At 46.9% G+C, this 111,245-nt stretch overlaps 2 protein-coding genes and 1 long non-coding RNA gene across 3 annotated transcripts; 1 reads left to right on the top strand and 2 right to left on the bottom strand.

Annotated features, from left to right (window-relative positions):
- Positions 1 to 5,911: 5,911 nt before the first annotated feature.
- On the bottom strand, positions 5,912 to 7,995 carry LOC125945778 (uncharacterized). The gene is made up of 3 exons (XM_049668068.1): positions 7,879 to 7,995; positions 7,179 to 7,695; positions 5,912 to 6,069 (listed from the first exon to the last, which is right to left on the bottom strand). The coding sequence occupies exons 1-3, from the start codon at positions 7,993 to 7,995 to the stop codon at positions 5,912 to 5,914; spliced, it is 792 nt and encodes a 263-aa protein (XP_049524025.1).
- A 9,608-nt stretch (positions 7,996 to 17,603) lies between these two features.
- Positions 17,604 to 79,032, bottom strand: LOC125946030 (uncharacterized). The gene is made up of 2 exons (XR_007467331.1): positions 78,926 to 79,032; positions 17,604 to 18,185 (listed from the first exon to the last, which is right to left on the bottom strand). It is a non-coding gene; the product is annotated as an uncharacterized LOC125946030 (long non-coding RNA).
- A 4,084-nt stretch (positions 79,033 to 83,116) lies between these two features.
- Positions 83,117 to 96,229, top strand: LOC125945777 (uncharacterized protein DDB_G0271670-like; the record flags this gene model as incomplete). The annotated part of the gene is made up of 3 exons (XM_049668067.1): positions 83,117 to 83,170; positions 83,426 to 85,033; positions 96,074 to 96,229. Coding segments are annotated over 3 exons (1,818 nt in total), but the record flags the coding sequence as incomplete, so codon positions are not given.
- Positions 96,230 to 111,245: the final 15,016 nt, after the last annotated feature.

Here is a 111,245-nt window from a genome sequence, read left to right as displayed (position 1 = left end):
GGAGCCTATGGTGCGATATAGGCTGTGCGAGTTTTTGTAAAACCAAAACGTATTCGCAGACACCATGTTTGGGTTCTGCCCGCACCGGTCCGTGCAGGATGTCCTACTTCAACTAAACCGCGAAATTCTAAATCCTGTCAAATATACCCTCGATATAGTAGTTGCCCTTGATTTGAAGGGCGCTTTCGACAATGTCACACATGACATAATTCTGACGCAACTCTCCCAAACGAACTGTGTACACAACACGTTTCAGTACGTTAGGTAATTTCTCTCCAACCGGCAATCGTATATCCGGATACAAAATGAAGAACACGGCCCCTATACCAATTAGGCACGAGAGGTACCCCGCAGGGCACGGTCCTCTCACCTCTACTATTCTATTTGGCAATGATGAAACTCCCGCCTCAAGTGGAGAATGTAGAAGGCATACAGCACGCGCTGTATACCCACGACGTTACCATCTATAGGCTAAACACGGATTGGTAGCAGACATTGGAGCCAACGTGCAGGAAGCGGCGGAGATCGTTGACGCCTACGCCTGCAGCTGTGGCCTTCAATGCTCCCCTGCCAAATCGGAATTAGTTCACATTCGCCCCTCGGCAAAGTGCACTACCAAAATTGGAACTGTCCCTAGCAAGCGGGCCCATCCCAGAACACGATGAGATCAGAGTACTGGGTCTTTTCAGCGAATCTTCATAAGCTCACAAGTGTCGGTGGCGGTGGTGGTGGTGGCGGAGGTGTCACGCTGAAAAGTGGGCCGATCCTGGCGATGGTGCAGAAATAGTCCAAGCTGAATGGCACACACCAGGGACAAATAAGAAATAGAGAATCATAGAAACTAGTAGAGAAAGAGAGAGAGAGCAAGGAAGAAATAGAGAGAGAAAGAGGTAGAGTAAGAAAGAGAGAGATTAAGAGATAGAGTGAGAAAGAAATAATGGAAATCGAAAAAAATAGAACGCAGTATGTGGAAATCAACAGCGCGACATCCGGCATTCTGAGTGTTTCATCAGGTGTTCCCCATGGCTCCGTGCTCGGTCCCGTCTTATTTCTGTGTTATATCAACGATATTGCAGAGACAGTTTCCTCAGGTGTTAAGGTTCGATTATTCGCCGGCGATTGCCTGCTTTACTCACGTATAACATCCAAAGAAGATCAAATTACGTTAATCAGGGCATTAAGTAGTGTCCATGACTGTTGCACAAAACGTAAAATGAAAATAAATCTTAGTAAAACGTCATGTATAAAAATACCAAACAAAATTATCAATATTCTTCCATTTGAATACGAAATTGAAAGACATAAATTTAAGAAACTAAGCCGCTTCAAGTATCTAGGCATAACAATAAGTGAAAATTTAAATTGGGATATGAACATTGATAGCTGATGTAGTGCAGCCGAGAGAAAAATGTGGACTTTGCGCCAGAAACTAGGGCAGGCAACCACGACAGCGAAACTAACCGCCTATTTGACACTTGCAAGACCCACTTTGGAATATGGCTGTATCGTGTGAGACCCCGATACAAAAAAACAGATCGCAAGGATTATGAAAGTACAAACAAGGGCGGCTAGATTTATTCTGTCTGGATATAAGTCCGGGGATTCAGTCTCCGGGATGTTGACAGAATTTAAATTACCTCAACTACCACAGTGGAGAAAAGTTGCTAGACTTAAGTTCACCTATCTTTTGCGGGGTAACTTCTTTAACATGAACACCTGACTATACATAACGCAACGCTAGGCCCGAACATTGAGGAACAATCACAACCATCAACTTACACCCTTCCAAGTTCGGATCAACAAATTCAAATACTCATTTTTACCAGCAACAATTGAAGAATGGAACTCGCTGCCACAGCACATATCGCAAACAGACTCTGTCAGTTCGTTTGAAAAATCCATGCACCTTTACCTTGACTTTTACCACGACAGTTCGTTTGTAGCGAATTTCAACTACTCGGAAATATTGATGTTGTGGTGTGTGCTTCTAGTGCTGCATTTGTATTTTATTGTGAACCGTTGGTAGTGTACATTATTTTGTATATACATGTCTACAAGGCTATGATTGCCAATACATTTTCTGCATTGCAAGAAATATTTTCCACCCTGTAACGGCCCAAAATTGGGCTTACAGTAATAATAAATGAATGAAATGAAAGAGAGAGAGAAAAAGGTAGAAAAAAAGAAAGGAGAGAGAAGAGAGAAAGAAGAGGAAGAGAAATAAAGAGGGAGGGAAATAAAGAAAATCACCACGAAGGTCACATACACACACGACAATCTTCGCTTACCCCAATTTTCTCGACAGGGGAAGGACTGGTGATTTTTTTATTCGTAAACACCGCCGAGTCAACACAACACTGGCCAAACTGCGCAAGGTGGGGGACCAGGATTGCTGTTTGATCCGATGGGTTTCCAATAAACGCGGGGGGTTTACGGCGCAAAGACGCCTTGTAGCTGCCGCACGCTTTCGTAGCCAGTCGAGTCTTGTATACTCAACTCCTTGCCTCCTCCTTCGCAGGTTTGACGTGAACGCCATCGAGGTGGTTAATAAAATTCACAAGCGTGTTTTGAACCTCCCGGTCAACACATCCAACCAGCGCCTCCTGTCCCTCGGGATGGTTAACACCTTCGCGGAGCTCCGAGAAGCACACTTGATGAAACACTTCACAAGACTCTCAAAGACGCCGTCGGGTCGCCGCCATCTTGACCGACTACACATCCACCATCGAACACTGATGGAAGAACGCGTGCGCCTCCCCGAAATCTGGAAATACGCCCTGCACGTGCGCCCTTTCCGGCCAACATGACACGAGACGACCATAGTGGCCGGCGCTTCGCGCGGTCGGAAGCCTCGGCACGCTACTATGGGAACAAACACGGAGTATTCTACGCGGACGCCTCCGCCCCACACCATGGGGGCTGGTACACGGCCGCAGTCGTCCACCAAAACACGGCGGTGAACGGCCTTACGTATAAAGTACAAGACATAACACATGGGGAAGAGGTGGCCATCGCGCTCGCCGTACTGACTCGCGAGCGGCCTGCAGGAACATAGAAAAGGGCTTTATTCCCTATTTAGCGTACCGCATACTAAAACAGGACTGAAATGTTTTAAGCTAAGCCTCTCCCGTTGAGACATGATCACTGCTGCGCATAGCTCTTCGTAGTTACAAATATTCCGAGGGCCACCAGGCGTTCAGCGGAAGTTCCCTGTGGTAGGCAGAGAGCGGCTTTGTACGACGTTCTGATCAACGCATCTAGGACACTTAGTTGAGTTTTCATGGGATATTGGAAAGGAAGGCTATATGGGAGACGACTTGGCACAAAAGCCTGAACGAGCCGGATTCTCTCAGTTTTCTTGAAACGTCTTCGGTGATAGGTTACTCTACGAACCATGCGGGAGATCTGTTTCACCGTAGTTCTAGGAGTTCCAATCGTTTGGTCCACTCGTTTGTTGCTTTGCAGCCACAGTCCGAGGACTCGCACTTTCTGTACCTCTCTTACCTGGCTGTCTCCTATAAAGAGGTTGAGCGGCTCGCGAGTTTGACGGCCTCGAACTCGGATCCTGATATATTCTGATTTATCGGGAGCGCAGCTCATTCCGCTCCTGCGAGCGAAGCTTTCAACAGCGGTCGCTGCTTCTTGCAGGATTTGTTCTTTTTGTCCTAAAGAGCCGCTGGTGGCCCGTAGTGTAATATCGTCCGCATATAACGCGTACTAGAGCCCAGGAATGACGTAGAGTTTTTTGCTAAGCATCTCATAAGGATGTTTAAAAGAAGGGCCGAGAGTATCACTCCTTGTGGTGTACCTCTAGTGCGCATGGGAAAAGAGTCTGAGCGCGTAGTTCCGATAGCTATTGTCGCGATGCGAAAGGTCAGGAAAGAGCGGATGTAGTCATGGATTCTTTCTCCACAACCGATGTAATTCAGCTCAGATGAGATCATGTGACAGAGTGTCGAACGTACTTTTCAAATCTAGAGTGAGGCCGAGATGTTCTGCACCAACTGTGGTGTTGCGAAGGAATTGTTCCCGAAGTAGCAGGAAAACATCCTGAATTGACAAATGTTGGCGAAAGCCGAATATATTTGTGGGAAAGAGGCCGCGGTCTTCAATGTAAAGGCCGTTTCACATGGCACGATTGGGGCGAAAAAAATCGTTCTGTCGCGCACGTCGCAGCGCGATTTTCGCTGGCAGCTTTCACATGCGTCTTTGACCGCGCGATTTCTGTCGCAGCGACGCCCAAGGTTGCTCCCTGCTCACAAAGTATCCATGCCTGCATCTTTAAATAAAAACAACATGGAAACTAGTCAAATTTTACAATTTCATATTATTTTTGTTGAAAATAGAATAGTACACAATTTTTCAGCCTTTAAACGCGTTGAGACTTTGCGATCGCTTAGTCCGCAGCTGCGGCGAGTGAAAATGCTGCACAAACCGCATAAGCGTGTGGCGTGGTGGGGTGGTTTTGTTTTGTACACTCTAGTTGTGTTGTTGCAGTACGATGGAAGCCACAACTCTTCTGGAGGAGTATTTGCCTCTCCAAAAGAAGAAGATATTAAGTGTGCAATTGCCTGGCACAGTTTTGAGGCAACAACAACAACATTTGTAGCAATGAAAACGTTGACGACGGCGACGATCATAAGGGTACGTGCCGTATGTTGAAGGCGGCGTCAGCTCCCGACCTGGATAGCATGCAGCTTATCCTTTTAAATGAATTGTGCGAGCTGGAGAAAGCAAAATTGTTGATGAAGCTCCTGAGCCACAGGCGCTGGTAGGTACGCTCCGTTGAAACTGGTGCGCGACATTGCTCCGCTGAGCTTCCAACATGCGGTAAAACAGGAAATTGCCTATTTCGACGGCGCTTGCTGTTACGTCACGTTGCTCCGCCCACATCCCGCCAATCGCTGCGACTCAGCGACGGAAATTCCAACATGTTGGAATCCCGTCGCCGAGAGCCCGCGACGTCGCGGCGGTCGCTCAGCGACGGAATTTGCTGTGTATTGATGAAACATTTTTACACCGAAGACGACGGCTTAACCCTCTATGCCAATTTGGGCGCCGTTGCGCTCACTTGCGCAAAGAGTTCGTGAAACGTAAGCTATGGGTTGCTCCCTCCCGTCAGCTGTCCTATGGGTCAGCACCGCGGCCACCCCTACAGGGGACACGTCACAGCACAACATCAAGGGACGCTTGGGGTCAAAGGGAGCAAGTACGGCATGGGAGTTAAGTACCTCCTTCAGCCTCTCGAACGCCTGTTGGTGCTCACCAGTCCACTCCGATTTGTCGTCGTGGTCCAGGAGCCGATAGAGGGGTTCCCCCGCTTCAGTCCTGCCCTTGAGGAAACTGCTGTAGAAGTTCAGTAGCCCCAAAAAGCTTTGTAGCTTCTTCTTGCTAGTGGGCGCTGGCGCTTGCTGGATTACATCAGTCTTGCTTCGGCTCGGGTCCATTCCATGCTCCCCTGGTTCCCCTTGTTCGCGCCCTTGTTCTTGTTAACTCTTTGTGCGCTTTGCAGACGCGACAACACAGTCTCCAGTCTTTCTGCATGCTCTTCCGCGTTACGTCCAGAAATTAGGATATCATCAAGATAAGCCTTAACGCCGGGAATGCCTGCCAACATGTCAGTGACTCGTTGAAACAACCATGGCGCGACAGAAATTCCAAACGATAGCCGCCTGACCTTGTGCAGCCCCTTTATCGTGTTAACTGCGAGTACCTCGGCCGACACATCATCCAGATTATAGCTGTTGATAAGCTTGAGCTAGGTTGAGCTTGGAAAATATCTTCCTTGACCCAAGGGTCGAGAGTATTGCCGTGGTAGTGGGCAAAGGATGCTCGCTGGTTTTAAGTGCCTTGTCTACCGTGCTATGGTAGTCACCGCAAAGACGTAAGGTTCCGTCTTTTTTACTTACCACTACCAGCGGCGTTGCCCAGTTGGAGTTCTCGACTGTTTCCCAGACTTCTTGCTGCACCAAGCGGTCCCCTCTTTGCCCACGTTGTCTTTCAGTGCTAGTGGAACTGGAAGACTCTTGAGGAACGCCGGTTTGGCGTCGTCTTTCAGTTCGATGTGAACTGGAGGTCCATTGAAGCCATGAAGGTCACTGCGAAACACCTCGGAAAATCGTGAGGTCACGTCGTCCACCTTCATTTGCTGAATTCCACGCAACCCAAAGCCCAACGGCCTAAACCAGTAGAGCCAAATTAAACTGTTACCTGGCCTCTTTACTACCAACAAAGGCAGCTTTATCTTCCGGCCCTTGAATTCCATCACAACGCTTGCGCAACCCACCACCGGCAATGCTTCCTTTAGCCAGGTTACGAGTGTTGTGCTTGATTCTTGAAGGGGTATGTTATTTTGATTTCCCTCGATTAATCGAAACGTCTCTGCACTCACAATTGAGGACGATGCTCCAGAATCGATCTCCATCGGGACATTTTGCCCTTGAATCTGTACTTCTACCATGAACTTTTGTTCTTGCTCATTCACTTCGCAGAGAGAAAATAATTAGCTCATTTCGTAGGCGCCCTTGCCTTCCCTATTCTGTTCATGTAGCGTCTTCTGTTTAGAATTTCTACGCTCGTTTTTTGAACGACAGGATCTTGGTATGTGTTCAACTTTTAAAAGCGAAGTATTTCTTGCGGGCGGCTCCACGCAGCGCATGCGCGTCCCCTGCCCCTCTCTCTCCTCTCCTACGCTCCCCCTTTCTCTCCCCTAGGAATGCTGTACGGAGCTGCGACCACGTCCCACACCCCCACAGCGCATGCGCGTCCCCTTCCCTTCTCTCTCCTCTCCTTGCTCTCCCTTTCTTTCCTCTAGGAATACTCTACGGGGCGGCGCCTGCGTGCCACACCGCCACAGCGCATGCGCGTCTCCTCTCCCCCTCTCCTCTCCTACGCCCCCCCCTCCCTTTCTCTCCTCTAGGAATCCGGAGCGGCGCGCTCGACAGGTGGTGCGACAGCTGAATACTCCTCTGGGGCCGCCACGGTAGTTCCGCGATATGAAAATAACGGAGCGCGCGCGCATCATTCTCTCTCCTGTGCAGCGCCGCGATGAGCGCTAGGGCTGCTGCCGCGAAACCATCACCCGTTCAAGCTAACCATCTCCCCGCTGCTTCGGATCCACACATGGTTCCCTTTAGCGGGAGATTGAGTAATTTTTTGCACTTGCGGAGCGTGCTTACCGTTGCACCGGTGGCATCTGGAATCTTCCGCCGCGTTGCCTTGTTTCGTGCGAGTTGCTTGTATTAGCCCCTGGCTGTCTTTTGTCTCGTCTCGTCCCTGGTTGCGTATGGCTCGCTGCTGTTTTGCCGTAGCTTCTGCTGTCAGGGCCATGTCGTACGCCACCTGGAACGTAAGGTTGTGCTCTGCGAGAAGCCGCTGCTGGACTGCTTCGTTCTTGATGCCGCATGAAAAACGATCCCGCATCATGGCTTCCAGCGGTAACTGCTTGTCACCAAAACCGCAGTCTTCGGCCAGCTTTTGTAGAACAGTAACGTAGTCTGCCACCGATTTTTCAGCCGCCTGGTTTCTTCTGCAGAACAAAAACCTTGCGTACAGCTCCGAAGGCCTCGGATGCCAGTGCTTGCGAAGCACCGTCGTGATTTCGACGTAGCTTGCTGTGGTCGGTCTTACTGGCTTCACCTGGGTTACGATGAGCCTGTACGTTGCTTCGCCCCAACAGCTCAGCAGAACCGCACGGCAGCGATTTTGTAGCGATGCCTTATGACTTATTCTATATTAGTGTTATCATCCACTGCTCACGGCCGGCTGATACCGTTGATAACGCCGGCGGACCGTCGCTCTGACCACTGACAAAGCGTGATAAGCGCGAAAAGGCATTACTACCGGAAAGGCATCGCTACAAAATACCGGCCCTGTTCTCTTCTGCTCGTGCATTGTTATCTTGTTAGCGACGCAGAACATTTCCAACCGCTCGACGTACTTATCCCAGGACGCGTTCATGTCGAGATGATACTCGCCGCTCTTGGCGACAGCCATCCCGCCTTGTTCGACGGCGGCCTTGCCGGGCCGGTCCGCCTCGTCGTCAATGTAGTAAATCAGCTGGACGCCCAGGTGCGAATGAACAGTCTGTTTGACACTTGGAGGAAATCTCGGAGCGCATTGCATCGCGGTGCGGCGAGCGCTGGAGTCGGGTACCGGAAGCAGCTCGCGCATGGGCAGACGGTCGAGGCGCGTTATCTTGAATCGCGTCTACTGCTACGGCGGCGCGCGCTGGCCGCATCGTCGGGAAGCGTGCTACCATAGAGAAAGATATTCAACAAGAGGGGACACTCGGCAAAAACTGGCAAGAGGAAACACGTCACCATACGTCACGCTATGCTTTTGACACCGAACGTTAGCTGCCGCGAGCATCGAAAAAAAAAGAAAGTGAAGTTAAGTTAACAGGCATTGATTTATTGTTCTAATTCTTTGCCGCGAAAACTAAAATGTTTTGCGTACAAATGAACTTAAGCTTTGCGACTTATTTTCCTTGCCTTGCCTAGCCACAGGTCAATGACGCGCCAGATACATGCGTCATCCGCCAGACACTCCCCCGAAGCCAGCGAGGATGGCTGCTCGCGGCGACCGGTCTGTCTCCTTTTTTTTATGTAACCTAGTTGATTGGGCTCTCGGCGTATTCTTGCGTTCCTTCTGCAATGGGACAAGACACCACTGCACTATTGGACTACGGCAAGGTGAGAAATCTTGTTTCACAGTCTACGACGCAATTAGGCTTACGGCACGGGACCGAGACTTAAGACGCAGTTAGCGAAAAACAGCTCGGCTACCCTGGCGCAGTTAATTTGAGTCAATGAATCGTGCTGAGACATGTTTCCGACGCTTCCTATGGGACTATTGCAACTTATTTCGGTTTTTGAGCCACACTGGCCGCACAGGGCGCCGTGTCGCAGTTAGCGAGAACTCAGCCGTGGTGTGTAGTCTAGTGCATCTTACTACGAGAAGTTTGTGCCGCTTTCTCTGACGCCAGACATTACTGAAAAGTAATTTCGTTACTTTCTGGGGTACTTTTGAGGCACGCTGGCGGCACAGCGCGCTGTGACGCAGTTAGTCATAAGCAGCTCGGCCGAGGTGATAGTTAGTTTGGCGTGTAATGAATCTTAGAGGGACAAGTCTGTGACGTTTTTTTTTTTGTGGCTCCGCAACAACATATACCTTCTTTCGGTACTCACGCCTGTTGAAAACGCGATGGGCGATTGCCAAGAGTGATAACATGGGGTGTGCTGCTGGCGCCGGCAGAACGCGCGAACGACGAAAATATCAGAAACTTGTAAGTCGAAAATTACATCTTCTAAAGGACTGAAAAAAGGCATTGCACCCACGCATTTGTCTTGAGTGCCTGTTGCGTCCGTCTCTATGTATGTAGGGGAACGTCGCGTCGCCCGAGGCCAAGTTTTGGAAACGCGAAGTCGCTCGTGTATTTGTGCTGCCAAAGTGCGGGACATAATGACCGGAAATGGGGGAATGCTTGGAAATCAGATGTTTTTTTTTTTATTTGATAATACCTCACAGGCCCCGTAAGAGGCATAGGGTGAGGGGGGGCATACAGTGCAATTCAATACATTTTATATGAAGATTTTCAGAGTACAAATTTCATATATGTTTGGGATGAGTCGGGTATTTTCTACGCCATGTATGTAAAAGCGAATTGCTTTTCTTTGTAATGCCGCCCATTCACCGCTTTCGCACATTTCGCCTCTACACGCAGTATTCCTATATCTAAATACCAAAATGACTCGTGCTTGTAACATGCATGTTACGTGCTTGCAAATGTAACATGCTTGTAATTTACTTTTTTTATTGCGATAGCAATTATATGGACACTTGCACCGGATTTCTGCCGTCGGCGTCGCCGTCGTCGTCGCCGTGGTCGTCGCCGTCGTCGTCGTCGTCGCCGTCGCCGTGAGGTGCCCTATAGATAAAATCTTCGCCACGCGCCGTATGCCCGACAGGAAGCGTGCGGGGACGCGCGCTATCACGGAGAGCGAACGCACTCAATCTCCCACGCGCAAGCAAGGAAGCGGAAAGCCAGCGCCGGAGGGAGCAGGGGGGGGGGGGGGGGGGGGCACTTCTCTGCCAACAACCGCGCTCGTCGCTCGTCCGCAGTCTCTTATCTCTCCCACGCGCAAGCAAGGAAGCGGGAAGCCAGCGCCGGAGGAAGCGGGGGGGGGGGGGGGGGGGGGGGGGGGGCGGGCGCACTTCTCTGCCAACAACCGCGCTCGTCGCTCGCTCGCACCGTCTCTTATCTCCACACGGCTCTGACCTTTAAGCGCCGTGCATTCGCAGTTCAGTTTCCGTTGAAGCGATAGACCGCACGTACCTTCGCCCGCTGCGGCGTATGCTTGCTGCCAGCGTTTTGACAGTCGTTGTCTGCTGTCATTCAGTGTGATCTCTTCGTGTTTGTGCGCGCTCACACCACGCTTGTTCATTCAGTTCGTAATAGTCGGGCCACATTTTCCAACGCACGCTACACACGCAATGCTGCCCGGATCGGCAGTGCAGCGCTACAGGTGTGTCCCTTCGCACGCGCTGCCCACGGGAAGCGCTTCTCATCAACACCACCCTTTCACACGCGCCTTCTCGTGGTCATCGAGTCTCTCTTCATGTCGGTCTACTTACGCCGCAGCACACCTGCTTACTTAATAAGCTCATGTTTACTACAATTCATATTGCTACCAAAGCCGCTCACCTTACTTCGTATGACATTGCTGTGTTGCTATCGCATTCATTGCTTCGCCCTTAGGGCGAAACTGTGACATTTTTCAGCTGGTGCCGTCCGGTGGAGGTTCGTACAGGAACTACTGCCTTACCTGCTGGTGTCACAACGTTGGATGAACGCACAAAAAGCGCGGAACGAGCTTTTATATAGAGCAAAATAAATATTTCCTCATTGCACAAAAGGTCTTGCGTGTACTTTGTGAAATTGCACGTGGCACAGATTCGATGGGACTTTACGAGATCGTTCGCAATCATTTTTACTAAATAATAAACCGATTCTGCACGGAGAGCAAAAAAAAAAAAGGAAGGGGGGGGGGGGGGGTCGCAGCCGGCGTGTTAGCTTGCGTTCAAAATACGCGCGCCCAAAACCGCAACCGGAAGTGATGAAAGTGATCGACACCGACCGCTTGGCACGCTGCAGTCAATTCGGCCGCTGGGCCCTATGGGAGTGTCCCCTCTTGTTGAATTCCTTTCTCTATGGTGCTACTGTCAAGGGCAGTTCATCGTTACTGCGGGCACTGAGCCGATAATGTTAACTAAACGTTGTGCGATGCCAACCTCTGAGCGTTCATTGGCAAAAATCGGATTCTACACACTTCTTTTAACAGCACGCTTCGTTTGTTCTTTCGAAAGGCCGAGGTACTGAGTGTGTGTGCTACCGTAATACGCAGCGACAAGAAGGAGACAAAATTTGCGCACAACGTTTAGTTAACAATATCGGCTGAGAGCCCGCAGTAACGATGAACTGCCCTTGAAAGTAGCACGCTTCCCGACGATGCTAAAGCCCCTATATATAAAAAGTAGCGCCATCCACTTCCCTCCTCCTCCATTCCACTATCGCGCTCGGCGCGACCAGCGCGATCGAGGCGCGATATCGACAGTGGCGCCGCGTGTGTCGGGCCTGCCGTGGCAGACGACAGCTAACGCGCTACCAGAGGAAATCCGAGGAAAACTTCGATCGCGCCCTGCGGAGAAGTTTTTGAGGCGCGATTTTGCTTCGTCAGAAAGTAACTGGTCTTAATAATGCCGTTTTGCCGCAATAATGCCGCAACGCGACGATGCGAGATGGCGCAAATATCATAGTGCGCAGCAAGCGGTTGGGCACGCCGGATGAAAAAAAAAAAAAAGCCTTTTGCCACTGCCTTGTCGGTTGCGGCAACTTAAGGTGCAGCAGCATGCCATCACAACGAAGTTCTTGTCCCTGACACGTTTGATCCGTTTGTGCGTACAGCACTTTCGTAGCACAGGCCCGAGAATGGCAGTCCGAGCGTGCTGGAAAGAAAAAAATATGCAAAAGCGCAACGCGTGCTTCCACGTGACACGGATTGGCCAATGAGGGAGCGGAGAAGGCTGGGGCGACAGGAGGCGGCCAGGAGGCGCGGTGGCGGCAAGATCTAAGAATGGCGCTACTTTTTATATATAGGGGCTTTAGACGATGCGGCCAGCGCGCGCCGCCGTAGCAGTCGACGCGGTTCAAGATAACGCGCCTCGACCGTCTGCGCCTGCGCGAGCTGCTCCGTCACCCGACTCCAGCGCTCACCGCATCGCGATGCAACGCGCTCCGAGATTTCCCCTAAGTGTGAAACAGACTTGACATATTGTTTATTGACGCACAGTCGTTTAATAGGATGAAAAACCCGTGATACGACCCCTGCTACTTGCGTGGGTGAATGGACATGCAACGTCACTATATAACACGTTGGAACGCGCTTCGCCGTTTTCGTCGCTTCGAAGCTCTGAGGTTCACAGCCATTGGCTTCTTTTATTGCGATCCCAGTTATATGGACACTGCAAGCGTCTTGTTGACGTCAGCGTCACCGTGAGGCTCCGTAAATATTCACGTACACGTATGCTATGTGCCGGAGTCATGAGGGAGTCATGAGGATCGCCGATATTCTAGTTGACATTAAGCGAAAGAAATGAAGCTGGGCAGGCCATGTAATGCGTAGGATGGATAACCGGTGGACCATTAGGGTTACAGAATGGATACCAAGAGAAGGGAAGCGCAGTCGAGGTCGGCAGAAAACCAGATGGGATGATGAAGTTAGGAAATTTGCAGGCGCAAGTTGGAATACACTAGCGCACGACAGAGGTTATTGGAGAGCGCAGGGAGAGGCCTTCGTCCTGCAGTGGACATATATATATATATATATATATATATATATATATAGCCTGATGATGATGATAATGATGCCATATGCCACGCCATGCTATCTGACTTGCAGTGCATGTGGGTCCTATTTCCACTCCATTCTATCACCAAAGTTGATCACACCAGGGTAGGCACCTATACCTGGCGACAACTGTCTGTGGCAGCACGGCCAAGGCTACGGAGCCGAAGCCCGTAGCCTTGGCCGCGCTGCCACAGAAAGTTGTCGCCAGATATTGTGAACTGTCAACTTCGGCTGTCGTCCATTGGCTCCAGCGGCACGCGGGAGAAGGAGCCAGCCAGTCTCTTTCTCGCGCATGCCGCTGGAGCCAATGGACGACAGCCGAAGTGGACAATCCACTAGGTAGACTGTTACATATGACGCCCCCCCCCCGCCCCCCAGGTCATACATTATGGAACATATTTTCGCTCAGAGTGTTGAGAATCGCAACTTAATGAAACTTCGACAATCGCAATATTAATGAAACAAAACACTGATAGCGCATGCCTTTTCTCTTAAATGTTTTCAGACCTAACTCAAACCTAAATGTGGTGTAATTTATTGGCGCGGATGTGTACTACCTGCGAAATCGTGCCAGGAAAGAGGCTTTAAACATATCCAATACTGCAAAAGTTGTCGCAGTTTCACCTGAAAGGCGAGAGAGAGAGAGAGACAAAACTTTATTTTGATGAGGCACGGAGAACCGTCGATCTCTGATATAAATAGGCACTTGGTGCCGCAGCTCAACGTCGCCTCCCTTCCCTCCCCCTCCCCCCACGACCTTTCGTGCGTCAGAAGTAGGCGCGTTTGCTCTACATATATGGTGATTGTAAAGGAGGAAAGAGACGCCTACTTCTGCACCCCTTAAGTGAGCACGGCGCAGAACGCGCGTTTGTTCTCCGCCGTTCGTTCACTCCCCGTGAAAGCGCGCGTCCCTCGTGCCCTTTCACTAGCACATACAGCGTTCGGCGGCGCGCGGCGTTGGCGCTGAGCCGTGCTCCCTCAAGGGCTGCAGAAGATAGCGCCAACCTTTCCCTTTCCCTCAAGAACCACTTATCATCATCATCATATCATCGCGCGGCGACGATTTCATCTCCAGTGACGTCATACGGAACCTCACGGCGACGGCGACGCCGACGGCAGAAATCTGCTTTTGAGTGTCCATATAATTGCTATCGCAATAAAATACCAGGCCTACGCGGCACACATAGCACAGTCACAGCGTATGCTAGACGAGCGTTTCGACAGTACTACCTAGTAATTTTAGTGAATCCGCCAGGAACGCGCTTGGGATGCCGTCGCGTGTGCAAGCCGACGCGTTCCATCGACGATAGCGCTCCCATTACAACGCGCCCGACGCAACCTGCTTGGGACGCCGTCGCGCGTGCAAGCCAACGCGTTCCATCGCCGCTGGCTAATGCCGTTCGGTCCAGCCAAACAGCCGACAATGCAACTACGGCTGTCACATTCGCTCCCAGTGAAACGCGCCCAATCTAGCGCAATCAACGTGATCGCGAGCGTCCGTCGGTATGTTAGCGCCACCTAGTTAAGGCGGCAGCAAAATTTAGAATGTCTGAAAGGCTGCGTTTGCCGGCGCCCTAACTAGATGGAGCCACCATACCGGCGGAGGCTTGGGGCCGCGTTGTTTGCGTTCCGCGTTTGAATCGCATCTTGTCGTCTGCGCCTGCGCGCCTGCATAGGGCGCCTTTATAGTACATTTTCCCGCTCTCGGATAGCAAGCGCTTGCGTACCTAAGTTATGTTGATTGCACTCCACTGTTTATGGCGGGCTCGTATGGCGGGGTACCACTGTGATCCTGACGGGAGGCCCGCGAGGATTTATTTCAAAGAATGTATTTATCGGTTTATTCAAGAACAGAAAATGCAATTGTCTGTACCGGATTGGCTGTCAAGGCTAGAGCCTCTGAGAGTCATCAGGAATTTTAGCGTGACAACGTTGGTCCTATACGACGGACGACTTGTGTTATTTTTTTCTAATTTCTTTTCTGTCCAACAGCGTGCATTTGTGTTATTTGAGTGTGTGGTAATTTGTATGTACTGTGTTATGTCGAAGACCGGCAATAAATAAAACAAGAAGCGCTTGCGTAGCTCAGCGGTAGAGTATCCGCCTCCCACGCCGCGGGCCTGGGTTCGATCCCGGCGGAGAGCAGGTACTTTTTTCGCATGCGATAGCGGCTACAGGACGGCGGCGGCATCATCGCGACCCGGAACAGCTATTGGAATGAGCACACAACAGCTTACGCTGTCAAATGGTGGGGACGTCGCAATGAAAGATGTTGGCTTGTACTAATAAACATAAGTGTACTTGTACGATGGCAAGATCCAAACAGAGGATTCCTAGCACAACAGCTCGTTTTTGCTTAGTCAGCTTACGTTTGCGTCAATTAATACTGCCCACTAGAGCTACTACACTTCGTGTATCATTCTAACATGTTGCTGTCGGATTCCTTCTTCGCCCTTATGGCCAAACTGTGATATGTTTTCGTTCTTCCAGCCTGTGCTAGGTCAACTGTTTCCGTATTCTCACCAAACACCCAATCGCGCACTCTGGGTCCTGAGCTTCTTATTCCTCTTTTCACCGAAACGGCACTCGCGTTCTCGAACTTCACTCATCACCTGCTTCTGGCTTTACCACTGGTCATCTTATAATTTTGAACACGCTTGAAATTATATAGCACGTATAAATAAATTTAAGTTATGCAAAGCTGGCACTCTACTTCTTGCCATATTAATTTGTTTTAGTTTATTTGTATTTTATCGCAGCTGATGGCACAATACACGTTGCCTCATCTTGTCTTCGCGGTCTTCCAACCTTTTTTCGGTCATAACCAGCATCATCGAACACCTTGGAATGATCCGCATAAAGGTATCGCATTGCGCTATACTATGTGCTAGGTTGAGCATTGCCACGCTCTGAGCATATTTCATTGGATTGGTGGTGGCTCAAATAAATTGCGTACTTATGAAACTTATGAATATAAAAGAGGAACACATAACCACTTTGTACTGTTAAACTATTCTTTTGAAACTCTCTTTGATAACTGCTGAGTAATACAATTAAATGCCTCTACAACAATCACCACTACAATGAATTTGCCTGTAAAACAAATTTAGGCATCCGTGACGTTTGTATGTATGTTCATTTGCATTCTAAACATACTTGGACGTTGAGAAACTTGCATCTATACACCACTTCACAGAAAAAGTCAATGAATGATAAAATTAGCATCTAAATATTGGTCTAGAAAGCATCAGTGAAAAAAGTTGCAGTGGCTTAGCTCGGCTATGCCAGGATATACGTAGCGTTAGCAAAGGTTCAGCTGATTATTCTTAGCTTATTCTTAAGATTATTCTTAAGATAAGACTATTCTTATGAGTCAAGCTTCTCCGTTCTTCTGCGCTGTTGAGCAGCATTTGCGCTCTCCTTCTCCATGGCTATACCACACTGGCAAACGTCAGTCAGAAGGGCAGCGGCTCCAGCGCAGTGTCAGACGGCGACTGCACAGCGAGCGCGCGCCGGCGCCAGCGCGTCTACCACGGCTACGACGTCACTCCTCTGGAATGCGCAGACCGGCGGCGGTGAGTCGCGCGAGGCGGCGGCGGAGTGCGCGAGAGGTGCCGGCTCCGGTGGCTCCGGTGCGCAAGCCGTGTGATATCACTGATCCTTGCGCATGCGCAGCACGGCTCTTGATGTGCCGCGCGAAACGGGCTTGGCTAGGCCAGTGTAGCTAACGCTACAATATCGTTTTTTTTAAGGGAATATGATTTTAATGGATACGTTGAGTCCGATGTCTAATGATTCACCATTGCATCTACGTGTTTCTGAAGGAAAGTATTATACATTTGTGAGCCTTTTTGAATAATAACTCAGTTGTAGGCGAGCCCTCGTGCTGTCGCTTTCCTTTTCCCCCTAATTTGCTTGCGCTTGCTTTTTTTTCTCCTGGGCGAGGTCACCTTTTGAAGACAACGTAAAGTCAAGTAGAACACAAAAAAAAAGAATGATGATATCGGATAGAGCCTTTCAAGACGGCGTCACGTTGATATGTAACGCCGAGAACTACGGACGTAATAGTTCCAGCCTATCCTCTTGTGAAGGAGCCCGTCCGTATAAGCCTTGAAAATTGTTTTCACCTGTCTTCCGTAATACACTTTTCACAGAAGAACAGGAAACACTCGGTGCAATATTTTTTCCAGCCCACGGGACGAAAATAAAGAACAGACCGACACGAATCATCTCACGAAGAAGGCCGATGGTAATGCGATTAGCACTGAAGCAATACAGCGACGTACCGCTTTGCCAAATTCCTTAGTTGTGTGCAGCCGTATTCTTCTGTTTTCTGTTAGCGACATCTTCTTCATTGTAGCTTAACCCTCGTCGCTGAACGCACTGGTCCCAATCTCTTCACCTTACTTATCTACGCATGCTCACCTGCTTGTGATGCCAAAAGAAGGACAACATTTTCAATTCGCTGCAGATGACTTCTTGAACTTTTGTTGTCGACTTCTTTAGCTCTTGCCTCTTTGTTTCAAGGATGGGGTGACATCGGGTGCATATAAACAGACGAGAGGCGTACCACAGGCATCAGTTCTTTCACCACTTTTGTTTAGTATTTTGTTTTGTGCCAGTACATCAGGATGTGCAACTCTATCTCTATGCTGATGATATTGCATTTTTCTCATAATCACGGGATATCAATCATCATCATCATCATCATCATCAGCCTATATTTATGTCCACTGCAGGACGAAGGCCTCTCCCTGCGATCTCCAATTACCCCTGTCTTGCGCTAGCGTATTCCAACTTGCGCCTGCGAATTTCCTAACCTCATCATCCCACCTGACTTTCTGCCGTCCTCGACTGCGCTTCCCTTCTCTTGGTATCCATTCTGTAACCCTAATGGTCCACCGGTTATCCATCCTACGTATTACATGGCCTGCCCAGCTCCATTTCTTCCGCTTAATGTCAACTAGAATATCGTCTACCCCCGTTTGTTCTCTGATCCACACCGCTCTCTTCCTGTCTCTTAACGTTACCCCTAAGATTTTTCGTTCCATTGCTCTTTGTGCGGTCCTTAACTTGTTCTCGAGCTTCTTTGTTAACCTCCAAGTTTCTGCCCCGTATGTTAGCACCGGTAGAATGCAATGATTGTACACTTTCCTTTCAACGACAGTGGTAAGCTCCCAGTCAGGATTTGGCAATGCCTACCGTATGCACTCCAACCCAATTTTATTCTTCTGTAAATTTCTTTCTCATGATCAGGGTCCCCTGTGAGTAATTGACCTAGATAAACATATTCCTTTACAGATTCTAGAGGCTGACGGGCGATCCTGAATTCTTGTTCCCTTGCCAGGCTATTGAACATTATCTTTGTCTTCTGCATATTCATCTTCAACCCAATTCTTGCACTTTCTCGATGAAGGTCCTCAATCATTTGTTGTAATTCCTCTCCATTGTTGCTCAATAGGACAATGTCATCTGCAAACCGAAGGTTGCTGAGATATTCGCCATCGATCCTCACTCCTAATCCTTCCCAGTCTAAGAGCTTGAATACTTCTTCTAAGCATGCAGTGAATAGCATTGGAGAGATTGTGTCTCCTTGCCTGACCCCTTTCTTGATAGGTATCTTTCTACTTTTCTTGTGGAGAACCAAGGTAGCTGTGGAATCCTTGTAGATATTTGCCAAGATATTCACGTATGCCTCCTCCACTCCTTGATTACGCAATGCCTCTATGACTGCTGATATCTCTACTGAATCGAATGCCTTTTCATAATCTATGAAAGCCATATAGAGAGGTTGATTGTACTCCGCAGATTTCTCGATTACCTGATTGATGGCATGGATATGGTCCATCGTAGAATACCCCTTCCTGAAGCCAGCCTGTTCTCTTGGTTGACTGAAGTCAAGTGTTGTCCTGATTCTATTGGAAATTATCTTGGTGAATATTTTATACAATACTGAAAGCAAGCTAATGGGTCTGTAATTCTTCAATTCTTCATTATCAATACGTTATATATCATATCAATATCATATCAACTTCATATCAATACGTTATACCAAACCATGCAATCTTATTTGCCTGAACTCGAGTCCTGGCTCGACGGACGGACTGTCTTTTTCGCTTAACGTAAAGAAATGCGCACTACTGGTGTTTCCATTGTGAAATCCTGTTTTTATTTCTCTTCATTATCGAAATGAGCCGATACCGCAAGTTCCAACATTGAAGTACTTAGGTATAACTTGTGATCGTAAGCGAAACTGGCAGCGGCAAATAGAAGCAGGTGCTAATAAAGGTGAACGTGCAATGGCATTGTTACGCCGGTTCAGTAATAAAAAAAACAGGGATGCGTAGAACTACGTTGCTGATGATTTATAAGCTTTACGTCCGCCGCATTCTAGAATTTGGCTGTGTTATTTTTTCAGGATGTGCAGCATGACCTTTAATACCACCGGCAAGGCAAGCGCTGCGTCTCTGCCTCGGGCTGCCAAGTTTTGTGGCTAACAATGTGCTTTATATGGAGTCTGGAATTAATCCGCTTGAATCCAGATTTAAGCAACTTACTGTCCTGACTTTCCTGAAGTTTTACGATTCATCCTTCTCCCATTTGCAACCCGCTTTCATCAATTCTCCCGAATCATTTTTCAGAATAGGTTGGCGGCGTTACCGACAGGCACAAGTTATTTTTGTTCAGTCTCTTTCATCAAAACTTCAAGTTCGTCTACCGAGCCTGGTTTCTCCAATACGTGATTCGTTCAAGGTAAAACTGACTTTTGATGACATTTTTCAAAAACACGCAAAACTTCTTCCTGCGCGCGTACTTGAAGGTCTCTTTCAAGATCATCTGAGTCAATTTCCGTCTCACTTCGTTATTTCTACGGACGCATCCCAAAATTTAAAGAAGGCCGGTGTTGGCATGTTTTCGAATCAGCTCAACTGGTCTTTTGCTCTACGTCTCGCTGATTATACTCCAATATTTCTTGCAGAATTTCTGGCAATTATTCTGGCCATTCAAAATCTGGGTCCACAGAATTTTAAAGTAATAGTGGTTACAGATGCGCTTTCGGTCTGTACACATTTAACTTCTATTAATCAGTCACACCTGCTGAGTATATTTTCGACTCTTGCCCGGAAATCTTATCTGAAGTCCACTTTGTCTGGGTCCCCGGATATATTGGAATCTTTTTAAATGTATCAGTTGACTCCCTCGCATCGTCATCACTAAATGGTCCGGTCATAAATGTTATTCCTGATTTCTCTTTTATTACAGGAGCTAGATTTAAACGCCTTTTACTGCTGAATTGCAATTAATCAATAATGATTTCCTCAGACGATTTTCAGAATTTAAAATTTCGGTGGAACACAAGCAAATGCCATTCACGCCAGTGTGAGGTGCCACTGTCGAACTTCCGCTGCAGAGTTCCCCGCCTAAATTTTTATCTTCATAGATCTGTTTTATCAATCACTGACCTCTGCTCGTTTTGTAATCAACCGGAGACTACTGACCATTTCTTTCTTTCTTGCCACCGCTTCTCCTCCCTCCGTAGAACGTTTATCATCTTTCAAAGTACTATTCGGGGTTTTGCACTTACAACACCAAACATTTTCTCTTTTGGGGCCTGTCAATTAGGCACAAGCCAAGCTTTCATGATCACTGCTTTGCACAAATTCATTGAAGCATCCGGAAGGTTACGCTGCTAGGGTACCGACCGTGGGACATGTTTTTTATTTTTATTTTTGTAGTTAGATTTCTATTTATTTTTATTTATTTAGTTTATGTATACGCCCTCTCAAAATCTGTGTTAGGAGTTAGGTGCCAAACGCTTCATTTTAATTGTTCACCTTTAACCGTTTTGTGCGTTGCTGGGTGTACGTTTCAATTGATCTAGTGTGGCCAATCTCTCTGATGGGTACGAGCCATGTTCTGAGGCAACACTAACAACTTCCCTATCCGGGCACCTATATACCGACTGGAACCTACGCACTTTGGACGATTGGTTCTTATGCCATTTGCACCTGCACAATGGCCCAAGTTGTTTATTTAGGCACGTACGAGTGACACGTGTTAAGCTGCTCATAACCAATCACTCATGTTGTCCACTACCAGGTTTTCTATTTGGAAGAATACCTAGTGGCCCATACATAGTGGACCAAGTTGGCGTGCATGAGGTTACATACCAGAGCACAAACCGAAAGTGCATGAAGTTCCCATAGAATGCTATAGTTGCAATAGACAGCATCGTTACGTCAGCACTTTTTATCAAACATTTCAGGCCTGCGCAGCTAAGAACTGGTTGTGGCTTTCTTGATTGGAAGAGATAGGGAAGGCAAGTGGGGGAGGTTATAGCACATTTTGTTAGGTTTGTAACATACGCGAATCAAGGGGAAGGCGGATGGAAAAAAATGACGCGATAAAGTTCTGACTTTGCACGTGCACTGGACAAGGCGCAACTCTTAGAGTCTAAAACTCGAGTCTGTGGCTTTCAGGCACTGCAGCAGTTCCTGAAACTCCATGCCAGAGGTGGTAATCGATAGTGTCTTCACATCTGCTCTTTTGGACACATAGGTAAGCAAGCGGAGAGATCAACGCTTACGCACTTTTTTGAGAAAACGCTGGTGCTCTGATCAGAATAAATCTTCACAAAGCATTCGTGCCGAGCTCATAGGATCCACGCACCGGTAGAAATATCCTCAAGTAAATCAAGCTACACACACTTTGTAAAAGCGCTGACAGATAAAAGGGCAGATAGGAGAAGACTGAGTTTTTTAGTTTATTACCCCTTCTTGAGTGCCTAAAAAAGTTGTCGCAGTTTCACCTAAAAGGCGAAGCATCAATTGCGATAGCAAATTTGTAGAGAGCTATACAGAGTAATGATATTAGCTTTATCAGCTGTATAAACTTGGACATGCAGCAGCACCGGCAACACGCAGAACTGTTGTCGACGCCGTCGGCGTTTTGCACGCGTTCGCTCAAAGTGCGTGCGGCGTTGGTGACTGTTGCTGGAGCCTCTGATATAAATAGGCACTGCGTGCCGCAGCTAAACGTCGCCTCCCTTCCCTCTCCCTCCCCCACGGCCTCTCGCTCGTCGGAAGAAGGCGCGTTTGCTCTACATACATGGTGATTGTGAAGGAGAACAGAGACGCCTACTTCTGCAGCCCTTAAGAGAGCACGGCGCAGAACGCGCGTTTGTTCTCCGCCGTGCGTTCACTCCCCGTGAAAGCGCGCGCCCCTCGCGCCCTTTCACTCGCACATACAGCGTTCGGCGGCGCGCGGCGACGATTTCATCTCCATTGACGTCATACGGAACCTCACGGCGACGGCGACGGCGACAGCGACGGCGACGGCGACGCCGACGGCAGAAATCTGCTTTTGAGTGTCCATATAATTGCTATCGCAATAAAATGCACCCTTGTCCTTACGCAAGCCATGATAGGCCAGAAAAAGGACACACAAGTGAAATACGCTTGACAACGCAGCCCCGGTATGCTCACACCAGATCTCCATGACTGGGCTGGACTGGCCAAACTTTATGTGGGTCCTGCAGGACGGGCTTAGGGCGTAGTGGGAGTCTCCCATGTAGGGACCGACAGGGAGTACCTGGCGGCCGCTTCGTGGGCCTGCTGGACGGCCCATTGCTGGTCGGCGAGAAGCGAGCTTCTGAGGGACTTCTCCCACTTGTCCGAGGTAGAGTCGGGATGAGTGTTTCTACACTCCCAGAGCATGTGTGTGAGTGTCGCCGTGTATCCGTACGAGGGGCACATGTCGCTGGGGTACGCGTCAGGATAGAGAACGTGGAGTTTGGCGGGGTTTGGGTACGTGTCTGTTTGTAATAAGCGTAAGGTTAGCGCTTGCGGTCTGTTAAGTTTGGGGTGTGGGGGCGGAAAAATGCGGCGTCCAAGGTAGAAGTGTTTGGTGATTTCATTTTACGTAATGGGTGCATCCCGGTTGGTCTCTATCTCGGCGAGGTGGGGTTGCCCTGGGACGGCGCGGTCAGTAAGCGCACGCGCTGCGCCGTGGGCGATTTCGTTGAGGTTTGGCGGGGCACCCGGCACCCGTCCGAGATGGGCGGGGAACCAGATGACGGTGTGGTGCTTGAGGGTACTCTGATCTGCGCTGCGGAGGATGCGTAACGCTTGGTCCGAGACGACACCGCGTTCGAAGGCTTTGACGGCCGGTCTGGAGTCGCTGTAGATGACATTCCGTTTGCTGTCGAGCATAGCTAGCGCTATGGCTACTTGCTCCGCTATTTCGGGCTCTCGAGTGAGGATCGTGGCGGAGTTGAGCATCCGCTGCGAGGATGAGACCGCGACCGAGGCGAAGGCTTGGTTGTTGCGATAGGCAGCGGCGTCCACGAACGAGACATCGTCCGTTTTCATGTCTATGCGCCTGAGAAGGGCGGTCGCTCGCGCAAGGCGCCTGCCTCGGTTTAGGTCGGGATGCATATTTCGCGGAATTGGAGCGATCGTGATAAGGTCTCGGATCTCACGAGAGACCGGCGTCAAATCTGGGGGATCCCTGGTCATCGAGGAGAAAAAGCCGAGCTCGCGCAGAATGTGGCGGCCCGCCTTGGTTGTCGTGAGTCGGATCATCTGCGTTCGCTCCTGAGCCTCGGCGATCTCTTCTAGCGTGTTGTGCACGCCGATCTCGAGGAGTTTATACGTGGAAGTGGTGATAGAGAGGCTGAGGGCTCGTTTCACAACCTTTCGAATAAGGGCGTTGAGTTTGTCGCGCTCCGCACGTAGCCAATTGTGTACGGCGGCGACATATAGGTAAAGTGGCAGAGAACAAACGCATGTACAAGACGCAGTAGGTTGTCTCCTTTCAGGCCGTGGTGCCGGTTGGCCACTCTACGTACGAGTCGTATTGCATTTTCAGTCTTAGTCATTAGTTTCTGCACCGTTAGGGTGTTGGTTCCGCGGGACTCGATGATCATACCCAGGACCCTGATGGAGTCTACCCTGGGAACTATGCGACCGTCTCTTTTGCGGAGTGTGATGTTGCGTTCGGCCGGAGATTTCCACTCTTTGGGCTTGGCGCCACGGCGTTTGGGCAAGTACAGCAACAGCTCCGACTTGGTGGGGGAGCACTTGAGACCGGTGTGTTCAAGGTAGGACTCGGCAGTTTCAATGGCCTCCTGCAGGGCGGATTCGATGAAGCCATCCGACCCCGCGGAGCACCAGAGCGTTATGTCGTCCGCATAGATGGTGTGATTTAGCCCGTCGATCCTCGAGAGTCGTTCGGAGAGCCCGATCATCACTAGGTTGAAGAGCGTCGGCGAGAGGACGGACCCCTGGGGAGTTCCCCGCTGTCCGAGCTCGACTTCTTCCGACATCAGGTCTCCTGCGCGGAGGACGGCCCTGCGCCGGGTCAGGAAGGAGCGGACAAAGTCGTAGAACCGACGCCAGAGCCCGAGGTCTGCGATCGCCTTTAGGATGGACGAGCTGGCGATCGTATCGAATGCCTTTTCTAAATCGAGGCCGAGTATGGCACGGATACCCCGAGCGTTTCCTCCGTTGAGAATTTGATGTTTTTATTTTTATTTATTTATTGAGTACTGCTAGCCTGAATTCCAGGCCTTAAGTAGGAGTGGGTTACAGTTTTCGGTACAAATTTACCCGAACAACAAAAGAGTGCACATACAAGCAAACGGAACTGGGGAAATGCGATTGGTGTGTCAAGTACGGCACTTAATACGATAATAACATTTCAGATGGCATAGTTCACATGTGAACACGTCTGGGGATGCATTAGACAGAGCGTTGCTCAAAACTTGGCAATATGAAAAAAAAAGTATTTGGTTACATGCGCTCGACATGTCAACGTGGTGCGTATTATCAAGAAAACATAACTGGAAAAACATCAAATAAAGAAAAGCAAGAGACAAGTGCGACGCTTTCATGGAACGTTGCTAGGCCATTGACGATAAAACACTATCACTTCACATTTTCAAGTGCGGCAGTGAAGGCGGCAACAGAAGAACTCTCGATTACTTCTCTGGGCAACGATTCCAATCGCGGATGGTATGGGGGAAGAAAGAATTCATGTAAGTGTTAGTTTTACGAGAAATATTGCTAACTTTTTTTGAGTGGAAAGAACGAGTGGGACACTGTGTAAGAGGTTTCAAGTACGTGCTTTTGTCGATTCCAAGGTTATCATGGTATATCATGTAGAATGTCTGTAGCCTTTCGCGATAGCGTCTTGTTTGTAGGGATTCCATATTTACAGAAATTAACAGAGCAGTTGGCGATGTTTTGCTGCTGTACGAATTCAAAATAAACCTTGCTGCCTTTCGCTGTATATTTTCTAGTTTCCCTATATTTGTATTTGTGTGCGGATCCCATACTGCCGCAGCGTATTCGAGTGTTGGCCTTATATACGTTTTATAGGCCAAAAGTTTTGCATCGCTCGAAGCTTTGGGAAGTGTTCGCCGTAAGTAGCCTAGTTGTCTCATGGCTTTCTGGTGTATGTAGGTGACGTGATCATTCCAACGAAGATCAGATGTAATAACCACCCGTAGGTATTTGTAACTTGAAACTGCAGACAGATTTGTACCCCTGATACTATAAGTGAAAATGTGTTGATTCATCTTACATGTAAGTGTCATTGCTACCGTTTTGCTGTGGTTTATTTGCATCTGCCACAAAGTACGCCAATTTGTAATCTGGGATAAGGCTTTGTTAAGAGAAACCTGGTCATTAGTACTGTGGATTTCGTTGTATAGGATGCAATGGTCTGCAAATAAACGGATTTTTACCGGTATGTCTTGAGCAATGTCGTTTATGAAGATCAAAACGAATAACGGTCCAAGAAGAGAACCTTGGGAGATACCTGAATGAACGGAGGCAGAATCTGAACTGACATCGTCGATGGACACTGCTGCCTTAAAGACAAGTATGCTGCGATCCATGCAATGAGGGAATCGTTCGTAAGTAGTTGTCTTAGTTTCAAAATAAGTTTAGGATGAGATACACGGTCAAAAGCTTTCTCGAAGTCAAGAAATATGATGTCAACCTGACCAGATTTATCCAACGCTGCGGCAAAGTTGTGAATGCTCTCTAGTAGTTGCGTTTTCGTAGACACTCCTCGTCGGAAACCATGCTGGCGACTATCGATTATTTTGTTATCTTCAATAAAGTTGGAAATGTGTTTCAAAATAATGTGTTCTAATACTTTGGCACAAGTGCAGAGAAGAGAAATTGGCCTATAAGAGGTAACAATGGATGGATCACCTTTGTTGGGTATTGGGGTTATTCTGGCGCATTTTAAATCACTTGGAATTTCGGCGTGTGACATTGATTTTATATTTATTAGGCATAAGAATTTTGCGCACCACGCAGCATATCGGTGTAGGAAAGCGTTAGGGATTCCGTCTATCCCAGATGACTTTTTGACGTCTAGATTAAGCAAAATTGATAGTATTCCCTCCTCACTGATAGTGATGTCATCAATGAGTGGCACTTCTTCAAGCGTAGTAAAATGTGGAACGATACCATCATCCTTAGTGAACACCGAGCAGAAGTAATTGTTAAGCACATCAGCCATTTCATTCTTATCAGTTCTAACCGTACCGTTAATTAGGAGGCTCGTGATAGAATTTTTTTCCTTTGGAGATAGGTGTCACCAGAATTTTTCCGGGGATGTAGAAAGAAAACGTTTTAAAGACACACTTTGATAATAGTCCTTTGCCCTCTCGATGTCGTCTTTCAGTCGAGTTCGCAGTTCAGATAAATTATCGGCACTATGAGCAGAGGGGCGTCGCCGGTGCTGCCTACTTGCATTTTTTACTTTCCTTCCCAGTCGAGCAATTTCTTTTGTCATCCAAGGATTCGTAGTACGTCGCTGTCTTCGCTTCCAAGGGACAAAGTTGTTCATGCATTACTAGACCATATCTTTGAAAAAACACCACAGGCTATCGACAGATATGTTGCCCGAATCATACCACGACACAAAAGTAGAAAGTGAACAATCTAATTTATCTAGTATGTCGGCATCGCTGGCTTGTGCAAACATGAGAATTAGGCTCTCTTTTCTCTGTTTTTCAGGCACGACGTTAACTGAGATTGTAAGACAAGCCATTTTATAATCCGAGATTCCCTCAAAAAGATATAGTGTCCGGTTTCGCTTGAGCAGTGTATCATTAACGAGGAATAAATCTAAAACTGGGGCACTGTTTCCATTGATGCGCGTTGGTAGTTTTACGAGTTGGGTTAAAGCATGGAGGAGGACGATGTCGACGAGTGGTTCAGCAGAAGCGGAAAGTGCATCAGGGAACTCGTTTGCCCAGCTGACATCTGGAACGTTGAAATCTCCAACTGATAATAAATTGCTCTTACTGCTTCTATGTACACACATGAATTCATTAAGTTTCTCAAAGAAAGCACTGGGTGAGCTGGGTGGGCGATAAAATGCCCCAACCAGAAGGTGGAAATCCCCTGAAACAAAATTTACTATAACACATTCTACGTCCGCGATATCGGGAAACCTCGTCGCTGTCACAGATTCGCGAAACATAACTGCTACACCACCGCCACGGGAGCCCCTATCTTTCCTGTAAATTCTATACCCGACTGGTGAATTTCCGAGTCAGTAATGTCGCAGTGCAGCCATGTTTCAGTGATAACTAATATATCCGGGTTATGAGTGATGACAATGGTTTCAAGGTCCACCATTTTATTGACAATGCTGCGGGAATTTATGTTCACACAAAAAAGTGTTCTTTCCGTGCAACTTCCTTGTCATTTTGGCTGTGCATTCGCTTTTCTGTGTTTATGAAGAGGGACGATTTTCATTTCGGCAGTGTTCCACATTCAAACAATTCATTGTCAATTTTAACTTTATCTTGAACCAACCTCACTTTTTTAACAGTACGTCTAGCGTCTGCAGTGTTATCCCATAGGTGTTTCCTAAGCTGTCTGGTTGCGGCTGAAAAATCTTCAGAAATCGATACACTGCTTCCTTTCAGTTTAAAGCAATTTTTGTGCACCATCGTTTTTTCGCGGTGGTCGAACATTTTCAGTATCGCAGGCCGTGGTCTATCCGATTTCCTTGCTCCCAATCTGTGAATTCTTTCGACAGATAGTACTTGCAAACCCAGTTTGTTCCGGAATAGATCGTCGACCACGCTTTCTGCGGGAGAGTCAGGTGTTTCCCGAGTGTTTTCAGGAATACCAAAATGATTAGATTATTCCGTCTACCTCGGTCCTCGATGTCGACTAACTTTCTTTCCAAATTTTGGAGTGTTTTTTTCCATATCGGTCACTTTCTCGCGAAATTCTTTCACTACCGCCAGAGACGTCTCGACGTCTTTAAGTTTTCCCTCTATTGCGGCAAACCTTTGCTGCATGCTTCTTTGACCGTCAAGTAGCTGTTGTAAAAGCTGTTCAGGGGCTCGGACCAGGATTAGACTCTTGTCTCCAGAAAGCATAAGCATGGACAGTACAATGTTTCGTATGTACAACCGAAAGCAGCAAACAGAGTTGGGGCACATCAGCTGGACCAAAAATCGGTTGCGAGATTTGATGGTTGAATACGTATTACTAACCTGCACGAAAAACGCAAGGGGGTTTGTCATGATGTTGACAGATGGCCAGCCGACATGCCCACAGTGCCCAAAGAGTAAAATAGCATCTTGAGTAGATAGCCCAGGTCGAAAGCCGATCATGTGGTGCGGGAAGCAGTCGTGGTCCTCGAGATAGCGACCGACCCTGTTGAGGACGACGTGCTCCGCCACCTTGCCCACTCACGACGTGAGCGAGATGGGCCGGAGGTGATCTAAGCTAGGCGCTTTTCCTGATTTGGGAATAAGGATCGTGTGGTCGAGTTTCCAGGCGTTGGGTAGCTCGCCCTTCTTCCGTGTTTCGTTGATAGTATCGGTGAGGTAAGTGACGGAGGGCTCATCCAAGTTGCGTAGGAGCTTGTTGGGGATGCCATCGGGGCCAGGGGTGGAGCGGCCATTGAGTTCGTGAAGAGCTCGGCGCACCTCCTCGACGGAAAAGTCGGCGTCTAAGTGGTTGTTGTCGGTACCAGTGTATTTGGGTGAGGAATCGACGGGTCCGCGGGAAGCGGTAGATATTTCTGCACGAGGCTCTTGGCGACGTCTTCGGGTGGTGCGGTCCCTTTGGCCTGATGGAGTATCTTCGTGAGAGAATGGCGCTGATTGGTGCGGGTGTGGGTGTTGGTGTCGTCGAGCAGGTGTTTGAGAAGGTTCCATGTTTTGCCATTACGGACCTGCCCGTCAATCGAGTTACAGACTTCGTCCCACTGCTGTTTGGAAAGGGTGCTGCAGTGATCCGCTATGCTCTTGTTCAGCTCGGATATGCGTTTGCGTAACCTCCGATTGAGGCACCCGCCCCTCCATCGGGCCAGTAGGGATTGTTTGGCCTCGAGCAGGTGGACTATGCGACTGTACATCCTCTCGGTGGGCAGGTCTGTACAGATGGTTTTCGTGGCCTTGCCGACGTCGACGTTAAGCTGATCCGTCCACGTCTCGAGACTTGGCGCAGCGTAGGGAGGGGGTCGTTCTGCGCGAGTCTTACGAAAGAGGTCTCAGTCCACCCACGTGTACCTCTTGGTCTTCCTGCTGACTGTGGGGAAGTGTACGGCCAATAAGAAATGGTTGCTACCGAGATCTACCGCGAGGTTGGACGAACGGGTGTCGGCGATATTCTTGACGAAACAGAGATCCAGGGTGGTGTCTCTTTGCGTGGACGTGCCAGTGCGGGTGGGGAAAGCCTTGATCTCCATGATGTCGCGGATTTTGACGCGGTCTGCTGGTATCTATTTAAGTTTATATCAATAAGAAATGCACTACATCGTAAAGAAGTCAAAGACTGAATTTAGCAAGTTGCAATGTCTTTTACTATGCCACAATAACGAGAAAATACTTTGAAACTTTTGTAGTGTGACGTACCAGCGCAGGTGCGGCATTGAAGAAATGCTAGGTTGGCGTTCTCTAGCTCTAGTAATAAGGGGTACCTTACTGCGAGGTATGGAGAACATAGTTTTGAAGGAACATTATATTATTTCAAGTGATTACTTGTTTCTGCATAGTTACCCTTTAAGCCGCAATAGGTTTCTCCAAGTGAGTCGTGGTGAGCTCATCGGGTCTCGCTGCCGTGAGAAATAAGTTGGGCTGTATGTTTTTTCTCGTCATTTTCAAGTATAATTAAGCTCACCAAGGATCCTTTCAGTGCACAAGAATCCAAAATTAGCTGCTAGAAAACCTTCGCCTTCAGATCGGCACGTTGTAAACTTGTGTAACGAAATGTGGAGTCGTACCTTCTGTATTTTCGCTGTCTTATCGTGCAAAACACGCAAAACGAAGGGAGGAAACGACAAGATAAAGAATCCTTTCAAGATGCTCTTTCCTGAGCTGCTGTTTCTTCTTATCGTTTCTCAACTGCACTATAACCAAGTGTGAGCCATCTAGCGCAGCAACAAGTTAGTAACATAATTTTATTAAGGCATTTGTTGAATAATATTTTCGCATTGTTCCAGGCTAAAGTTTGAAGTATGTATTCTCTGGATGCTTTCCTGCATATCTATAGATAATACAAGAGTGATAGGCATTTCATCTTCAAGGATCTGGTTCTGCTTGGATTAACACCTTAAATTCTCACTTTTCAGCAGACTAAACGGCGGTGTGCATCTTTATGATTACGTTTGAAAGAAGGGCGATAGGCATTCATTTCGGTGGTGAGTATTCTTTAGCAGAAAGTTATTTAGATTACCACCGTGGGATTTCGGATTGCGCAGATTAGGCAGCACGATATTCCTTGTCAACTCATATCAATTCCCCAGACAGATTTAATCTTTAAAGGCTGCAATGGTTGCTGTTCTAAAAGAACGTGTAGAGATTGGGCCCTGCTTTGTTTTGCCATACATATCCGAACGTCCGGAATATTGTATCGGGTATGCCAATCCTATGAGGCTAGCGTCCTATGCGCATGAAATTAGGAGTCTGTACGAAACAAATAACATAAAGTGAAATAACCAGCGCTGTCTAAACAAGTGCAAACTAAGGATTCGTGTATTCGACGTACACATTAACCTGCCTTTCTTGCATACGGTAGTGAACAAAAATATACGATATTTTGGCGTTTCCGTCCTGTGAGGTAAACTGTTGTGAATGTTGGTGCTGCGTTATGCCAGACAAGCATCCACATTGGTATTGTTATGTCTTGAGGTTTTCAGCTTCCTGGTGCACAATGGTATTCAAAAGATACGATATTTTGCATTTCGGTCTTGTGATCGTGCTATCGAATCTGCGTAATCCAAAATCCCGCGGTGAAAATCTAAATAATTTTCTGCTCAATATGCATATCTTGAGCTCATACACTACCACTGAACTTTTTTTTACCCTGCATAGCCCCAAACCGCGCGCGTAATTCGCGTATTCCAAGAATGTTTCACCAAAAAATAATTGTATCAACGAAAAGTGAAAATATGAAAGCTCTGGTGAGATAAATTTTAATGGCAGGTGGGTAGATAAGCCGGAAAAAATATTTGGCATGGTGCTACAGGTTTAACATATATTAACAAGAGAACCAAAAAAAAGGCACAAGCACCCACTCGCGCGAAAAAGAAATAAAAAACTCAGAAAGAGGCAGCAATAGAAACAGCGAAATGAAGAATGTGGGAAGTGGAGATTTATGGCGCCATAAATATCCAATATATTATCCACCTGTGTCCTTTTGGCAGCCCTCAGATATAGATAACATATTGTTATTTATGGTGCCAGAAAGCTGCACTTTCCCTTTGTGTCATGGAGCTCAGTGTAGCCCATTTCCAAGTTTCTTTTTTTTTCGCGAATCGATGCGTGGGTGGTTCCTTTTTTGTGTGTGCGTTCAATGTCGTCGTTTCTACTCTTATTATGTAGTAAACAACTAGTAACATGGCAATCTTCTTGTTCGGCTAACCTCCCTACCTATCATTATACTTTCTGTAATGAGTGCGCACGTATTTTCACTGGTGGTTAATGTAACTGGTTTCACTTGGTACACCCGCCGCGGTGGCTTAGTGAATATGGTGTTGCACTGCAAAGCACGAGGTCGCGGATCAAATCCCCGCCGCTGCGGCCGCATTTCGATGGGGGTGCAATGAAAAAAAAACGCCCGTGTCCCGTGGATTGGGGGCACCTTAAGGATTCCCTGGGGGTCAAAACCAGTCCGGCATCCCCACTACGCCGTGCCTCATAATCAGATCGTGGTTTCGGCACGTAAAACCACAAAATATATTCCTTTCATTTCTTGTGATACATCCTTGGAATACGCAAATATTTTACTCGGTGGGCAGTCTATGCGGGGTGAGTAAAGTCCGATGGCAGTGCGTGCTCAAAATACGATTGCCGTAAGATAGCGGTGTTGCATAATGCAACACCAGCATTCTAAGCAGTTGAGCTCGCAGGATCGAAATGCAAAATATAGCATCTTTTTGTTTACCACCATGTATCAGGAAGCTGAAAACTTCAATAGATAACGATAACAATGTGGATGCGTGTCTTCTCGCTTTGATGTACCATGTACGCGAAATTTCACAACTCCTGCAAAGGAAACGGCTTTTTGGTATCGCTGGAATCTCCGCATGCCCGCATGATTTGTAGTTCAGAGCATGCTCGTATAGAGGTCGGTCTATATACGATGCACTTCAAGAGGGGTGCGGAAAGCGCTTAACTATACTGCTCTAGACCGGAAGTCTCCAAACTCATTGGCCAGAGCGCCGCATTGGTGAGCAGTGGCACGGGACCACGGTGTAAGAATAAGCAAGGGAGGTGCTGACACTCTCCCCACAACGCGCGAGAAAGCGCCGCCCGCTCGCGTCCAGATTATGTTCATCTCGGTCGGCGCCGTCGTAGAGAGCGCTCCGGAATGCGGTCCGAGCCTCGGTGGCAAGGCGCGTGCTGCCGCTGCTTCGTCTTCCTGCTTGCATGTGCGGCCGCGCTGTTTTGAAGGCACGCTTTTTGTTCGCGTGCGTTTCATGAGCTTGTGCTTGGGTATTGTCGCCACGGGCCCTCGACAAAGGCGGCAGCGGCCTTCTGAGGGGCGTTTGAAATGGCTAGAAAGTGCTTCGTTCCGAACTGCAATTCTGGATACCGGACTTGTGCAGAGCGTGCGCCTTTATTCAAAGCGCCGTCCGACAGCAGTCGTTAAGAGCAGTGGCGCCGTGTAAATCTGAGGGCAGCCCGAACTCTAATGCCTACCGACCATGTCTGCGCCAACCATTTTTCAGAGGGTACGATATCGACGGCATATTACGCAGAGCTCGATAAAATGGTTCCCACCTTATTTCCGAACTGCTCAAAGAACCTCACACGGTCAAATACACCTCGAAAGCCCCTGCGGAAGACAGAACCTCCTGTGTGCCACAGCATGCAGTTTGTACAAATTTTGCTGCACGTGCATAACTATAACGCACCAAGATTTAAAAATATGCAAATGTCACGTAGCTGGGCAGAACCAAAGTAATGTTATCTGCCGTCGCTTGGAGATACTAAGATTATTCTTTGCATTCCGCCTAATTACATAACTATTCTCATAATTGATTAATCAACTTTTCTAATGCTATATTTGGATAGAAAGTGTGAACAAAGGATTTGTACAGCAACATGGAAAACTCCCGATACAGCTTTCTGTGGGCTCTGATGCCGCTAATCATGTCAGCGTTCCCACACTGCAGATACATAAAAGTTTTTTTCCGTGCATGAGAGAAACCCGCGAATACACGCAAAATTGCCGCGCGACTGACCGCTCGAGGCACACTGCCTGTATTTGCGGGCTTCTTTCACGCTCGGAAAAACACTTCTACGTAGCACGTATTCAGCAATAGACAGCTGTATCGGGAATCTTTCATGTTGCTCAACAATTTTCTAATTGACAGTTTTAATCTAATTATAATATTTTAGAAGTTGATTAATTTATTAAGACTACTTATGTAATTAGCCGGAATATAAAAACTAATCTGATTATCTCCAAGGGCGGCAACAACATTACTATGATTCTGTCCAGCTACGTGCTATTTCCATATTTTTAAATCCTTGCGTACCCTGTATAATACTGCTGCTTTCTGTGCAGATGTGTGCCTGATCTTCAAATTTGTTCCATCCTGGCTACTGAATTTTTTTACATTGCGCGTGCGGTATATATTACACGCTTGCAAGAACGCACGGCTACCCTGCATTGGGTGCTCGTTCAAAACCCCCGGTGGCGATAATTAATCCGGAGTTCCTCACTACAGCGTGCCTTATGATAGGATTGTAGTTTTGCCACGTAACACCTCAAAATTTCTAAATAATAATCTATTCGCGTAAAAAAAAAAGCATTTACGGCGCTTATCTTGGACTCTCGCTCCTCCATGGTGTGGCCGCCTGAGGTATAGAAGTTGAAGATTGACAGCGCCATTTTTGCTCTTACGAGGAGCTCTAGTTTGTGTTCACCTTTGGCTCACATGACCGTGAAGTCTGTTGCCGTGTCGAGGCCACGTGCCCTGGAACTCGACGACAAGGAATGAAGTAAGCTCCTATTTACATGCTGTGGATTCGAGTGCCAATAGCTGGCGAAAGCACTCCTGGCCCATCGCTGGGCGAGTCAAAAAAGCTTCGGTGCCTTCTTCGCTCCTCACGCTATAGCCAAAAAAAGCTCTCTGATTTGTCGGCGCGTCCTCGGACAAGGTGTGCTTTTATAACTGCGGTGAAGCCAGTTCCCAGGTAGAAGCGCAACTGCGCTATATTTTGTGGAAGCGCCCTGCCCTAGGTGGTGCCGCAGCAGTTGCTTTGGAATACGAAACAGCTCACGTGCGTGTATTCCATTATCTGAAGGATCACTGCCGACCGCTTACTGGTCAGGAGGCCTCGTCGGGGTGTATTTCCGAGACCCCTGTTCTTTTCATACGTCGATGTGGATACAAAGGAAAACCATATTTTAGTAGTGGACGTGGAACGAACGATAATAAACACCTGGATTTTAAACGAAAATTTAATGCTTGTGAACACTTTGTGTGTTTGTGGTATCGACCTTACAAGTGCAATGTGCGCAATATTTTGCCATTAACTTTTTAGCGAGCACATACATTAAAGGGTTGGAACCTCGTAATGAAGAAAAGTACGACATTCCTTCTGTCCCCACTAGCAGGAAACTTGGACGAAGGCCGGAACAAAAGCGTTTTGCTCTTGTATTTAGAGGCTGCAGGTGCTCAGCATGGGAGAGAAACGTTTGCATTTATTCGGGCAGAAGCACACGCAACGACGACCCGAAAGTGTTCACGCAGTGACATTTCTGCACCTGCTTCGTTCAAGACAGGAAGAAACCCAGGTTGCGAAGGGAGGTTGGAAAAAAAAGCTCGCCGCAGTTTCAAGTACTCAAAGTCCTAAACGAAATGAGTTATTTATTCCCGAGTGTCTCAGTCGGCACCTCCACTTCAAGAACCCAGAACTTTTGGGCGGGGGACGTGGCCCCTGCACTCGTTGCGCTACAGTTTTTTTTTTTCAATTGATATTATTTGCCTTTTTTATGTCCCTAGCCCGCCAGTGGAATGCGAAATCAGAACGTATAACGTGCGCGGGCCGAAATACACCGCAACCGTATAGCATGCTGGGGCCCGACCAGCTTTCCGAAACCTACCCATCTATATGTTGTGAGACGACGCCCGCGACGGCGGCAGAGCTCTTGTATTGTCACACAGCGCGAGACCGCCCACAAACACCAACCCGACAAAATGATGATAATTATGAGGATGGGTATATACACATGAAGACGATGATGAACTGCACAGTTAGCGCTCACACTAACTTCCCCCTCTCACGAAAGCGGCCGGTAAGGCAGCGAGTCAGAAACGGTCGGAACGCCGAAGGTACGGCTTCAGGCGAGGGACGTGAACAATTTCAGTGCTGCGGCAAGGGCGGTCAGTAACCGAGGTAACAGGAGCTACGCGATAGTTCACGGCAGAGGTTCTTTTTCAAGCACGGTATATGGGCCGCGATTCCTGTGAAGAAATTTTTCACAGATTCCTAGCACTCGAACAGGTGTCCACAGGAGCACTTCGTCGCCTGGGCGGAACGAAATGACACAACGGGTCGCATCACAACGGACTTTCCTCTTCTCCTGAATGGTCGCGGTGTGGGCCCGCGCAATTTCGCGGCAGTGGGCGACGGGCGGCGAACTCCTCTGGTAGAGATGTGGATGGAACAGAAGGCGTAGAGAGAAAGGTGGTGTCCAAAACAAAAGACGGTGCGCGGCCGTACACGAGTAAGAAAGGGCTGTAGTTTGTTGTGCGTTGAACGGCAGTATTATATGCAAACGTAACGAAAGGAAGTATAGTGTCCCAGTTTGTGTGGTCGGATTTCACATACATGGAGATCATGTCGGACTGAGTTAGATGGAAACGCTCGGTAAGACCATTGGTCTGGGGATGGTACGCAGAGGTGGTCTTATGGATGGTGTTTGAGGCTTGCAGGACTTCATCAAAAACATGGGAAAGAATGCGTTGTCACGGTCACTTAGAAGAACACGAGGCGCACCGTGGCGCAAGATAATGGCTTGCAGGACAAACTCGGCGACCTCAGAGGCCGCGCGAGAAGGAAGAGCTGCCATCTCAGCGTAGCGGGTGAGATGGTCCACGGCGGTGACAATCCAGCGGTGACCCGCGTGTGTAAGCGGAAGGGGTCCGTATAAGTCGATGCCCACGAATTCAAAGGGAACGGACGGGCACGGCAATGGTTGTAAAAGGCCGGCGGGAAGAGAGGTCGAACGTTTTCGATGTTGGCATGACGCACACGAACTGACGTACTTGGCAACACTAGTAGACAGGCCAGGCCAGAAACATGGAGTCTTAATGCGTCGTAAGTTTTATGAAATCCTAAGTGGCCAGCCGTTGGGTCGTCGTGAAAAGCTTGTAAAATTTGCAGTCGAAGTGAGCGAGGGACGACGGGAACCCATCGGTGACCGGTAGGATGGTAAACTTGCCGCAATAATGAGCCATCATGAAGTTTAAACCGTGCCTGTTGTCGTCTTAAGCGGCTGTTGGGAGGACGGGATAAGTCAGTGAGCCGGTCGATAATCGTGCGGCAGTACGTATCTGTACGTTGGAGGGAGGCGAGGTCTTCTGAGAACAGAATGTCAACCAAAGTCACGAACCGTACCGGGGCCATGGTTGTGGTCGGTTGGCTGGGCGGTGATGAATGGAGCGAAGGTGAGACATGAGCATTTGGCGACAGCGGGCAACGAGATAAAGCGTCAGCATCTTGATGTTGCCTGCCAGACCTATAAGTGACAGTGTAGTCGTACTCCTGCAAACGCAGAACCCAACAGCCGAGGCGTCCGGAGAAATTCTTCAGGGAGGACAACCAACACAGAGCATGGTGGTCAGTCACAATTGTGAATTGGCGGCCATATAAATAGCGGCGAAACTTTTGTATGGACCATACGATGGCGAGGCATTCTTGTTCGGTGATATTATAGTTTCGCTTAGTTTCGCTCAGCAGGAGAAAGAGTACGACTCGCGCAGACCACGACTTGCTCTTCAGACGCGTGGTTCCGCTGCAGCAGGACAGCGCCTATTCCATGCCCACTTGCGTCAGTGTGGAGGATAGTAGAGGCTGTGGGATCAAAGTGACGAAGCACTGGTCCTGATGTAAGGCATTGCATGAGGGTATGAAAGGCGGCTTCACATTCATCCGTCCAGGTAAAGGGTTTGGTCGTGGTCAGGACTTTATGAAGAGGAGCTGCGATAGTCGCGAAGCCACGGACAAAGCGGCGGAAGTACGACGCTAATCCGAGAAAGCTGCGAATGTCTTTAGGTGTGGTTGGTGTTGGGAAATGCTGTACAGCAGTGACCTTGTCGGAATCTGGCTCAATGCCGTGCTTGCTGACCACATGACCTAATAATTTGATGCTGCGGCTTGCAAATCGACACTTCTTAGTATTGAGCTGGAGACCGGCCTTGGCTAGACACGTGAGAACGTCGTCTGAACGTTCTAGGCGCAGGGAGAAGCTGGAAAAAAAAGATGACACTGTCGTCCAGGTAACATAGGCAGGTTTTCCATTTGAGGACGCGTAGCACGGTATCGATCATTCGTTCAAATGTGGCTGGCGCATTGCACAGACCAAAAGGCATTGCGTTGAATTCTAAAAGGCCATCAGGTGTTTCAAACGCCGTCTTCTCTTTGTCGGGCTCATACATCGGGATCTGCCAATATCCAGAACGCAAGTCGAGGCATGAAAAGTATTCGGCACCTTGTAAGCTATCCAAAGCATCGTCAATACGGGGCATAGGATATACATCCTTACGGGTAATTTTGTTTAGTGCCCTATAATCGACGCAAAAGCGTACCGAACCGTCCTGTTTAACTAGGACAACAGGAGACAACCAAGGGCTTGCTGAAGGCCTTATAACGTTCTGTGCGAGCATGTCGTTGACTTGCTCTTCTATAACTTTCCGTTCAGCAGACGATACACGGTAAGGGCGGCGACGAATGACGCGGAATCCGGGTTTCGATGTGATGAGTGGCCACGGTTGTTTTACCCACGCCATCCGAACACACGTCAAAGCAAGATTGGTGTTTTCTTAAGATGGTCAGCAAGGCATCAGTCTGAGTTGGGCTCAGATCTGAACTCACAATGACCCTGATATCACTGGGTGAACCGTCCGTTGGCGTACACTCGGCGAAGGAGGAAACAGGCGAAGCAGTGACGACACATACTGGTGCTGCGTCGATAAGCATGGCAACAGTTGACCCCTCCGGCAGCAGAAGTGGCTCTGATGTCGTGTTGTAGGCGGTCAGACTGGCGCAGCCGCGTGAGAAACGCACTAGACAAGAAGCGATGGCGATTCCCCGAAAAATGCAGCGCTGAGAAGGGGTAACCACTGCGTCGCCGTCGATATTTTCGCTAGATCTTATGCTGAGAATACGGGCTTGACCGGGCGGAAGAACAAAATCTGCCGCTGTGACAAAGTGGGGCGGCGAGGAATCGGCAGCGTCAGAGAGCTCGGTGTCCGCAATATGTATAAGTGGTTGTCCGCACGAAATGACAGCAGACGCAGTTGACAAGAAATCCCAGCCTAAGATGATCGGATGAGCGCACGATGAAAGCGCGGTAAAATGTATATGATGGCGAATTCCGTCGATGAGGACACTGTCCGGTAGGGTAAATCGGACTGTCATTGGCGCCAAATAAGACCGGACCAACATACGGGGTTTGAAATTTTCGTAGACGGAAGCATAGGTCGCGATGAATAACAGAGATGGCGGCGCCAGTGTCAATAAGAGCGTCGACAGAAACACCTTCCAAACAAACAGCGAGTAAATTAGTCGGGCGAGCAGGAGGAATTGGGACAGTTCGCAAACAAGCAGTTTCTTTTCCAAAAATTGCTGCGTCTAGTTTTCCGGATGGTTGTCGAAAGAAGTGGAGGCAGGACGCAGGGGTGATGACGTACGGCGGAACGGAGACGGGGAACGACGACGAGGTGAGCGAGAAGACCGGGACATGTTTTGGGAGAACGGAGGTTAGGGCGAGCGACGTGACGAGGATATATAGGGTCCTGGAACGTAGACGTCTGATCTGGGCACATAGTCTCTCTCATAGGCGGAATAGCCACGTCGTTCATCATGCTGGCGCCGGCAGCAGAAACGAGAGATGTGACCACGTATGCCGCAGTAGAAACATACTGGGCGGGAAGGGCGCCAGGTAGAGTCGTTTGGTTGCACGGGGGCCTTCGCTGCCATCGAGGCCAGGTGGTCGCAGACGACGGTGGCAGGTGCAGACGGAACTGGGACCGCAGGCCGCGAAGCAATCTCGGCGTAATAAGGTGCACAAACCGCGAAGGGGACCGGGCATGCGTCACACTTGGCATGGACGCCAGTTCTTTAGTGATATCGCGCAAATTGGGAGGAGGAGCGCGCAAAGACGCAATGGCGGTGTTGGCCAGAGCATGGCCGTGAAGCTCCTCTCGCACAATGATGCGGATGAGCGCTCGCAGTTCGTCGCTGTCGGTAAGGTGAGCGTCGCAGGAGGCGCGTGGAAGACGAAAGGAGCAGATCGTGGCAAGTCGTTGGCAAGTCGTGATGATGTCACTAACGGAAGTGGGGTTCTGAATAACAAGGGCGAGAAAATCAACGGAGTTGATGCCCTTCAGGATATGGCGGATACGTTCCACTTCGGGCATGTCACTCTGAGCCCGACGGCAGAGAGCCAGAACGTCTTCAATCTAAGAGGTATAGGATTCCTCGGCTCCCTGGTAGCGGGTAGCGAGCTTCTCTTTCACTACTTCGGAGCGCCCAACAGAGGTGCCAAATATCTGTCGCAGCTGCGCAGTAAATACTGGCCAATTAGGGAAGTCGCGCTCATGGTTGAAAAACCAAGTTTGGGCGACCTGCCTCAGGTAGAAGGCAACATTGCGGAGCTTGTGTGACTCGTCCCAATGGTTCCAAGCGCTCACCCTGTCGTACCGGTCAAGCCAGTCTTCCACGTCTTCGCCGCAAAGGCCAGAAAAAACATGAGGGTCGCGTTGCGGTGCGGTGACGGACCAAATAGGCCCAGCTGGCAGAGCTGAGGTGATGGCAGCAGTGGATGCGGTGGTTTGTGCTATGACTGGTGTTGGCGACCACAACCATCGACCAGAGCGGAGCGCCAGGGGTGACCGGTAGAGCAAGAGGACGGAGATATCAACGCACGCTCCACCACTTGTGAAACGATGCCCGGGATGGAGGCAGAGCTCTTGTATTGTCACACAGCGCGAGACAGCCCCCGAACACCAACCCGACAAAATGATGATGATTATGAGGATGGGTATATGCACAGGAAGACGATGATGAACTGTACAGTTAGCGCTCACAATATAAACGATTCCAGTTCAGTTGTGGTTTTTTGTCATTGTGTTTCTAAATTTTTTCAGTGAAGTTAAGCGTCCACACCGGCTGGGTCGAGCGTCTATTCACCCTGGCATCGTTTTAGCAATGTTTGCGGCTTCATGACAGGTTTTTCGTTTTCCAATAAAGTTCATGTGGTAACAGTACTAGAAGAGAAACTTGGGCGAGTTGTGGGAATTCATGTTGAGGAAGATAACAGCACTGGGTAGACAAGGACACAAAGAAGTACACGACACAGTGGTGACACTCGCAACTGAGTTTTATTTCAAGGAAAATTCACATTTATACACCATGGCCGACAGGGCGACAAAAAGCGATTGCACACGCGCGGCAGTAACCGTTCACGTGACGTGTCGAACCACACGAGGCAAAAACCATAGCGTCATTAAAACTGAGTCAAGGCAACTCAAGCTATCGTGAAACACAGACTTGCAAAAATCCGAACTCTTTTTTACTAAGAGCGACAGACTGCTTACTGTCGCATATTTACCCTTCCCTATCGATATGATAGGCTTCCGTAAGCTCTCTAGTAATTTGATCTTTATGCCAGAACAAGCAATCTGTATTTCATTCTGTCGGTCGGCACCCACACTCTCTACAATGAACCTGCAAGGGCAAACCCCCCGTACCTTTTATTCATGACAAGTGCTCCTTTAATCTGATGTTCACACATCGGCGGGCCTGGCCCACATAAACCATGAAAAGGCAAAAAACAAATCAAAAGAACCCGCGCGTAATGAAAAGAGACTGGTTGTCCTGCGATACTTGCACAAGTTTTCCATTGCTTGAAGAACGTGGCTAGTAGGTAAGGGGTGCGTGTGGTATTGTCCGCCCCCAATAAACTGGTCACGATTTGTTCCCGTTTGCATTAAAAATTGTCGAGCCATGATAGGGAATGTAGTTTTTGTTCCGAGAAGTCAAGAAATGGATACGTCTGATCCAGATTTCCTGTCGTGTACAGGTTACCACTGTCATGCGGGAAGGTTGATGTGGGCCAGACTAGTCGATGTGTGAATATCAGATTAAAGGAGCACTTGTAATCATTAAAAAGTACGGGGGGTTTGCACTTGCAGGTTTATTGTATAGAGTGTGGGGGCGGACCGATAGAAATAAATACAGATTGTCTGTTCTGGCACAAAGATCAAACTACCAGGGAGCTTATAGAAGCCCACCATATCAATAGGGAAGGGGAAATATGTGTTAGTAAGCCGTCTGTCGCTCTTAGTAATAAAGAGTTAAGATTCTTGCAAGTCAGTGTTTCACGATAGCTTGAGTTTGACAAAGATAGGCTTCTGTTAGTTTTTATTTGTTTTGATGACGCTATGGTTTTTGCCTCGTGTGGTTCGACACGTCACCCGAACGGTTACTGCCACGCGTGTACAATAGCTTTTTGTCGCCCTGTCGGCCATGGTGTATAAATGTGAATTTTCCTTGAAATAAAATTCAGTTGTGAGTGTCACATAACTCGCCGGACTATCAATAAAGTTATCGTTCGTTCGTTGTGAGTGTCAGCGCCAGTGTCGTGTTCTTCTTTGTGTCCTTGTCTACCCCGCGCTATTATTTTCCTTAACATCATTGATGTGGTAAATCTGGCAAAAAACAAGCATGCCATGATTGCCGACGTGAAATGGCTATAGCCGTGCGAGTAGCTTTGGCAGTTCAATTGCAAAATAAAGTTCTTGCAAAAGTAGAAGGTGTTTTTGTATAGCCAAGTAACATTGTAATATACGTGAAGATGTATACTGAACTGGGATGAGACTGCTCTCCGCTCAGCCACTGAAAACGTCCAGTGAGTTCTTCGATACTGTTGCTTAAACGCTGGACATGTTTCTGTACCTATCTCATGAACGATCACATTGCCCTCGTCAAATTGAACCCATGAGCAATTTTTGTCCTTACTTTCACAAAACGAGAAATACTGCCAATGGACCCATTAAAACACACTTCTCATTCTCCTTGCATAGATCGGGCTTGTAATTCTGCTGTAAAATTACGTTGCGCTGGAACTCTAAGGTGAAGCGTTGATGCAAAAGAGCTACACGTTTCACTGCCTTTCATAAATTCTAGGGTGAAGTGATTCGTGGGAGTAGTTGTGTTGGGCATTTTCGCTCATTTTTTGCATTTTACTTTATTTTGAACCCTGGCGCATTGTGTTTGATGTGATTGTCATTCAGCTATCGTCCTGCAGTAAGAGCCGTGGGCCTTATCAGGACACAATACATCTACCAATACAGGCTATCACTGAGGACCTTGCTATGAGGTCGATTGTCAGAGGGAGGGAGGGAGCTGCATGGTGATGAGTCAGGACTTTCCTTGGTGGGAAGAGTTAGTGCAACTTTGTGCAAGCCCCACTCTGCTTTAGTGGCATTCCGGGAACATAATTCTAGCAAGTTAAGGAATAAGCTAGAAACACTCGATGCAATGTGATGTTACCTTGTGAGCGCAAGTAGACGAAATAAAGGCTAATTACGTCCAGTGAATCCTCTACAGCTCTATTCTATCTCACAACGTACTCTTGAGCGCAACATTTTAAGACTAAGTAAAGCGAACCGAATTACGCATACGCGAGGATCTTCTGCAAGCATTTCTTACCTGGTTTTCCTTTGACTTCATAAAATGTGGCTCCGCGAGGATTGATTTGCACACGTTGCAACCTTGCTGCTTTCATTGCCAATTTGCACTTTTTTCTCCCAAAAGGGCACCTATTGACGCTGATGATTTTTTTTATGTTGACCTAAGTTTTAACAGCAAAAATGTCGCATGCGCACTTATCCGAACGCATGAGCGAAATTTAGATACGCGGTTTACGCTTCAAAAAAAAAGCAAAAGGCTGCGAATATATTGGGGGTCCCAGCCCTGTCGCTAGTTTTATACCTTTTTAGATTGGTACCATGCGTAGCTATGTTCGGCCTACTGACATGACCGAATCATCCATGCAGGGTGTATGGTAGATCTCCTATCTATCAGGAGAAATTATGTTCTGGGCGACCTTTAGACGTCATGTTAAAGCCCAGGAACAAAAGCGAATCATTCTTTGGTAAGCAGAAGCCGCCACCGGCGCACTCATTTGCGATGAGCCGCAGATGTTTTTAGAAGTTTTCTGTAGCGCCCGAACATTATCAGAGCCTCACCGGTGAATTTGAAATATACGGGGAACGAAGGCTAAGACCGGGATTTTCTTCGATGTCGCCGGCGAGTAGTAGTAGTGTTACCAAAATGCGCGTGCCAAATGGGTCCGGCAGCACAACGAGGGCAGCATAGTTAGTGCGCTTAGCAAATAAAGAGCATTTCTTATTTACCTGCAAGAAAAGCCGATGCTGAACGTAAGGTGACCGCATTGTTGCCACGCTGACAGACCCACTGAAACGGAGGGACTGAATGGAGATCCTCTTATCGAGCAAAGCTGATGCTTGTGTCGATCCGGTGGTTCGAGGGCCATAGTAAGACGGTAGCTGGAACAGCGCTGGCTCCGGCAGGGGCGCCGCAGGGCAAGTGCATGCGCTGTCGGCTGCTTCCACTTTCCATCTGAAGCGGTGATTTGAATACCGGGACGGGGGAATCCAAGGGTTCTGTAGGAAGCCAGTCCTTGGTTCGATGAAGGGAGCAACCGATCGCGGTACGTTTGGTGACGGAGAGTGGAAGCAATGCAAGAGACTGCAAGAAAAGCAGATGCTGAACGTAAGGTGACCGCATCGTTGCCGTGCTGCCTCACCCACAATGTGTAATTGAAACTGCCCAGATACAGGCTACCTCAACGTGCCCGAATATTTCACATCATCGTCGTCAGCCTATAATTTAGGTCCCCTGCAGGACGAAGGCCTCTCCCTGCGATCTCCAATTACCCCTGTTTTGCCCTAGCCTATCCAACTTGCTCCTGCAAATTTCCTAACTTCATCGCCCCATCTGATTTTCTGCCGACCTCGACTGCACTTCCCTTCTCTTGGTATCCATTCTGTAACCCTAATGGTCCACCGGTTATCCATCCTCCGCATTACATGGCCTGCCCAGCTCCATTTCTTCCGCTTAATGTCAACTAGAATATTGGCTATCCCCGTTTGTTCTCTGATCCACACCGCTCTCTTCCTGTCTCTTAACGTTAGTCCTAAGATTTTTCGTTCCATCGCTCTTTGTGCGGTCCTGAACTTGAACTCGAGCTTCTTGTTAACCTCCAAGTTTATGCCCCATATGTTAGCACCCGAAGAATGCAATGGCTGTACAATTTTCTTTTCAACGACAGTGGTAAGCTCCCAGTCAGGATTTGGCAATGGCTGCCGTATACACTCCAACCCAATTTTATTCTTCTGTGATCAGGGTCCCCTGTGAGTAATTGACTTAGATAAACGTACTCATTTACAGAATCTAGAGGCTGACTGGCGATCCTGAATTCTTGTTTCCTTGCCAGGCTATTGAACATTATCTTTGTCTTCTGCATATTCATCTTGAACCCAATTCTTACACTTTCTCGATTAAGATCCTCAATCATTTGCTGTAATTCGTCTCCATTGTTGCTGAATAGGACAATGTCATCTGCAAACCGAAGGTTGCTGAGATATTCGCCGTTGATCCTCACTCTTAAGCCTTTCCAGTCTAAGACCTTGAATACTTCTTCTAAGCATGCAGTGAATAGCATTGGAGAGATTGTGTCTCCTTGTCTGACCCCTTTCTTGATAGGTAACTTTCTGCTTTTCTTGTGGAGAACCAAGGTAGCTGTGGAATCGTTGAAGATATTTGCTAAGATATTCACGTATGCCTCCGTACTCTTTGATTACGCAATGCCTCTATGACTGCTGGTATCTCTACTGAATGAAATGCATTTTCATAATCTATCAAAGCCATACGGAGAGGTTTATTGTACTCCGAAGATTTCTCGATTACCTTATTGATGACATGGATATGATCCATCGTAGAATATGCCTTCCTGAAGCCAGCGTGTTCTCTTGGTTGGCTGAAGTCAAGTGTTGCCCTGAGATTCTACTGGAAATTATCTTGGTGAATGTTTTATACAATAACGAAAACAAGCTAATGGGTCTATAATTCTTCAATTCGTTAACGTCTCCCTTCTTATGGATTAGTATAATGTTGGCGTTCTTCCAGCTCTCTGGTACACTGGAAGTTGTCAGGCATTGCGTTTAAAGGGCTGCAAGCTTTTCAAGCATGACCTCTCCTCCATCTTTGATTAAATATACTGTTATTCCATCTTCTGCAGCAGCTTTTCCCCTGGTCATGTCTTTCAAGGCCCTTCTAACTTCTTCGCTAGTTATAGAAGGAGCCTCTGTATCTGGTTCATCACTATTTTGAAAGAAAGTAGCTTGGCTGTTTTGGGCACTGTACAGGTCAGTATAAAATTGTTCGCCTGCTTTTACTATGTCATCGAAATTGCTAATGATGTTACCATGCTTATCTTTCAGTGCATGCATATTGCCTTGTCATATGCCAAGCTTTCTTCTTACTTACTTAATGCTGTGTCCATATTTTACGGCTTCCTCAATCTTTCCCACGTTATAATTTCAAATATCCCTTACTTTCTTCTTGTTTATTAGTTTTGACAGTTCAGCGAATTCTATTTGATCTCTTGAGTTGGACACTTTCATGTTTTGTCGTTTCTTTATTAGGTCCTTTGTTTCTTGGGAGAGCTTACCTACTGGTTGCCTTGGTGCCTCACCTCCAAGTTTAATTGCTGCTTCTCAGATCAACCTAGTGACGGTTTGATTCATTACCTCTATGTTGTCTTTATCTTCCTTTTCTAAAGCTGCATATTTGTTTGCGAGCACCAGCCTGAATTGGTCTGCTTTTACCCTTACTGCCTCTTGGTTGCCCTGTTTCCTCTTGACTAATTTCACTCTGTCTCTTCAAATTGAGAGAAATCCTAGACCTCACTAACCTATGGTCACTGCACTTTACCTTACCTAACACTTCCACATCCTGGACTATGCTTCGATCGGCAGAGAGTATGAAATCTATTTCAATCCTTGTTTCTCCATTAGGGCTTTTCCAGGCCCATTTCCTGTTGCTGCGCTTCCTGAAGAAGGTATTCATTATTCGGAGCCTATTCCTTTCAGCGAATTCTACTACCATCCCTCCTGTTGCATTCCTAGAATCGATGCCGTAGTTGCCAGTTGCTTGCTCACCAATATTTAAATATATGCAAATACCACATAGCTGGACAGAACCAAGGCAATGGTGTTTGCTGTCGCTTGCAGGCTATTTTCTGCATTCCGCCTAATTACATAACTAGGCTTAATACTTTCATCAGCTTCTACAATATCATTAATCAATTTAATCAGCTGTCTGTTGTTCAATACGCGCTACATAAAAGTGTCTTTGCGAGTGTGAAAGACGCCCGCGAATAAACGCAAAATTGCCACGTGACTGGCCACTCGAGGCACTTTGCGTGTATTCGCGGGTTTCTTTTACGCTCAGAAAAACACTTTTCTGTAGCACGTATTGAGCAACAGAAAGCTGTATCAGGAGTTTTTCATGTTGCTGTAGAATGTTATCATTGAGATTTTTTTTTCTAATTATGATTTCTGAGAAGTTGAATAAATAATTGACCAATTATCTCATTAGGTGGAATGCAAACAATCACCGCCCAAGCACTCCGTACATATAGTTAACCAGCGAAACTGAAACGTGCGGCCCCGGTGTTTATCACTGGGTAAATCCCGACGGTTCATTAAAGTATTTCTCAATTATGAGGTTACACACACGGTCGGCTCCGACCGAGAGAACGACGTCACTGACGGTATGCCCGCAGTCCGCCGTTGTCGCTTGCGTGCGATGTGACGAGTTTGCTCGGCGGCGTGGTTAGCAGCATTCGCCCGTGATTACCGCTTGCGATTCTTCGAAAGTAAGTTTCTTTAAAATTAAATCTGTCCGTCAAGTAAAGCAATAAATGCCTCAATAAAGGGGCACTAAAGGGAAAAATGAGTTTTTCTGTCCCAGTAGATTACCCTTCCACGATACCAAAAACACCACTCTTAAGTCGAGAAGACGATTGGTAAGCCAGAAAAAAAAAACGAAAAACACGGAAGGCGAGTGACAACGCCACCTTGAAGTCCCCGCACCAGCTCACCGTGACGTCATACATTTTGAGAACGCCTTGTAGGCCTTAGGTAATTCTTTAGCGGTAAAGACTGACTACATTGTGTTCTAAAGGAGCCCAAGACTGAAAGTTGCGAGTTTCGCGAGCATTTACTGAGCCAATGTGTCCCAAATAGGAAAAATTACTTTAGAAGTAGTGACGTCACATCGAAGTGCTGACGTTGGGGTTTCCGCGCGATATTCCAAAAATTAAACTTTGAGCTTCATTTTCTCTTCTAATAATTGACCTATTGCAGTGTAATTAACGACAGCAGAGTTTTCTAAGAATGTTTTATCCGTATAAGTTGATTTATTGTTTTGCTTTAGTGTCCCTTTAAGCAATGGCTCATACAGGTACCAGAAACACTTGATCATATATTTTTTGGCATCATCAGAATATTCTACCGTCTAGATTTTCTCCCGCCTGCACTCAGAGAACGCCCCCGTGGGTCCAGCCTAAACCTTTCGTTACTCTGCAGATCACAGGAATTACAAAAAAAAAAGTCATCCGTTGCATCCATTGGCCTCAAGCAGCTTACCCTGTTTGACATTTATGCAGAGTACAGAGATGCTGTGCACGTATATACCGATGGCTCTGTCACACCATATGCCTCCACTGCCACCTTCGTCATCCCACACATGATTATCGCACGGCGGTTTAAACTAGACCAAAGGTCAACATTAATTGCCGCAGAACTTGTTGCTATCCGGGAACCTCCTCGCGCATGCACGATATTCTGTGATTCCAAGCCGGCTCTTCAAACCATTGACTGTGCCCTCAGACGGGGCCCGTATTATTCAACTGCTATAGAAATTACAGAGAATCTTCACCATGCAAATAGAAATGGCCATAATATCACATTTCAGTGGATACCTTCACACGGTGGCGTTATAGGTAACAAACAGGCAGACGCTGAAGCGAAAGCTGCTCTAAATAACGCTTCTGAAGTACGGATTCCGTTCTCACAAACAGACACAAACAGCCTACTTCATTGCGTAATACGCAACCGTACGTTGGAGCAATGGACCCAACCAGATCGACGACACAAGCGATTGCATAAATAGGATGAAGAAATGAGCCCCCCCCCCCCCCCCCATACTCCCGTAGGCCTCGAAAACTCAAAAACAACCAAACAAGCATGGTGTCGCATTCACCAAGCGTTACAAACATATAATTGGTTGCAGTGATACTTGCCCAAATTGTGAATACTGTCAGGTACGAGAAACGCGTGATCATATACTTTGCGCTTGTCCCGCGCACGCGCAAGGACGACATAACCTGATCTCTTTAATTGCACACATCGACAAGAGCCCACTATCGGACGAGTTTTGTTTAGGTTTTTGGCCCAATGCAAAGAGCGCAGCTGTGATAACCAATGCATCCATAGCCTTCCTACAAGCCACTGGGCTGGACGCACGGCTTTAGAGATGCCACAACGTTGTGAACTTGTATATACGCACCTTCTCCTCATATCGTCATCATTCATACGCCCTTTTCCTCGCCGTCCCATTTCCCCAGTGTAGAGTAGCAGGCTAGAGCGAGTTATAGCTAAGGCCGATCGCTCTGCCTCTCTGTACACAAATTTATCTCTCTGTCTCTCTTTATACCACCGTAAATGCGGCCTCCCCATTACGACGACAGAAGAGAAGTGAAATTGTAGGCTTGAATGATGAGCGGCAATGAAGCCAGTGTGGAAGAGGACGACGACGACGAACGCCGGAGCTGTGGCACGAGAACGTGCCGAGCACGAGCACAAGCGCAACCTGAGGGGCGCCGACGAGCCAGCTGCGCAAGAAGACGACGACGCTCGAGCCAATGCTGATGATGATTGTTTTCTGTGGAAAGGCGACGGACAGACGTTTTTTCGTTTCGCCTAATTACCCATACAAAGCTTCACTCTAAAAATAATCTGAGTATCTCCAAGCAACGGCAAACAACGTTACCTTGGCTCTGTCCAGCTGCACGGCATTTTCATATTTTCGCAATCTTGGTGCATGATAGTTGGGACACCCTGTATAGTGATGCGCGTTGTCTAGAGCAATAATATAAACAAACATACTATTCGCACCATCCAGCGAAGGCAGTAGCAGTAGACCTTACTCTCACGCTAGTGTTTCATCATTTTGCTGCGACTCATGCGCACAAGCAAAATCCCATCGCGAGATCCCTCGTCCCCATGGCAACAACTATGGCCCGCTTTACGCACTGTTTTCGAGCTAATATATTATGATACGGGAGGACGGAATAATAAGCATTCCAGCTACGTATTGAAGAATTCGGAGGCGTTGAGCAGGAAATAGGTTTCATGGTTCTTTCTAATAAAGCAAACTTTCTGCAATGGTCAAACGTCAACCATGTGACAGCCCAGAGGAATAGAGGATGCTGTAGCCGGGTGCCTTTTGAAGGCAAGTACAGAGTAAGGCACATAGGTAATTAAAGACGGGAGCACGTTTTGTAGATGAGAGAGTTTCACAGTGAGAGCTGCGCTGAGGATCTTGAAGGGAGAACACGTACGACAATACTGAATCCGCTAAAACTTTGATGAAACTGTTTTTTGATAAATGCAGTATTCCCGCTAAAATGAAACTTGAAAAATACAACAGCTTTATTTAAATAGAGAACAAAGTTAAGTCAGCGTGAAAAAAAAAGTTATAACTGATGCTATCGTTCCGAACCAGCCTCTGAACGATGTCGGGGCCTGTTATCACTCGTAAAATTTCGTTCATCCCAGTTGTCCCCTTTTTTATCGACTGGCACAGAGTTTCGTTGGTTGCGCAAATAACATGTGACCACAAATCACTAACGCAGCTGTTCCATTAACAAGATGCGTGTTCTCGAAGCAAGCATTGCAAAACAAGCATTTTACACTAACTTAATTTTACATATGATTAAAATTTCCTTGAACTGATTATTTAGTGCCCTCAAGTTATCGAATTATTTTATTGCGCCCATGATTTAAGCCACCTTCGCTGTGACTTCTTTATTCATTTGTTCAAGCGTAAATTTCCAATGCCTGTAATTTTTTCACAGCTGAATCTTACGCCAAAATACTTCGTATGAGTAGAACACCATAAAACGTACACAAGACGTCGACGAGCCAATGTTTAAGATGCAAGTTAGAACAATTGTTAGCACAGGGAAAGTCTCAATAAAAAAGATGTTATATCCTACGCTATTACAAGGCGTCTCCCTTTAGTGATACATGACCCTAGATCGCCAGAACTCCTAAAGGACAGGATAAGGATGGTTGTTTGTGAATAACTTGTATGGGCTGGAGAGCGGTTGACAGAAAGAGTTAAGAGAACGGAGAGCGGCTGAAAGAAAGAGATAACACGGAAGACAATTGTTTAATGAAGGCCTTATCGAATGTAACATGAAAAGTTCCTTGTATGCAGTCTAAAGATTGGCTGGTGAGTTCTGCATTATTCGTATAGTAAAAGAGCATGTGAGTAACAAGCATGTAAACCGAAAGGTACACAAGGACAAGCCCTGTCTTTCAACTGCAGATCTTTATTACAAATGAAAAATATATAGTGTTTGTATATTAAAACAAAGTGCGAAAGGATAGGCACACGCAGCGGGAGAACCACAAATAGGGACGTGGATCATAGAAATGAGCCAAATAACGCACAGTGTGACTTTTTTTCACTTTGGCAGTAGCAACTAAATCAGATCACACGCAAAAGTATTGTACAGTGGGGGCAAAGAAAAGCGTGGTCAGCACCGCAGCGAAGAAGCTTTTCTTTCTATTTATTACTTTACCATAGTTACGTAGGGGACTGTCGTCATGTCACTTTTTTATTTCACAGGGAAAGTTACATTGTTTTGAAAACGTTTAAACCACTGTCGTTGAAAATAAAAGTGTACAATCATTGCATTCTATCGGTGCTAACATATGGGGCAGAAACTAGGAGGTTAACAAAGAAGCTCGAGAACAAGTTAAGGAGCGCACAAAGATCGATGGAACAAAAAATGTTAGGCGTAGCGTTAAGAGACAGGAAGAGAGCGGTGTGTATCAGAGGGAAAACGGGTATAGCCGATATTCTAATGGACATTAAGAGGAAAAAATGGAGCTGGGCAGGCGACGGTAGTTGTAGGATGCATAACCGGTGGACCATTAGAGTTACAGAATGGGTGCCAAGAGAAGAGAAGCGCAGTCGAGGACGGCACAAAACAAGGTGGGGTGATGAAGTCAGGAAATGTTAGGCGCAAGTTGGGATCAGCTAGCGCAAGACAGAGGTAATAGGAGATCGCAGGGAGAGGCCTTCGTCCTGCAGGGGACATAAATATAGGCTGCTGCTGTTGATGATTATGATATCCACTGCATCTTTTTGGTTACAATAACATAAAAAAATGCCCTCCTCAGCTTTGTTTCGTCATAACAAATATCTAAATTGTTAGAGTCACTGCAATCGTTTTAAAGGGGCGCGGCAAGCAAGAAAAGTGTGGTGGCGATATCGTCGTTGTGCCACCGGAACGCGTGGCAACCAGTTCATTTTCACGAGAAGCTTACATAATCATTCTACCAGATACATTGCCTGCGAAGCTTGCACTGCAAAAATTCTTTAATAGATACAATTTCATCAATTAGGGCTTGTAGCAGGCACATTAAGAAACTTCGTCTGCCTGTTCTTTACTACAGCTTTGTTTCATTCCCGCGTACACTCTGTCTTACTTGGGCTATAACCGATTAGGTGCCGAACTTGGGGTGGCTTAGAGATTTGTCTGAAGCAGACAGCCTCGTTCTCATTACTCTCTTTTCATGTATATTACACTTTCTTATTATTTCACAACGCCACCTACCCGTCTGGTTGATGTAAATTTTGCATGAAAAAGTTACGTGCCAAAAATGAACTGTCTTAACTGGAACTGAGAAAAACACAGGCAGCGCGTAGAACGAGTGACAGTTAAGTCCCAGTTATTTGCCGAGATTTGCCGTACATGTCGACGAGAGTTTAAAAAGTAGTCCATCATATTCGAAGCAGTGAACGGAGAACCTTGGAAACCAATGAGTTTTTGGAGACGGTGCAGTAGCAAGTACAAGGGAGCAGCGCAGTGAACCGCGAAGACGAAGAGAGGCACAAATTACGCTGTACTTTAAACAAAACATTTGCCGACAGACCAGTTTTTAGTACTGTTCGCTATAACAAAACAAACAAAGAATGCACGGATACTACTGGCCATGTCATAATACCGCCCTGGTGGTGGCCTTTAAGAACGTCAGCTCGTTTTGGCACAAGGCTACAGAGGTACAGCTTGTACAATTTCTATTCGCACGTGCTTTCACGGCAAGCTCGATGCTTTTTCTGGTAAGCGCCGATTTGTTCTGCGAGTTTAACCTTACATTTATCGAAGCTTCCTTTGCAGCCACACTACGGGCAGTGCCCACCAAGATGTCCTTGAATGTCGCGGTTGATATTGTGAAAGTGTTCTCTAAGTAAATCGCTTATGCATCGGCCAGTTTGGCTGATGTAAAGTTAACCACAGCAGATAGGTACCGAATAGAGAACGCAATGAACACATTGCTTGTAGCGCTCTCTGGTGTTTGTTTTTGTTTTGTTGTGTTCGTGGAAGGCAGCACAGGCTTGTCTGCACAAGGATACAAATTTTCCAGGTTTAGTTAGAAGCGTCCATTTGTGCATGGTGGCCTACATTCTTAAGGTTTTGTGAAGTTCCACGCGATATTTTAAGGCGAAAGCCTTTAACGGCTCATGCTCGCGGTCGCTTCCGTCCGTGCGCTGGAATGGTGCCAACTGTGGCCTCTCCTCTGCTCAGCGGCGAAACGTCCTTAGCAACCAGCGCGCAGGTGGGGGGCGCGGCTGTGCATAGCAACCTGACTAATGCTGACTAATGCCATAGAGCAAGTGATTAGAACAAACAATATTCCCGTTGGATGGCGTGAAAGCAAGATGAATCTCACCCACAAAGGCAAAGGAGATAAGGATAAGACGAGCTCGTACAGGCCAGTTACAGTAACGTCGGTGATATATAGAATGGCAATGCAAGCCATAAAATTAGAACTGTCGAAGTGGGTGGAGGAAAACGATGTATGGGGGAACTACAGAATGGGTTCAGGCCAGGCAGACGCTTAGAAGACAATATGTTTGTACTAACTCAGTGCATAGAGATTTCAGTAGCTCAGAAAAGACCTTAATGGATAGCATTTCTAGATATTAAAGGAGCTTATGACAACGTAGACAGGGAATTGTTGTGGGATATTCTTCAATACGAAGGCATAGATGACGATTTCGTGGAGCTGCTGAGGGAGATATATCGAGCCAACCAAGTACAAGTGGTATGGGAATGCCAAAAAGGAAATGAAATGGTGGGAATTCACCAAGGATTGAAGCAAGGATGCCCTCTGTCACCATTGTTGTTCACGCTTTACGTTAAGGGTATAGATAGACGAGTGGAAAACAGTGAATTAGGTTTTGATTTATCCTACATGCGTAATGGACAAATGGTGCAACAGACGGTCTCTGTACTGATGTACGCAGACGACATTGTGCTACTAGCTGACAATAAAAAAGATTTCAGATACTTGCGAATATCTGTGGGAATGCAGCGACAAATCTAGGCCTTAAGTTTAGCACAGAGAAATCAGGAATTATGATCTTTAATGAACACACGAGTAACTTTCAATTCAACAGCAAGTAATACCCATACTGAAGCAATATGAGTACCTAGGCGTACACATAAACGAAGGAAAGAATTACTCAAGCCACCACCAAGATAATCTGAAAATAAAGGGGAAGCGGAAGGCAGCAATAATGAAACACAGAGCACTATGGGGCCACAATAAGTATGAGGTGGCGCGTGGAATCTAGAAAGGAGTAATGGTGCCAGCGCTAACATTTGCAAATGCCATTATGTGCTTAAAATCGGATATATTGGCGGGTTTAGAAGTTAACCAAAGATCAGGAGGCCGGTTGGTTTTGGGAGCACACGGTAATGCGACAAATGAGGCAGTGCAGGGTGACATGGGTTGGGTCTATTTTGAAGTCAGGGAAGCACAGAGCAAAATTAGTTTTGACGAAAGGCTCAGGAACTTGGATGAAAATAAATGGGCGGCTAAAGTGCACAAGTATCTCTACATGAAAAGCATGGACACAGAATGGAGGAAGAGGTCAAGGAAGTTGGCAACCAAGTACAGGATAATCGAAACTGTAAATAGACAACCAGGGGTCGTCAGAAAGAAAGTGAGAGAAATAGAGACCGTGAATTGGATGCAAAGAATGCAAACAAAAAGGACAATGGAGATTTATAAGAATGAGAAGAGAGAAATTAGAAGGGAAAATCTGTACGATAACACAAAGGGCAGTGCCTTGCTATTTGAGGCTCGAGCCGGTTGCCTAAGGACGAAAACATATCGAAACAAATATTCGGAACTAGATGAGGCATGTGTATGCTGCAGTAAAGATCCAGAGACCACTCAGCACATCCTAATGGAATGCGACGGGATCCACCCAGCGAGAACCGTAGGTAACGTGCAACTCCCAGAAGCGCTTGGGTTTAAAGTGGAAGGAAACATGAACAGATCAGCCGTGGAGATCAGCAAGAGACGATTGGAGTATTGGTGGAAAAAAAGCAGGGAAAAGATGGATACGACCTGATCTCTTTAAATCATTGGACGTGGTACAAGGTAAATTTTTGAAAAATAAAAATAATGAGAGATCTACAAAAATGCCAGATAAAGAACGTGTATAGTATACCTGATTAAATCAAGCAGGCTAGGTGACTATTTGTAGCCGCCCCGTTTCAAAGGGGATGCGAATAAATCATCATCATCATCATCACCGTGACGTCACACAGTAGCGGTAGAACGAGCGCGCGCGCGTCGGCGGTTTCAGCAGCGCCGCCGTTCATTCACCAGCAGGTTTGCCAGATTGGGCTATTAATAGCCAAATTGGGCTACTTTTTACGCGGCTTGGTCAGACGTCTCGTTGCAGTCGAGTGAGTGAGACGCATGGCTTCGAAGCGGCCCAGTGATTCCGCGCCAAGCAATTTGGGGAAGCGGCAGCGGACGCCGGATTCCCCCAACAACAAACGTCAGATGAACAGGGAGCGAATGCGCATGCGACGACTGAACATGTCATCAGATGCGAAAGCAAGGGAGGCAGAACGGAAACGCCAGCAGCGACTGAATAGATCGCCCGGGACCTAAGGCAGGGAAGCAGAACGAAAGCGGCAGCAGCGACAGGCAATATCGCCGAACACCAAAGCAAATGAATTGGAGCACAGACGGCAGCACCGACACTATGGCCATTCCACTGGGGCGCCATGAAAGCCATGTTATATGCAGTAGGTTGACCACAAGGCTTTCGCCAAGCCCACTTTAGAATTTTTATTGTCCTGTCTATAGAGGAATCAATTATTCACGAGATCTGTGTGGTGGCCATTCAAAAGGACGCATGTGTCAGTACTGCTGTTTCGAAACTGTTGAACATGTTCTTGGCATTTACCTACTCAAGGGGGGACAAATCAATCTACCGGCTCAAACCGTCATCTGTAATAGCTCCTCGATAGCAACTATACTTAGCAAACTATTTCTATTCAAACGTCGCCGAGTTCTTTCAAGCCAGCTACATGCTTCAAAAGTTTTATTGCTTTTAGGTATGTCGACTTGTAAGTCGTTCTTGACGTCTCAAATGCAGTTGCGACCTCGCAGTCGTAGTGGAAAAGGCACTTCATGTTTTAAAGATGTTTTAGATCCACCAACCCTGACTTATTAACTTTCAGAATAAAAAAAAAACTTTCGGTATTTAGATCTGCGTATCCAGTTGATAGGACGGAACGTGTGCTGCGCGAATGAAAAAACGATTGATCAAGCCACTACAATTTAAATCAGTGCACTCCACACACGTTGTGTGAAGTATTGCGACATCTTGCTTCAATAATGCACTGAGAACGATTAGTGAATAATTGGCGGGAGATAGTTTTCGGTATTCTAGCCAAGCTGGTTATTGCTTAGGCTTATAGGTGGATGTCGTAAATAACATCTTGAAGAAAGTAAAACAGTACTGCTCACGTGCCTGAACAGAAGACGGAAGGATGAATTGGCGCAAAAAAGCAAGAATGCCATCCCATATGTTTGTGAAATTTCACAGAACCTTAAAAATGTAGGTCATAGTGTGCAAAGGGAGGTTATTGTTGTATTTATGCACCTTAAAAACTTTTATTTTTGTTTCCGAACAACTTGTGCTGCCTTCCACCAAAATGCCGATTGTGTAAGGAAGCACAAATCTAACACTTTAAACAACGTGTCCAGTGTGCAGTCTATAACATAGCCATCTTTTTGGGCGACCTTAGCAGCGGTAAAACTGGCCGATGCATAAACAATTGGCTCAGAGAGCTCTTTCATAATGTCAAACACGCCTTTCAAGGCCCTCGTGGCGTAGAGTCCAGGGTCTGCGGCTGCAAACTCGCCTTCGATAAGCGTAACATTTTTTCGAGGAACCAATCGGCGCTTACCAGGGACATATTCGACTCTACCTATGAACACCATGTCGGTAGAAATTGTGCATCAGCATCCTTGTCCGAAAAACAGCTGAACGTACTTGGAGTTCTCTGTCAAGGGGCGATATTGACATAAAAAGCGGTATCTGTGCGTCTTTTTTTTTCGAGGGGTCCTCATAATCACCTTCCAATGTTTATGTCCACTTGAGGATGAAAATCTCTTCCTTTAATATGCAGTTACCCGTCTTGCGCAAACTGATTCCAACTTGCGCCTGCAAACTTCCTCATTTCATCTCCCCACATAGTTTCCTGGGATCATCGACTGCTCTGTATACTCTACGCATTACATGTCCTGCCCAGCTTAATTTTTTTTCTTAATGTCGACTAGAATTTTAGCTATCCTCTCTTGCTATGTGATCCTCACCGCTCTCTTCCGGTCTCTTAACGCTTCGCCTAACATTTTTCGTTCCATCGCTCTTTGTGCGGTATTTAACTTGTTCTCGATCTTCTTTGTTAATCTCCAAGTTTCTGCCCCGTATGTTAGCACCGGTAGAATTTAATAATGGCACACTTTTCTTTTCAACGACAGCGGTAAGCGCTCAGTAGGAATTTGGCAATGTCTGCCGTATGCACTGCAACCCATTTTTCTTATTCTGTAAATGTCCTTCTTGTGATTAGGGTCCACTGTGAGTAATTGACCTTGCGGTCAACAGTATAAAAACCTGACTGTTGGCAAAATAAGCGTTTTGTTCAAAATACAGCATTGACTGTATCATCATTGTGCCCCTCTTCTTGTTCTTGGGATTTTTTCGCTGCTCCCTTTTACGCTTAACGACCAACAAGCCCACCTTGAAACGCTGCTCTGCAGTAGCTACATTTATTGCCAGCCGAGCTCGAGTTACAGGGTTCGATGGCGCATTTCACGACCACATTTTATTGCAAAAGTGTTCGTTTACATTTATTTAGTGCACGCTAAAGGACCCCAGGTGGTCAACATTATTGCGCAGTCCCTCAAAACAATTTGACTCAACACCAGATCGTGGTTTTGGTACGTTATATCTGAGAATTTAATTTTATTTTGTATTAGCAAGTTTTCGGTCTTTTTTTACTGCCTCATTAAATTAGAGATTATGAAAACGTTGCAATGAAAACAAATACCCAGATCCAATGCACAGGGTGTAATCTGTGTGAATCGAAGGTTTGGCGCAGTCGTTATTTAAACGCTTTACAGCTGCTAGCGATGCGTTTATCTAATTTTTTAATTTATCTCATATATTGTTAGATTGATGTACTACAAAAGTGGCAACTCTATTGTCATGTAATTTTGTTATGTTTATTTACTACATGGTTCACAAGCTATGCCTAAATACAAACTCCAATTCAGCAGGATGCAAGGTAAAACACCATAAAGCATAGGTCCCCTATATATTAAGAAATTGGTCTTCTTTAGATAGATCTGCGAGCCGACATTATATGTTTAGGTTTTATGTAGGAAGTTATAAAATTTGTTACAAGACCCGAGGTGCGCACGGTTCGTGAACATACAAGGTCTATATGAGCCCGTGTGCTCGTAGTTTCCTTCGGGGTGCATATAAGCTTCGCATGATCATCATCATCATCATCATCATCATCATCATCATCAGCCTATATTTTATGTCCACTGCAGGACGAAGGCCTCTCCCTGCGATCTCCAATTACCCCTGTCTTGCGCTAGCGTATTCCAACTTGCGCCTGCAAATTTCCTAATTTCATCATCCCATCTGGTTTTCTGCCGACCTCGACTGCGCTTCCCTTCCCTTGGTATCCATTCTGTAACCCTAATGGTGCACCGGTTATCCATCCTACGCATTACATGGCCTGCCCAGCTCCATTTCTTCCGCTTAATGTCAACTAGAATATCGGCTATCCCCGTTTGTTCTCTGATCCACACCGCTCTCTTCCTGTCTCTTAACGTTAGTCCTAAGATTTTTCGTTCCATCGCTCTTTGTGCGGTCCTTAACTTGTTCTCGAGTTTCTTTGTTAACCTCCAAGTTTCTGCCCCATATGTTAGCAGCGGTAGAATGCAATGATTGTACACTTTTCTTTTCAACGACAGTGGTAAGCTCCCAGTCAGGATTTGGTAATGCCTGCCGTATACACTCCAACCCAATTTTATTCTTCTGTGATCAGGGTCCCCTGTGAGTAATTGACTTAGATAAACGTACTCATTTACAGAATCTAGAAGCTGACTGGCGATCCTGAATTCTTGTTTCCTTGCCAGGCTATTGAACATTATCTTTGTCTTCTGCATATTCATCTTCAATCCAATTGTTACACTTTCTCGATTAAGGTCCTCAATCATTTGTTGTAATTCGTCTCCATTGTTGCTGAATAGGACAATGTCATCTGCAAACCGAAGGTTGCTGAGATATTCGCCGTTGATCCTCACTCCTAAGCCTTCCCAGTCTAACAGCTTGAATACTTGTTCTAAGCATGCAGTGAATAGCATTGGAGAGATTGTGTCTCCTTGCCTGACCCCTTTCTTGATAGGTAACTTTCTACTTTTCTTGTGGAGAACCAAGGTAGCTGTGGAATTCTTGTAGATGTTTGCTAAGATATTCATGTATGCCTCCTGTACTCCTTGATTACGCAATGCCTCTATGACTGCTGGTATCTCTACTGAATCAAATGCCTTTTCATAATCTATGAAAGCCATGTAGAGAGGTTGATTGCACTCCGCAGATTTCTCGATTACCTGATTTATGACATGGATATGATCCATCGTAGAATATCCCGTCCTGAAGCCAGCCTGTTCTCTTGGCTGGCTGAAGTCAAGTGTTGCCCTGATTCTATTGGAAATTACCTTGGTGAATGTTTTACACAATAATGAAAGCAAGCTAATGGGTCTATAATTCTTCAGTTCTTTAAGGTCTCCCTTCTTATGGATTAGTATAATGTTGGCGTTCTTCCAGCTTTCTGGTACACATGAAGTTGTGAGGCATTGCGTATAAAGGGCCGCAAGCTTTTCAAGCATGATATCTTCTCCATCTTTGATTAAATCTACTGTTATTCCATCTTCTGCAGCAGCTGTTCCCCTGGTCATGTCTTTCAAGCTTCGCATACATATTCACAAATATATCGCCCGAGACAGCGACCGGCGCAATAGCACCCAGTAGCCAGGCAGGCCTGTCGAACCAGGGAAAGCAAGCAAATAAAGCTTCGAAAAAAAAACTACGAGTGTGCTTTTTAAATGTATACAAGACTGAGGCTAAGCGAACTGTCACCGTGTACAAAATTCGGTATGTTTTGCAGTAGTTATTTTGCTACGCTCCCTGCGGTAACTTGCATCATGTTGACGTAACAATTTTCTTAGGAAAATATGGAAGGAAGCAAGGAAAATAAGAGGTGGAAGTAGGAGAATATAATTGCACGCTTCTAGAACTTCGACAGTTCCTTGACCGACTTCAGCATGGTGTGGCGACTTTATAAGCAAGCATTCCAGGATTGCCTGTTTGGAAAACAATCGGTCGTCGAGACGGGAGAACTCGGTGGCTAACGATTGCCAAGCTGTGCGCGCTGTTGCGAGTCAACGGCAAGGACGCAAGCTAGAAAGCGTTTATATGGTGTAGTGAATGTAGTGAGACCTCAGCTGTCATCGAAAGCGGCACTTATCTCACAGCATACATATTCGGCAAATCATCTCCTATCCTCCGTGGAGTACACAGCGTGCAATAAAGTGCTCCTTTGCATAAAATTCTTCCAAGGTGCCACAGTTTTGGCGCTCAGCCAGACAGACGTACCATCGTTTTACACTTGCATTAGGAAATGCTGAAATTTAGTGCTGCCTCACATTGCAAAACCGGTCATGACCAGAGGGCACTTTTGACCAGCTCTTTTGTCGATGCTCCTGGAGAGCGCGAACGTGCTCTATTTCGGCAGCCCTCCTCATCAGCTCTGGTGTGGTATCGGACACCGCATAGAGTTTCCTACTGGTTACGAACATTATAGCCATACCATTGGCAACGTTTATCTATAAATGTGCGCGATGGTTGCTGAAAAATGCAGGGAGAGTCTTCAAAAACAGCGGTCGCGTAGAGAATTACATCATCTTGCGCATACCTGTAAATTACAGCTGGACGAGTCATGTGCTGCGATAGTATCCACAGCGCTCGAAGGCTTTAAAAATGAAGGACAATCACAAACGGGACCTCCTGTGAAAGAGCGTTGACGTCAAGTTCATTTTGTTGGCGTGACGCACTGAATATTTCATCATCATCATCATCAGCCTATATTTTATGTCCACTGCAGGACGAAGGCCTCTCCCTGCGATCTCCAATTACCCCTGTCTTGCGGTAGCGTATTCCAACTTGCGCCTGCAAATTTCCTAATTTCATCATCCCATCTGGTTTTCTGCCGACCTCGACTGCGCTTCCCTTCCCTTGGTATTCATTCTGTAACCCTAATGGTCCACCGGTTATCCATCCTACGCATTACATGGCCTGCCCAGCTCCATTCCTTCCGCTTAATGTCAACTAGAATATCGGCTATCCCCGTTTGTTCTCTGATCCACACCGCTCTCTTCCTGTCTCTTAACGTTAGTCCTAAGATTTTTCGTTCCATCGCTCTTTGTGCGGTCCTTAACTTGTTCTCGAGCTTCTTTGTTAACCTCCAAGTTTCTGCCCCATATGTTAGCACCGGTAGAATGCAATGATTGTACACTTTTCTTTTCAACGACAGTGGTAAGCTCCCAGTCAGGATTTGGTAATGCCTGCCGTATGCACTCCAACCCAATTTTATTCTTCTCTAAATTTATTTCTCGTGATCAGGGTCCCCTGTTAGTAATTGGCCTAGATAAACGTACTCTATTACAGACTCTAGAGGCTGACTGGCGATCCTGAATTCTTGTTCCCTTGCCAGGCTATAGAACATTATTTTTGTCTTCTGCATATTCATCTTCAACCCAATTCTTACACTTTCTCGAATATTTATACCGGTGTTAATAAAAAAAATAAGAAAAAGCGAGCAAAATAACACGAGATTACAACTGTGATTATAAATCACATGCCCGCATTTTGTCTGAAAACGCGGCAATTTATTCATATGGTCTTCATCAGGTTTGTAGGTTACATGTTGCCTAATGGTTCACAATAACACTTACAATCTCAAATGGTTATAGCTTTACTTGTTTTTTTTTGGCGCCAGCTCTATATATTTACATCTTTATGTTAATGGAGCTTGGTTCCAGTCATCACTTTTAGAATTCCTTCTACTTGACACTTAATTTCTTAGAATATATTCCTGTTCTGCTGATACCATCTTAATTCCATCTTTACCAACTCACACACACCTTAAACACGGGCTCTCAACTTCAGTCAACGGATGACTCCATCGTTCTTTAATAGGGTGTAGGAGGTTTGTAGAATGTCGTGCTACTTTGCACGCATAATGGCGTGGCCGTTAGAAGCAGTGTTTTCGTTTGCCTCAAGTTTAGAGGCAAGCACCTTCGCACACGTGATACCGGCGGCATTGTTGACTTCGCTCTGCGCCTTCCGTGCAAACATCACATTAAAGGCAGAACGTTTAGCGACCCTAGGTTAGTTTACAATCCAAAAGTTTTGTCTAAAATATTTGCTTTAAATATTTTGGGAACAACATTTCTTAGAAGCAGAAAATAATGCACTCCATGTTTCAATTTTTCACCAAACCTTGGCACCGGCAAATTAGTCTGATGTCACCAATAACAAGCTAAGTTCATGTCACTTAAGTACTTCAGCCGGATGCGCTACACACCTAACCTGAATATCAATGTCGTCACGGATACACGATGTCTTACACGCTGGTATCTGTGGTCTCTAGATACTTATGTGCATTAATTTTTTCTTGCGCTAAGTACATATTTGCGCTCCCCTGTGTCAGTACGCTTATGCGCTTCAAACAAATGATTTGTTATATGTAGCGAGTCTTCGGCATGGAATCCGGCGCGGGATAGCTTATAAGCCGCACGATTGCGTCGTATTCTGCATGGATGTGCGCGTCGTGTTGTTGGCACATCTCACGGGATGACTTAGGTGACTGAATGACTTACCTAAATATTTCAGGTTTTGGGATTTGTGCTTAACAACAAAGGTGCCACACAGCATTTGCCCTCGTCCCACGAGGTTTCCTGCCTTTTCAGTTGGAAACATCGTCCTCTGGAGTTACAAATGTCGAGTAAATCGACGGAGTCCTGGTGGCGGTGGTATAGACGTCTGCATTCAAAAGTGGCTGCATCGACTGTGGGTCAAAACTGATAATGCCATGGCCGGCTACTGCGTGAACTTCAGGCTATTGTCACGAAGTTACTTTTTCGCTTTCAAGCTTTGTCTCGCTTGCCAGTCCTCCTATCACTCTAACAGAAATAGTTTCGCTGCTGCTGAACCTAATTACTAACTAGCGGTAAATATAATTTCTTTGCAGCGCCCCTTTAACATGGTTGGGACGTCGAACATCAACTGCGTCTGAAAGCATCAACAGACTTACAAGAATGTACGGTAATTGCGACGGAACACGGCGCTTTAGTAGCGCAGTCGGTGCCTGAAAGGTACTCCAGAGTAGCTGTCAACTGCAGCGAAATTAGATAGGAGATAGACTCGCAATTAGTTGCGCATTCATACTTGCGCAAACGTCGTTGGACTGGGTTTCCTTGCCGTAAAAAATAGGTCCGCTTCGCTGCCATTAGTAAAAACGGAAGAAGAAAAATGTTCTGGAAAGTAAACATCGTGCCAGGCGATTGCAAATGGTTTCCAGCGTGTTCGTGACAATGCGAACCGCGTTTCCAGATGTGCTGTGTTTTGTACGCACTTGTGCATGCAGTAACCAAACCATGTAAACTTCATGCGGAGGAGGCGACGGGACATAACAGGGAGCGCAGAGAGCTTCTACCAACTATTTTCTGTTTTATAGAGTCGAATATCTATGCAGTGAAACATGTGCGGAGTGAGGAATGTCAGCAATATACCGGATATAAGATTTTATGTGAAGGTGAAACATATATTGTAATGCATTTGTTCCCTCGTAATGTTCTCGAGCACAGCGCTATATTCACTGAAGAAGTGGCATAGATAGATAGATAGATAGATAGATAGATAGATAGATAGATAGATAGATAGATAGATAGATAGATAGATAGATAATGAGAATGCAGCAAGATTAACCAGATGCATGTTTCGGTTTTCTAACCCGCAAGCGGGTAGGGAAAGGTGTTGGGAAAGCGGCAAGAAACACATTTACGTGATGCATACACGCCTGAAAACAAACTACTATCAAGATGCATTCTTTCCAGCAGTGTCTATACAACGCATAAAATTTTAGGAGCTTCGTCAAGACAACTAGACTCATATGCCTCAGCATTTATCAGACACTACAGCCAAAACTTCCTACGATCACGTGACTAGTGTAGTAGGGCCGACAGAAGCGTGCTCGCTCTCTTCGAACTGTCAGCCAGGGGGCGCTCCTCATCCTTCTCGGTGAAGATCACGGCAAGCGGTTTCGAATTTTCGAACAATCTAGCAAGAAGCAACGGTGATCACACGCGCTGCGCGGGTGTTCGTTACTCAGCATGCTGCGCTTCTCCGCGCCGTTTCATTACTCAGAAAAAAAGGAAACTTAAGTGAGGAGCTTAGGCACATTTATTGTAGTAGAAAGGAGTAAAGAAATTTAACTGATAGAGGACTGTGAAGAATGCAGTTCAAATAAAAGACAAGAATAAAACGACAACGCCGAAGGTAACACTATGGAAGTCGTGAAACAACCGCAGCATGAAGTGAACTGCACATCGGCACTGTTGGAAGAGGTATACATTCAGGGAATAGCGGCAGGAACGCGTGTTTTCTGCCAGAATGTGTCCGCGAAACATTTTTGCCTCGGGCACAAAACTAACGGGGTGTTAGCACGACACGTACTTTCACGTGTGGTAAACTGGCGACACCTAAACTCCAGAAATCCGCTATTTGAACTTGTTTGTGTAGAATTCTCCTGAACTCAGCCCGCACTTTCGTAAGTGACGATTTCAAAAAAAAAAGAAAAAAAAACTAGCGAGAGAAAAGAAAATCAAACAAAAAAAACTCTACTTCGGGATGGTACTGAGGCAGCAGAAGTTTCCATTCGCTGTGTGGGCTGCTTTTATTGGCGACTCGGTCGCCTCGAAAATTACGTCACCATAGCGGTGGTGGGCAACTAGCATTTGCTAAAAAAAAGGCTTCTGGTTACATACTGTGCAATCCTGTGGAAAGTAGTTCCCGCTTCACTCAAAGTACAACTGGGAGTGCACTTGCAGTAGCGCCTAACTCGCACTAAATTAAAAAAAGGTAAAGTCTACTAGGTTACCAGGTTAGCTGGAGAGCACAAGATCGGTAATCACAGTCACGGGGAAAGCTCAGCCGGCAATTTTTGTTCTGTTATGAAATGTTCGAAAGGAACACAGGTGATGTGAAACACGTAAATGTGCTGATGTACGGAAAGCATTCACTTCCTTGAGTTCGTCAATACGCAAAACAAAGCATGAAATCGATTTCACGACCACTTGTGCTGCCACAGAATGCCGCAGCGACTGCGTCAGCAATGGCTATTGATTCGCTTCTTTTGGAAATGATTGCAACGTGTGGCAACTGTCCGCGCGCCATCTTTGGCGTATACCTGGCGCTGAAACCACGGCTGAAACAACCACTGCAGCCACAGTAAGAATCACAGTTCCACTGTGCAAGGAAGTAAAATTGGCACACAATAGCTAGATAAAAGCGCGCCTCTGTGTTTGTTTGCGTGTGTGTCTGTGTGTGAGGGCCGCAAAGGTGTCGTTTCAGCTCAGAGCCTATACTTCCATTCATTTCCTGTTATGCCTTCTTGGAAAATGGAGCACAGGTTGAACGCACGTTTACATTATATGGCGTCGTAGCGTGCGGCTCGACACAATTATACTTTGACGTAAACTAGATTTTGTAAACTAGAAGAAGCATATTCAGCACTCGCTGTTGAGCTCAAAAGTGCGAAGAAGGGTGAGGGTGCGGCGCAAGTAAAAGTGACCGAGCTTGAGCAAAGGAATGCTCTATTACATGCTGAAATAAAAAATACTAGAGACCAACTAGCAGCCGCTAATAGCAACATCGAATCTCTTAACAACCGGGTAACGCCCTATAAGCAAACGCTCCCTCTGAGCGCTCGGCCGAATCAGCCGCGAGAACCGATGTTTTGCATGGCGTTCCTATTCAGCTCATAGAAATCAACTCTAGGTGAATCAATACAGTGAACAGGCTGCAACGATCTAACTTACTGTTCTTTGGTATTCAAGACGACTCAGCAGAGGATTGGGCATCATCAGAGCTTAATATAATAAAGTTTTCGTCGGAAAAGTCGGAAATAAAACAACTGGTGCATAGCTTGAACATGCACACCAGTTAGGCAAACACCATGCAGATAAGCGTCGACCTCTTATAGCGAAATTCACATTCTTTAAGGACAAACAACAGGTCCGTGCAGCTGCGCGTAAGCTTAAAGGCTCATAATTTTCCATTCGCGAAGACTTCTCACTTAACTCCCGTCAAGCGAGAAGGAAACTGACAGAATTCGATATAAGGGCCGTATTCTGAAACGTTCCCCTAGGCGAAATTAGTTTTTTCGTTTTCAGGCGTGCGCGCTGATTGGCTGGTTGAGCGAAATTGAATGACGTCAGGCTCAACCACCCAATCAGCTCATCCAATTTTGCTAAAACAGCCAATCAGCGCACGCCTGAAAGCGAAAAAAGAAATTTCGCCTAGGGGAACGTTTCAGAATACGGCCCTAAGACTCAAAACAAACCGTATAAGTTATCTGTCGATAAGCTGCGCATGGGTACGACAACGTATGTATATTACATTGTCACGCAAACGGTTGCGCAGTGCAATAGATAGCTAAAAAGGCGCATGCGTCCGTTGTGAATCACGACCTTCTGCCATTAGATCAATAATATTGTTATCATTTACTAGCATCCGAAGCCTAATATCAAAGCATGATAAGGTTTCTTCATTTCTCGGAAACGCTAATCTGATGTCATCGTTCTTACCGAAACCTGGCTGCACCCAGATATTTTTAATAACGAACTGTTTTCCCTCGCGAGTACTTACAATATGTACCGCGTGACTGCAGGCGAGGCGGTGGTGTCTTACTCGGAATTTAAAAAATCTTTACATCTTACCGCATCGACTCTGACCCAAATCTCGAGATTTTTTGGACCGTCTGTCTAACCCGTTCCACGAAAGTGCTAATTGGTGCCTGTTACCGTCCTCCCTATTTAAACCAAACCTTTATAACCGGTCTTCACAACAGTATTACTAATGCACTTAGAGCCTGCCCAGCAGATATGGTTTATCTATGGGGGCAATTTAATTTTCCGCACATCGACTGGGAAATGCTTACCTCTTATTGCCGAATGTCATTAGATTTCATTATTTAAGCCTAGACTTCAACTTCTGCCAGGTTGTCACCCAACCCACTCGCGGATCTAATATCTTAGTACTTACAAGCAATCCGGAAACAGTTCAGCAAATAAGTTACCTGGATGGTTTTAGTGACCATAATCTGCTCCAGTTAACTATTAACATACCGCAAAGCAATTCGTAACTATAGCTAGGGTGACTAGGCTACCATTAATGCTGACCTAGAATTCTTTTTCAACAAGGCCATTCTTACTTCCTTGCACAGTCGAACGGTCGAGAAAGTAGGGCACTCTTCCGAGATAAATTATGCTCATTAGTAAACCAGTACATTCCAGTGATCAATATATCGAACGATAAATCGAATCCTTAGTTTAGCGATTTCCTCAGGCGACTTAGAAACAAAAATAAACGCTTTTACAGGATCCCTAAACAATTGCAAACACCATCGACTCGGGAAAAATACAATCAATCTTTGAAAAACTACCACTCCGCTTTAATCGCTCCTAAAGGTAATAGATAGATAGATTTTTCACACGATCTTCCAGCCCTGCTTCAATCCAACCCCAAAGTATTTTGGCAAATCATCTCTCCGAGCCGCGATACCAATCACATTTCATTGCACGATAGCGACCACATGCCCCTTCCTTACAATGAGTGTGCTTCATCCTTCAACACATACTTCTCCATATTTTGTACAGAAGATGATTTCACTATACCTGAGGTTCCCGACCTGAATTATCAGTTCATGACGCCCATCAATATTTCTATCGACGGCATCGTATCTCTACACTGTGACCACTGCGCCAATGAAGAATCAATTGTACATATTTTATGCGACTGCCCGCAGTACAGTGCGCAAAGACATTCTCTTACCAACGCGTTCAACCAATTGGACGACCGGCCTCTGTCGGAAGAAAAAAATTCTCCACCCCAGACTAGACCTAACGTCACAGAAGAAGGCCGTGCAGGCGCTTCTGCGCTTCTTGCGAGCCACCGGCCTAGCTGACCGACTGTGATTGGAACGCTCTTCCGGTGCAACGAAACAATCGCACACCTTCTATGTGAGTGCCCTCGTTTTAACCCGCAGAGAGCAGCTCTCTCAGTCACGACAGATCAACTGGACAAACGCCCAATAACGCAAATCAACATCCTTGGAAAGTGGCCTACACGAACAACAGCGTGAGCCACCTTGAAGGCACTGCTGCGTTATTTAAAAGACACCGAACTCAGTGACAAATTGTGACTCTACACTGTGTGACGTAGGATGGGACGTTGACACTATGCAACACTAGAACGCCTTCGCAGACCGCGTGTCAATGCCCACAGAAACAGTTATGTTTTGTGTGTGTGTGTGTGATTTTTTTTTCTTTCCTTTTTTTCCCTTTTTGTACTTATTTTTTCTCTGTCTCTCCTGTCGAATCCCTTTACCCCTCCCCCGGTACAGGGTAGCCAACCGGAGATAATGTCTGGTTAACCTCCCTGTCATTTCTTTACCTTTTTTTTCTCTCTAACTCTCTTAAGCTATCTTGTGGCGTCGACGAGATTAACTCCGAAATACTAATGAACACCGTCAAGGCTTCTAGCACAATACTCTTTCACATCTTCAGACTGTCACTAGCTTCAGCAGAGCTCCCGTTAGATTGGAAGATTGCCAAAGTAGTTCCCATATTTAAAAATAGTAACAGATACTCTCCAGATAACTACCGGCCAATCTCACCAACATGTATTTGTTGTAAAATGCTCGAGCACGTTATTGCCTCTCCCATATACAACCATCTTGAATCGAACGACTTTTTCTTCACTAATCAACACGGGCTCCGGAAAGGCTTATCATGTGAGACCCAGCTTTTGAATTTGCAACTGACCTGCATTTTGACATGGACCGTACCATACAGATCGATAGCATATTTCTCGACTGTCGCACTGTCGCCTGATTTCAACGTTAAGTGCACTGCAATTAGATTGACAGACACTAACTTGGCTTCGGAACTTCCTCTCTAACCGTCAACAGTTTACAATAGTTAATAATATTCCCTCACCTCTTTGCTATGTCACTTCCGGTGTACTTCAAGGTAGCGTTCATGGGCAACTACTATTCCTGATATACATTTATGGTCTTCCTAATAATTTAACATCACGCGTGCGATTGTTCGCAGATGATTGCATTGTCTACCGCCCTATAACGAGCCATCTATATCCATTTCCGTCTTCAAAACAATGTTCAGCTTATTTTTGATCGGTGCAACACTTGGTTAATGACCCTAACTTCATCTAAATGAATCTCTTTTACACGCAAACACTCCATCTCTACTTTCTCTTATCGCATAAATAACAACCCGATTTCCCCAGCCACTTCATACAAGTACTTGGGAATTAATTTCGCGCTAAACCTTTCCTGGAACCATCACATTACTACCATATCTGCTAATGCTTCAAAGTCACTGGGGTAGTTACATCGAACCCTGCGCAAATCACCCTCCAACATCCGTAAGCTAGTTTTCCAGAGGTTTGTTCACCTGCAGCTCGAATTCGCCTCTCCAATCTGGTCACCCTGCCATAAGAACCTAACGAGCTTATTAGAATCTGTCCAAAATAGGGCCGCTATATAGGTTAATCACTCATAACTATACATACAATTCTAGTACGTTGCAAATAAAACTGGATATTTCACTTCCACCACTCAGTATCCGTCGTGACTTCGCTCTCTTATCTTGGCTTCATAAGTACGTTCATGCGGATATAAAATCTTCCTTGCGGCTTGAATATGCACGTTGACCATCCCGCAGCCCACATAATCACCTCAGCTTCACTCGCATATACGGAAACACTGACGTACTCAATTGGCTGGCGCTTCCCCGTGCCATTCGATTATGGAATGCCCTTCCTGATTCCATCGTGTCTGAAAAAAATGCGAAAACTTCGCAAGTTCATTATCTCGCATTTCATTGCGCAATCTTGACAAAAATGCGTGTCCCCTTCTTCTTATGTTTCCCCATGATATGACTTCTGTTAGCTTTCTCGTTTATCGGATCACTTTGCTCTTTTTCTTGTATTTCTCTGATTAGAACGTCACCAGTACAATATATTTTTATGCAGTACTGATGTAGTCATCCAGCGTACGCAGGAAATCATAAATATTCATTAATATTATGCCAATTAATCGTCTATGCATATCATGTACCAATTATGGATGCTGTTTTCCTTTTTTTGTGATGACCCCCTTACCCAATGCCTCTCACGAGGCTTGTAAGGACTTTTTAAATAAATAAATAAATCCCAAAGTGATACTGCTGGCCCAGAAGTTAGCATTCCAACTTGGTGTTTGAGAAAATATGAGACCGGCGGAGGGGTTGAGAAGACGGCGAGGAGGAGGCAGGTAATGTCATAGGACGTCATACTTATCGCAGTGTCCTGCTTTGTGGGCGGAGTGCGGCAGATGCTCTGTGATAACGTTTTGTAGGAGATAGAAACGTATACGGGTCTGGGAAAGAGCGCTTCTTTGTGCTTCATGAATAGAAAAGCAAGTGGTGGAAAAAGAAGAGGAAAACTGCGATAACTGCGTCACGCACTGAGGGATGGACACATCAACGTCGGTGTTAGAGAAAGAGAGTTGGGAAAGACGGAAGGAAAGAAGTAGAAGGGTAAAGAATAAGGACCGGCCTGCTGGATTAATGTTAATGGGTTAATGTTCTCCCAGTATCGCGTTGTAGGGCGGTTCTACGGGCCATGTTGACATCTACGTACAGGCAGAATTGTCTCTGTCCACCGGGAAGCAAAGTAAGGCCCGCAACGTATTGCTGTGCAGCGCCCATGGCTGCAAAGGGAACTGGAGGCCCTGAAGTCGTGCCGTCCGGAAATTGAGGTATCGGAAAGAAGATGCCGCGTGGGGCGCGCTGGTGGACGCGTGAGAACGAGGTGTAGACTAAAAGTGCATGATGCATTGCCGAAAGATGCATTGAACCTGTTTCCACAGTGTTCTTTCGTTTTCGTGCGTAGGCATCGTCTCGCCGACTTCCGCCTCCTGTTTATGGCTTTCTCGCTCCGTCATCACATTTCTGTCGAATGGGGGGGGGGGGGGGAGTGCAGCCGGTATCCGTGGTGAACTTTACAATTATTATTCGTATAAGGTGTCGGCGTTTTTCGCTTGCCTATGGCAGCGTTGACTGGCAGCGATGTCAGCGTTCCGTTGTCATATCGAAATCTGCTAAAGTAAAAAAAAAAGGCAGTGGCTTAGCTCGGCTATGCCAGGATATACGTAGCGTTAGCAAAGGTTCAGCTGATTATTCTTAGCTTATTCTTAAGCTTATTCTTAAATAAGATTATTCTTATGAGTCAAGCTTCTCCGTTCTTCTGCGCTGTTGAGCAGCATTTGCGCTCTCCTTCTCCATGGCTATACCACACTGGAAAACGCCAGTCAGAAGCGCAGCGGCTCCAGCGCAGTGTCAGACGGCGACTGCACAGCGAGCGCGCGCCGGCGCCAGTGCGTCTACCACGGCTACGACGTCACTCCTCTGGAATGCGCAGACCGACGGCGGTGAGTCGCGCGCGGCGGCGGCGGAGTGCGCGAGAGGTGCCGGCTCCGGTGGCTCCGGTGCGCAAGCCGTGTGAAATCACTGATCCTTGCACATGCGCAGCACGGCTCTTGATGTGCCGCGCGAAACGGGCTTGGCTTGGCCAGTGTAGCTAACGCTACAAAAGACATCATAGTGTCTAACAAGTTGCAACAAATAATGCCAAGAGGCGCTCAGAAGCGCTGTTTATTAGAAATTAGGTTTGTGAAACATGGTGCTTCAAGTTATCGTGTCCTGTATTGAGAGATATTTTTCATTTCCTTCATGTGGTATGGCACACCATACCACCAGACATACTTCTCTTTGTTTTCTTCACTGCGGGTGCAGAATGAAAGGTTTTTTTTTCTCTTAAATTATTGTATACGTTCTAAAGTTCCACCATGTGTATATTTGCCTCCGCGATTTGATGCTTGTAATAGTTTGAATAACATTATCTTTCCTTCTTTCATACCCGACAGTTGACATGCAGAAAACGTTAATCTCTAGAGTACGGGGCTCTCTTCTTGCCTCAGACACATTTATTTGTTGTAAGTTAGAAAGGGAACATCTTATAATAGAAGTAAAATTGTTGAACACGTTTCTTCAATTATCTGTCAGAGCTCAATAGATTTTATGAGCTCGTCTTTTTCATGTGTAAGTGGATGCGACCGCGTAATCTACTTCTTCTCTAAAGGTGTTTATGTGGCAGAGATCGGAGCAGCGCAACGTCGTCGGGCAGGGCAGCCACAGCATTTAAGCATAAGATCGTTGCCGAGCGAGAGCGCTCGACCCGCTAGCGTTTAGAGCCACTAGCGTTGAACCCACTAGCGAGTCTCTTCTTCGCTACAATCGCCCCCAGGAGCGATAAGGGAGCCGTCCGGCGAACTAAAACCTCGTCACGATGAGCGGGCCGTAGTATGGCTTTAGACGGTCGACATGAACAATGTCTCGTCCACGACGGCGCATGTCTGAAGATGGCTCAACTGGTTCTATTGCATAGTTCACAGGAGATACGCGTTCGAAAACACGATAAGGGCCTTCATACTTTGGAACCAGTTTGGATGAGAGGCCAGGGGCAGTGAAAGGGACTGAGAACCACACGAGCGCTCCCGGATCGAAGGTGACCGTGGAAGTGGCGTCACCGCGAGTGCTCCTCTGGCGCTCTTGGTCATCGGAAGTAAAGGCCCGTGCGAGGTCGCGGCACTCTCGTGCATGTCTGATCGTGGCAGAAATAGGCACGCACTCCGATGCATCCGGCCGGTACGGTAGAATTGTGTCGATGGTGCGCGAAGGGTGCCGACCATACAGTAATAAAAAGGGGAAAAATCCAGTGGGGCTCTGCCTAGCGGTATTATACGCGTAAGGTACGAAGGGCAGATTGGCGTCCCAGTTCGTGTGGTTGGAGGCGACGTACATTGAAAGCATGTCGCCGAGCGTACGGTTGAAGCATTCTCTGAGGTTATTCGTTTGAGGATGGTACGCCGTATTCGTACGATGAACAACGTGGCACTCCTTGAGAATGGGTTTAACTACTTCCCATAGGAATACGCGTCCGCGATTGCTGAGCAGTTCTTGAGGTGGACCATGCCGCAGGATGAATGGGCGAAGCAGGAATGAGGCAACATCGCGTGCTGTAGCTGCTGGGAGATCGGCGGTTTCGGCATATTGGGTAAGGTGATCTACTGCCACAATGGCCCGGCGGTTACCGGCAGATGTCAAGGGAAGTGGCCCATACAAATCGATTCCAACGCGCCCGAACGGCTGGGTAGGACAGGGTAGAGGCTGCAGACCAGCTTGTGAGAGCTCTCGGTGCACAAGCGAACGAACTTTCGAACGTAGTTGTACATTCTTCGCCAGTAGTAGCGTTGTCGGAGGCGCTGGTAGGTTTTGAAAAGTCCCGAGTGTGCACAGTGTGGATCAGAGGGGAACGATGTGCAGATTTCCGAACGCAGGCTTCGAGGTACTACTAATAACCACTGGCGTCCGTCAGAGGTGCAATTGCGTCGGTGAAGCAGGTCGTCGCGAATGGCGAAATGACGAGCTTGACGGCGCAACGCACGAGTGGTTGGCTGCGATGACGGATCAGCAAGGACGTCTATGATGGAGGCAATCCAGGGGTCCTTGCGCTGCTCGGAAGCGACGGTCCCAATGTCGATGAAAGAAACATCAAGCTGGGATAGTGAGCAGCAGGCATTGTCGTCAGGCAAGGTAGAACGCGACATAGCGTCGGCGTCAGCATGCTGGTGTCCGTTGCGGTACAGTACGCGGATATCGTAATCCTGTAAGCAAAGTGCCCAGTGGGCGAGACGACCTGAAGAATCCTTTAATGACGACAGCCAGCATATTGCAAGGTGGTCCGCATTGACATCAAATTAGCGACCATACAAATAGGGCCGGAACTTAGTAAGCGCCCAGATGTTTGCCAGGCAATCTTTTTTCCGGGACGGTGTAATTGGTCTCGGCTTTAGTAAGCATACGGCTTGCATATGCCACAACGTATTCAGGAAACCCTTGTTTTCGTTGCGCTAGGACAGCGCCGAGGCCAACACCGCTGGCGTCTGTGTGTACCTCAATAGGTGCCGTTTGGTCGTAGTGGCGCAAAATGGCAGGAGACAGCGAACGCCTCGTCGCACTCGAACGACCTCGAATGGAGGGGTCCGTTGCTTCCAAGGAGCTTCGTCAGGGGTGATATGACGGCGGCGGAATTACGATTGAAGCGCCTGAAGTAGAAATACAAGCCTAAGAAACTGCACATTTCTTTGACAGACGTCGGTTTAGGGAATTCGGTGACGGCACGAAGTTTGGCCGGATCGGGGAGGATTCCATCCTTCGAGACGACGTAACCTAGTATCGTGAGCTGCGGCGCTGCAAATCGGCACTAATTTAGGTTCAGTTGTAAGCCAGCGTTTGTTAGGCACGTCAAAACACGCCGTAGGCGTTGAAGGTGCGTGGCGAAGTCAGGGGCGAAAACAACAACGTCGTCTAGGTAACATAATCACGTGTGCCACTTCAAACCGCGCAGAACTGTGTCCATCATGCGTTCAAAGGTTGGTGGCGCATTACAAAGTCCAAAAGGCATGACGTTATATTCGTATAAGCCGTCGGGTGTGACAAAGGCTGTCGTCGGCCTATCGACGTCAGCCATGGGTACTTGCCAATAGCCGGAGCGTAAATCTACAGATGAAAAGAATTCTGCTCCTTGTAGACTATCGATAGTGTCATCGATTCGCGGTAGCGGGTATACATCTTTGCGAATGATCTTGTTCAGGTGCCGATAGTCTACACAGAACCGTACAGAACCGTCTTTTTTTCTTAACAAGGACGACAGGAGATGCCCATGGACTGTTCGAGGGTCGGATCACTTTGCGGCGAAGCATATCGTCCACTTGCTCATTAATCACACGACGTTCTGTGGCAGAGACGCGATATGGGCGTTGCCGCAATGGCGGTTGGGATCCAGTGTCAATATGGTGCGTGACGGCAGAAGACCAGCCCAGGGAAGGTTGCCCGACATCAAAAGAAGAACGAAATTCTTCTAAGATTCGCAGAAGCTGAGAACGCTGAGTTGGGGTGAGGCCATCGGCAATAGCTGAATCGAACACACCTGTGGGCAAAGGGAAGAGAGAGAACCGAGCGTGACGAGAGAGAACTGGTGCAGGACGTGTCTTCGGGAACATCTGTAATTTGTATGGCGTCGATCGCTTCAACATGGCCAAGACATTCGCCTTGAAGCAGCATCACAGGGTATGAGAAGGGGTTACAGACAAAAATAGCTGTCGAGCCCTGTTTGACGTTCACAGTCGCAAAAGGTAGCAGCAGACCTTTTCGAGGATAAAAGCGTCCAAATGTGGAAAGTAGCGCGACGGCGTCGGATAGGTTGCTGCAATGCATTGAGACAATCACTGACGAGTTGGGAGGAAGGTTGGTGTCGTGCCTGACGAGCAGTTTGTTCGCAAAAGAAGCATTATTGGCAGGCGTCATATCTGCGATCGGCGACATTTCTAGTTCGGCCCGTGGGTAATGAATAACGGCATTGTGGCGGGCGAGAAAGTACCACCCAAGGAAAACTTCGTGGGCGCACGATAAAATCACAATAAGTTCGACGGCGTATACAGCGTCCTCGACAAGAACACGAGCGCTGCACGCCGCTATCGGATGAATACGCTGTGCGCCTGCTGTGCGGAGGCAGAATCCAGCAAGGGGTGTCGTGACCTTTCGAAGGAAGCGACAAAACTTGGCGGCCATAACTGATAGAGTGGCCCCGGTGTCTACGAGGGCATATATTCGTACACCGTCAACTAACACGTCTATCCTACTGGTCGGGCTACGTTGAGGACTTTCGCGGTTTGATGGCGTCGCAGCCCTTGCCTCGTGGACTGCGACGATTAGTTTTACTCATCGCGAGCTTTGGGACGAGGTTGCATGGGGGATGGGGAGCGTCGGCGTGGAGAAGGTGAGCGGCGGATGCTGGCCGACCGGCGGAATGGTGGTGACGCAGCTCGAGGTTCGTCGTCGTAATATGGGCACGGAGAACCCACCATAGGACTTGGCGCATATGGTGTAGCTCTAATCAACTGCACGCGACTACAGTGGTTAGGCTGCCATATCCAACCAGGCAGCGTTGGTGGCAGAAATGAAGGCGTTCGTCCGCGAGCAAGTTACCCGGCAACTCTCGTTGATGGATTTCGCACAGCCGCAGCCGGTACACGCGCCTACGTCAAGTTTTGTGCCTCCGCTTCGTCGCGTCATAGCGCAAGAACTGAACGAGGTTTTGCCTGAGCACCACCAGCACGTTCTTGCGGCTGCGCTTCACAAGTATACGCCGAAGTAATGGCCAGGCCCCATTAGATCCCGACGGCTGCGCCACTCAGCTACGCGGAAGTCGTTACACAGCACCTCCACCAATTCTAAAGGTGTTTATTTGGCAGAGCTCGGAGCAGCGCAACGTCGACGGGCAAGGCAGCCACAGCTTCCAAGCACGAGAGCCGTTGCCGAGCGAGAGCGCTCAACCCACTAGCGTTTAGAGCCAGTAGCGCTGAACCCATAAGCGTCTCTCTTCTTCGCTACACTTCTAATAACCCAGAGGCCTTTATCAGAAAGCTGTCTGCACACCAATCTGATGGTAATCCAAGGCCAACAAATCGCCAGTGCAAGCCTCACCTCCGTCTATTACCTTTGTCCTACAACCACAGAGGGCGTCAAAGAAAACTTATTTACCCGAAAGTTACGATGCCACTACCAACAGGATGATTTTACTGGTACACCATCACAGATTCTCTCCCCTGCATACAAATACGTTCGTAGAAAGTTTCTTTGACATAGTTGCCTTTACTGCTGACAGTGCAGGGCAATAAATTACTTTTTTTTCTCCTGTGGCTGGCGCGGCTAAGCTCGATATTGCAGAAATCGATACGGGCCTCGGCAGCCGCATATCGATGTAGGCGCAATGCGAAAACACTCGTATACCGTGGATTAATTGCACGTTAAAGAACCCAAGGAGGTCAAAATAATTCCGAGTCTTCTACTACGGCGTATCTTATAATCAGCACGTGGTAATGACCAGTAAAACCCAATAATTTGTTCGTCTTCTGTGGAGCTGTTATGAGTGTTTCGGTGAAAAAAACATTATAAAAACCATCAGCTTGATTAAATGATCATGCTCAGAGAACGAACCAATTTCGTATCCGGAGCAGTGCTCGGCATTTCCAGGCATACTAGGGCTATGCTATACGCAATACATACAAGTCTACTTCCTTGATGGGGCTATTAAGGAGAAAATAGGTTTTTCTAGCTCCGTGTGTAAATTAGCTTTGTATAACACGAAAAATACACTCCCTGTGGCGAGAAGATGCTTCCAAGCCAGAAAGACACAAAAAGCGGATGACCGGTTGGCAGGCAGCCTTGAGAGCACGAGGTTGTGCGAACGAATCCCGGCCACGGCGCCCGCATTTAGATGGGGGCGAAATGCGAAAACACCCGTGTAGTTAGGTGCACGTAAAAGAGCCCCAGGTGGTCCTAATTTCCGGAGTCCCCCACAACGGCGTGCCTCATAATCAAAACTGGTTTTGGCACGTCATCATAATCATCATCAGCCTATATTTTATGTCCACTGCAGGACGAAGGCTACTCCCTGCGATCTCCAATTACCCCTGTCTTGCGCTAGCGTATTCCAACTTGGGCCTGCAAATTTCCTAACTTCATCAACCCATCTGGTTTTCTGCCCACCTTGACTGCGCTTCCCTTCTCTTGGTATCCGTTCTGTAACCCTAATGGTCCACCGGTTATCCATCCTACGCATTACATGGCCTGCCCAGCTCCATTTCCTGCGCTTAATGTCAACTATAGAATATCGGCTATCCCCGTTTGTTCTGTGATCCACACCGCTCTCTTCCTGTTTCTTAACGTTAGTCCTAAGATTTTTCGTTCCATCGCTCTTTGTGCGGTCCTTAACTTGTTCTCGAGTTTCTTTGTTAACCTCCAAGTTTCTGCCCCATATGTTAGCACTGGTAGAATGCAATGATTGTATACTTTTCTTTTCGGCGACAGTGGTAAGCTCCCAGTCAGGATTTGGCAATGCCTGCCGTGTGCACTCCAACCCAATTTTATCCTTCTGTAAATTTCTTTCTCGTGATCAGGGTCCCCTGTGAGTAATTGACCTAGATAAACGTACTCCTTTACAGACTTTAGAGGCTGACTGGCGATCCTGAATTCTTGTTCCCTTGCCAGGATATTGAACATTATCTTTGTCTTCTGCATATTCATCTTCAACCCAATTCTCCTTAATCATTTGCTGTAATTCGTCTCCATTGTTGCTGAATAGGACAATATCATCTGCAAACCGAAGGCTGCTGAGATATTCGCCGTCGATCCTCACTCCTAAGCCTTCCCAGTCTAAGAGGTTGATTACTTCTTCTAAGCATACAGTGAATAGCACTGGAGAGATTGTGTCTGCTTGCCTGACCCCTTTCTTGATAGGTAACTTTCTACTTTTCTTGTGGTGAATCAAGGTAGCTGTGCAATCCTTGTAGGTGTTTGCTAAGATATTCACGTATGCTTCCTGTACTTCTGGATTATGCAATGCGTCTATGACTGCTGGTATCTCTACTGAATCAAATGCCTTTTGATAATCTATGAAAGCCATATAGAGAGGTTGATTGTACTCCGCAGATTTCTAGATTACCTGATTGATGACATGGATATGATCCCTCGTAGAATATCGCTTCATGAAGCCAGCCAGCACTCTTGGTTGGCTGAACTCAAGTGTTGCCCTGATTCTATTGGAAATTATCTTGGTGAATATGGATTAGTATAATGTTGGCGTTCTTGCAGCTCTCTGCTACACTTGAAGTTGTGAGGGATTGTGTATAAAGAGCCGCAAGGTTTTCAATTATAATACCTGCTGCATCTTTGACTAAATCAACTGTTATTCCATCTTCTCCAGCAGCTTTTCCCCTAGTCATGTCTTTCAAGGCCCTTCTATCTTCATCGCTAGTTATAGAAGGAGCCTCTGTATCCGGTACAACACTATTTCGAATGAAAGTAGCTTGGCTGTTTTGGGCAGTGTACACGTCAGTGTAGAATTCTTCCGCTGCTTTTACCAGGTCATCGAAATTGCTGATGATATTTCCATGCTTATCTTTCAGTGCATACATCTTGCCTTGTCCTATGCCAAGCTTTCTTCTTACTGATTTAATGCTGCGTCCGTATGTTACGGCTTCCTCAATCTTTACCACGTTATAATTTCGAATATCCCTTAATTTCTTCTTGTTGATCAGTTTTGACAGTTCTGCGAATTCTATCTGATCTCTTGAGTAGGACACTTTCATGTTTTATCGTTTCTTCATTAGGTCCTTTGTTTCTTGGGAGACCTTACCTACTGGTTGCCTTGCTGCCTTACCTCCCACTTCGATTGCTGCTTCTCAGATCAGCCTAGTTACGGTTTGATTCATTGCCTCTATCTTGTCTTTATGTTCCTTTTCTAAAGCTGCATATTTGTTTGCGAGCACCAGCCTGAATTGGTCTGCTTTTACCCTTACTGCCTCTAGGTTGGCCTGTTTCCTCTAGAATAATTTCACAATTTTTCTCTTCAAATTGAGAGAAATCCTGGACCTCACGAACCTATTGTCACTGCACTTTACCCTACCTAACACTTCTACATCCTGCACTCTGCTTGGATTGGCAGAGAGTACGAAATCTATTTCATTCCTTGTTTCTACTTTAGGGCTTTTCCAGGTCCACTTCCTGTTGCTGCGCTTCCTGAAGAAGGTATTCATTATTCGGAGCCTATTCCTTTCCGCGAATTCTACTAACATCTCTCCTCTTGCATTCCCAGAATCGATGCCGTAGTTGCCAATTGCTTGCTCACCAACCTACTTTTCGCCCACTTTTGCATTGAAGTCGCCTACAGTATACTGATTTTGCACCTTTCTCATTGCTCTTTCAACAGCCTCATAAAACTGTTCTATTCCTTCATCATCGTGACTAGAGGTTGGGGCATACGCTTGTACTACCTTCATTTTGTACCTCCTATTCAGCTTTATTACGACGAATGCTACCCTCTCATTAATGCTGTAGAATTTATCAATGTTGCCCGCTATGTTGTTATGCACTAGAAATCCTACCCGGATTCTTTCTTATATGGAAGACCTCTGTAGCAGAGGACGTGGCCGTTAGTCAGCACTGTGTAAGCCTCACCAGTTCTTCTAACCTGACTAAGGCCAATGTTATCCCAGGCAATGCCTGAGAATTCTTCAAAAAGTCCTGCTAAGCAAGCCTCACTCGAGAGGGTGCGCGTGTTGAACGTTGCCAGGTTCAGTTTCCATTGGCGGCCTGTCCAGTACCAGCTATTTTTAGCACCCTCTGCCGCGTAGTAGGTCTGACCGCCGCCTTGGTCAGGTGCTCCGCAGCCACTGGGAACTGAGGGCCATGGTTAATTCTCGAAGTCATGAGGGAGGTAGTGGCCGAATACTGCACCAGGGAGATCAATTCCTGTTCTGGTGAGGGAGTGACTTTGATGAAGCTTAGTGGGCCTTCCTAGTTTGGTTGCACCTGAACTCGTATAGCCCCACTAGCTCTCGGCGATATATTTTTTTCTTGCCGGTGTTAGGCACCACTCCATGCCTGAAAATGTGGTGGACTGGAGTAGGATTCGAACCTACGACCTTCAGATTTGAGGCCGGGTATTCTACCTCCACGCCACCAGCACGTAAAACCCCTTCATTTAATTTTTAATTTAGGCAGCCTTGAAGTTCCCCCAATAGTTCGCCGTGATGACATAGATGTTGAAGTCGTCTACACGAGCCTAGATCGGTTGTTATCGGTAAAGATGATTTTTTGTGATTTCTAAAGGAGCCAAAGCGGAGTGAACGTTGCAAGGAAGGCAGCCTTGAGAGCACGAGGTCGCGGGATTGAATCCCGGCCACGGCGCCCGCATTTCGATGGGAGCGAAATGCGAAAACACCGGTGTACTTAGGTGCAGGTTAAAGAATCCCAGGTGGTCCAAATTTCCGGAGTCCCCCACAACGGCGTGCCTCATAATAAGAACTGGTTTTTGTATGTAATACCCCATAATTTAATTTTTAATTTAGGCAGCCTTGAAGTTCCCCCAATAGTTCGCCGTGACGTCATAGATGTTGAAGTCGTCTACACGAGCCTAGATCAGTTGTTATCGGTAAAGATGATTTTTTATGATTTCTAAAGGAGCCAAAGGGGAGTGAGCGTTGCAACTATTTATTCTTTCTTTTCGCCACAACTGCCGAAATTCGAAAAGATGCTTTGATATCACGTGACGTCACACCTGCGTACTAGCGCTGGGGTTTTAGTGCGAAATACGAAAAATGTATGTAACTTTGACTCGACTTTGTTATTTCTAATAATCAATGTATGACCTCGAAATTAACGGAAACAGAATTCTTCGAGAATGCTTATTCAGTAATATTGACCAAGTGTTTATCCTAAGGGTCAGTCTGATCGTCATTTCCTCGTCAAGTAGGGCAAATATTTTGGTGTACTGACTGTCGTCATCAATTCAATAGTATACCAGTTCTCGTTTAGACAATTTTCATTGGAATAGCGTAGTTGCACAATATGAACTATTGGTGCAACATATATAGTTGCGTTCATGCGGATGAAAAATGCACTGTAAAGGTACACCTGGATGTGGTAAATGCTACAATTATAGCACACTCTTGAAATTCATGAAGGAATGAAATAATATAGTACTTTGCACGACCCCAACGTTTGCTTTTACTTGAACACAACGTAAACCATTCTTTGCTCTAGTTGTTGTACAGCGTAAACTGCTATGGGCTCGTTCCAATACTTGTTTCGGCTGGCGATGCTGTCCGCCGCCACCGCCGCTGTCCGTCGTACTTAACACCAGGATACTACCCACTATGCGCGATTGGCCAAGAAATGGTAGAGCGTCTTGAGGAAGAAAAACAATAATGAGGAAATGTATAAAAGAATGCTAGAATGAAAAACATGTATGACATAGCTGATTAAATAAAGCAGGCTTGATCAATAGCTGATTAAATCAAGCAGACACCGCACCGTTTCAAAGGGTATGCCAATAAATCATCATAATCATCATCATCATGAGCATTCTATCGCGCCACTTGTCACGATATGTGAGGTGCGGGCTGCGTAGCGTCGATACGTGCGCACTTTGCATTGCAGTTGCATATTCTTACTCCAGGTGACACGCCATGTAGCACTTGCGTGCAGCCGTTGCATGTTGCAGTTACATGTTGTATGTAGCTAGACCTGGAACTCAACCAGGCTAGGTGACTGCCACCGCCCCGTATCAAAGGGGATGCAAATAAATCCTCGTTAGCAGCAGCAGCAGCAGCAGCAGCAGCAGCAGCAGCAGCAGCAGCAGCAGCAGCAGCAGCAGCAGCGCAGCAGCAGGCAGCAGCAGCAGCAGCAGCAGCAGCAGCAGCAGCAAGCAGCAGCAGCAGCAGCAGCAGGGCAGCAGCAGCAGCAGCAGCAGCAGCGCAGCAGCAGCAGCAGCAGCAGCAGCAGCGCAGCAGCAGCAGCAGCAGCAGCAGCAGCAGCAGCAGCAGCAGCAGCAGCAGCAGCAAGCAGCAGCAGCGCAGCAGCAGCAGCAGCAGCAGCAGCAGCAGCACGCAGCAGCAGCAGCAGCAGCGCAGCAGCAGCACAGCAGCAGCAGCAGCAGCAGCAGCAGCAGCAGCAGCAGCAGCAGCAGCAGCAGCAGCAGCAGCAGCAGCAGCAGCAGCAGCAGCAGCAGCAGCAGCAGCAGCAGCAGCAGCAGCAGCAGCAGCAGCAGCAGCAGCAGCAGCAGCAGCAGCAGCAGCAGCAGCAGCAGCAGCAGCAGCAGCAGCAGCAGCAGCAGCAGCAGCAGCAGCAGCAGCAGCAGCAGCAGCAGCAGCAGCAGCAGCAGCAGCAGCAGCAGCAGCAGCAGCAGCAGCAGCAGCAGCAGCAGCAGCAGCAGCAGCAGCAGCAGCAGCAGCAGCAGCAGCAGCAGCAGCAGCAGCAGCAGCAGCAGCAGCAGCAGCAGCAGCAGCAGCAGCAGCAGCAGCAGCAGCAGCAGCAGCAGCAGCAGCAGCAGCAGCAGCAGCAGCAGCAGCAGCAGCAGCAGCAGCAGCAGCAGCAGCAGCAGCAGCAGCAGCAGCAGCAGCAGCAGCAGCAGCAGCAGCAGCAGCAGCAGCAGCAGCAGCAGCAGCAGCAGCAGCAGCAGCAGCAGCAGCAGCAGCAGCAGCAGCAGCAGCAGCAGCAGCAGCAGCAGCAGCAGCAGCAGCAGCAGCAGCAGCAGCAGCAGCAGCAGCAGCAGCAGCAGCAGCAGCAGCAGCAGCAGCAGCAGCAGCAGCAGCAGCAGCAGCAGCAGCAGCAGCAGCAGCAGCAGCAGCAGCAGCAGCAGCAGCAGCAGCAGCAGCAGCAGCAGCAGCAGCAGCAGCAGCAGCAGCAGCAGCAGCAGCAGCAGCAGCAGCAGCAGCAGCAGCAGCAGCAGCAGCAGCAGCAGCAGCAGCAGCAGCAGCAGCAGCAGCAGCAGCAGCAGCAGCAGCAGCAGCAGCAGCAGCAGCAGCAGCAGCAGCAGCAGCAGCAGCAGCAGCAGCAGCAGCAGCAGCAGCAGCAGCAGCAGCAGCAGCAGCAGCAGCAGCAGCAGCAGCAGCAGCAGCAGCAGCAGCAGCAGCAGCAGCAGCAGCAGCAGCAGCAGCAGCAGCAGCAGCAGCAGCAGCAGCAGCAGCAGCAGCAGCAGCAGCAGCAGCAGCAGCAGCAGCAGCAGCAGCAGCAGCAGCAGCAGCAGCAGCAGCAGCAGCAGCAGCAGCAGCAGCAGCAGCAGCAGCAGCAGCAGCAGCAGCAGCAGCAGCAGCAGCAGCAGCAGCAGCAGCAGCAGCAGCAGCAGCAGCAGCAGCAGCAGCAGCAGCAGCAGCAGCAGCAGCAGCAGCAGCAGCAGCAGCAGCAGCAGCAGCAGCAGCAGCAGCAGCAGCAGCAGCAGCAGCAGCAGCAGCAGCAGCAGCAGCAGCAGCAGCAGCAGCAGCAGCAGCAGCAGCAGCAGCAGCAGCAGCAGCAGCAGCAGCAGCAGCAGCAGCAGCAGCAGCAGCAGCAGCAGCAGCAGCAGCAGCAGCAGCAGCAGCAGCAGCAGCAGCAGCAGCAGCAGCAGCAGCAGCAGCAGCAGCAGCAGCAGCAGCAGCAGCAGCAGCAGCAGCAGCAGCAGCAGCAGCAGCAGCAGCAGCAGCAGCAGCAGCAGCAGCAGCAGCAGCATCGTAGCGCCGCGTACTCTCGATACATGTGTTTACTCTTCGGTATACTTCATGGTGCCTCTTCGCAATGTACGAGCCACTGCTGAGGAATCGAATCGTAGAGCTACGCGTGTGGCTACAGCCAGACAACGTCGGCCTTAGCAGACCACTGTGCGATCAGCATAAGCCGCGGCTTGCCGCCGGCGCCAGGCGGACAGTTCAGATTGTTCTCGTGAAAACGACACAAAGAGACTTCACCGCGAAGACCATCTGGTACATGCTGCCAAAAATAGAGCTCCTTTGGAGCCTCTCCTCCAGCTTACGCTGTGACTGTGCTGGGCATGCCGCGCAAGCCTGTGACATATTTGTTCCACAGGCACTACGGATTCAACAAAACTACCTGATTGCATTGCCTCCAAAAGCGATACATTCAATACAACCATTGCAACCAAAGCAGGAAGTCTTATATAAAGTTCCTTGAAGTTGCATTTTTCTGCTTCGTTGTCAGCCTACGCAGTTTGTTTGTTTCAAATCCATTTCGAATTCGGAAATCTCCAGCAAAGCTGCCACGTTTGATTGTTCCCCATCATTCCTGCAGTCTGCGCCTTTCTCAAAAATCCAATTTGACATCTACCCACTTCCAGCAGATGGCTTCTGAGAAAATCTCTTCGTGGGATCCTTAGACAGGCACTTCGCCGGTCGCAAAAAAAAATGTACAATTAAGTATATCTCCCCAGCACGTCCATGTGTTCTGCAATAGAAATTCCTTTGGTTGTGTCTATTTCTGCACCTTAGAAGTTGAATTATTTGGTTTTCTTATGGTATTTATCATCTTTTTTTTAATTCCAAGAACAAGAATGATGGTCGGTGTTAATGTGCAAGAAAGTCGCTTAGGTTGATCTTTCAGCTATGGACGATGTTATTAAACGGGTTATTCAGTGTAGAAATATCTGCGCAGTCGGTGTACCCTTTTTATGAAACGGTGCAATGGCTATTTTGCAAGCAAGCATCTAGGCAATATTAGCTTAACACAATGAGTGGTAAATTGCCTTTCGCATTATTTTTATGTTGGTAACCACACTGTCACGCGATAGTGACGGGTATTGGCAGCCAGGCAAGCAAGCAACGTGGAAGGACATTTTATTGGAATAACTTGTGCCTTGAAAATAATGTACAGCTCAGCGGCCGTGACGGCTACAAGCTCCACCGGCCGTGACGGAATCGAGTCACGCGATTATTACGTAGGCCTACGTTCACAGGCGTGCCATCATACATTCGATTGTCTTCAGATGACATTGCTAGAGCGCGAACATGGTTTAGTATTTTCGTTTTATGCTGGTTTGGGAAAGAGATATGGGGAGAGGGGTGGGCTGTAGAACTATATGTTTATTGCGTCTGGATTTTTAGGACCGGCGCATACTGGCGGTAACGTTCATTTAAAATATTGTCAGTGTTCTTTAGGAGCATAAATTAATGCTGTTACATTATTCTGGTAAAGGGCCTCGTTACATGCGATGAAATTCCTGTACGTGCAGAATAATTAATCTAAAGCTGTTTCTGCACTAGTAAATGCCAAGTATGTGTGACATTTCAGAAGACAACTAACGAGGCATTTCTAACAGAACGAGGTGTCATGATGTCACCTAAATAATGTATCCCTATGACCATTATAGTTGTGATGTTTTACGTTGCATAGCTCGTTCCGTGTTGTCCAATTCCATATTTGTCACGTCACGAATTCCTTGGTGCGAGTTTTTACAAAATATAAAGGATAACGACGCATTGGAGACATAATAATCATGTCTGAAAGAACATGTAGTTTATTCAAACTTGTTCGTTGGCAATTTCTCGCGTCATTCCTTTGTAACGTAAAAACGAACCTCTAAACCCATTATGGACTGCAGTGCCCATACGTGAATATTCCTGTCCTCATCGAAAAGACAGCACACACCGCTGCGATGTGACAACCTACAGAGGGATGACTAAATACAATTTATCACTTGCCTATTGCCAATCGCCGCAAGCCACCTATGCTTGGCTAAAGTTGCATCTACGTGAGTCGTTATAACAAGCGTGTATTCGTGCACTGACACCAACAGATTTGCATAATCATGCATATAATGTTGACACTAAGAGTAAAAAATGGCGCTGGGCAGGCCTTGTAATGCGTAGGATGGATAGCCGGTGGACCATTAGAGTTACATAAGTATACCAATCGAAGGGAAGCGCAGTCGAGAACGGCAGAAAACTAGGTGAGGTGATGAAGTTAGGAAGTTTGCAGGCGCAAGTTGGAAACAGCTAGCGCAACAGGGGTAATTGGAGATCACAGGGAGAAGCCTTCGTCCTGCAGTGGACATAAATATAGGCTAATGATGATGATGATGCAGATGCAAGCAAGAAACACTTTAAGCTTTCTCTTCCAACAAACTTCATGATGTATCTTTCCCGCCCCACGAAAGTAACTTTTTCGTCATCCCCACCTAAGCAATTTCTGATAAGTTATGTTGCTGATCAAAGTTGGGATGCTGACCTTCCCGTCAGCACAGAGACAAAGCTGTCGGATTTACTGTTAACATAGAATGGAAATGCAGGCTAGCATGGTTGAACATGAATAAGAAAAGCGCGAGAGAAATCTTGAAATAAAGCTTTGGCATTATCTCGCTGCACTCCGGGGAAAAGCATCTAATTTCGCTCAAAGAAACGTACGCTATCAACACCACCAATATAAAAAAAAAAAAAAACATGGAAAGCAGTAACCATAAATTGAATTATATCGCACAGCGCTGCTCTCAGGCTGATACTATCGCCCTCGTGGAAAGGTAAATGCTGGGAAGGAGCGCAAGAAATGTCCGAGGCAGCACGAAAGTAGAAAAAACAATACTGAGCTGAATCAATAAAGCAGCCGGGAATCATTCTAAATTCCTCTCTTACGCGACGTTCCAAAAGTGGGGAGAAATAAATTTGCACCGTTCCCTCTTCTGGTGTACCACCGAAATTTCTTCAGCTATTCTAATTATGTTGGTGCTCTACCAATATCTACGAGTCATGTAATACTTGGTGCTCTTGAATTGGAGATAACTTTAAAATATTCCTGGTTTTCGTCGTCTTTTATGAACGTTCGCTATGCAAACTATAGGTGCAGGCCTGCGCTCCTCGATTATTGAGTTTATCAGTACATATGTACAAATAAAAGCCTCCTGAATTTTAGTGCTCCTTACCTCTTCGTTCATAGAATTCCTAATAGAATATGGTAATAGTTAGCAGTGTACTTGTATGCTAAGATGACGTGTGTATTTGGAGCTTAGATTTGCACGCTCTCAGCGGCTTGTTGAAGGCCTGTCGCTTCCAGCTTTCCTCGGTGCTTCAGTTACCATCAAAAATGATTAAATAGCATTGCACGGAGGTGCTTTCAGTTATTTTGACATACAAATTCAGCAGGTATTCAAGCCGAAATACCCTGGAAGGTGCCTCGGCATGCGGTCAAACACGCTAGCTGAACCAGATGAAAGCTGAACCAGACGATAGGCTAGCGCTATAGCTGGACACATGAGTATCGCGTTGATCACCTTTGTCTATTGTTTTCCTTAATACTTAAAAACAGCGCTACCGACGAAGGAAGCGGGGACACACACGGTGCTGACTTACAACTGTTTTTATTGGGAAAAAATTACTAATGCTTTCAAAGCCATACATTCAAGCATGCACGCCTGCTCATTGTCAATAAAGAACGCTTGTCATTCTCAAACGTTGCCTCGTGGTCGCACGTATGAGTATCTCTGTTGTTCACCTCTATTTAACAAGCCGATTTCATGAGAAGGTAGGCGTGAGCATCAGAGATAATAATTCGTGCGACCGTGAGGCATTGTTCCAGAATAACAACCGCGCTTTATTGACAGTCAGCATGCGTGTATGCTTGAATGTATGGCTTTCAAAGCACAAGTAACTTTTTACCGATCAAAGCAGTTGTGTGTCAGCACCGTGTGTGTCCCCGCTCTCTTTATTTCCCCTGTGTAGGTAGCGCTGTTTTTAGGAATTACGGAATACCAATATTCCGTTCTTCTTCAGTGTATTGTCTGCTTCCGTGTTGAGAAAACTGCAAGGCTCCTTTTTAACGCACTTCTACACTACGCGTCGTCTATTAAAAGTGTAATAAAAGAATAAATTACGTACAGAACAACCGCGTGCCCCATCTTCGCTTCGGTGTGTTGTGAAGACGGCCTAATAAATGACATGTTCAGGGTAAATGAACAAAACAATTTGGACTCGGCCGTGGAAACAAAAAAAAAAGCATGGACATACAACTTATAAACACAGAAGTGACTTAAAATAACTTATTCCTTGGGACATCGCGTCAAATATTTAGCGAGATTATGCTCATATGTCCAATAACAAAGTGTTTCCGTATAACCGAACTACAAAAAAAAAAAAACAAGTGCAATGCATGAGCGTGTGTCACTTAGCACATTCACATCACCATCGACAACCTCCGAGATTCAGCGCGAGTAAAATTATTCGTGCTTTCATATTTTGCAGGCCATGATAGAATGACCCATTTGCCCTCATCCATGGCTATATCTGTGGTTTTGCCACACAACTGCATACTACGCACTGCAGGGGAAAAAGCGTTGCGTTGACAGAATTAGCTGATGCTAAGCTACTTATTCGACTCTATTTCAGGGCTTCGTCTCTTCGGTGAAATATACATGCATTGAAATTGATGTATATATATATATATATATATATATATATATATATATATATATATTCAGTGTTACATTTGTTTTCAGAACCACTTACTGGGAGTTTGGGACTGAAGACGAACTGCAGCGCATCGGCAGCGTTTCTCCTGACTTCTTAGAGAAATGCAGACGCCGGCTTTTGCTTTTTCCTTTAAATGGAACAAGCGAAACGGGGAATTGGTTGTCTATGGATTGCGTCATATTGCTCACTTAAACTCAACTAATTCATAATTCTACATAATATAATTGCGATAGAACTTATAATCGATCATTTGTAAAAATAAGTGATCAGACTGAGAAAATTAAATACGCAGACAGACAGGCAACCTGCTATCAAGGTAATGACTTTCCAGGAATCTCAACATATTGTAAATGTTTTGTAAGACAGTATTCGAAACTTTTATACACGGGTGGCACAACAGTTATCGGGCGCTACTGTCAACTGAGCACTGAGCACACGATCACGTGACAAGTGCAGCATCGGTGAGAGGGGCACGCTCGTTCTTCTGAAATTGTTAGCCTGGAGGCACCTCTCGTCCTTGTCGATAAAAAGTACAGCGTGCGGTTTTTATTTTCGGAGGAATGCAGCCATAAGTATTTCTACTCGCAGTGGCTGCCGCGGGGCTCCTTACTCTGCAGGCTGCCTCTTCACACACCTCAACCTCTCATGCAAAGATAAAAAAAAACTAAAATGAAAAGATTACTTCTAATTATCGTAGCGACGGCAGGGTAGAGGAGTTCACCATATGGAATGACCGAAGGCTAAGAAGGCGAAAGTTTAAATCGGCCACAAATGCATGACGACAATAAAAAGATTGCGCCGAACGTGAAAATAGGGAAGTCGTGAGGCACCCGCGGCGTGCCACGAGATGCATATCTGCACTGTCGCAAGCGTTGCAAGTTCCTCGACTGGCGGCAGAAGAGCGTTTCCCGCGAGAATGCGTCCGGATCGCACTTTTGCTTCAGCCGCAAAACGAACGGCGACTGAGCACCGCGCACTTTCTCACGTGTGGCAAACTTGAGAAAACTCAAGAACTGAGAATTGCTCAGTTTCAATCTGTATATTTACATGTACCTTGAACAAAGCCCGCTCTTTCTTAAATGGCTGTAGCAAGAAACTTACCCGAGAAAAAGAAGATTTCCCTCCCCTCTCGGCGCTTCTTTCCAAGAAAGTTCGGCCACCCCGCAAACTGCCTCACCGCAGCTGTGTAGCAGAAGCAGAGAGGATACCGTAGTGAGAAAATTTGCATGTGTTATCAAAAGCTTCCCTGTACTTCATGCGCAATTCGACTGAAATATTTTACCTAAACGCTCAAAAAACAACCGGGAGTGTGCTGACAGCACGACCAAACACGCACTGAAGTAAGAAAAAAAACGTTTGTAAAATCCTTTGTGGTACCAAGGAAGACGAGAATGCGAGATTGCTAATTACTGTCACCGGAAAGCTCCGCAGGCAGTTTTGTTTTGTAATCCTACTTACGAAGAAAACCGACCTGTATTCAAACGCGTAGGTGTGCAGGAATCCGGAAAATTTCCGCTTCCCTGAGTTCGTCAACACACATGCCCAACATAAATAATTCGCCAAAATCGATTTCAGACCGCCGCAGTCGCTGAGTCGGCGATAGGGCGCCTCCTTTGCATGTAATTGCGACGCGTAGCAACTCTCCGCGCGTGATCTGTGGCGTATAGCTGGCTAGAAGAAATGGCAGCATAGACAAGAAATAACTACTGTAAGAAGCATACTTCAACTGCTCAAGGAAGTGAAAATAGTCACGCGAGAGCTACATAGAAAAGCGCGCGTGTGTGTTTATGGGTGCCCGAACGTGCCTGCTTCAAAGGCCTGTCTAGACCGTTCCCGTTATGCCTGCTTGTATCGTGTACCACAAGTTGACACGGCTTTCAGTGCATACGAGTATATTGTTATGGTGTTCAGCGTGTTAAAGGTCTACTTTGATTTAAACCGCCAAGTAATATTGCTGGTCCAAAGGTTTGAAATTGCAGCGAAAGCCTTTGGTTCAGAGGAAGTATAGGAATAGTGGAGGGGATGAGAAGACCGTAAGGTAGAGGAGCAGGAGGGTAGAGGCATAGCACATGCTTTACGTCGGAGTGTTAGCCACAGCAGATGGAAGGCTGCGGATCCTCGGTAATGATGTTTTTTGTAGAAGGTGGAATCGTGTACGAGTCTACGAAAGGGCGCTGCTATGTGATCCTCGAATGGAGGAGAAAGTGGCGGTTAAAAAAAAAGAGAGGAAAACTGCGATATATCCCACGGTAGTGGACACCTCAACCACGGCGTCGGACAAACGGAGCGCGAAGCTGTTTCCACAATGCATCGTTCTCGTGCGAACGAATCGTCTCGCCGGCTGCCGACTCCCTTTTTTATTTACATTTCTAGCGCCGTCGTCACTTCTCCATCGATTTTTGAGGAATGCAGCCCAGATCGTAGGTGGACCGTACAATCAATATTCGTAGAAGGACTCGCCACTTGTGGTTCAATTAATGCAGCGTTCAATAACACCGATGCAAGAGTCCGGTTATTATATCGGAATCTCTTAAATTAAAGCAACGTTATCGCGTCTAACGAGTTCAATTTTCAACAGACAGTTCAAGGCGATGCTCAGAAACGCTGTGTATCGCAAACCAACTCAGAAACATGCTATTTTAAGCTGTCTTGTGCCGTATTTATATATAATGTTCTTCCTCTGTGATATTGTAAACGTACCGCCACACATACTTCGCTTTTTTCCCCCGCACAATATTGTACGCGTAGGTTTGAAGTTGGAAGTTCATTACGAGTTTTCACAATACAAGCTTGTCATGGCGCCGAAGCAAAAGGATGGACTATGCACGCCTGACTAGGCTCCTAGCGCCACGAGCACAGCAGCGCAAAAAAATATGTATACGTATATACACATAATACACACACACACACATATATATATATATATATATATATATATATGCGAACGACGCAAATATAGTTACAATAAATCAATACAGCACAATAAGTATAAGTATATCAAATGAAGAAATAAATGTAGGTACAGAAAAATACAGAAATGCCAAAGCCAAATGAAAGCAAAAAGTCTTGGAACACATGAAATTGCATATCAGTCGAAAGCAGGTTAATCAATTAAAAAACAGAAGTGAATTGTCGAGAAAATACAGGTTCAATTTCTTTCTGAATATTTAAAGGGTTGAAGAACCTTGCATAATATCAAATAAAGTATGCTCATCATTGGGTAAATTAGGAATCTGCCACTGTAAAAGCTAATTGGCGTAGTTCTGCTTTTTACCTTAATAAAGTTCCTAGCTCTTAAGGTGTAATTAGGTAAATATTTCTTGAGGTTATCCACGTCGATATTTGTCTTCGCCATGTTGCATCTGCGACACTTAAAACCCATTATGTTCCCTTGTTCTGAGTACATTTCACGTGCATCAAACGTTGATATCTTGAGTTTACGACGTTCCCCTTCTCAGGGGGAACTTTACTTGTTTTCAATTAACATAGGAACTTCTGATAATATCAAAAAAGGTTAGACGTTATTTCTTGCATCATCTGACAGAGCTCCACATATCTTATGAAGCCGCCTTCCTCACGTGTAAGTAGATGCGTCCGCGTAACGTATCTGTTTTAATAGCCACGAAGCTTTAAACAGAAAGCAGTCACCATACGAATTTGATGGTGATTCCAGCCGAACAAATCGCCAGTGCAAGCCTCAGCTCCGTCCATTAACATGGTCGTACAAACGCTGATAGAGAAAATTTTGTCCACCGGAAGCCACGGTGTCACTACAAACACCAGTGACCGGGCCTCTACATCACCACTACTTCTCTATCCTGCACATTTACACGAATACGTTGGTCGGAAGTTTCTAGAACATATATACCTAACTTTATACGGAAGTCACTGCAGTGCATCAAATAACTACTGTTCTCCTGCTTTTCCCGCTGCTAAGTTCGAGGTCGTGTGTTTGATCCCGTCCGTGACAGCCCCATAATGACGGGGGCGAAATGCAAAAACACTCGTGTACCACAGATTGCGTGCATGTTAAAGGAACCCTAGATTGTCCAAATACATTTGAGTCCCCCACTACGAAGTGCCTCTTAATCAGATCGTGGTTATGGCTAGTACAACCCAATTATTTTTTCCCCTGCGGATCACTTATGACTTATTCGGCGACGAAAACAGCAAAACAAAAAACATCAATTCGCTTAGAGCATCGTGCAAATAGTAAGCGCATAATCTAAAATTTAGCCACGTTGAGCACTTACATGCATGCTAGGGGTATATTGTGCGATTAAAATACAAGTCTACTTCATTGAAGCGGCCACTAATGACAATTTCTTTTTTATTTCATTGATTATAAATTATCAAGCTAGCAAAAAAACACTTTTATCGCAAGAAGATGCTTCAAAGGCCGACAAGATACAAAAACGGACGACGGGTGGCAAAGCTGCCTTGAAGTTCATGAACCAGAACACCTTGACAACATGGATTTGGAGGCCACCTGCGCCAGCTAAGTTTGTTATTGGGAATAAATAGATTTATATATTTTCTTAAGGAGCCAAAGACTGACCGAAACACGTATTATTAATTTGTATTTTGCGTCAAGTCTCAAATATGAAAAGATGCGTTGAAATCTGTGACGACAGACCTGCGTACTACCGTTCGGTTTTTTTGTGCAAAATAGGAAACAAAATTTACCTTTCACCTTCATTTTTTCCCTTCTAATAATCAATATATTTTCTTCAAATTAAGGAAAATAAAGTTCTTCCAAAATACATACTCAGTGGAAATTCACCTAGTGGATCTCCAAGGTCCCTTAAGGTCCCTTCAACCGCTTTTTCTTCGTGAAATTGCGCACATATTCTGATTTGATGGTGTTTGATGATTTGATAATTTGATGATCTGATTTGATGGTGTCTTCATCAGATCAAAAGCATACAAGTTCTTGTTGAGCATATTGCTTTTGGAATAGCGTGCTCGCAGACTATGAAACGTTTGAGCAAAGTAAATAATTCCATTTTTTCTTATGAGAAAAGGTATTACGTACACGTGGACGTAATAAGTTTTTCAATGAAAGCACGGTAATATCAACAAAAGTAAAACACATTAAATTAGTTTACATGATATGAGCGCTTGTTTTCATTTTAGCACAAGTTCACTGTCTTAAGCCAACCTGTGCTTTATTGTTTGTCTCCTGCACTACGTATTGAACAAAGCTAGCTAAATTTTTTCCTTCCAACATGATACTTTCTATATAAACATTGCGACCAAAGCAGGAACCGCTATAGAAAGTTCCCAAAGTTCCTTTTCTGCTGCGTTGTCTGAGTGCGCAGTTTCCTTGTTTCAAATCGATTCCGAGCATGGAGGGATTCTGCAAAGCTGCCCTGTGTGATTCTGTCGCACCCCTGCTGCAGTCAGCAGCTTTCACGGAAAGACAATTTGACATCTGCCCATTTGCAGCAGATGGCTACTAAGAAAATCCCCGCGCGGACTTTTTGGAATAAATTTTTTGCTCACAGAAAAAAAAGCCCAACCTCGCAGTACGTTGATGTCATCTGCAATAGAAATTCCTTGGGTTGTGTCCTACTTCAACACGGTTTTTCGTTTTTGTTTGTTATTTACAATCGGTTTCCTTGGTACAAGGCATAGAATTTAAGGTCGGTGTTGCCGTACCAGGTGGTCGCTTAGGTTGACTTTGAAGCTATGGGCAATCTCGTCACATGGCTCTTCCAGTGTAGAAATGTCTGTGCGATCTCTCCTCTTTTTTGATGAAAAGGTGCACTGAATCTTGGGCGAGCAAGTATTTAGAAAATTTTAACCTAAACACAATTAGTAGTAAATTACCTTTTGCCTTATTTGTACTTTTTGGAACCATACTGTCACAAGGTAGTCACCGGCTCTTGCACGCTGGCAAACAACCATCATGCAAGGACGCTTTATTGGAAGAACTTGTAACTTCAAAAGCAGTGCACAAAAGCCGCCAGCAGTTACCAAATCAAATGACGCTAATATTACGCAGTCTTGGGCTTACAGGTGTGCCACCAAGCATTCTACTTTATGTTCAGATTACAGTGCTAGTGCGAGATGGGGCTTCAGTATTTTATACATTTTATTAGGACAAGCACGTCTTTAAATATGTCGCTACGATATTGCAGATACATAAACATTATGTCTAGCGGCTTGAAAAGTGCGGGTTGGTATATGCTCACTTCATAAATGTAGTAGCAACAAAGTTACGCAACAAAGCAACAAACTAGCAACAAAGTTACGCAACTTCCATGCGCTATGAAAATCGAAGACGGCCAACTCTTTCCGGATACACTTTTCGGCTACCGCCCCAGCCTCTCCACGCAGGACGTTTTGCAGCAGCTTAAGGAGGACGTGGTGGATGGCCCCGCTAGGGCATGGGCCAGAGCTTTTCTGGCCCTGAACATCAAGGGGGCCTTCGACAACCTGATTCTTCACAATCTGGCTCTTCCCAGTGCGTCGCACGCACCTACGGTGACGTGAGAGCTTTTTTTTTGGACCGCACGGCCACTATTGACATCGGAGAGCTCCGGTCTGACCTCATCACGCTCACAGGTAGACAAATGCCACAGGGCTCAATCCTATCGCCTACCCTCTTCAACTTGGCTATGGCTAAACTGCCCTCCCCCCCTTACTACAACAGATACCCGCCATCTAGCACGCTCTCTACGCCGATGATGTTACCATCTGGGCAACCCAAGGAGCAGACGGTTCCATTCAGGATGCTCTCCAGGAAGCTGTGCGTGTCGTGTAAAACTATGCAGCCGCGGGAGGCGTTGCCTGGGCAGCCGAGAAGTGCGAATTACTCCTCGTACACAGCAGTGCCGCAGAACCGACGAATCCCTTAATATCTCCCTTTTTTACACGGAAGCTCTATCCCTCGGGTAGCTAGACTCCGTATCTTAGGCCTCCACATTCAACCTAATGGCAAAGCCTCGCACACTACACACCTTCTGGGTCAGCAGATAACACAAGTTACACATATGATACACAACGTTACTAATCGTAGAAGAGGCCTTCGCGAGAAAGATGTCCACCACATAGTACAGGCTCTGATAATCAGCCGGCTCACCTTACACCTCCCCTGTCAGAATCTCACCGTCGTTCAGACTCTGAAGATGGACGTCGTTCTACGGAAGGCAGTGAAGGCGGCTCTTGGGTTGCCTCCACATGCTTCCACACAACACCTTCTTCAGCTTGGTATCCATAACACCGTAGGCGAGCTTCTCGATGCTCATCGCAACGGTCAGCTCCAACGTCTCAGGCGCACCCTTCAGGGCTGCGCTATACTCTCTCGTCTTGGATACCCTGTCCCTGAGAACACCCACACAGGTCCCACAAGATCACCTTGCACTTGCTCTACGTGCTAGCAGTCAAGTCTCTCCGAATCCCCGCAACGCGCGTCCCGAGCGACACGCCGGCCGGAGACGCTCCCGAACTCAGGCCCTGGCACACATTTTTGGAGATGGCACCACAGAGACACCGGTTCTTTACACAGACAGGACCCGCTACCTAGGGAGGCGGGCCATGGGTTTAGCTGTAATTGACAACACAGACGCGCTTAGGGTGCGTACTACAGCTCTCACAACGGACAGCGGCTCGGCAGAGGAGGGAGCAATTGCCCTCGCCATTGCCCCCGCCTCGATCCTTCCAACACATGACTCCCCCATCACCATAGTGACGGACTCCCAGGCTGCCTGCCAGGCCTTCGCGCAAGGACTTGTGACTGCACATACACATCGAATCCCCTCCTCTGTCCCCCCCCCCCTCCCCTCCCCTCCCGCGTTACGCAGGGTGCGTATCATCTGGCCTCCTGGACACGCCTCTTTCCTTGGTAATGAACGCGCTAATGCGGTCGCCAGAGGTCTGGCTGGCCGGGCACCAACGGAAGAGCTGTCCAACGCAGACGACGCACCGGCAGAGCCCCTACAATACACCACGAAGCTCCAGTACTACCGACAGGGCCGCTATAACTATCCTTATCCTTTAATAGGGCAGATGCCGCTGCCTGGCGGCAACTGCAGACCAATTGATTTACTTGTCTCCACGTGCTACATCTATTTCATCCCACCCTACACGCTTTCTACTGTACCTACTGTGGGACCAATCCCACAGTGTACCACTCTACATGGGAATGCCCTATCCCTTCGGGTGTTCCTCCTATACCCAACCCTACCCATTCCTCTTGGCAGTCTGCGCTGCTCATTTCAAGCCGGCTGAAACAGCAACGGCTGATCCAGTGGGCACGCAAGTAGCGCATGGCAATTGAAGCCCTAGACTGAGGGCCTCACTCATTGCGGAAGAATTTCCGACTTGTTTTCCAAATAAAAGTTTATTCTCTCTCCCTTTAGTACGCTGAAGTTAAATTTGTCAATTCCAATGCCGACGTCGAAAAGGCCGATGCAGTGCACCATACACTTGATTTTCATATTTTGGCGCTGAGACAGGGTTGCCTGTGTTCGTTTCCACGCTAGCTGTCCGTGAGTTCCGCGGCGCGGGTGTTTCGCCGCCTTATTCGAGAGATGGCGCCACGCTGCGTGACCAGGCCAGCATCGTCCGGCGCGCCGCGGATGGTAAACCTTCAGTAAGCTTTCAGGCTGGCGTCGCGGCACCAGTCTGCTTTGCCGGTAGCCATTTCATGCATTACCTCTACTCTCGATTACGGGGGAGCCAGCGTTTTTTGACGTTATTTTTCCTTCATATATTAGGCTATACACCGGAGGAGCGGGGGAGGGGGGGCAAAGTATGCAATTTGACCCCCCCAAACTTTCATAAGCGGGAACTTTCGGCAGCACGTTGGAAAGTCCATCAAAAATGTAATTGAAGCTAAAGTTTGTTTCTTAAGACAGTGGAGACGCAGGTAATGCTTTTATTCACTACGTATCCCCTGCTAGGGCCGCGAGGATTGTGTTTTGTGTCTCCTAGTGATGCACTGTAGCGGAAGGCGTACGTGACTACCTAACCGTAATTTAAAACACAATCAGCTTGCTATATTTAACATGTGGGGGAGGGGAGTGGCCCGGATAAAGGAAATATAATCAGCCGCACCCAACTATTCGCGTGCCTTACGGCAAGAAATCGTTGAATCATGACATGGTGGAACTTAAAACAAACATCATGACATGATGGAACTATTCAGTCTCTGTCCACAGATAGTCCGTCTGCATAGCGTTGCAGTCTCAGTTTTTCATCACCGTCAAAAGTCTAATCAAACCTCTTACAGGTCTAACTGTTGAATTTCATTGTGTAATCACGACTTATTGTAGATACGTTCATGAAAATTTCCTTGGTGGAGCATGCAGACCGATTTCAATAACAAGTGTGTCACTTATGACTTCGTCGATTAACATTTTCAGGCTCTTTCTAAATAAGCACTTATTTATAAATAAGAACTCATTTCTAAATGAGCACTAGCACTTGTTGCCTAGCAGGAGCAAAAACAGCAGATATTTCATATTTTGAAGCTATGGTAGCCACTTTTTGCTGACCTGTACGGAAAATTTGAACTGTGTGGTCTGCTTTTGTGCTCTGAAAATGACTACTTAATGCTTGCTTTATTTCAATTTTTTGTACTTATAACCTGGCATTTAGCTGTTTTTCCCGCTATCCTCAGTAAACTATGCGAGACACTGTATTAATATTTCTTCGAAATACACGACAGCGTTCTGAGTGACAATCGATAAATGCTCATTTTTGGTAGGTTCATTAAAGCCTTTATAGAAAGTTACAAATTCAATCATTCCAGGGTGCAAGACTGCCGCTAATCAAAGTGTTTTCTAGACTCCCAAAACAACAGCACGAGATACGCACTTGGAATTCTGTGAAAAAGGGCAAATTTAGGCGCACTGCGTTTCAAACTTTCATTTTCCTGCTGTGAATGCACGTGTTGTAGATAATTACTAAACCATCGTTTGTCAATGCTTTCGTGCACCATACGAAATTCGTAGTTTGTTTCTCTGAGGTCCTTGGTGAAGTAAACAAGATATCTTGTTTATATCTGGGGAAAATAATGGTCATGGTCTGGCTAACGTGTAGGCATTGTTCCAAATTGGTGGGTTAAATGGCCAGCAGACTAAGTATGCAAGTGGTCCATAGTGTTATTCGTTTGTTTTAAGCGTGGTGTAAAACGTAGATTCCTATGCTTGCGTAATTACAACTACAACTGGGTCAAATTTTGTGAAAATAAAGGGGCCAATACGCCAAGTGATTATGCGATGGTAAATGCGGGTTGATCAAATACAGCTTTAAAAAATCGTAAGCAGGTGTTTGGAGGTATCATACGCTGCGGTTATTAGCTAGGTTTCCCTATGCCCCTAGATAACATTGCGTTACTTCTTCTTTCTGGGGTTTTACGTGCCAAAACCAGTTTTGATTATGAGGCACGCCTTGGTGGAGGGCTCCGGATTAATTTTTACCATCTGGGGTTCTTCAACCTGCAAGCACACGGGCGTTTAACTTTGCGTTACGTAAATTTTATACTTAGAAGGAATAGGCAGCACTTTAGGTGCAATGAGTCACGAAGTTTAAATGTTTCGGGCTGATTAAGATGTGTTACGAATAATTATTGAACCCTCCTTTGTTACGTTTTCATGCGTGATATGAGATTCGTATGGCCTCCCCACAGAACTAAAGGATGCAGCCTCTTTATGTTTGATGACTGTAAAGACCAGGTAATGAGTGATGCGTAGGTATACAGTTTAAAATAGAGGGTAATTAGGGTTTTCGCAATAAATTATGTGCGGAAGCGCTGTACAGCGTTATGAGCGTGTATAACCAGCAGGGCGGAATGGAGCCCTGCCGTGGTAGAACTATAAATGTCACCAAGACCAAATTAAGCGAACATTGGCGGTACGCTATGGAAACACTCTGTGTGAAGTTAAATGCGGTTGGATCAAATACAGCTTTGCTAAAAAAAATCTTATTCAAGTGTTGGAGCGTGTTATATGGCCACTATCAGCTAAGCTTCCCAGTATCCTGACATAGCTGTAGGTAGGTTACAACAGGTTTATATGTCGTGGAAAATGGAATGGGGTCATGGTAAGTGCAATGTGCGACAAAATGTTTGTGTTGCGGTTCCAGTTAGAAGCGCTGCAAATAAGCCTTCGTTTTTTTCCCTTATTTTTATGCACCATAAGACGTTCTTAGTTGGTTTCATGGATGTCCTCAATGAACTTTGTTTATGTTTGGCGAAAGTAAAGGGTGCCTTTTGGCCAATATACATGTGAACTTCAGAGTTAGGGAAATAATTATGACATTTGCAGTAAATTGCTCGTGCAAGTGATCCGGACGCTTAAGAACGTGTTTTACGAACAAAGCATAATTTCCCCCGGCCCCAGGAGAACTATGAACTGAACCGATATCAAATCTAGCGAAAATTGGGTTATCCCAGTTAAAGTGTCTGCAGAAACGCGCAGTGAGTCTGGCAGCATAATGATGAAGCCAAGTGGAACTATGACTAGGCGCGCGCGCGCGCACACACACTCCCACTCAACGCAAATTTTGGCAGAATCGATTTTACGATTGCTGTCGACACTACATAATTAAATTAGTAATCAAACAATGCAGTGAAACTATGCTTTGTTGAACACACAACGTATGGGGGATAGCGCCGCCACAGACCACAGTGCCTGCACCTTCAGACGGCGTAATGAGAGCTTCGTAAACGCGGCTTCTCCACCGCAGCAAATTTTCTCCCACTAGTGTTGCAGGATTGAGGTTGTCTATATCTGACTTCGAATTAACTGCGGCGCGATTGCATCGGCACTATTTTTTCAGCCGTAAAACATTTTTAGAGTAAGCTTGAAGAGCACGCCTTGTGACATTTATAGGTCAGACCTATTATTTTGATATCTGTTTCGCGATCGTGAACGGCGTTTCAGGGGTTACTTAGCAGACAGCAGTAACATGCACAACTGGGAAGTAAGTTAGAAATGACAACCGCATGTAAATATTTTTACTACGACAGCTGTCAAGTGCTCCAATGCCTTCCCATTTCATCTGTCTGCCCGTGTGGCGATTTCCTTACGCTGCCGAGGACATTTTTCCCACTCAGCGTGTTTCCGTCCCCTTCAGGCCGCCACGTCATCCACAACTACACCATCGCCAAAGGGCGTAAAAAACATTTTCCGCGACGCCAGCCCCCGCATTTGAACCAATGTCACTGCAGGAGCATGCATTTAGGTGTTGGGCAAGGCAACTACTCAACTACTGCGCTTTCTTAAACCTTGTATATGGTTTGTGTAACAGTGAGCAAAGTGTTATTAACAACTAGCATCACCTGTTAAACATAATATTCCACTCATACAGTTAGACTCTATGAACCTATTATGCAATCATCATACATGATAATTCAGTACATTCACTGTATCAGGCACAAAAGCACACATTAAAAGGCCAACATAATTACGCTCTTCACATTTCCAAGAAGATATTTATTAGTATAATTCCTCCTAAACAAATGGCAAAGATAAGCACCTAACGAAAGTGGGTATACCAGTCCGGTCTTAAGGCACATTCATTATAAAAATATTTCATGTGAATAGACATTTATGCAAAATAGAATGTGAAGAAATGTTCAGTTCTTTGTTACACTTCTGTATATGCGTTTTCGACAAGGTGACCATAAAGAAGAAAAAAAACATTATGTGGTAAATCATGACTAAATGTTGGCAACAGGTAGCGCAAAGTGTGGGGATTGAAGGGAATGTCTTCAGAATGATGCCCAAAACAAAATGTCGTCTTTAGAGCTATTGAAACAAGTAAAACAGTGTTCAAGTGTCTCTGCTACAGCAGATAGATGACTGGTAAAAGAAGAAACGAACATACATTTTCTTTGTAACCACGTCCTCACCGGTGACGTAACAGAATTAGATTTATGCAATAAAGCTTTCCGAGTCAGAAAAAATACAAAATTTGTGAACTCGTTTGAGTACATGCACAATAAGTGGTAAAAAATGGGCTTAAAAGAATGAATCAGAAAGTATTGTATAATGCCTTGCGTGACAGTGAGTAGGAGTACACGCTGTAAAACCAGACTGCAAGGAAAAGAACCGTGAATTGATCATCACGGCGAATCCCCCAAACACGGGCATCGAGTAAAATTTGAATAAACGAATATATTACGTGAAGGATTTATGAATGCAAGCTGCAAGAGTAACTGGAACATTGAATGCGACCCATAGTGCAAGACTAAGACGCGAAAAACTGCTTGTCATATATATATATATATATATATATATATATTGCGAGACAGCTGTTCAACCTCGACGGTTTATTATGCAGGCCGCGCGAAGCAGAGAATGACGCTGGCCATGATGATGAGTATATACAGATGAAGAAGATGAAGGGGTAATATAATGCTCACACAATTACCCCCGCGCATGGAAGCGGCCAACCTGGCCGCTGGCTATGGCGGCGAACGCCGTATGAAAGACTTTAAACGTGAAACATGCACAATCTCTGTGGTACGGCAGCGGCCGTCCAAAGGCGTAACAATGGGCGTGACAAAATAATTAACTGGTGAAGTCTGTTCCTGAACAGTGTAGGGCCCGACAAAACGGGACTGAAATTTCTCGCATAAGCCAGGAACGCGAACCGGAGTCCACAGCAACACTTAGTGGTCTCCAGGCTGGAAGGAAACGAGACGGTGGGATGCATCATAGCGAGTTTTGCGGTCTTGTTGACTGGCGTCGGTGTTGAGGCGGGCGTGTTGGCGACACTGGGCAATGCACGAAACAAATTGCTCACACACTGATGTGGACGAGGGCACGGGGACGCCAAAGAAAGAGACGTCGAGGACAGTGATCGGTTGACGACCACACACCAGGAAAAAGGGTGAGTACCCCGTTGTGCGTTGGACGGTCGTGTTGTAAGCGAAGGTGACGAATGGGAGAATAACATCCCAATTGCTGTAGTCAGGGTTGATGTACATTGAAATCATGTCGGACAGCGTACGATTAAAGCGCTCTGTGAGGCCATTAGTTTGAAGGTGGTAGCTGGAAGTCGTTTTATGGATGGTATTGGACGCACGGAGAACATCGTCAAGAAGTTTAGACAGAAAGGTCCTGCCGCGGTCACTCAAAAGGATACGTGGGGCTCCGTGTCGTAAAAATATGGCTTCCAAGAGAAAGAATGCAACCTCCGCTGCGGAACCGGAATGTAGTGCGGCTGTTTCAGCGTACCGTGTCAAGTGGTCTACAGCTGTGACAATCCATCGTTTACCGCCAGCCGATAAGGGCAGTGGTCCCCACAAGTCGATACCAACGACTGCGAAAGGAGCGTCAGGACACGGGACAGTTTGTAGCAGTCCAGCCAGAGGTGAGGTCAGTCGTTTGCGATGTTGGCAGATCGAACAGGAAGCCACGTATTTTGCTACGCTTGTTGCAAGTCCAGGCCAAGAGAAGCGGCTGCGAATTCGCTCATAGGTTTTATGGAAACCAAAGTGACCGGCCGTGGGTTCGTCATGAAAGGTCTCGAGTATCTGGGTCTGAAGTGATCGCGGAACTACAGGAACCTAACGGTGTCCTTCGGGATGAAACACGTACTGGTATAGCACCAAATTTTCGATCTTGAAGTTCTTCAACTGCCGACGGAGTCGAGCGTTAGGTGTGCGAGAGGATCCCCGACTTCGTTCCATAACGGAGTGGCAGTAGGAGTCACTACGTTGGCAAGTTGCAAACGTATGAGAATGGCTAGGTGGGAGCCGGTCGAGAGCTGCGAGTGAAGGAAATGCAGGAGGGTCCGGCGGGTTGCTCATGGAAGGTGGTAAGCAGGCAGTGTTTGAAGACGGTGGTAGGGGACAACGAGAGAGAGCATCGGCATCCTGGTGTTTCTTTCCAGACTTGTAGGTGACGTCGAAGTCGTATTCTTGTAAACGAAGTATCCAACGGCCGAGACGTCCCGTTAAATTTTTAGCGTCGCCAACCAGCACAAGGCGTGGTGATCAGTAACGACCGTAAAGTGGAGGCCGTGCAGATAAGGCCGGAATTTTTGGACGGATCAAACAACAGTAAGACACTCTTGCTCGGTAATCGTATAATTTTTCTCTGGAGGTGTTAGCATGCGACTTGCGTATACGACCACACGTTCTTCGGAAGTTTGCTGACGTTGCAGAAGAACAGCGCCGATCCCATGGTCGCTGGCGTCAGTATGTAGAACAGTGGGTGCGGTGTTGACGAAATCACAAAGCACAGGTTCGGACGTGAGGGCACGCTTGAGGGCGTCAAAAGCAGTTTGGCATTCGTCCGACCATACGTAGGGAGCTCCAGAAAGAAGTAGTTGATGGGGCGGCGCCCCAATGGTGGCAAAGTTACGTATGAAGCGCCGGAAATACGAAGCTAGGCCAAGGAAGCTGCGCAAGTCTTTGGCGCGTTGAGGCCTGGGGAAGCGCAGGACAGCGGTAATCTTATCGGGGTCAGGTCGAATGCCCTCCTGGCTGACAAGGTGTCCGAGTACTTTAATGGTTTTGCTGGCGAAGTGGCACTTTTTTGTATTCAGCTGAAGGCCAGCAGCAGAGAGGTATGTCAAGACTTCGTCGAGGTGCTGATGGAAGGTGGACGAAAAAATGACGATGTCGTCAAGGTACCATAAGCAAGTCTTCCACTTTAGGCCCCGTAGTACAGTGTCAATCATCCGCTCAAATGTGGCGGGAGCATTACACACACCGACAGGCATTACGTTAAATTCGTAAAGTCCATCGGGTGTGGCAAAGGCAGCTTTTTCCTTGTCTGCTTCGTGCATGGGGATCTGCCAGTATCCGGAGCGTAGATCAAGGCTGGTGAAATACTCCGCTCCTTGTAATGAATCTAACGCATCATCGATTCGGGGCAGTGGATATACATCTTTGCGGGTTATTTTGTTCAAGGCACGGTAGTCTACGCAAAATCGCACTGAGCCGTCTTTCTTACGCACCAAAACGACAGGTGACGACCAAGGGCTTGAGGAAGGGCGGATGATGCTTAGTTTCAGCATGTCGGCAACGTGGGTATCGATGATCTGGCGTTCGGCAGAAGAAACGCGATATGGCCGCCGGCGCACGATGGAAGTTCCATCTGTGTGTATGCGATGAGCCGTTGCAGAAGTCTGTCCCAGAAGAGGAGAGTGCACGTCGAAGGAGTCTTTATGCTTGGATAACAACGCCAGTAACTCTTCCGTCTGCTGTGGCGTTAGATCAGTGCTGATTGCACTACCGAGAACAGAAGCAGGGACAGTATCTATAGCTGTAGGTGCTTGTGAAACAGCAGTAGTCGAGGTAAGCACAGAGACAGTCTGAGTGTCCAAGACGCAAATTACAACAGCGCCTTTAGGAAGAAGTACTGGCTCAGTGGTTGTGTTGAGTACAGCCAAAGTGGCTGTGCCGTTGGTGAAGCGAACAAGGCTAGGTGCCAGAGCAATCCCTTTGGATAGGCAACGAGCTGATGGTACAACTAAAACGTCACCATCAGCGATGTGAGAGTTAACTACAAGAAGTTGTTCGCGGCCAGGAGGCACCATACAATCGTCAGCAGTTCGTAAGCGAAGGCGCGGTTCGGGCACGTCGTCGGAATTGTCGGTCTCGGTCAAGTTAACGAGGCGTTGACGGCACGAAATGAAAGCAGACGCTGAAGAGAGAAAGTCCCACCGTAGTATAAGCATGTGAGCACAGGAAGTCAACACTGCTAACTGGATATGGTGGCGAATCCCGTCAATCAAAACTCGAACGGTACATTGCGCCGATGGCCGAATCACAACATTATTGGCGCCACGTAGAATAGCTCCATTGTAAGGTGTAGTAACCTTGCGTAGACGAGAGCACAAGTCAGCGTGAATACTAGAAATAGCTGCGCCCGTATCAATCAATGCAGGGAACTGGTACACCTTCTACACACACTAATAAAGTATTGGCCGGGTACACTGGAGGAATTGTAGTCTGTGCAGGCCATGCAGCTTTCCCTCCAAAAACTGCACCATCTAGTTTTCCGATCGGTAGTCAGGAGTGCGGGAGGCCGGTAGCAGAGGTGATGTCGAGCGTCGGAGAGGGGAAGGCGAGCGGCGGCGCCCTGGACGGTAGTTGCGAGGCTCTTCGGGATTTGGAGGTGGCGTAAGTGAGCGTTGGGAAAGCCGGCGTTGGTAGGGACTCGGAAGAAGCAACGGGTCTCTCTCATAAACATCGTAACCACGGCGTTCGCCCTCTTGTTGTCTTCGACAAAAGCGCGATATGTGCCCGCGAATACCGCAATAATAACAAATGGGGTGGGGCGTAGGCCGGGTAGGATAAAATGCTGTGGCAGGTGCACGAGGAGCCAGAGTCGCCAGATGGCTGGGAGTAGCAGGAGCAGGAGGCGTTGTCTGAACGAACGCTGGTTGCATAGCCGCAACCTGAGCATACGAGGGCGACGGCGAAGGAGGGGCACAGCCCACATGCAGGTCATGGAGGACAGCTCCTCTTTGATGATGTCGCGCAGGCCAGGAACCGAAGGTTGCGGCTGAAGAACGGGAGGACTGCGCAGGCCGTACACTTGGAGCTCTTCGCGTATGAGAGTCCGAATCAGGACACGCAGGTCCGTATCCGAGGAAGGAGGCGTGTCACAGGTGACAGGTTGTAAACGGATGGCCTGCAGGGCGTCCAGATGCTGGCAAGTCGCGATAACATCGTTAACGGTATTGGGATTCTTGATGGCCAGTGCGTTGAACGCGACATGGGCAATGCCCTTGTGGATATGACGACCACCATCAGATTCAGTCATGGCGGCATCAACCCGGCGACAAAAGGCGAGGACGTCCTCGATATAAGAGCTGTATGTTGCCCCGGGAAGTTGCATGCGTGCATCAAGCTTTTTCTTGGCTACCTCAGAGCGGACGTTTGGGGCGCCGAAAATTTGTCGAAGCTGATGTCTGAAAGCCGTCCAGTCAGGGAAGGAGCTCTCATGGTTAAGAAACGTCCTGGCAACGTCAGTCAGGTAGAATGCGACTCTTCGAAGCTTGTGAAAATCATCCCACCGGTTAGACTCACTCACTCGGTCATAATTGTCCAGCCAGTCGTCAACGTCTTCACTAGGAAGGCCAGCGAACACGGTGGGATAGCGCTGCCGCGTGCTGACGGTCCATGAAGGAACGGCCGGTGGGGCAGAGACGGTGACGCTGCGGGCTCCTGGTGGATCTTCTTGGGGCATGGTGGCAGAAAGGCGTGGCAAGCGGCGACCTGAACAAAGCTCCAGTGAAACTCGAAGTCGTAGTGGACCATGGGATCGAGAGCAGCTTCCACCACTTGCGAGACCGATGTTCAACCTCGACGGTTTATTGTGCAGGCCGCGCGCAGAAGAGACTGACGCAGGCCATGATGATGAGTATATACAGATGAAGAAGATGAAGGGGTAATATAATGCTCACAATATATATATATATATATATATATATATATATGTGTGTGTGTGTGTGTGTGTGTGTGTGTGTGTGTGTGTGTGTGTGTGTGTGTGTGCAAGAATCCAAACGAGCTGGCCATGATTTGCCAAAGAAGGTTTCCGCGTCGGAAGGGTTTCAAAGTCCGACACGTTACGAAAACTGCGAAAATTTGTTGGAAGCATTCTACCTAAAGCTTAACACAGTCAACAAGCTGCAATGCATTGTAAACACTGCGTTCTAAAATCTATTACATGATACTGTTTTTGCAAACATTTAAGGGCGATGTGGAACAAACTTCTGGGCATGGCGTCAAAATGCAGGGATTCGCCTGTTTATTATAGCATTCAATCATACCGGTTTGCTCTTGTGGAACACGTCAATAATGAATCCGTTGTGCTTAAAGGCACCAGCCTTTGTTATAGCCTTTGTTTTACCCGTGTACTTGTTAATGGTCTTCTGTAAGAATATGTTGCTACTTCCTCTTCTTAATGCAAGGCTGCTAAATATCCTCACAGCTTTTGGCCTTTATTTGGGACCGCTACGCTTTAGTAAAGTAAGCTATAGTTTTATCCATCGCTAGAATATATTGGTAATGAAGGTAAAGTATCCCTTTAGGCAGAAATTATGACATTCGTCTCTACGGAAATGGGGAGTGTCGAAAAAGAGGCATAATTGTTTTCATTCATGGCAAAATAAGAACATTCGGCATTGCATCAGGAGCCGAACTAAACTCATTTAAAATACTTCTGGCTTCGCAGATGGCGCAATACGCCGAATACGTTTGCAGACAATGAAAATACGCAATTGTAACCTGACTACATCTGGGTGCCACTGCAAACGCGCATTGGTGAAGCATTGGTTACTGATCTAAGCTATCGCAAAACAAGACTGGTGATTTACTGCTGGGTATTGTGTTGAGACGCACATGAGACTACTAATATCTGTTGATGTATTTTGTAGGCCATTATAAGCAAAAGTACACATGACAAGGTTCACACTATGTGCACTGCATAGAAATTGTTCTTGCCTTGTTGACACGCTGGCATGCTATTCTTCGTTGTCATGCTTGTGAATACCCCGTCGACGGCACAAAAGAGGCGTACCCGACAATAACCGGAGGCAGCTTGAAATATCAGGCATTTTAACATGGAGGTTGCACCTAGCATGAGGCAGCTGGCGGAAAACAACTAAGAAAGCGTCGACAGCGATACTCCAAACAAAGACGCCGCAATCGCTACAATGCACCGTCACAGTGTCCGATATAGCGGTGCGGTAACTGTACGCTTAAAAAGCTAATGCACATGCAACACACAGCTTCGAATCTTTGTGAAGCGAAGCTTTCGTGAAGCGCTTAATTTCAATTCTTCGTCCTTGGAGTAAAGGAAACTGCACGAACATGTGCACTCGTTCATCCGTGCTACGGAATGTTACATAAGCTACGAGCATCTCTAAGAGATAGTTGGCTTTGCTACGATGGAAACATGTGCGTGATTGTGGCCTCATAGTTAGGACATCGGACAACTTTTTTGGACTAATGAGATGGGCTACACATCATCGGACCACTACGATTGGACACACATCGGACTACTGTTGATGAGTATCCCAGCCACAGGTGTTGCAGGTGTTGCACCTCAATGGTGTATGAGATGCGGGGAAGGAAAATCGTCAGCGTTTATGGCGTCAAGTTCCGCTCACTTCCGTTAAGACTACCGTACACTGTAAAAAAACTGCTCGAAAACATGCAGATGCTTTCGGAACTGCAAAAAATATTTTTTATGAATGGTCAATGATTAGAACCCGGTAAAAATTGTTCTTAATCTTCAGCCTATCAATCGAGTCAAAACTAAAATGTAATCCTTTTGTTTTGGTGATTTTACAAAACAACATTTTCGAGTTTGTCCTTTCATACACTGCCTTTTTTGCGTACATCATGCACGACGCACTGTTTGCGGTATTTCTTTAATGCCCCGCGGCCTATTTACAATGGCCGCCGTTTGGGTCAAGGCACGGCTACGGTGGTCAGATTGGTAGGTGTGCCTACCGGCGTAGTTCATTGCTTCTCCGCGTCATGATGGCAGTAGTGGTGCTGCGGTCGGAGGTCTGCCGCCACGCGCGCGTCGTCTGCTACTCAGACTACTGTTATTGCGCGCCAGTAAGATTTAAAATACTTAGTTTTTTTCTATTTAAAACTTGAAATAAAGTGGCAAATATACGCTGAAAGACACTGTAAACGTGTGATGTTTCTTGTTTTAATCAGTCGACCTGAAAAACGGTCATTATGTCATCCGCTAAGAGGTAGACGGCACGCTGAGCTGCACTCGCAGCCGTGATATTGCACCATTCTTTTATCATTTACCTCAATGTTTAGGCAGTGGAATGGATACCGTTGATAACACTCGTCTGTGTCAAGCTCCTCAGGATCCAGGACCGAGTGAAAATGTCGCTACGCCGAAAAAAATAACCAGAAGGGACACCACTTGCTTTGCGCCTATTTTAAGTCCGGCTACAAACATGAGAGCGAACGGCAGAAGACATCGCTTTTTGCGACGCCGCGTGACCCAGAACTGTTGAAAAAACGGGAGCGTGCACCCCCGCCCCTTCACCGCGCTAACAAAGAACTTCAACTGCATTCGGTAGTGTGCGAGCGCCACTTTGAGGACCAGTTCGTTGAGCGTCACTACACGCATGTGATAGGTGGGCAGGTTGTACAGATTCCGAGGGCATATCCTCGACTACGCGACGCTGTTCTATCAATACTGGCCGGCGCTCCTACTTACCTGTCAAAGACCATTCCCGCAAAGAGAAGGAAGACTTGGACGGGATGTCAGCCGGCAAAATACGCGAAAAGAGAAAGTGCGTCTGAACTTCAACAGATTTCCACCGAATCACTTGCCGATGAAAGCAGCGCTTGTTGTGATCAGCCTGTTGTAACCACTCAAGAGAACATTGATGTGACGGCCTGCACTTTAACCAACAGTTCGTGGACGCTGCACTCAAAGAACGATAGCCCAGAAACTGCGGCATTTTAAGTTTGCCCAAAAGATGGCCACAGCATCACCCTAGTAACGGTTGTCCTTGTGCAGTTTTGTGGCAGCGAAATTCTCGCTAGTGTCTGTGTTCA

Source organism: Dermacentor silvarum, chromosome 5 (genome assembly GCF_013339745.2).
Source record: "Dermacentor silvarum isolate Dsil-2018 chromosome 5, BIME_Dsil_1.4, whole genome shotgun sequence".
Taxonomy (NCBI): Eukaryota; Metazoa; Arthropoda; class Arachnida; order Ixodida; family Ixodidae; genus Dermacentor; species Dermacentor silvarum.
Note: the sequence above shows the minus strand (reverse complement) of the source record. Positions and strands in the feature narration are given on the sequence as shown.

Excerpts from the sequence above, each read along its gene's own strand:
- LOC125945778 (XM_049668068.1), bottom strand. The coding sequence starts at position 7,995 with ATGGCTGTCGCCAAGAGCGGCGAGTATCATCTCGACATGAACGCGTCC. Across the intron at positions 7,696-7,878 it reads TAACAATGCACGAGCAGAAG|CGTGCGGTTCTGCTGAGCTG; the intron begins AGAACAGGGCCG and ends CAAAATCGCTGC. Across the intron at positions 6,070-7,178 it reads CAGATGCCACCGGTGCAACG|TTCACATCGAACTGAAAGAC; the intron begins GTAAGCACGCTC and ends ATGGACCTCCAG.